The sequence below is a fragment of the Aythya marila genome, assembly GCF_965140915.1.
Source record: "Aythya marila genome assembly, chromosome: 6".
NCBI lineage: Eukaryota > Metazoa > Chordata > Aves > Anseriformes > Anatidae > Aythya > Aythya marila.
The window spans coordinates 18,666,672-18,810,850 of NC_139047.1; the positions used below are offsets into that span (position 1 = coordinate 18,666,672).

The 144,179-nt window shown below is 37.0% G+C and overlaps 4 protein-coding genes across 15 annotated transcripts in view; 2 read left to right on the plus strand and 2 right to left on the minus strand.

Annotated features, from left to right (window-relative positions):
* Positions 1 to 9,149: 9,149 nt before the first annotated feature.
* Positions 9,150 to 23,855, minus strand: CYBRD1 (cytochrome b reductase 1). Its single transcript, XM_082763148.1, has 4 exons — positions 23,310 to 23,855; positions 16,103 to 16,311; positions 13,413 to 13,567; positions 9,150 to 13,198 (listed from the first exon to the last, which is right to left on the minus strand). The coding sequence occupies exons 1-4, from the start codon at positions 23,494 to 23,496 to the stop codon at positions 12,904 to 12,906; spliced, it is 846 nt and encodes a 281-aa protein (XP_082619274.1). The 5' UTR covers positions 23,497 to 23,855; the 3' UTR covers positions 9,150 to 12,903.
* Positions 23,361 to 78,919, plus strand: METTL8 (methyltransferase 8, tRNA N3-cytidine). Of its 7 annotated transcripts, none has more exons than XM_082763141.1 (12): positions 51,620 to 51,675; positions 51,977 to 52,082; positions 58,580 to 58,738; positions 60,977 to 61,068; positions 66,243 to 66,631; positions 67,220 to 67,269; positions 69,811 to 69,874; positions 70,206 to 70,345; positions 74,129 to 74,235; positions 74,329 to 74,394; positions 75,189 to 75,415; positions 78,471 to 78,600. In XM_082763141.1, exons 2-11 carry the CDS (start codon positions 52,078 to 52,080, stop codon positions 75,377 to 75,379), a joined length of 1,263 nt encoding a protein of 420 aa, XP_082619267.1. In that variant the 5' UTR covers positions 51,620 to 51,675; positions 51,977 to 52,077; the 3' UTR covers positions 75,380 to 75,415; positions 78,471 to 78,600. The 7 variants fall into 7 exon arrangements, with proteins under 7 accessions (XP_082619269.1, XP_082619267.1, XP_082619272.1 ...); XM_082763146.1 differs by having other exon boundaries at positions 58,610 to 58,738; XM_082763142.1 differs by lacking the exon at positions 51,620 to 51,675 and adding an exon at positions 51,843 to 51,895.
* DCAF17 (DDB1 and CUL4 associated factor 17) lies at positions 29,560 to 51,500 on the minus strand. Of its 2 annotated transcripts, none has more exons than XM_082763140.1 (14): positions 51,222 to 51,500; positions 49,980 to 50,083; positions 48,498 to 48,588; positions 46,739 to 46,878; positions 45,589 to 45,667; positions 45,343 to 45,432; positions 43,125 to 43,232; positions 42,538 to 42,643; positions 38,788 to 38,930; positions 37,333 to 37,442; positions 36,810 to 36,900; positions 36,195 to 36,278; positions 34,929 to 35,084; positions 29,560 to 32,742 (listed from the first exon to the last, which is right to left on the minus strand). In XM_082763140.1, the coding sequence occupies exons 1-14, from the start codon at positions 51,366 to 51,368 to the stop codon at positions 32,689 to 32,691; spliced, it is 1,503 nt and encodes a 500-aa protein (XP_082619266.1). In that variant the 5' UTR covers positions 51,369 to 51,500; the 3' UTR covers positions 29,560 to 32,688. The 2 variants fall into 2 exon arrangements, with proteins under 2 accessions (XP_082619266.1, XP_082619265.1); XM_082763139.1 differs by having other exon boundaries at positions 29,560 to 34,151.
* A 25,274-nt stretch (positions 78,920 to 104,193) lies between the features above and the next one.
* The window catches only part of TLK1 (tousled like kinase 1), a 65,453-nt gene continuing 25,467 nt past the window's right edge, over positions 104,194 to 144,179 (plus strand). The window contains exons 1-12 of one of the 5 annotated variants that reach the window (XM_082763514.1): positions 111,521 to 111,597; positions 111,727 to 111,872; positions 128,716 to 128,834; positions 130,593 to 130,664; positions 134,499 to 134,574; positions 137,060 to 137,106; positions 137,551 to 137,637; positions 138,739 to 138,828; positions 139,611 to 139,703; positions 141,051 to 141,161; positions 142,659 to 142,795; positions 144,016 to 144,179. The exon at positions 144,016 to 144,179 is cut by the window's right edge and continues 25 nt beyond it. In XM_082763514.1, coding sequence (XP_082619640.1) covers positions 111,824 to 111,872; positions 128,716 to 128,834; positions 130,593 to 130,664; positions 134,499 to 134,574; positions 137,060 to 137,106; positions 137,551 to 137,637; positions 138,739 to 138,828; positions 139,611 to 139,703; positions 141,051 to 141,161; positions 142,659 to 142,795; positions 144,016 to 144,179 — 1,045 coding nt within the window. In that variant the 5' untranslated portion in view covers positions 111,521 to 111,597; positions 111,727 to 111,823. Of the gene's footprint in view, positions 104,604 to 111,520; positions 111,598 to 111,640; positions 111,873 to 113,684; positions 113,790 to 128,715; positions 128,835 to 130,592; positions 130,665 to 134,498; positions 134,575 to 137,059; positions 137,107 to 137,550; positions 137,638 to 138,738; positions 138,829 to 139,610; positions 139,704 to 141,050; positions 141,162 to 142,658; positions 142,796 to 144,015 lie in introns of those variants that run through there. The other 4 variants (XM_082763513.1, XM_082763516.1, XM_082763515.1 and 1 more) reach the window with 4 other exon arrangements.

The following is a 144,179-nucleotide window of genomic DNA, read 5'->3' on the forward strand; positions in this document are numbered from 1 at the left end:
CATTTGTCTTTATCTGCACACACTCGCACATACACACTCAGTAGTCAAGGCATGTCCTTTTTATAAAAACCTTTATGTTGCACAATTATGCCATTTCTAAACTATTTAGGTAGTATCTATCAACCGGGAAGATACGCATTAAAGAGAAATCTTCATGCTTCCAGAAGGAGGAACAGAACTCTTCTGTTGTGAAAGCCAGCTGCATGTGTGTTTCTACAGTTGTTTATACAGTAGGCGGTGATTTATTAGGCCATTATTATGTGTGTAATAGTCCAAAATAAAAGGTGATTTGACACTTGGCAAAAATAATAGATTTAGCGCATTCTATGTTTGCTGATAACTTTAAAACCTTAAAAAGTGTTCATCCATAGATTTTGGATCATGACAAACTGATGGCTCGAATGATTGCAGGGATAGAACCTCCAATTTTATATACATGTGTATGATGCATAGACTATTGCAATATTTTTATTTACACAAAATCAGAAAAAAATGGTCTACAGAATGCATGCCTATCTCCCACAAATCAGCTAGTGCCAGCCATACACACCTGCACAGCTGTGTGTTATTTTTTTTGTTCTAAGAGATGTCTAAACTCAAAGTAGATAGGCAGAGTTCCTATAGCTACTCTTCACTTAGCGACTCCTTTTATACATAGATAGGAATTGTAATTGTATGTGTTTAAACATGGCTGTTCTAAGGAAGTAATCAAAATGTCTGTACAAAATAAGAGAGAAAAAGGGCAAGCATAATGTGGAGTCACATTTTGATTTTCAAATGTTAATAAAGAAGGGGAAAAGCAGAAAATCTTTATTTTTAAATGATTTTTCAGACTTAATTGGTTAAAAAACCTTCAGGTATGAAAATGTATTGAATTCAAAGCAGTCCAATTTTCCATTTCAAATAACTATATTATTGCAGCATCCTTAGATCAACAAAAAGGTGGAAAAACTTGACTGCCAAAAAAAATTATATGAGCCAAAGGAAATATTTTGCTATATAAGGCTGTGAAAGCTAGTTGTGTAAAAAAAAATTCCACCAGAAAGAACAAAAAACAGTACAGCAAACAACTAGATAGGTACTGAGATGTGTAAAAGGAAAATAAAGTGTAATGTTTCCCCTGTTGGCAGGGGAAGAGAAAAATGAGACAGAGATTGACAGTCCAGGGCATTTGATGAGCTGTTGGAAGAACGAATCTCTGTTAAAAGAAGGCATGTCCTGCCAGAGATAAGATACTTTGGTCATACAAAGCAAAACCAAATGCTCTAAAACTAATATAGATTGATCTGGTTAACCAGTGATATTTACATAATTAATTGATACAGCACCATTTAATCTCTTTAAATTTCCAGTTGTATAGATGACTGATATCGATGATAATGATAGAGGAAGAAGGCATTATATACTGTTATAAACTCATGTTTACCTCCAAGGTATCTTTCCCCTGAATGAAACAGCACACAATAATTTCATGAAGATATCCTTTCAGTATATGTTTATTTATTCTTTATTATGAAGTATAGGAGCAATGTCCTCTTCATTTTGCAAAATATAGCTCAATAGGACTCAGTTACTCAGTTAATAAATCAGTAGCAGTCTGGAATGCTGGTAAGATGCCAGTGAGGCTTACGGTTTTCCACTTGAAATCCAGTTTGCACATACATTTAAGGGTTTTGGCATTTTTTTTTTTAAATATTTTATAGGAAAGCATTATATTTCTAGCTAGTTTCCACCAATGTGCTATATATATAGTTACATATACTGTCCTTCCCTCTCCTCCCCTCCCCTGGCTGTATTGCTAAATGTAATCATGGCTTGCATAGTTACTTCAAAAAAAAAAAAAAAATTAAAAAAAAATCTCATTTTTACAGGTTTCTGGGTTGGGTTGAAATAGGATCTAATGTTCTGATGAATTGGCTTTCATCTTCATCACCTCCCTGACTTTTACTGCAAGTGTAGAAAAGAAATGCTGGCAGGTTCATACTAGTCCTGCACTGAAACACATGAATGAATGAAAATGGCCAAAGGAAGTACTGGAAAGAAAGTGACCTGTTATCCTGTTACAAAGTCAGTTTTATTCCAAATCTTTACAAAACAGGAAAAAAAAAGTTTTATTTTTTTCAGATGAAAACAAGTCCTACAGCCACCTTTATCATAAATAGGATACTTTTATATTGTACTTTGCAAGGAAAATGACAACTTGTTTTGCCTCTGCACTGAGCATGCTGGGCTTATGGAGACAGTTTGAGCTAGCGGTGACAAGCCCATGCTACTAATAGGTTAAGCTTGGTTATAGTCCTGTGTAGGGGTGTAAAGTGACTCTTCTGTGTATTCAGTTTGGCAAGGTGTTTTTTTTTCATTTTGGACAGAAGAATGAATATTTTTTCCCTTATGATCTGCCTTTTTGATATGCAAATTCCCCGTTCAGCTTCATAGAAAATATGATAAGCTGACTTGGTCATAATTATAAATAACTATAGAGAAGAAAAACAGCTGACTAGTAGAGAATCCTTTAGTTACCAGGAAAAAAATGTAAAATCCAATGATTAAAAGTTGAAAGTAGATAAATTGAAATTATAAATTATAAAATTTACAAAAAATATTCATTACGATTTGGATCAATGTATCTCCTAGAATATAGGAGAAATGTTCTATCACCTAAATTATTCAACTGGCAGGGGTTTTGCTGTATATCTGAGGCACATTTTGTGAATTGACACAGGAATTGCTATTCAAAGGCCAACCTTTGAGTTCTAGGAAGTTAGAATAGTTCACAGGAGCTGGATTTTAGTCTTTAGTCTCTGAATTCCTGGTGAGAGTTCTTGCCCTGAATTTTGTCATTAGAAATCTTATTAGCCAACCACAGAGAACAGAGAGGGGAGAAATAAGGGCACCTGTTGTTCCCCGTAGTTCTCTGCCCACCAAAGAGAAATTAAAAAAACAAAACAAAACAAAACATAAACATGACATAGTAGGAGGTAGTAAAGTAAATAAATGATTTTGAAACGGAAAAACTATTTTCTAAAAGGGGGAGAGGATAAAACCCCAAAACTAATATCCATTTACTGGAGAGAAAAAAAAAAAAAAAAAAAAAAAGTTCCAGAAGGTAAATCACTAATGAGTCTGTCATAATCCTTGTGGTAATTTTGTAGGCTTGTATCCTGTTACTAGGGTTTTCTTCAAAACAATTGTGTGTTCTGGGGAGTCTCAATGGAACGGAGGGTTCATGAAATTTTTGGGCAGTACCAACTGCTCAGCTAAACATCTAAACTCCTGGAAGGTTGTCTAAAGTCCACATAGTCTATAGTCCAAATGCAAGGCTTTACTAAAATTTCTGTTCAAGAAACACAGAGCAAAGATAATCTTTAGCATAAGCAAAAATATCAAGCAATTATTGTCAATGGCCCTAAGATGATGTTTTACTTCAAAATATACCTGATGAAAATTCTGCAGGTGATAATTGAGTATCTCAAGTATGTTGCTATTATCTAGCAGCAAAACCAGTATTACAACAGGTGCAACATTATTAAAGGGTCGGTTATCTGTAATAATTAAATTTCATGAAAGAATCATAACTTGGCAATCAACAACGGGCAAAAACATAAAATCAGTCGTTCTAGTTAGACAATTTGACTTTGATATCAGGATAAACTGTTGTCCATGCAATTAAATGAAGAAAAAGGGAACGATAGGAATTCTTACCTATTCTTAATTTTTCCATTATATATGCCTTATTCAGGAACTCTAGAATATTTACCTAGGTATACTGTCTTCTACTTCTCCTAATTGCTGGATTTTTAAATATTTAGATTTTGAGACTAAATGGATAATATATTTTTTCTCTCTCTCTCTCTCTTTTTTTTTTTTTTTACTTACTGTCTAATTGTGTGATTTAATTTTATTTATTCACTGTATTTAATTTGGAAAATGAGTAATAACTTGACTAATAACATCTGTTAATAATTACATTTCAAAACCTACACCCTGTCAGTGCTAAACTTCCTCAAACTGCCTTCTGCCCTTGGTATTTACTGCACTCTTACTACGGAGTCTTGCTTTGTTCATGAATTTCCATGTGTTGTGATACAGGCATATGTCAGTATCTTAAAACATTGCATTTTCCATAGGTACTGTATGATTAACAAAAGAAAACAGTCTGAAAACATAAATGATTTGATTTTGCACAAGTCTGCCGTATAAGGAAAAATCTTACCTATTGTTTTAACATTCAGAGCATGTCATCTAAAACCAAAGGATGTGCAAAAGGCAATGCATTGCTAAAATAGCCGCAATAGTGCACATTTCTACAACCGCTCTTTTCTCTCTGCCAGAGAACCCTGCATATAAGGCAAGTCTCCACCTGGCAAATTATAATGACAGTTTTCCTTAATTACACATCTGTTACAAGATGCACCATGATCAACTCTATCTAAAAAGAGTATATTGTTTCCATTATAGTTGGACATTTACATTAAAACACAAATAGTTTATTTGCTCATCTGTCTTCCTGGCTTGAGGCCAGTAGCTTTCCTGTCTTTTATTAGGTGCAGCATAATCTAAAATAGAAGCTGAATAAAATAATTGACCAAGAATGTAGCTCCAGATAATACTGTCCATGTGCCCTATTCTGTCTTTCCCTTTTTGTCTCTCCCTAGGGGAAAAGCAGTTATCTTCCTTATGCTAAATCCAGTCTTTCTCCACAGCTATCATGTAAATCTTGGCATCAGTCTCACAGCAGAATAAAAAGTCAAATCAGCAGGAAACTTCCACATAAGAGCAACAGGCAGCCCTAGGAGGAAAAAAAACTAACAACCCAACAATAAAAAACCCACCACCAACAACAAAAATATCCTCTCAAACTCTTCCATTTATTTTCTCTCAAAAATAAGAGTTCTACTCATTAAAACACTCCAATTTTCTTGTGATTTTTAAGATAATATGCCTTCAGAGAATAACATTGTTCAGCAGACTTGCCAGCCTTCCAAAGCGTTTTATTTCAAAGCCTTTTTCAGAATAAACAAATCTGTAAAGAGAACAAATTGATGTTTCTGCTTTTCCTAGTGTTCTGCATACAAGCCATACAAGCTGTCTTCTCTCAAAATGGGTCAAGCCTTAAATTACTGATTTAAAGTAACAAAAAAATTGTTGGGTGTAGCTGTTGGGATGGATTTTGCATATTTTTCCTAAAGACAAACTTTAAAGCCACAAAAAATATTTTGAATTCTTTATTATGACAGTTCAACATATTCAAAAATATTACTATCAATTTTATTATGGGTACTTTTAATGTTTAGAGGTATGGAAAAGGAAACTAAGTATAATACAAATAACTACCATATAAGCATAATGACAATGTAATGAATCCAGAAGTGTGGTTTGTAATTGAATTTGAACGTACTGGACTGATGTACAAAACATCTTTGTATCCAGTTACTACATTCCACAAGAGCTTACTTTAGCATGAATTAGTTCTTTAAGCTATTACGAACTATCTTACTTGTACTAAACTTGATTTGTCCTCCTCAAAGTGAGAGAACAATTTACCAAGGTTATAAAATACAGAATGCATACTCAGATATAAAGATTGTTTATCACCTTTTAATGTAGGAAGTAGGCCTGAGCATTGCTGTGAAGAAGAGCTCAAAGCATGCGCAAGTGCAGTCAGATCCCTTGATAGGGGGGTTCCTGTATTCTTTCTGGGTTGGCACCTGAGTGACAATTGAAAATTCCCTAGTCATACCAATAATGACAAGTCACGTTACGGAGAATCAGAATTACACTGAATTTTGCCACTAAGTTGACCTAAACATGAATACTTAGCTTTGTGGATAACCACAGTGCCCTGCCTATGTCAGCACTCCCACTGGTCTAACAGTAAGAGTCAAAACATCTTGCAGCATGGACAGGCTGAGAGGAGAAGTAAGCAATTAGATCAGGAAGTAGCACCAGTGCCACATGTCCCAAATAGCTTTCAGTGGTTTGAGATATTCAGTAGAATATATCAGAAACATGCTTACAAAGCCAGTATCCACAAATAGAGTAAATTAAGAACAGAAACTGTTAGCATAGATCAGAGGGGAGAACATTACTTTTTGATGATTTGATATCCAAATTGGCATTAATGTTCATTTTTTTTCTGGGCCAAATTTAATATAAGACTACAAAATCAAGTGGCAGAAAAGTTAGAGTTTCATTTTTTCCCCCTAATTCTTGCTACTTTTGTATCTTGTTTATGAGCTTCTCCCTAAACTTTCATGCTCTCATTCTTTTTATTGCTTCTTTTAACTAAGCTTCTACTGGCACAGGAGTTACAAACAGCAGTTTAAGAAGTCTGTAGAGCACCATATATTTTCCAGTATCAGAGGGATGAAGAAATATCATATTTCAATTGTCCCATATAAGTGAATATAAAAATAAATATATACGTTATGATATGACTGTGTATTTTACGTCTACTAAACTTGAAATTTTATTTTAAAGCAGATGACTCATTGTATCATCTAAAGCAGGGATAGACTAGCATCTGCCAACAGCCATTGTGGTAGTGCTTGCCACCTAGTGGATTAGTGCTTGTGTACACGTATAATGAGAAAAACCATCTGCTACGAGAGTGTTTGCAAATCTGTATATTTAATAATATCCTGCAGACTTTTTGTACAGCTGGATGGAATTGTATTTTGAATGAAATACCGTTGAATATTGAAATTTAAATTGCAAACATTTTAATATTTTTATCCATTTTCTTACAGCTGTATTTATACCTATTGCTTGACCTAATTTGTGATGGGCAAAAGACGGACTTCCTTTGTGTTTGTTGTAGTTCATAGACTTTAAATAATATACCAGTTGGTCTAGTAAAAGACTTGAGAGTCCAGAGTCAGTAATTTTGCTGACTTAAAGACAGTGGAGAAGACATGTATAGTACCTACAGCCTCAGCTTAATGCCCAATTTTTAAAATCTTTTGATGTTATGCCATAGCCTTTGATTTAAATAGACGTGATACATTCTCCTCCAATCAAGAACAAACTGAAATGAGAAATGATATGTTTGCATAATGTAGCTTTTAAAAGGCATCAATGCCTTTTACTTGTAAAATTTACTTCTACAATGCCATATCTTACTACAAAATGCCTGTCTTAATAGAAGGAATTTCACCCATTTGTGGAGTAGAATATAGCATTTTTTCAACTCCCCTGAACACGAGTATATTTTAGGAGAAGGTGCATCTAATATTACACCAGAATAAAGGTAAAATAGAAGAAAGTGAAACAGAATGAAAATGATGACCAAAATTTAAAATTTGATCAGTATATAGTGGTTATTTTTTATTTTTTTTATTTTTTTTTTAATAGCAGAAAAGAACAGTGAAGTCTACAGCACATATAACTCCTCAGATTAGTTGTAGGATGAGATTCCACATTTATCTGTATAACAGAAACCTTAGTTATGAAGTTTAACCTTTTTATTTAATGCAGTTGTTTGGCATTGCTACTATTCAGCAAATACACAGGTGGTTGAATTAGATCCATAGTGAATGAATGATTTTACTGGGACTTAGCCTTAGACTTTTTGAAGAGGAGTCATATAATTAAGAGATTTAAATAATGCTTAAGTTTAAAACAGTAGAGTATATAGTGTAAAGTAAATCCACCTAGAACTTCATTGCTTTGTCATTGACCATTGCCTGAATTTCTGTGCCTGAAGAACCAGTTTGCACATTTCAGAGGCAGGGTGGGAGCCAAGTAGTCAGTACACATGGCCATGGATGCAACTGTAAACTCAAGCCTCAAGCTGATATGTATTGGTTGGTGGTTTGCAATGGCCACAAGTGTCAAACCTGAGCTAATTGAAATTTATACTAGTTGTTTCTTCTTCTGTCAGAGCTAGCTTATTTTTTTTGAGTTCTGTTATCTGCATTGAGTAACTGGATTTTCTCATTTTACCTCCCCTCTTCTACTAGTTGCATTACTTGGAGTGGTTTTCATCCATTTTGTTGACCCATACTTATCTCTTCCTATGTAGTAATTTACTCTTTATTACATCCCACTAGTCTTAAAGAGATCAAAAGTGTTGCTCATATCATAATACAATGCAAAAAATCTGTATATAAGGATTCCATCATATATTTGCAGAAAACACGCCTGCACACAAATGCAGTCCCCCACCCCCCAAACTTTGATTCCTCTCTTTTAAGTGTGAATATAATTCAGCTTGTATTGAATTTTGAAATGACCAACATACTGAGAAGATGTAGAGTATTTTATCAGAAAGGCCCTCCAGCAGAAGACAGTTAAAAGAAGTTATCAGCAACAGGGAATTGGTTTGAATGCAGCAAAATGAGGTTTGACTACAGCAAGTATTCTGTTGTAGTAATGATTGTAACAGTATTTTTTTTACTCCTCTATGATTGTGATCATGTTAGAAAGGTTTAGCAAACAAATGTACATGTATGATATCCAGGAGTAATGAGTTTATGCTTTACACTCTGAGAAGATTTTCCAATTGCTCTTAACCAAAGTCAAGAACATACTTTAATTCTTACTTTGTTGCAGATCTGTTCATACAGATGGTTTTGTTATTTATAGCATTTTATGATCAATAACCTATTGATGAGTAATTTGATGTGTGGATACATTTTTATATGTATGCGTATGTCATTTTTCAGTTTGGGTCAGAACATTCTGTGAGTTCACAACATCTGCTCTGTGTTGTTTGCCTGTTGCTATGTGTTGGAGGGTATTTGGATTTTACAGCATGTTATGTGACCATTTAACAGTCATACATCAGAATTTATGATCTTTCCTTATTTGCAATGGCAATCTCATGCCTGAGGATATTTTTTCCCCTCTAACAACTGCTATGGGAAAGTTCTAGAATCATCACGAGGTGTAATACAGATTTTCTTTAAACAGTGAACTCCTTCATTTTCCATTGTATACTGATTATCCTTCTAGTACTACACAGTACATAAATTTCATGAGGAATATCATCAGCAATACTTGGAATATTTAAATAAATAAAAAAAAGAAATAGTGTAAAATATCCTCCTATTTTCAAAAAAAGTAATCATATGAGTAATTCAATCTTTTGCCAAATTTAAAAAGTTGTGTTTTAGTACCATAATATAAATCTGCACTCAGTGGTATCATAAGCTTGAAAATTCTTTTTTATTAACATAAAAAAGAGTAAGAAAATATACATTGTAATTAAACATTTGCTTTAGTCTACAAGTAAGTAAGGCAAGTAACAAAACAATAAAATAATTCTTTACGTTCTTGTGAACAATTAGAAACAGAGGAAAGATTTTTCAGATATAGAAACAAAAGGAAGTCTTCCGTATTAGAAAATATTTGGCAATATCAGATACTCTCTCAATAAAATATCCAAGTCTATAAGTAATCCATATTTACAATATCATATGCAATCTTCATGGCTACATGTAGTAAGATGTGTACATATAATTACTGTACATTCAATTTTAAAATCTAATTTGCACCATTATCTTTCAGCTTCATTAATGTCAGAAAAAAACACTGTTCTGCCTTTGTGTTCAGTACAGCAAGACAGCAAGTATATTAAAAGTAATATTTTTTTCAGACATCTTAAAAATAGTACTTTTATTGGTAGGTTTTGTAACTTCCTGTTTTAATGGGAATTCAAACTTGGACTGTAAGCTGTACAATCATGTCCCTGTAAAAACGTAACAATGTAGAAAATGTTTGCACATGCCAAAAACTGGTAAAAAAAAAAGCTAGAATTCTAACTTCTTTTTATATCTCTGAAAATGCACCCTTTTTATTTCCTGTGTTGATACCACTGCACATAACTAAAGGTAAAAAAAATAAAAATATCTGTATGAAAGAAAAAGTGATGGAAGGCCCCTTTGAGAAGTGGCTGTATGAGTACATTTTTTCCAGAGAAAATTACTCTCCCAAGTCCTATGTATTTTTATTTAGCACTTGAACTAACCTTATATGTTGCAAGGATACTTAGAGATCTTTTAAATCAATTTAGAGCAGAAGCCAAAGTCTATAGCATGTTGAGGCTACTTTAAATGGCACACACTAAGGATGAGCAAGGTTTTGGAGCTAGGAGCTACTCCTAGGGACCCTCCAAAGTTCAAAGCAGCCAGAAGCCCACACCACGCAAACGAAATATCACTGATTACCTGCTTGTAACGGTAATTGCCCAGAATGAAATCTCCCAGCTCCCATTGAGTTTCTTACCATTGTGTTTATCCTCAAAGTTGAAAAACAAAAATAGAGTCTGACAGACTACCTCCAAAAGTTTGCTAATCCTTGTTTTTCAATTAGTTTTATATCATCGAATAGAGAAGTAAAGAAATGCCACCTTTCTTTTTCAAGTGTCATGAACAGTTTGTGGAATAAAATGGAAAACAAAAGGCATACTGGTTACTGTAGCTTAACTTTAAACAGCATGTTCACCCAGAAGTTGTTATTTTGATACTTCTAAGTCAGTGTTGTAACAAAGGAAATAACAGGTTTTTTTTCTTCCCAATATACAATACGGTTAGAGTTTATTCCAGAACAGTCCTTGGACTACCTTGCACACATGCACACACTTTATATTAGATGACTCAGTGCTATGCAAGGATTGAATGGGCTCGTGTTCAAACATAGATGAGACACAGCAACAAAGCAATACACACCAACTTAAAGTTGCCTGTGGTCCACGTGTTGTGAAGTGCATACATGAACTCATACTTCAAAAGCATTAACAGAGCATCTCACACAAAGACTAGATGTGCATCCACCAGCTGTAACAAAATGCTTACTGATTTCACCAGAAACACAGGCTTATTTGAGCAGAACATAAAGAGATCACAAGAAAAAATGGTAGCACAGTTTAGTGTTCTCCAGAAGCTACAGCAAATCCCTTTTGCTACTTAATATATAATATACACAGTAGGATGCATAACATCATGTCAGTTGAGCACTCATTTCAAGTAAAACAAGTGTTCTCATTTTTCTTTCAGAAAGCTGCTAGTAGTACTGTTTGGATTTTATGCTGTAGCTGCTCAGAACAATTTTAGGGAAAACAAATAATTGTGTAGAGCTTGAAAAACAAGGAAAAAGCTGTCCAATCCATTGTGCATACTGGGACTGGACAAGCGTTTTCTCACATGAAACAGTTCACCAATGCTATATGGGTCTTAAGCATCCACATGTATATGTAAGTAAAAGCAGAACTCTGGGATGTAGTCCTTGAGTACCAAATAGCACAATAGGTAACTTTTTTTTTTTTTCTAATAATGTGCTCTGCTAGGTTTCTATACTGCACTCACCAAATAATTAAATGTTATTACAAATCAAATAACAGGAATTGAGGTGCTTTTTGTCAAAGATGCAAAATAATGCATAATCAAAATTGTTTGTATTAATGCAACACTAACTACAAAAATATGTATTTGCCAAAGTTTAATGTGTTTGAATATTTTAATTAGATAGATGCAAATTTATCTAGCCTTAAAAAGGAAAGGATCTACTGCCTGAAACAGTCTATGCAACATGAAGAATAGTAAATTTAGAACAGGTATTGCAGTTACCAAGATGACTTTTAATGGGTTCTGTAGCTTTTAGAAGACATTATAATAGAAAGGCTCATCACTTTGGAAATGTGCAATCAAAATAATCTATTACAATTATTCTTCTATGGTAATAAAAAAGTATTGTTTGTATCTGTGAAAGAACTGAATGAGCATAATACATTAATACACTGATTACTAGAAAGAACTATAAAACTAAAGTGCCAGTAGAGACTTGAACTGCATTATTTAACACTTTAATTTCAAATAAGAGAGGTCATAGAGTTAATGTAGCTTGCTTGTAGACTAAATTATGTCTTAATTCTTATCACAATAATGACTGTGACACCGGTACAGAGATGGCAAAATCAGCTTTCAGTTAACTGGTAGTATTTTAATCAAATCAGCAAAGCTCATCTGTTTCTTGGCAGAAAACATCTCTCACCTCAAGCTCCTTTCTTATCTGATATCACTACCAGTCTACTCTGGTTTCTAACCAACTAATTTCTAGTCTACTGCCATAAATCAATAGGAACTGTACAATCAAATCAAGATAGTAAAATGCTGCCTTCTGGGATAGAAAGAAGATTTGGTTAAGCGATACATATTTTTCTAAGTACGTATCTATAGCTTTCCAAGACAAATTCTTGGATGCATTGCAGTTTCCTAAGATTTCAGTAAAGTATATGTTATCTCTATAAAATATATAGATTTGGTAGAAATTCAACAGATACATTCTGATTACAAACAAACAAACAACAAAAAACTCCATGAAGTTTTAAAAAGCCACATTTCACTATGATAACAGGCAAATTGTTCTATTTCTTTGTCTGAATTCAAAATTTTAGACTAAAAACTTTTACAGTGCAACTCTGCAAAGTGCTGAGTGACCTCAAAGCCTATAGGTCTTAGTTGTTTGTGAGGGGTTTAGTCAACTTGAGAAATCAAGTCCTTAAAAAAGTAAACATTAGCATGGGCTTACAGCTAAATTCTGCTCTCTGGTACACGTCACAGCTTTCATTCATACCTGTAAAATCTCTCAGAACAGAATTTAGTCTCCATAACTTTTCATGACTGTAAGAGATAAAAACATTAATTTAAAAAGTGACGTGGAAAACGTGTTCCCATTATGTGATGCCATTCATTTTTCTTTAAATGAGGACTGAGCATGAACCAATATGATGTGTTTGGGACTCACTGGAATTTAAATTCATATGCAGAAAGCTTGAATGTCTTTGAGCAAGCCATACCGTAAATAAAATTGCAACCTATATATATATATATATCTCCATATAACTGAGTTGGAAGGAACAGGCTTTTGGGCAGTATACTAGTACTGTTTTTCTATATATTTTCTTTACATAGTTGACCGTTGGCCTGCTTCATCAAGTTTGAAGTTTCGTTTTCTGGCCGCATCACTGTTGAACCCCGCGTCAGATCTGTCTGCATTACTGCAATCTGTCATGGTAGATTCTGCCTCCACGCCTTCCGGAGCCCCGCCGTTGGGCCGCTGAACTTTAGCACTTTCTTCTGGCGGGCGCTTCCAGTGAGGCCTGCTTGCCATCCACAAAATAAGCGCACCAAATGTGACAATCAAGAGACCAAGACAGTTGACAAAAATTGCCTCTGGTGGGGATTCACTATATGCAGAACTTTTCATTTGCAAAGAGAAAAAAAAATTAAAAAAAATGTTTTAAAGACAATCCTGGTCTAAACCAGCAGTCCTCTGATAGATAAGAGGTCTTTTTAAAAAACAAAATCAAAGAATGTCCCAATACTAGATAATTACTGTTCTATACAAACAGAATTACAGTATGCAATGAATAAATTTAATAAACAGGTGGGAAAAAAAAAAAAAATACTTACAGAGAAAATAGAAGCTTTTCTGTGATTCCCATGAGAGCTGATGCAATCACTGCTACAAAGATGAGGAGACCCGAATAAACATGGATTGGCATGAGAGCCGCTCGGAGAGGAACTGGAGCAAATGGGAGCAGAAAGACAGCAAAGCCCAAGAAAAGCTAAACACAAAACAGATTCATGGTTAAAGCTTTAGGGAAAACAAGCTGCATGTCTCAGTCACAATCAAAACCATTATAAAAATTGAAATTTGAGATGTTTTCAGGTACAAATTTGACAAGAATTGGCATTTTTATTTTTGAATGGGTTTCCTTGCAAAACCAAAGCAATCATTCCGGATTAGTGCCTGGGAAGCAGACGTTAGATATTTGATAAATAATCCCACCTCATATCGGTGTCCAAACTTACTGCTAATGCTAAAACTGCTACCAATCTGAGTATAGGAAATGCAAGTTTTCACTGTCAATAACTCAATCAGATATTAAAGGAATGACTAGCTACATGTTTACAGTCCCTTCAATTTCAAGTCCTGTTCTCCCCTTCTGTTAGGGATTTACACATAAATGAAGATCAGAAGGCAGTTTAACCTTTTGTCTTGAGTGGTCTAAAGAATTTCACCCAGTTAGAGCTTTCTCTAAATTAAAGGACACGCCTCTAGAAGGGCAGTGGTCTACTGGCATTACAGAGTGAAGATGTGTGTGGGTAGCGTGAAGCTGTTCAGGGCCACGAGTCCTCCCATTAGTGCTACGTCTGTGACAGAGGAGAGCACATCATGTCACATGGTGTTTTCAGTCACAGGCTTGCACTGGCACCTTAAGGCTGCATCCTTTCTTTAGTTTGTTCTCCCTTAACTTAATCCTGCTGCTAAATGAGAAGTAGTATGTGAATTTGTATTTCATCTTGTTTTCATTTCCAGCCTTCATTCTTGTTTTGTCTTTCCATGCTGGATTAAAGAGCTGGTTATTTTCTCCCAGGGAAGCTTTTTAATACACCTTAATCAAGTCATGTCTTAATCTCCTTCTATATCTGCTAAACAATTGGAGCTTTTTAAGTCTTTCACTAGAAGACAGTTTTTCTAGCTCTCAAATTACTTTTCCAGATTTTCTTTGCATTTTTTTTTTTGAAATTAAAAGTTAAAAAGTGTATTCCATAGTATTGCATACTGATTTCTTCAGGCACTTCTTTCCAGAGTCACTGCTTTCCAAGAAATGGTGTCCATTTGACATTTCTGTCCTATTGGTGTCCTTGTGCTGTACTATATTAATATACATTGGCTTAAATATAATATATGTACACTACTATTCCTGCAGGTCTAGTATTATGTGAGCATCCCCCCTCAATAATTTATTAATTTTGAGAGTTTAATTAAATTAATTTAAATTAAGTTAAAAATAATTAAGTTTAATTAATTTCTTTAATTTTGAGGAAATGAAGACATTTCCAGTGTCTTCTCTACTAACAGAAATACTGTTTTATGACTCTTTCCTAACAATATTTCTCAATTGCTTCTAAAATATCAGTCTGACTGGAGACTTACTTCCCCGTTTGGAAGAAGTCACATCACTATTCTATTGATCAGACAGACAAGGCATTTAGTTAAGTGCCATTGATCATATTTAGAGTAGCAAAATGAAAAGCAGAATTAAGATGTTATTCACAGTTCTTCATCTTAACCATTAGAAAAAAATACTGATAGTGGCAGCAGAGATTTCCCTGAAATAACTGCTATTAAGACGAGGAAAATCTTAACATTATTCTCTTATTCATTAGCTGTAGTTGTTCAACTATAAAGTATATAGTTAACAATGCGGCAATATGCCTTCTTTCTTTTCTGAGTGTTAAAAACACTGTTCCAATACTAGTCCTAGCCTGAGCAGTGAAGGACAAAAGCATTAATGTCCCACACATAAGATTTCTTCTTCCTAGCTAACTATTTTCTATTTCTACAAAATAGAAGGACTTCAGAATTTTAGGCACAGAAACATTACAGCTGTACGTGTACACTACATGTCATGGCATGCCTGCTCTTCTTCTAAGCCAAATGCAAAACATATCAAGTTAGTTCCTTTTAAATTATGGTAACTCCAACTCTCTGGCAATAGGAGCAGTTAAAAGCAAGCACATGAACATTTATCAAAGATTTGCTGATTCAGAAAAACTTTTCTCTATAGTAACTAATTTAATGTCAAAGCCTTTAGGTCTGCACTGCCCCCTACTGTGCTCGTTGTGGTGATAGAGAAGCCCTGAGACCAAGAAAAAATTTTAAATTTATAAACTTATGCTAACTGCAAAAGAAACGTCAACAACAAAAAATGGAAAAGCAATTACTTCATTTGAAAATTCCTCAATAAAAGCTCTGTTTAAATATGTTACCAACAAACCAAATCACTTGCTTTAACTTCAACAGTTTATAGAACTTAGAAAAACACTACTGTATAATTGAATAGTAAATAAACCCAGCAAGTAAACAAAACATGCTTTAAAATACTTTTTTCCTTGAGGTCAAGGATCCAGTACTTGCTCATTTACATGCTAATTTGCCAAATCACAGAATTTAAGATGGGTATCCTAATAGTTAAGAGCATATTGTAGAATTGTAGGATATGATATATTATTATTTAGTGCCTATAGTACCTGAATTACTCAACACGTTCTTTAGCTTTACAATTGGTTTAAAGATACAGTTAGATTCTGACCTGGAGAGAATAAAATATAACAGCAGTCAGCCCAATCCAGCTGTGCAGACTGTACATGTTGGGAATATTCCTGGCATTGTGATATTCAAACACGGCTACCATAGAAACAATGGCAAGAATCATAGCTATGGTATTTAATCCAGCATGTATGAACTTCATTAGGAGTTTGCTGCACTTCCAGGTCCAAGGTAACCTGTACACAATAATGGCTGAAGAAAGAAGAGAAACAAGATGTTATGCCTTACAGTATAGCTTCTCTAAGATTTCGATAATCATGCATCATTCACATATTTCTATTGTAAATTAGGGAAAATCTGACCTTTAATCCTTAAAAAAAATAATAATAAAAAAAAATCTATTAAAAAGCTTTTTCTTCTACATAGCCTAACACATAGCATATTCCAAATATACAACTGAGGCGTAAATATAGCTTTTAGGGAAATTTATTCCTAACTTTTTGAAAAATTCAAGTGTGTTTCAAAAAAGTACCAGTAAAAAACTTGTCATCTTTTCCTTGTTACTTAAATTGATCTAACAGGAAGTCTGCATAGGATTTTGATTTTTTGCTACTAGCCAGATTGGAGGAATAAGGCCTAATTCTTATATCCAGAAGTTCACACACTGAGAAAGTGTGCAAGATTTTTTTTTTTTTTAACGTTTATTCTCTTTGCAACTTTACATGATGCTATTTACTAATTACATAGATATTTATATAGCTGTATCTATTACCTTGATATTAGTAGGACTGTTTTAGACAGGAAAGGGCTACCCAGCATAAGGGAATCATAATCCTACTTTAAGTAATAATAGGATCTGGCAGCTACAACTCTTGAAACACTTAAATGCAAGTAAGATCTTTCGCCTATAGCTGCACGTATAACACTAGCATACTGTGTTTTGTCCAGTGTGAAGAAAACAACAATTTCTAGTACTCTGATTCCAGATGGTCCATAAAAATAACAGCCTGGAGCGCTCCTCTTTCCTCGAGGTCCTCACTGCTCCTTCGCTGCCATGACTGACCCCTGTCTGTTGCACACAGACCCGACCAGATCACTGAAGCCCCAGGTACTTCTGAATAAAAACTTGTAGTATTTCTGGATGTGTGCTAACACACAAGTACATTCAGATAACAGGGGACAAATATTTATGAGCAGGCCCATTCCTTTGACCAATACATGCTAATACCTTGCCTGGGCAAAAAGGCTGTGCTCCATTCATCTGATTCATCAAATCTTGATTTAAGGTTTCTGCTTATAAAATGATATTCAAATCCTTATATATAATTAGCTGTATCAAAACCAAAGAATATATCCAGGTTTGAAAAGAAGTTTCCATTCCAAACACTCATGAGAAAATAAATGCACTAGAAAATAAAATATCTATTACCTGATAAATATCTATTACCTGATACTACCTCCAAACATTAAGTATTTACTTAAGTAATTCTCACGTGCTTTCCTCATTACTTCTTTATAACCCTATATTTTTATGCAAAAACAAACAAACAAAAAACACTCAATGTCGCAATGAATAAATGGCAAATTAATTTTAAAGTTCTGTTTACACATATGTATATTGACTTGGATACATGCCACGAAATACAGCACTCCACTACATAATTCACAAAGAAAACACTGTTCACAAGTGGAATTTCCAGTCTACAAGCAGATTTTAAATCAATACATGCTTTTACATACTGTGTAAATATATAATACTGGAATGAAAGTGTCCCTTAAAATATTTAAATATATACAGCATTTAGATAGTTCTCAACTTTCTACTTTTTAAAAGAGGCAAGAGCAAATCAGAAAAAAATCAGGAAGATAGAAGCCTTGCTTTAAAGACAGCTTGACGGTACTCAGTCTATATGACATAATTTGATATGTGATTCAGCACAATAAGCTTATGATCACTTAAAACAGTTCCCCAAAATTTATACAGTAATCTTATAGCTTGTTAATATTGAAATAATTGCCTGCATTAGGCAGAATTTAGCATCAAGGATTTCTAACGTAGTAAGCCAAAAGGTCACAACCAAACCTCAGTATCCTATCAGGATATTCCCAGTAAATCTTCCATGCTTTGTCTATTATCAACAGTTTGTTCCAAGTGGAACAGAATACTGGACTCTAAATATCTTGAAGTCAATTTAAGCTGAGTAGATCCTGGTCTCAGATTTCAGCCTTGGTTCTCAAAGGGTAATGTCCAGGCTAAAATTTTTGTCTAACACTTTTCTTTGGTGCATAAGACACTGTCATCTATTTAACTTTCAAAATCACTATCAAGCTCCGTATCCATTTAGTCTCAGATCTCTGTATGGGCCATGAAACTTTTTGTCTGTCCAGCTTTTGGAAACATTGTAAGAGAAAAGCAGATAAATGGCTTGGACACTTACTAGCAATGCCATGCATTAGCATGTTATGTGCTGTAACCCAGAACAAATCCATGATAGCACGTTTTGGTTTAATCCCCTTTCAGTAAGGACTGTGTGAAGTTAAACATTGCAAGTTGAGTAGACCTGCCAGTTTAGCACTGACAAAAGGCACAGTCCCCTTTCCTCATCACCACTTTCACTTCCTTTCTGCTTTCCCCACCCTGCTTTGTCACAACTGGTGCTTCTCCAACCAGCAGGAGGGAACAAGACACTCCAGAGAACAATGCAGAGAGGAGGAAGGACCTTAGGCTTTCAGTGGCGCTCCTAAAAGAGTGACTCAGCTGTAATCTGTAATTTCATCTCAAATTTAAATTAGCCTGTGATCAAAGCACTTACACAGTTATAGCACTTTTAGTAGCGTCGTGTTAAAGCAGTCCTGTAAAGAACTTCCTTTATGTACAACATCTCGCTTAGTAAGAGGATTGACATTATTCAAGTCTAGGCATCCTTAGACACAGCTGCTTCACTCTGATCTCACTCTTGCTTTGAACTCTGATTTTAAAGCACATCACATAGGGTGGAGTGATCTTGAAATATTTATGTCGCATAGGACACCTTGTTCATCGCCAAATACACAAAGCAAAATTCTAGTGAGCTCTCTAGTACTTCTGACTGGTGCGTGCTGCAGTGCAGTATAATGGATTGCTAATGGGACACCTCCTACCCCAGAGGGTGCGTGGCATGGTTCTGGGGATGCACTGGGCTTGCACTACACAACACATCCCAGCTGCCAGAAGGGAACAATTCGCTTCATTCCTCTTGTGCTTCTTGGATGATCCTACTGCTTGCCTTTGGCAAGTTCTGTATGGCCACTAGATTCTTTGGGAAATACATTAGCACTAGAATGAATGAAGTAAACCCAATAAATTAAGTCCCTATTTATAATTTCAAAGAACTCTAAAGTCATCAAGAAAAGTACCTCTTCACAGCCTGCCTCTGATGAGACCCTTGCAGCTCAGAAGTCACTTGCCCTTCAAATTCCTCAGAATTCTAAAGCTCAGTGAACGTTAGAAACTCCAGGAATTAACCACTTTTCCTTTTATCAGATGTTTTGTTACATTCAAAGCAGAGGTAATTGTGTTTGTCAGATAATTTGGAGCAAGCATTATCTTTAGATATGGTTTAAAGATGAAAGAATATGATTACTTCAAAACAGATTTGCACCTGCTCTCCTGGCTGTTGCACCTTGTCTGCTATCTTCCTTCTCCTGTCTGTGGCACTTGTGAGAACCTTTGTGAAGACAATTCAACTTGCTATTCCAGAAAAAAAAAAAAAAATACTGGAGGAGTAGGGTGGCAGGGAAAGGGTTGTTTATGGATCTGACAACAGCCGGAGATGGCAGAAATGAGGCAGGAGGAAGATGAAGCCAGAGTCAAGGAGAAAGCTGAAAGGGCAAAGTGGAACAAAAACGTAGAATATTTCAGCCAGAGTGAGCTGTTACATTGTCTCATCCATTAACCCAATTTCATCCATACAGATGAAATTTCAGAGTTGTAGAATAGCTTGGGTTGGAAGGGTCTTTAAAGGTCATCTAGTACAACCCCCCGTGGCACAGAAAGGGACACCTTTCACTAGATGAGGTTGCTCAAAGCCCCATCCAACCTGACATTTAATTGATTCTTGAACACCACACAGTAATGTGGTAGACCAGGATTTTTCCTTCTTTTTTTCTCTGCAAGATCTCTTACATAACATTCATGTTATACTCTTTTATCGATGTATTGCTGTCTTTTGGCCATGTCCTCATTTTAAGCCTATTTAAAATACAAGTTACATTATATTTATAAATCATATCTGATGAGGAATATTAGTTGTGCCAGTATCTTCCAAGACATAGCATCAACCTCTCTGAAAACTTTATTGTGCAGAGGTTAAATGTAACTAATAAATACCATAAAAGACTGACCCAAAGACTGACAGAGTAGAACGGGATGAGAGACTACCCCATCCTCCTTGTTCTGATTGTCTTTATTCAATTTTCCACAACCCCAAAACACGCTCTGCTGTTTCTCAGTATCCAACATAAACTGTCACACCTCTGTAGATAAAAAAATATCCTTTTATGAGGTAATGAGTTGAGAAACCCTCAAAAATATTTTATTCTGCATTAGATCATAATGGAGATCTCATAATTAGTCCTTTGGAAGGAACCAAGCATTATCATTTACAGACCAAACACAAAACAGCAAGTAAATACTGCTTTGGAGCGTGCCCTGGTGTCTACAGTCATCGTGCAACGATTACGATGTAAAATAATTTTTCCTCATGTGTTTTCCCTATCTTATTCTTTTAAACAAATGTTGCTGTGCTAATATGCACATGAACTTTCATTGCCTGTATTTTTTCCCCACTTTAAAGTCTAGAAATATCATCTGGACAGTTACTGTGCACTGCCAGTGTTTTGTCAGGTATCATTTACGTACAGGTACTGATCCACAAATAGTCAGTATTAATACTACCATGCCTACAGCTTTTTCATTTGTGTGACAAGTTATATACAGCAATGTACTTCCCCACATCCACATTATTATGGTCATCCCTTCTGCCTCCCACAGACCAACAATACAGTTCTATCCTTTGTACAGACTTCAGTGAACTCAAGAAACAGGTGATTTCATTACTATTTCAAATCCTGCACACAAATTTATCCAAGGTTATTTAGCTATTCCTTTCCACGTTTAACAACTTTTTCTTTTTTTTCTTATTTAACTACTTATTTTTCTTGTATGTACCCAAAGAAATAAGCTATTCCCCAGACTCATCCAAATTACTTTGAAATGTAGTTGACAGAAGTCTGCCATTGAATTCAATCAGATCCAGAGTAGTGTCTGATCTGCTGCTGTTTCACCTACTTTTATGATAATACTACATCAGTCTGCAACTTTGCTTCTTTATTATGTAACACAATTTCCAACTCCAAATAATGCTCTATTATTAATGAATTTCTTGTGTATGTTCTTTTTTTTTTTTTTTTCAAGCCACAGTAAACTTCCATTTACTTTACAAATACTCTTACCCTACACAAGGCTTGAGGAAACATCCTTACTCTGAAACAGGGGCAAACCGAGTTTCAGAGGAAATAGAAGCAAGTGAGTAGGAAGAAGTTCTGCAGAAAACCTCCCCCTATTTTCTGCAACAATTCTAGGTCTTTAAAAAGAAAAAGCACAGTAGTTTGATCACAATAAGTACTATTTATCTTAGTGAAGTCACAGGTGTTCTTCATTACTTATTTGTAGCCTGAAATTACACTTCACATGACCTATTGAGCAACATTATATAAAACAGCTTCAAAGAATTTTTATTGCTCAAAACTTATTTGTAACTTAAAGCAACGAAGCACAGAACACACCCCACTGCCGCTGAGAAAATTGAATTTGCAGCGTCTGTTCAAATCACCAAATTCCCTACATAACCAGAAGTAGGCAGCCACCCACTCCTCCTTCATCTTCCAGCCTCCGACTGGCTGGGCTCCTGCGGCAGAGCGAGCACACATGCGATCCAAACACCACGTTCCACGGGAATGAATGTCCAGATGTGCTGGACATGTTTCCTGGCGGGGTGAGTGCAATCTATCATTCAGCAACGAAGCAAATGTAAATAAGGTTACTAGCAATGAAATTCTAAGTTAATTCCCCCTATTACAAAGAAAAAATACTTCTGTTTACATTTATGCTTTAAACCTCCAGAGGCTCTTTGTTACTTAAGAACAGTAAAGTCTTCCCCTCACCTCCCCCCAAGAAGTCAGTGGTAAAACTGGAAGAATTTCCACTGTTGCCTGCAACATTCATTTGCCCTTCTTTGAGAAATTACTGACATTTCTTAGTGTATTCTCTGAACATTGAAACTAGCAAGAATTTGGTCACTGGCTTTATCAGAACATACCGTTGGGAGCTGTTACGTCTGTCAAATTTTTCATGAGAGTATTGCATTTATCTCTCCTAAATTCTTACAATTTATCAACTGTATCATCTCTAATTTAGTCATTTTCTTGGAATTAGCTCATTACACTAGCAGCAAAACCACATAGTTCAAACTCCACATTCCTGTTGGCATCAAAGAGCAGCGCTTGCCCTCATGGCCTACCACAGGAGTGGTGCACGATGGAAGAAAAGGCACTGCTCACGTTGCGAGTAACGGGACGCTTTTAAGTTAGTCTGAGGCTGAACCATATGCGATCAAATGTTCAAGCACTATTGAAAAGTGATCCTACCCCGTCATAATAAAGTTTTATATTACTCAGGCAACAGAATTAAAAGTTAATTTAAAAGATGTATTTCTCAAAAGAATTTGCACAACATTGCACTGATGAACTGCACCGTGGTGATGCCTTTGGTGCTACGACTTCCCTGGCACCAACCCCGCTCCCGGGTCTGGCTTCAGTGGTGCTGAACTTTCCTTTCTCCTCGGGAGACTCAGGAGAGCAAGCCAGCAGGGACGCAGCCAAAAGAGAGAAACTTTCCTTGGGCAGCAGTTCTGGCATTTCGGTTCCCAGCTCCCCCGAAGCGAGGCTGGCTAGGAAAACACACCTCGAGCACTACGCAAAGCGCTGCCAAACCCAGGCCAGGGTAAACAAGTGCTCGAAGGGAAAGAAAGAAAAAAAAAAAAAGAAACGAAGAAAAAGAAAACAACAAAAACACACATCGCAGCTTCGCCTTACTACAAAACTACAAAGGACCATTTGTCCCGTCTCGGTGCGAGCGCTGCCTCGCCTCGCCTTGCCTTCCTTTCCTTTCCTTTCGTTCCCCTGCCTTCCCTCCCCGGGGCCCCACGCACCGATGCCCTGGATGAAGACGAAGCCCGTGACGACGAGCACGGGGTGCCAGTTGAACTCCGCCGCGCCGCCGTCCCAGCCGAGCCCCTCTCGGTAACGGAAGACCCAGACGAGCGAGCAGACGACCGCCACGAAGCCGAGCAGCAGCGCCGACACCAGCAGCGCCAGGAACCGCCGGTAGCCCTCCATCTTCCGCGGCGCAGGGGAGGGACGGGATGGGACGGGACGGGACGGGACGGAGGGAGGGGAGGGGAAGGGAAGGGGCAGGGGCAGGGGCAGGGCGGGGTCGGGGTCGGCCCGGGGCCGGGGAGCCGCCCCGCTGCCGCTGCCGCTACCGGCCGGGAGCCGGGGACGCGCCGCGCGCTCCCCCCCGGGCTGACCCCGCAGGGGCCGGCCCCGCTTGCGCCCTCCTTCGCCGGGGTGCCGGGGGGGCGAGGCAGCGGTTCGCAGGCACCGGGGGGCAAACCGGGACCGACCGGGGCAAATCGGGAGCACGGCGCGGTGCTGAGGCCAGGCATGCACAGGAGATGCGCGCTGAGAGGCTTCGGTGCGGCGTGCTCCGAACACACTTGGAGGCACGGCCATCCGCTCTGCTTCCCAGCGGGTTCCCGAGTGTTGAAATGTAAAACAAATACTTGCCATTCTCATACGTGGATGCTGGCCTGCATCCGGAGGAGTGCTTGGGCATTGTGCTGTTGGGACCTGCCAGGATAGGCGGTTTAGTTACATAGAGACATTAGTTTGTTCGTTTTTTTTTTTTCCATGTTTTAAGTCCACCATTGGTTATGATACTTAGCTAAGATCTTAGGATTAACGTCTCCTCTGGGTGGCCTGCCAATGTCCTTCCAATGGGCCAAGATACAACCCAGAGGGGTCATTTTATTAATAGTACTCAAAGTTGCTCCCATTAAGGTGTCTTTTCTCAATCTCTTACGCTTCGTCCATCTCTGTCTGTATTCCTCATGGGATAGTGGAACCTCAGACATGTAGTAACATTGAGCTGTGATAACGCAATTGTACGTTAACCACAACGACAGGACAACCTTAAAGATAAGGGAGTAAAAGACTGTATGCACAGAGATAATAGAACCAGCAAGAACTGGCTTGGACTGCTGAAGTCTGTCAAAGAAAGGAAGGATCAGAAGTTTAGCAGAGAGGAAGACTTCTGGCCTTCATCAAAAGACCACCAGAGTATGCTGGACAACCACCCAAGGACTCTAGCATGCATGCAAATAGGGGCAGGAACCTATGTTAATGATCCTTTGGAGACCTGATGAATATGCAAGAGACTCACAGGAAATGAAATGAATATGTATATATGCCATTAACATAAGCACACTGCCAGTAACCCTTGGTCCCTTGGTGTGTGTGTTACAGTGATCTCCCCCACACCTGGTGTTGTAATATGGAATACCTGCTTAATAACTTCTGTTATTGAGTTTTCAATATGTCTACTGCATCAATGAGACCAGAAGCAGACCAGAAGCTGGAAGATGGCTGCTGGAGTGGAAAAAAAAAGACTGTGGAAAATGCTGTGTACAAAAAAAAAAAAAAAAAAAAAAAAAAAAAGAAAAAAAAAAGAGTGCTTAGCAATGGAAACAGTCAAGAAAATGTGTGTAGCTGGTTTTGTTTTGCCTGGCTCCCCTGTAGCAGCAAGACACAAAGATAGACTGGGTTATGGGGAGTTCTGTCACCACCTGAGAGCTTATGTGGCTCATTTCATATTATATTTCCATCAGTGCCCAGCTGTCCTTGGACTTAAATCTGCATGATGCCAGCTCCAAAATTAATAGATAAGTAATCGGCAGTACCACCTTTTGCAGTGTAGTACAGATAGCCCAGTTTAGGATGTCCCAGGTATAGGTGTCCCACTTTGCCTCCATTTCTGCTTCTCATCTGTTTCTGCTCCCTTCCAGCCTGAGGCTGCTGGCACCACTTCTGTTCTGCCAGCAGGAAAACAAAGTGACAGGACACAGAAGAGCATCAGTCCTTTCCCCAGCAGCCTAGTGAAGCTGCCATGTTGCAAGGTCATGGTGCGCAGAAGGATGAGTGAAGAAAGCGTTGTTCTGGGCTGGATGTTTTGCACCATTACCATTAGTGGAGAGGAGAGGTGCCAGCACTCCTGATGCTGCTTTGCACTGAAGTCTCTATCATGGGGTGTTTCTCCCCAAACATTTCTTCACAAACATACCTCTCTGTCCAGCCTGAGGGGCAGAGCAGGCAGTGGTGAGAGAAACACTCATTCCTGGCTGAGGTATTTTGTACACACTGATAAGATCCCCCTGAGATATCTTCTCCAGGCTGAAGAGTCCCAGCTCTCTCAGTCTCTCCTCATCTGATGGGTGCTCCAGTCCTTTAATCATCTACATGGCCCTATTTCAGAAATTCCATGGTCCATTAACAGTTTAAGGGCATTGACAGACTGACAAATTTTGTGAATCCAAGGTCCTAATTCAAGCTCACTGTCTCTGCTTATTGTTGGTAAGATACTGACTTTTGCGTTGGAGTAATTGGGTCCTGGCCCTTGTTTCCTCCTGCCAATTTTGCAGTAGGAGTATAACTTCTGTTAAAGCACTGGGACATTAATTTAACAACTGCTGCAAAAGCCATGAGAATTTGCCAAAGCTGTAAGCACCCGCATTATTTTCCTTAAAGCAGCTGAAGCACAAGCACATTTCCATTCAGCTGCCTGTCATAGGGAGATGCTAGCCTGTGACAGGGTCTGGGTGAATAATGACAACTGAAGCCACCTTAAAAAGTTACAGCATGATATACTGGGGCTCATCTGCTGATATCCCCAGTTTAAGATATTTTGAAGTCAGCTTTAGCTGTAATGATAAAATCAAGGTTACAAACAACTAAACTGGTATATCTTTCTGGTACATCAGGCTCCAGTATTTGCTTACAACATTTTGTTAGAGTTGCAAAAAATTCTTTAAAATAAATATAAACTGGTATATCATACTATTGAGTCTATAGAAAATCTGAAATAATAGTTTCAAAAAGTGTAAAGTGCTTTGATTACATCCAGTCGCGCTAACAGTCCCATTTAGGAACCTTCTACCCAAGTGGATTTTACTTAAGCGTAAGTCCATATATCCCATACGCCTTTAATGACTTCGTATAGCTCAAACCCTGTTAAAGCAGCCAGTAACAAGAGCAAACACAGAATTTCATTGAACTGAAATCTGAGGCCCAGTTTTGCCAGCTAAATATGAACAAATTGTTTTTAAAATAGAAACTTGAAAGCTTAGACAGTGTCGAACACACCAAACCAGAATCAAGAGCAAAATAATTGTTGGGTCAATTAAAGTGGGCTTTAGGGAAAGTCTAATGTAGAAGATGTTTCTGGCAACACAGTTAGGAACTCCTGCCGGTATTTCTCTGTTTCCCATTCTTCCAACTCTTTTTGCCCACTTGATCCCTGTGTTGGATTGGTATGGGATCTGAAGCAATCTTTAGCACTGCTGCAACATCAGAGGGGATTGCACAGTTACATGCAGGAGGGAACTGTATCGTACAGTTGGCTGTTGAGGGCTCAGCTGCACACAGGATTCAAACATGAGTTCAGAACATGAACCCCTACTGGCATAGCCTGAATGGGGCTGTCAGATCTTATGGATCAGTGAACACCTGCTTTTGTTTACCATTGCTGTGGATAGGTGCCACAGTAGTTCAAGATCTCTGTTCTTTCCAAAGGCCTCTGTCTCCTAGAGCGTGTTGATGTTTTTTTCAGAACAGTGCCTGTTCTCTGTTTGCTGCTTCTCTTAGCAGTTGTCAGGACATCAGCTAATACAAACTTTCTTTGTGCTGCTGCATTGCCAGGTGTAGAAGCAGGATGACCGTGACTTTAGGTTTGTAAGAACCTACAAAGTAGAAAACTGGACTACTTGCACGTTACTTTGGAGAAGCGGAAATGGCCTCCTGCCTGTATGGTGCCTGTGGTGCATGGCTACTCAGCAACCTCTGCCATAGCTGCTGTATCATTCATACACTTTGAGAGCAACACTCTAGATGTAAACCTACGTAGATGTTTACCTAAGCAGCACACCATATCATCATAGATCATTACCTTGTTTTTTTTTTTTTTTTTTTTTTTTTTTTTTTTTTTTTTTTTGATGTAACTGTTTAAATACAAGTAGTGAAATTAGAATTCCCAGTGACCAGTAACTGAGTTGTGAGAGCTATAGTTAGGAAGACATTGGATTGTCTTTCAGCAGCAACAACTTTATATGTTTTTCCAGGCTGGACAAATCACTGAAGATCCAGCCCTTAGAACAGGACATTCCAAAGTGGTTACAGTGTCCCTCAAAGCACTTGGATGAGCTTTTCAGAAGGCTGGTGGCTGTTCATCTTATAAACAAACAAAACTGCTGAGATAGTGCTAGCTGAGCTGGCTGTTATGAAAGCTTTAGAAGTATTCCCTCAGGAGTTACCTTACCAGGAGTAATACTGACAAGTGAGTTTAAGTAATTAGTGCTTGAGTGGTGCTGACAGCTCAGAATGATCCTTCTGCTCTTTTTGGCAGCCAGATCCATGTCTATGAAGCAGAGCCATTTGACCTTTGCTGTTGAAGACATTACCAATTTTTGCAAAAATTGGGAATATTGAACGGGACCTTTCCTTGAAGTATTTTTTACTTACTCTCCACCCTTTAGAGAGCTTTCACTGAGATAAAGTAGATGATAGTGCAGCTTTTGACCAAATTTCTGTATGAGTTATTACCTATGCAGTGAAACTCTTTATTATTTTAATCCATAAACATTTTGGTTCTGTGAGTTGTAAAATATTTTTCTAATAATTTAAAGCCTTCTGTAACAATTTTTGAAAATCGTGAGACTGCGGAGCAGGAGCTGGAACTCCCAAAGCAAGATTGTAAAATGTTACTGCTTATGCTTCTTGTTTAGCTTGTGCTATTTCATTTTCTTCACCACTGCTCAGCAGCCTTGTCAGTGAATACTTAGCAGAAAAACAGGGTGTGCACTCTTGAAATGCTTCTTACTCTAAATTGCAGCAAATCTTATCAAGCCACTCCCCTATCTTTTCAGTCCCTAGGCACTCACTGGGAAGTTCTTCGTACATTATTAAAAATACAAACAAAAATGGGAGTAGCACTTCTGGGATGCTGTTTTTGCTTCTCTGTCCAGATATCAGATCATTGAGAAGCCAGAGTGAAGTGGATAAGTGGGAATAAAAAACAATTTTGTTGAAGTAGAAATGCTGGAAATTTGCTGCTTTGATCCACAATCCAAATATTTATGTGTTATACAATCAAGCCAGCTTTCAAGCAGTAGAAATAAGGGGCACTGGCATTATAAAGGACCATAATTGAAATGTGGTGTCAACAGTTGGGAGTGCCAACTCCCAACTTTTGACACTGTGCAAAGTAATTCTAGTGAATCTTAGCTTCTCCTTCCGTGCTTTCTTTATCTGTTCTTAAGAATCTGCACTTACATTTCCCTTAAAATATAATATTCCTAGAAGTGTAATATTCCTTCCACACCCATGCAAGAATAAGGAATTGTACTCCCATTTTATGAAATGAGCTGTTAAGCTATACCAACCAAAGCAGTTCTTATAATTTTATCATTTTAACTATTCACTCTGCAAGAAGGGGACCTAGTTGCTTTCATTGTTAGAAAAAAAAATGCAGCTCATTTGTAATCACTTATCCAAAGCGAGCAGTATGACTCCTTTGAATTTATTTAATCTAAAAACATGAGAATGAGTTGGCAGAAAAAAGTCTTTTGGTGCTTCTGGAGGTTATTTAGGTCATCATTTTGTAACTTCAGTAAAGTAAAAATAAACGCTGAAGTTATGGTTGCGCAAATGCCAAGTCTAGCAACCAGAGAGCTTCAAGTGGTCTTCACTGAAAATCTAAGATTGTGAAATAGCTGGAAAAAAAAGAAAAAAAAAAAGAAAAAAAGATGCTCCCTTAAAAATCTCTAAAATTGATTTTAAATGCTGGAATATGTGTTTAATTGCTTTAGTACTCATGGCCTGTTCAGTCTGTGTATCAAGAGAGACATGTGGAATTTATGTTGATACACAGAAACTTTCTTGTGAATAGGACTAGTTGGCAATTACTGTATTATTAATTTATCCTTCAAATGCACCTCTTCTCCCCCCTCCCCCCCCCCCCCCCCCAAAATATCTGAATTTTTGTTTTAGGAGGGACTAACTAAATTTCTCCAGTTGTTCATGGAGATAAAGAAAAGATTCGGAATGTACAGATACGCCATATGTTTTTAATTAGTGAGACATATATACATATATTACACATAATACAAATATATTAGATCAGTTCACACACCTTAACCAAAAAAAAAAAGTCTTTTAAAGATACTGTACTTCTGACAGTGGCAATACTTGACAGTTGTAAAGAAAAGAACTCAGTCACTGCCCTATATATATATGTTTTTGGTTTTTTTTGCGTGGCTCAGCCTTAGGAAGTCACATTTTGACTATTTCCCCTTTTTGCTCATATCATTTAGGTTTTATACATACTGGCAGCAGCAGAAAGTAGGAATCAAGCAACCTTAAGGGAAACCCCAAATGAATTCATGAGTCCATAACCTGTTTAGTTATAGAATGCCCAGAGACTTTGCTTTAATTGGGTAACATCAGTCCCTCACAACTGGTATTTAAGAAAACACCCAGTCCCTCTACATACCACTCTATGCAGGTAGTGTATCTTTCTACCAGATATTCCTAATAGCAACCTTTATCATAACTGGGAAGCAAATTAATTTGTTCATAAGCTTTTCCATCATATGCGATAGCTCTCACAGTTCCAGAAGGAAAAAAAAAAGTTTTTTGTTGGTGAGTTTTCAGTGATCTTCAGTTACTGTTAAGTAATAAGAAGGTATTTTTCTCAATGACAAGAGCAAAATAAAGGCAAAATGAGAATAAGATGAGCAAGAAACTCTGCTGTTGAAGTAACAGGACATATCCAGAAGAGAAGAAAAAGAAACCTAGAAAATGCAGAACGCGTCTGTGATTCCCTGATTGGGAACATTGGCAAGAATGGCTTAAGGTCCCGTCAATTTTATGTTTGAAATATACATTTGAGAATCTCTACTTGGGTTAACAGTTCATATGTATATGTTTACCTTTTTTGTATACATACATATATATATTTTTTTTTCTTGTGCATCTACTGCTAGTGAAAATAATGGAAGTGTGAGCTTTTCAGCTTCAATCTTTTAAAGTATGTACTTGGTCCAGTTACTTTTGATTGTATTTGATCTAATTACTTGAGGCCTTTTCTACAGACTTTGGAAGCCACTGCATGAGTCATAAGCACTCACTGAAAAACAAAGGGAACTCAGAATTTCACATGAATAGTTCCTTAGTCCAATTTTTTTTGTAAATCAAAAAACTAACAGTAAATGGGTTTCCTGATAATAAAGCAGTTAGCTACTGCCTGTGAAGGATATATATATAGATATTTAATTTATTTTATTTTAATTTCTGAATCTATAGATTGGAAACAAAATATATTGAAGAATTTATTCCTTTTTTTTTTTTTAGAGCAATTTTGTTTCTTTTTTCTTTTTTTTTTGGTACTAATGTCACGTTTTGGTGCTTGCAGAGATAATTATGATGGACAAGAATATTTTTTTATCTCTGTAATGGAAACCACAATAGCATTCTCAGAATTTCTCAACTTTACAAATACTGACACTCTTAAATATACTGAATTATTCAGATTGTGTAACAGACTTCTAAGTAACCTAGTTTACATCAGAAAAAAGAGAAAAGTTCTCTACATTCCTCTTATATGGACATGAAAGCATAGTTCTACAGGTCAGATCTAATGCCTTTATTCAGATTTTGTATCAATTTGACACAACGTAGTAGTACAGCTCTGCCAGCAGCCATGACTAAAAATGCTTAGGTGTCTTACATATAAAATCTCCTGGCAAAGAAAGGTACTACCTTTTTCTGCTGGATTGATTTTGTTTCAGGCTTTAATTTGAAATAAAAAGTTGATTCAGGTGGACTGCCAACAAGCATGCAGATACTTGTGTTTGGTTCAGATATAGGGTTATTTTTTGCAATGTAAAAATCTATAGGTTTGTGGTCAGGATTTTCATCCCTTTTAAATAAAAGTTTAGTTTTAGAATGTTCTGGGGCTTCCCATAGGTACAGAAGTCAACACTACTGTTCACAACTTGAAAAGCATAATGCATAAGCATTCACTGACTCAGATTCTCTGGTGTGTCCCAGCCCATTTCTAAGCAGGGCTGTGAGTATGTTCATGAAAATATTCAGGGCTAGGTGTTCCAGATTCTCAATTCTTAAATAACGTAGGTGTTTTAAATTGAACGGAAACATCTCTCCTGTTTCTGAATGAAAACATCTAGGTGTGACCTTCCATGATGGAACATCTGCCATTATGTGTAGTTTAGCAACATCCTGTGTATAGAGAGTGATTGTTTCTTACACAAAGCCCATAATCTTCTTCATCAAAGTCTAGGCTGACTTTTGTTCACTATAAATTGCTGCATTTTTCAATAGATGGACACCTACGTACAACTGTTGATTTAACATGCAATCACAAGTCCACAGTAGCTTCAAAATAAGTCACTAGAAAGCATAGCATAATCTTGAAAGCTTAAGCTGATCTTCATGAACAGAACACGCGCTACTTAATAAACAATCCTCTAATGAAGTGTAAATGTCTTGCTCTGGGAATAACTGTTTTAACAATTCAAACAAAAATGATAATGAAATACCAATATGGAAAACTACATGTATGTCATGAAAATGTCAAAAACGTCACATGTTGGTAGTGGGGTTGGTATAGTCATTAACTGCAAAAATATAGTCATTAACTGCAAAAAAATCCCATAAAATTCTCTGCGTTCTCCCATGCGTGGTTCTCTGCGTGGTTCTTGTGAAGGCTAGCAAAATGATTACGACGCCTTTCTTGAAATAAATCAGCTGTTAAATAGCTTCAGTATTTCTGCTTTACTCCATCTACTCTGGCCCCAAACAGATGATTCACAACCATCTGGCAACTGTATTTTTCCTTATTAAGTATCTTTTAAGTCTTATCAACTTGTTTTCATGTAGTAGTTCTTTATTAATAAAGATATCCAACTTGTCAACAGTACAGTAAAATTTCATCAGTTGTGTTACTAGCTATATAAAACAATTTGCATACATCAAAAATAGCGATGGAGAAAAGAGATGAGGAGTATCATGAAAAACAGCTCTGTAGCATTCTTCTCCAACTGGTCAACTTCTGGTCATTAGTTGTTGGTAAGATTGCAGAGTAAGGACAGAGGACAACAGGGAGTACAGAGGCAGAGCGTTATGTTTCGTCAAGAACACAGATTGAAAACAACAGGAGAGGAAAATCTTTTTTCTTGTTTATATACTAATGCACCTCTGTTTTCCTTTAGTGTTGTTGTGACTTTTGAGTATCTGAAAAAAGAAAGTTTCGATTGTATTGCTTCTGTAATTAAGGAATTGTATTTATAGCCTTACTTTTCAGTTAGGCTATTTTTTTTCTTGTCCATGGTAAAGTAGTTTAGATTTGTTATCATTGACTGATGTGACAGATTCTTAGTGAAAGGAATTTAGTTACAAATAAATAATCCATACACACCCAGAACAGAAATTTCTGCCTAAGTGCTGGATCCTATAGATTCATGTTAATTACTGCCCTCTTATCTCCCTGATACTTACATAGTAGTGTAATAGACAAGTGCCTTTTCCTGGCTATTAAGTGAATACTTTCTTAAGTTAGTGTGCAAGTAGTGTTGCTGCTGCTGCTCTGTATTTCCACAGAGTTGTTTATTACCATCTTAAGTCTCCCAGAGGACATCTTTGACTTGCATCTGGTCACTTCGCCTGGTCATTTGCATGGTCATACTTTGTGACCACAAAATCTACAGCTTGGGGGTTGCTTGTTTTTTGTTTGTTCATTTGTATTTTTAATGAGCATACGACATGGAACTTTCATGTATCAGACATGCTGCACTCATGGTAGCTTTGGCTCAGACTGAACATTCATGAACCTAAATATGGGGAAATACAGAAAAATGTCTTTTTTTAAAAAAAAGAAAATATATCCATATAAAATAATAAAAATATATATACAAAAGGCAATAAACATGCCTTATTTATTCATACTTATTTAAACCAAAACAAAGGCAACCAGCAAACTCAAGTGGTTTTATGTGAAACAAAATCAACAGAAGGATTTTGTTTAAGTGTTTTAATGGTAACTGCCATTTTTTTTTACTACATATAAAATTTATCCTATCCAGTTTTACATACTTTGTTTAATTAACAGTCTATATTAAAGTTGCATAGGTAAAACTACGGAAGACAGAACACAGCAGATGGTAGACGATCAGTGAGTCTACATCTTTCTCCTTGACATCCAATATTTCAATGCAGTTGCTCAAGAGAACCAAGAAATGCTGTAGCCAGCATTAATGATGACCTGGTAAACACATTAAAAGCCACTAGGGACTACAAACAAGTGGACAATATCAGAGAGAAAAAAGGAAGTAAAAAACCTCTCATAAAAAGTACGAAATGTTAAAATTAAACACTGAAGGAAAAACAGTAGCTGACTAATTCATATGTATGAAGTCCTTAAATGACATCCAAAATGAAGTTGCTGTAGTTATGTCTTAAATATATTCAAAAATTCTCCCTCCTTTTTTACAAAACACTCTTTCTGTTTTTTCACGGCGTGAGCATTCATCTTCTTTTGCAGTATCACAGACCATTTGGTAAACGTAACAGCTGAACCTCCTGTTAGGCTTCTGTTCTATGTGTAACACAGTGTCTCTATCAAAGTAAACTTCATGACTGTAAGTCTGAAATGAGAAAAATAATTCTGATTTCAGCTTCCATTTCCACAGCTTACTAAGAGTACTGTGCCTGTGTCATTTTCCATGTGTGCGTTATCTCCCTGATCAGACAGGAAATTTGTCTTGGGGCACAGTCTGCCCTTCCAGAAAAGGGACAGAATTTTTAAACTTCCAGAGGTTTTCTACACACCTATTTTAGGAATCTAAGCACAAGTTAAAGCATTGGAGTTAAGTTTGGATCCTTAGTTGCCTATACACATGATGATAAAAGAGGCATCAAAGGTGCTGAATAATTCAGACCATCTACGTTAGTACCTAAATTTGGACTATATGAACCATTGCATCTCTCCAAATATACACAGTGGGGTCCACTCTTAATTCTATGTATGAGTAGTTCTAGTTAAGTTAATGAGACTATTTATGAGCTATAAAGTTAAGCTGATGTAACTAGCCAGAGAGTGAGTATTCAAGTTGATAAATACTTCAGAAAGACTTAAAGAAAAACAGAACAAACAAAACCAAAGCACAACCAACCAACAAACACTGATTTCAAATCATGAAGATTTTCAGATAAATGAACTACTTTCTGATGCAATACTTATGTTTCTAGAGTCATGACTATTATTTTGTGCAAATCTCATCCATAACATTTGGCAACACAATTGATATATCTACTTCAAATCTGAACAAAAAATTAATGCAGAACAGTATATAAGCAGGTATGGGAAATGTTAGTATAAACAAAAAGAAAACACAAACAACCAAAAAAGGAATTCTTCTCACCACATCCCAGGATTCCAGTAATGGAATACTCTTAAGTAGAATCCCCTGCTCGTTACAGTGTAAGTCGAGGTGAGCTCTTCCATCAGCTCCTATTTGAGTAACTGCCACAGTAGATAATAAATCCAATTCATCTTCATAGTCTACAATTTTGAATGTCTTAGGAAAAAAAGAAAACCAAGTTCATGTATGAAACATAATTTCACATTCCCTTCTTCCTAAATTGTACAGCTATTTCTTTCAGGTAAAAGAAGAATTGGAAAAATTCTAATTCTTAAGTCTTATGGCATCAAGGAAAACTTTGTCAGCCTGATACACAACAGGCATCTTTCCCAGCACAAAGTGTCTAACGTATTTTAGCAAAATTCCTTAAGAATGGAAGAGAATAAATTGATGTTCTGAACAGTCTTAATGCGCAAATTGATGCATTTTATATATAACATACAGAAAACAAAAATACAGTGTGCAGACTGTAATTTTTATTATGTTGAAAGAGGTGAATAGAAATGAACTACAGACCTGGAGGACTGTCCTGTACTTAACAACAGTAAAATCTTTTTCGTCAGAAATAAAGAACAGGAATAACTGCCAGAAACTGATGAATTTTAACCATTGTGCTTATTCTAGCTCTAGATAGAAAGCTACAAAATATTCTTCACAGCCTCTTGAAGAGGCCGTGTGTGTGAAGACTCAACACGCAGCATGTGCTGTTTTCACTCTCAAGAAGCAGTTACTTAAAGTAAGTGTTGAATACTGTCTCCTGCAATCAAATCAAAGTAGCTGGTAGAGAAAATATAGTTTAGGTATTTAGATTATATTGACTTGGTTCCTCTAGTCTTTTATTTAAAGCAGGGAAAAATATACTTCTTCCAGTTCATAAAATACTTTGGAAGAAATGCTTAAAGGAAGTGTTTGAATAGAAGGAAGAGTAATGGTTCATCACATTAACATTTAATTTCTGTGCTACTGTAGTCACATGGAGTTATGACGGTGTCATGGGGCATTAGCTCAGTTCTTAAAAGAAACCGATTATCCACAGAACAAACACCAACAGTGGAGAAAACAAGTGGGAGGCAGAGGGGGGAGTGAGATACTTTGAAGTTAAGTCAAAGAGACAAAGACAGCCACAGAACATGGATAAAGAACTCAAAGATTAATACAGCTAATGGTTACAGGCACTGCACCTGTAACAGGAATGACTTCTGTCTAGCTAAACTTCTTAAATGAAAAAGAAGTCCATGACTTGTTTTTATTCAGAACATCAGTTACCTCTTGTTCTGGGTCATCATCCAGCAAGTTATAACGCTTTTTCACCACTCGACCAGAAGCTGTTACAGTAACAGAGCTGTTCACCTTTGGAGAAAAAAAAAAAAAAAAGAAAAAAAAAAAGGCTCAGGACTTCAGAACATTATAGTTTCTTTATACCTATTTGACAATGCATCTATTTCACATCTTTTGCTTTCTGACTTTGCTTTAAACTCTGGGATCTTGTTTTACGCATTAGCAACACGTGGCCCTATTGCTGCCATCTTTTTTTTTTGTGAGATGCACAAAATTATCCGTCGTAACACCTTCATTTGAAAGAAATCTGTCACCATTTTGTGTGTTTTACATCAGTGATATAGTTATACTATACATCTTAAAGAATGCTGAGAACTTGTGAAAAGACTTGAGGATTCAAAAAACTATCCAGAAAATGTAATTTGTTTTCAAAATTTCTTTCCTACAGCTTAATAGAAGTTCAATGAAGATGAGTAAGATCCTTCAAAAAGCTTTGAGTTATGCCCATAAAATACAGCACTTACTAATATACATAAAAACCCCATGTATTGCTCAAAATCATGCACAATGATTTCAGACATCAGAAATTCCTGTTAAACTCACACAGTTTTCTTCTCTGTTGGCCACTATTATAAAGTCTTCTGAAATTTCTGTTTGGTCTGTATTACTTTCAACTTCCTTAAGCTTCAAGACTCTATAAAAGAAACAGAAATCACAAAATGAGTCATGCATTCAAATCCACCTGCAACAAACGTTCTATATTTATAGTTAAAAAACAAAACAAAACAAAACAAAAACCACAGGTATATTTAAAGCCAACACAAATAACTGAAATTGAAATAAGTTATTTTTGTAATTTACATGTATCAGTGAAATTTTTAACACTGGTCCTAGATTTTTTTTTCATATCATAATCTAGTGTTGACTGCCAAAGCCCACACTCATCATGTAGAAATCTGCAGGTGTTTCTACCAGGACTCCTGATTCTGACAAATTCATCATTTTTCCACTTTCTAGGAGCTGATGACAGTGCTTCGGCCCACAAATAATCAAACTACCGAATTTATGCAGTTCTGCAACTTTTCACCTAATGAGAGTAAAATTTGAGGAAGAAAAGTGGTCATACTTTATCAAATTTGGTCCCACATGGATTATTCTGCCCGACATATCTGGATGGAAATATATCCAATCAGGTTCCAGTGAACAGCATTTCATATCCTGTATGCCATTTTTTGCCTGAAGAAGGAAGGGAAAGCTTAGAATATTATTATACTTAAAGTCTCACAGATCTAATTTAGAAAGGAAATACTCAGCTCCTCTCCATGCTCCTCTGAAGATTTATAAATATTGCTGACAAACAAGATCAGAAAGGATGGCAGTGGACATCGATAATAATAACTCAGACAGTTCTAATTCTCATGGATATTCCATGGAACAGTTTCAACACTTTTTAAATATGCAATGAGCAATGGCCTTGTACCATGATTATACGTGGCCCAACCTCTTGTAAAACTATACAATATTAAGATGTACCCGACATTCTGCAAACACTCAAATAATTCTAGCAATTTGAGTTGTGTCAAGACATGAGAAGAGCATTAGTACAAACTTTGACTTGTGCATCACACCTCAGACTCAGCCTCTCTTGTGCAAGTATTTGTGGAATGTATAAGCCTGGTATAGCTTGTGATTTCAGCAGCAAAATGGTCAAAATTGTGGGATTTTGGCAGTTACTTTCTGTTAAATTCAGCTAACCTAATCATTCAAAATTTCAAATCATGAACCCATATAGGAAAAAAAAAAAAAACAACAGGTGAGAAAGGATTGCTCAAGTCCTTTTGAATCAAAATTAATCTTCAGCTATAATTGTGAAAGATGTTTTGAAGATAAAAAGAGACAGAAGAGGGATCACTGATTCAATCAGGCTAGTAAAAGAAATGAGGACTTTCACAGATGAGAAGTTTTTTGTGAAGAATTGTGAATTAAGAGGCCAGAAGCTGCTGATACTACAGAAGTATCTTCAGGTCAAAAGCAGATCCAAAATAAAGCCTGAGATGGTGAGCTCATGCAAAAGAATATATGACAAACAGCACATTAAATAAATAAATAGGGATGCTGTATTAAGCTGATTAATAAAGTCTTTCCAAAGAGAGAGAGAGAAGGTACAAATCAAGAATAAACCATAAACATTACGAAAACTTACTCTGCAGTGTCTTGAAACTTAAAATATTTCTTTCATCAAGCCACTTGGTAGGCTGAACAGTCAAAAATGAATTAAGATGTTACCATGCAAGGAATCAGGTATGAGATTATGCTAGAGTCTATAAAGATGGGAATACAGCGCTACGTAGCACTGGCAGTGCTATGATTGTATTGGGATTAAGGAAATCACAGAAGCAACACTAATTCAGGAGAAAACATGACTTCACTGGATAGCAGATACAACAATGTGGGGTGATCCCTATGCGAGTGCCACATTGGAAAAAAGGACTTTGTTACTTCAAGCACTACTCAGAAGGAGAGGTGAGGACAAATGTGATAACACATTCATTCCAGAGAAGCTGCTACCTGAATATATTACCAAAGCATTGTCTTTCAGAGAACAAATATAGAAGACTCCTTTGTGTTTCTTCTTGTTAGGTGTGATGATATAATGCCAAGGGTAACCTCCAATTTGAAATGCATTCTCCAGAGAAGATGCTTCAAATAGCAAAGGTGGGGTATCTGCAAATAATGGGTAACGTTAAGACCATTAGTAGCAGAACAATCATCGTTCTATTGATGCTTACAATTCTAAATTATAACAAAGTTATTCATCTTCAGCACTTTTGAAGACTGGTGGAAATACATTGGCTGTTATAATTTTTCTAGCACTAGCTATATTTCCTCACCTAGCCTCCAGGCATACATTTGCAATTCCCTGTGGAAAGTTACTGAGTTCTCAGATCTTCATGCTGAGCTGCTCTTCTGATATCTTTGACTTACTTCACTCCAAATGAGCTTCATAAGCAAAGACTCAGCAAACAGTTAAAATTAATTCATCTCATCTGAATGAGCATGGACTTAAGAACAGATCAAATTACACATCGAAAGGGTCACTATTCTCTTGAGAAAAATAGTGCTTAACAGCTGGAAACAGGCTAAAAGCAGCAATCCTAAATAACAGAAATAAACACAGAAAGATACCTGAATCCAAATATTCCTTATCCTCTGATGTAATCCAACAAAATAGTGTGGACCACAATTTATTCAATCTGTAGCCGAGTTCATAAACAAAATTAAAGAATTCTTGCAATTGATGGCAAAAGGAACGTAGTTCTCCCTTCAGTTCAGCTGGGATAAATTACAGAGATACAATATGCCATTCCTACAGGTCTTCTGTGTACTAAGTTAGAGAAGCATCTTGAAAAGAAATGTACTCTTTACGGACTTTTATAACTTTTATCAAATAGCTAAATAAAAGCAATTTCTACAGCTGCTATGACTGCATCAATTTTAAACTGAAAAACAAAACAAAACAAAACACATCTCTCTTTAACAGAACAAGAAGTGCTGAAAAAAAAAGGGGGGGGGGGCGGGGGGACAAAGTGTAGAGAAAATCTGTAAATAGCATGGATGTTTAAACAGGCAGAACATAAACACCCAAGCTGAATTACTATGAGAACAAGGTTCTTATCTAGACTTGTTTTTGTCCCAAAGGTCTCACCCATATTTCGACTTGTTCTTGCCCTGCTTAGTCCAGCTAATTAACCAGACCCTGACAGTGCCAAGATTTTACATGACATCAGAAATTACGTTTATATAGTGCTTCTTTCTTTTTCTTTCATCCATAATTCAAAGAACTTTAGCCCTTTAGATTGAAAGGAATCACTTTCCATGGAAAAGGAAGTCTTTCCTGAGCTGGAGAGTGACTGTCTTCTAGTTGTCTTTTGGACTATAGGAAATAGAAAACTCCATGTGAGATATAACAAAGTATATAGTTTATGAAAACTGAGGCAGCTGCAGAAAATGTGGAGAATGTTGAGGATGAAGGCATATGCAAAGGACCTGCATTTATTAAAATCTGTCAGAAAATGAAAAACAGGCCAAGAACACTTGTTAATATTTCCCCCCATAGACTTACTATATATATTCTTTAAAATAAAAAGGTCCCTCAAAAATTCTGGTGGATGGACTAAATGATAGATTTAAATGGTTTTCAGTAATACAGCAATCCTAAGCAGTATAGGCTGCTCATAAGATACACCTTTCTTTTTATGCTCATTTGGCAAAACACTGCAAGGTCGTAATCACCTAAACCATGGTGATAGCATGACTCTGCTGCTTCAACTCCCTCTTTCCTGTTATGTGTCACTTGTTCTTGTTGCTCAACGTTTCCTATTATCGTTGTTCCTGAGGCCTTTCCCTAGAATTGCAAGTTTTCAGTCTCCACTTGAGCCTCTTCATTCGTTTCCTTTGTTCGTTTCCAGTCTCATCTAAGCATAAGCCACAAAGTTGTTCCTGGCAGCACTAGCATGTATTTGTTCTAATATGTTGTGGAAAAAAAAAAAGAGAGCAGAATATCTTCTGGTTTTTGTTTAAATTACTGAATCATAAAATAATAAATCAAGCTATAATTTTAAGTTCTGGACATTCAGAAACTGATACGATGAAGATTTATAGCTACATTTTCCATTCTTTCCACTGTGACCAAAATCAATTTTCTTACCAGTCAATAGCTGTAAAGGTTGTGGTAGGTACATAGTAACTTATGTGTTTTGATCTCTCTGTACTTCCTCTTGGGTACCTAATGCACCATAAAAATAGCACCATATTAATTGCCATCCCTTCTGGCAATTTCTGTAGGGAAGCTAGGACTAAATAAGCAGGAAAATTATGAACAGTTAAATTACAGTAAATACAAGTTTAAACTCTGAAACTGTTAAAATCTCACTCACTGGAGCATTACATTACACTGAAGAGTCAGTCAGCCATCTCATTCTCAAAAAAAAAAAAAAAAAAAAAAAAAAAAAAAGCTCAAAAACCACAGGAATGCAACTATCTGCAACCAGCAGCCATGGTAAATGTTTGTCCTAAGTTCAAAACTTCCTAACCACAAATTCTTGAATGCGATTCAAGATCAAAAATATTTTCCCCAATACATTGGTTTTAAATATCAAAACTAAAAACTATAATGATCTGTAAGACATGAGAACATATCTAGTACAGGCTTCTTTTTAAAGCTCCCACAGCGTGTTTTCCATAGGGCCATTAAATTGTGGTTTAGCAGAGAGGAAAATGAGGAGAAATTTCTTTTTGCAGAACCTGAGACATCAACTATAGCAACCTATCACTCTGTTTTGATACAACATTAGCTAAAGCTTTCAGTTATGATGCAAGTCTGCATTTTATCTTTGTCTGTATTTCATTAAGTTTATATAAATCTGTTTTGTATCCTATTATATGACACTGTTTGTGAACATAAAGATCAAAAGCACTTTATGGGGACAGTCTCCTGTGAAAGCCATTTAATACAGAAATATTCAAAAATTTAAGGAAAGAAAGCATGCGTTATTTGATTTTGGTGAAACCTGCTTTTTCTTCCCCCTCTCAAGTGCCTCACTTGAGCTTTTGAAAGTGTATTTTCAAAGGGAAAAACGTTTCACAGGAAGTCTCAGACTTTAGTCAATTATTAAGAGTCATAATATCAAATTCTAATCTCAAATGCACCAGCAGAAGTGAATGTTTGGTTTCAAAGAAGTTAAAGTCATTACATAAAGCAGAACATTCATAAGTTAGTGATTTGAGGCATAAGAATTGTTTTTAAGAGATAATTTCTTCTCTCCTCGGGAATTAACTTTACTGAAACTGGCACATTTCCAACAATTAGAAAAATTAAAATGCAATTTGGCCAAGTTATAACCTGTCTCATTGAATTCTGACTCTTCAAGTCAGATTGAACTTCCTTTGACACCTTTTGCTTATGTACTATATACAGTTTTTGGGTGTTACTAACAGTTGTCCTAGCCCTTCCTCTTTCCCAGGAGCAGTTGTGTCTCAGAAACGAGGAAGGTATTTCCACTTTGTGTGTTGCTTACGAAGTTTCTCAAATAGCTAGTTTCTGTACTAATTTTCTAGGCAAGTCACCAAATCATAAAATCATGGAACATTTTGGGTTGTGTCCTATTTAATTAATTCTTGTAATTACAAGTAAAGCAAAGTGCATTTTTGCGGTAACGAAAAAACAGAAGCATAGCAGCACAATCTGAGGACAGTAATTTTAATGTTCTTGCTGCTAAAAATAGTCATAAATAAACCATGTAAGCCAAGATAATACAAAGATCATAAATACCTGTTATTTTAATGTTACACGGAAGACCAAATGGATACTTTCCTACAACTCCCACTTGACCATTCCAGTTGAATTCACATCCCAAATCAAACGGCTGTTCCATGAACTAAAATAATGCAGAACAATTCAGTTTATTGACGCATATTTACTTGCTGTTTGATTTTAGTGCTCCATTACTGCTGCATTCCTTATCTTGTTAGATGCTGCTTGAAGTCTTACTTTTGAATTAACATCTGTTTTTTTATAGGAAGAAGACAAATGTAAAAGTCTCACTGAGGTTCAGTTTCAGATCAAACAATCTTCCATGCCCATCATTTTCTACCCTTAGTATTTGCTGCTGTAACTACAGACCACGTATATAAAAAGCATCACACTCTGGTCTAGCATTTACAGAACTCCTCTCTACATGTGACTAGTGTGAAGAGAATTTTCTGATAGTGCATCCATTTGTATATTCAGATTGTAAATAGATTTAGGCAAGATCTCTATCCTTTGACACAATCCCCATGTACCAATGTGGCATTACATGAATATTAATGATTTGTTGCCACAACATAGCATGGATTGTATGAAAAATTTCACAGTACCTGTTCAGTGATGGCCTGGAAGTTATAGAGCCTGACCAGACCCATGCTATACATTACAATAAGGATTCCATTAGAAACATCAACATCTGTAACGCTATTACCAAATATCTGGAAAAGGGAAAATAAAAATACTCTATTAAGGAAGAAATAATTGAGAGAAAGCAAAATGTTAATATTACATACTTAATTATGCAATCAACTTCCTTTTTGACTCTGACCAAAACTTATGACCAGTGTTTTAGTTTAAGAAGGTTTCTGTAACTCATCTGTTCTGCTGAGTTTCTGTAATATTTTGCACTGCGATAACACCTGGAATTAAGTAAGTCATATTCTGCAAGCACATTTATTGTCTAATTGGTTCTCATTATGTCTTTGTATCATATTACCCAGTTATTACAAGAGATGAATAGATTTTACTACCTAGCATCCTACAGGAAGTCGATAACAAAGCTAACAGTTCAATCTAAAAGAACTGATTTTCTATCTTCCGTTCTTTCTTCATCACCAGGGCGAAATACTAGTCTAATCATGGCTCTATGACTGTGTACAGCTGTACTAAAACTACACTATCCAGCTGTCACAGAATACAGGATCCTCTTTGAATTCAAATTAGACACATACATGAGAAGCTGATTACCCTTTTAATGATTATGAAGTATTCATTTGTGCTACTCCTTAGAACATCTCCACTAAAAAAAAAAAAAAACCAACAACAAAAAAAACAGTAGTTCTTAATATTTAATGAAGAACAGCATGCAAAGTTGGTAATTTTTTTCATATTGAGATGTTTGGAAGACTAGAGTTTTCATTTCTTATTCAGAATCACTGTACAAAAAGCAAATAAAATAAGGTTAAAACAGGCTTAAATGTAATTCAAGAAAATAAAACCCAAGCTGGAATACTCCTAATTCTTAACTCTATGAATGATCTAGTGATCAGTTTGTTCCTGAAAGGTGAATTCACCCCTTAGACCTTGTCTTTTTTTAGCCTTATGTTACTTTCTCAGTGCATTTGTTAGCTTAAGGTGCCAGACCCAAACTTTAATAGTCTCCCAGTCCCAAACTCTCATTACTATCCTTGAGACCTTTCTAGTCTGAACTTAGACTTTATTGTAGCATACCATCTCAGCAAAGCTGTGGCATTGGGTTCATTCTGCAGTCTTCAAGAGTAATCCTAATCCTAACTGTAACATAACAGTTCCATCCCACTGATCCGTATCAGGTTTAGCATTGCATTCACTGGTTGCTTCCTCTTCTGGGTGTACTCTCAAGTTCCAAATTCTACCCCAACCTTATTCCTAGTTGTAACAATTGCTCTGATGATCAGCACAGGCCCAGTGGATTAAGTACTTTTCCTCATACATTCTGCCTGTTATAACCATGATGAATCCATCATGATATTCTCAAGCAGATTGAAAATACCCTTGATAATGGTAACATTTGTATTTTTCAGTCCTAAATACTAATTTTGAACAGAAATGCGTCCTTAACCATTCTTGGGCCCAAATGAAAAACTGTTGAACCCCCCTTCCTTCATTTACCAGCTCATTCTCTTTTCACAGCCTCAGTCCAACCCAGCACCAGCTAAATAGCTCTGGACTCTAAATAAGACCATAGCTTAAAGAGCCTTGAAGACAGACTCTGCATGTTCACACTGTTCCAATTTAAGTTGTATCTAGAACTGCCTTGACTTTAAAGAGACATTTTTTCACCAGAGCACTAGAACTTGTCATCTGGCTTGCAGTTGCCTAATGTATACACTTACTTACAGGTCACAAACCAACCTCTGAAAGCTTGTTTCTTCTTGACTCATAAATCAATACACATATTTATATCTTGCCACCTGGTATCAATGATAATACAAGTTTGAAACATTTGTAACTGTATATAGAATTCATAGGCCATTACTAGGAACTGATCAGAAGCATATCTATCTTTAAAGAGGTAAAAAGAACTCTACAAACACTGTACAGTTCTCTAATTCTTATAATTTCTCTAAGTTCTGAAATCCTACACATCAAGAAGTAATGCACTAACTACGCATTTGCATTTTCTCTTCTGGAATTATTAATGTTCCCTCAACACAACTACCAGACACTAAAAGAACATTAGTGCTAATTAAAAAAATAGCGTCCAAAACATTAAGTAAGACTTCCAAAACCCTGAGACAATTGCCTGTATCATTCCTCTCATACAACTACATTATAGACTGAACTTACCTTTTTGTTTATTTCTAGCATTCCAACAAATGAAAGGGGTAATACTTGGAATACAGCAAGATGGAATAGTACAGACTCTTGGATACCTGCCTGGGAAGGAACAATATTGAATGTAGTTGTTATACTTGTTACATTGTTATACTATACATCGCCGTCTTCTACCATAGTAACAAAGCATAATGTCTCCATATCTGTCCTTGTAAATTTCTTGATTTTGTAAAAATGAGAGTTTTTCAACAAACTTACCTGCCGTGATGCTGCAGGCAGCTTATTCTGAGCTGACTTTATAACCATTACTTCTTGAGGAGTATCCCAGCTGAGGTACCTATTTGAGACAGGGAAGGCCTGTCTTAATCATTGTAAAATCCTTTAATAAAATTTTAAATAATAATATTAAAATAATTTTAATGTAAAATATAATCTATTGTAACTATGCAGATTTTGCAATAATGCAGAAGCCACAGAACTAGATACCAGGAATGGCTTATTCCAGAACAGGATTGTGACAAAACTTTTGAAAGTATGAACATTCACTGTCTTCTTTCCGTCCCTTCACAAATCACTGCTTTTTTATCCTTCAGTCTAAAGAAGATCATTACTTCTGAGAACTGAAGAAAAAACACGCTCCTTGCCAGAAACTCTAACTGTTCTGCTTTTAAAGAAAAAAATGGATACCCTACAGAGAAGTTAAAAACTGCTTACTTTAACTTTTAAACATATTTTTCTTATGCTTTATAAGGTTTGTTTTATAGTTCTTAGAGGTCCTCTCCTGGTATGTGTCTATTGCAATATTAACGGCTATAAAATTGTCAGAGAAAAGCAAATAGTAGCCTGTTTTTTGTGGCTTTTGTGGAACTTGATACCAACTTTGAGACCATGATACTTTAGCTGCTGAAATTCTTCTAAAGAAAACAGAGTGCAGGAATAGTACTCTAGCAAAACTGCTACACAAATAGACCTGTAGTCAGCCATAGGATATGTATGAGTGGGTACCTAAGGTTTTATGAGCTGTCTTTCACTCCAAAAACTCCCAGAACTATGATTCCTCTGATCTGCAGGGAGTGTTTCGAAGGTAGTATATTTCCACTATGTTCAATGACTAGCAGCAAAGAAGGATCTGGGAAAATAGGGTGAAGCTTGATGAGGAATTTGGGATTTCACCCTTTTTCTTCTCTGTATTTGGTGCAAATTTCCTCCAATAAAAAAATAACTTCTACATCCTTTGGCTAAATATTATAGATGTTGCCCTTCCCCAGGCATATATTATCAATAAAACAATACTTTCTGAACGCACAGAAATTGAACAGCTTAATATACTGCAAAATAAACATGATTCCCTTTCTCCATTTTAGTGTTAATGATGGTTAGTTACATAAACCTTTGCCAATGTTAATACCTGAATTTGCAGCCACAGCCCGCAAGGTATATTTTTTCCAGTATTTCCCCACTGTCAGCAGAGAGACGCAGAAGCCAGTTCTGTGCTGTCAAGACTATAAGGGAAGATTTATAGTCTGATGGATTTGGAAGCATTTCCCCCTACATAACAAAAAGATTATCAGAAAGAAGTTTGTACCAGGAGGATACATAACATTTTAACATAGTAACAAGAAAACAAAAGTGAATACATATTCCTCAAAAGCTAAAGGTGAAAAGCTTCCTCCTAATCACACCTGGATCTCTTAGTTCATGTCTGTGCTAAATTGCTGACTATTACATACCTAATCTGTTATCTTATTTTTTGGAAGGTAGTTACTTTTTCTAGAAAACACATCGTTTAAGACTTCCTTTCCTTGCATAAGTGAAGTATAAGTGCTTATTCATCTGATACCAAACTTCATGAGAAATCTATTTAAGTATTGCAAAAATAAATCATTGAAAGGTAACTCAACAGGAACTGCTGAGGATGGTCCTCACGATGCTTGTTTTTTGGCACCTCAAATGTTGGGCTAATATTCCTAGTCTCTAGGAATATGAAAAAACCCTCAAGAAAGGGAAGTGTTCTCTACAGTCTAAGGAGTCCAGCCTTTTCATCTGTGTGCTCAAATGAGATTGTTAGAACTAAGTTGTATCAGCACCATATGAGTAACCATAAGGACCTTTTCTTATGAAACAGTGAAATTATATGGCAACCATTAGTTGCTTCAGAAAAGCTAAGAACAACAAATCACACCGTGAAGACTAAGGATTGTCAGTCCAACTGCTTGGCATCAAATGTGTCAAAATTTTGTAGATACGAAAAAAATTGTTGGTTTGAAGTCAAATGGAAAATCCACCTGTAATAGCAATGAACAGAGTTTTCAACTTGAACTGAAAGATATTCAAGTTGCACAACACTGCTGTACCATAGGCACTACAAAGAACAATATAGAAATCTTGTAGATTTTCTGTTTGCATTTTTCATTTATTTTTCCTCATATATTCCAGACTACATCCCAGCACAGTGTTGTCAAAATGTTAATAGTTAAAAATTCCACTAAGTGAATCAGAAGATTCAAACCTAACAGAACAACCCATGAATGAAGAAATACTTTTCCTTCTTCTCTTTACACTACTCAATGGAAAATGCCTAAATGAATCGTCCAACTTTTCTAAAAATTGACCTTTGAGAGAAAACAGAACAAGCTTCAGTCTAAATACTGAGGCAAGACTGACCATCTATGTACAGATATCTATGAATGTAAGGGAAGAAAAGAGGGAAATTATGTAATCTATTAACTGGAAACAGCAGAAAAGGTTTTGGACAGAGTTGCTTTAATAGGTCATTAGTTTATCTGCCTTTTTTTTTTTTTTTTTTTTTTTTAAAAAACGTTAACAGATCTGGTGAAAACAAACTCCCATGCTAACTCAAAAATAAATAATAGATTACAACAGAATTTATATTGTAAGGAATTAGAATTGCATAAACATAAAGGCAACAGCACTGTTTTTAAAAAATCTTCTACAGTCATGAAGAAGCATTCAAATGCACTGTTGAGAAATTCAGAGAAGTAAACCTCTAAACATTCTCTCAAAATAAACAAACATAAGTTAAATGATTCAACTCTACAAAAATGTTGACAATAATAGTTCACAGGAAAAGAATGCTCTAAATCTATTCCACTGAAAGATATTAATTTGTTTTTCCACAACAATGCTCTAATAAAAAGTAATCTTACCAGTGGGCATTCCAATAATAAAGCATCTTCTATTTTTTCCGACTTAGAACACTTTGGCTTTTGATAAAGTATTCTTGGCTCTTGGGCAATGCTGGAGGAAAATGATTGCTGATCATTAGTTCATTTTATAAACTACTTTCTATCAACAAGTCATTTAACACACTTTTTCCACTTTTGCAAATCCTGTCTCTTTAGGCAAGTCAGAAATCTAGGTACCTTTTTTCCTTTGTAAATACTGCTCTCAAATTAAGCCTAATAATTAGGCGTAATATTAGGCTAATAATTAATCTCAAATTGCTCTCAAAATAAAGCCTAATAAGCAATATTAGTATAAAGTAATATCTAAAACCTAACCTTTCCTAATTTTTTAAGTTACTGTTAATAATAATGTTCTTACTTTAGAGATAGACATTATAAAGAAAGCATATTCCAGAAACTAAGCGTTATCCTGGAACCTTTCCCTGAGGCACTTTCAGTGTTACCTTCTGTCGTATAAAGGCATGGCATCATGTACAAATATTTATTAAAAGAAACCTACTACTAGAATAAAATCTTCATAGAAGTGCACAGTTTTCCCCTTAGGGAGAGGATGAAACAAAAGCAAACCTTGAAAGGCGTTAGACAAGTTACCCCAGTACTGGAAAGCATTGAGACAATGTATGAATGAAACATGGGTAAGATTTCTATCTCTACCATGAGCAAATGACAGATTAATTTAATTAACTCTTAGTGGTTTACACCAACAAAATAATTGGTCTTTCATGTATCATATTACATTGTCTCAATACTGTTCTGACCACAGCTTAACACAGTTCTCCCAGTCCCTACTACTTCCCTCACAAGCAGAAGGAGCAAGGACAAGGACTGGTGTAAACAGGACTTCCCATCCTCTATCCTGCCCTGTGCCTAGTGGTTTCTGAGCTGTGCCTCTGCAGCAGTTCATGGAATAGGAGAGTAGTACATCAGAGCAGTGAACTGATCTGCAACATGCATTACAAGCAGCGAGTACTCAGCACCTGGTACCTTTGTATGAACAATACTTTACTTCTTTAATTAAAAGTTTGTAGACATCATACCAACCCTGTTACAAAGGCTGATTCTGTAATGCATTGACACATTCACACCAGCACACTGCTGGTTACTGGATCACAAAGAAGGGAATTACTGTTCATTTGTCTTAGTGCAAAATCCTAAAATGGTGATCATCTGAAACTCCTGAAGTGCACTTGAAACCTAATGTTACACAGCATAAAAGTTACACAAAAGCTTTCCTTCACCAAAGCGGTTGTCACATTAAGAGGCAAATGAATTTCAGTGTAATTTAACAAAGATTTATGTATCTAGTTATTTTTTGCTCATAAGTATATTCCACTCAATTCACAAGGACTATTTGGATGAGCAAAGTTAGCTACGTTTCTAAAAAAACAGCGTCACAGTATTGAAACTATAAGCTGGGGTAACTTTTTATTGTAAATTTATTACCTGCTAATACAGCACTGGTAGTTGTCTAAGTAAATTCTTCCTCTTTCATAAGCAATAGGAGATGCAGAATGAGTCGTCCAAACATTCTTGAATGTAGTACTTTCCTGAAAGAGACAATGGTTGCAACAGTTGGTAACAAATTATACTTTGGGAAAATACTTGGTTCCCCCAGCTTAGTAATTTAATTTAAACGAACCTTTCTTGCTGAATACATAAAGGATTCTTTTTTAAACCAAATCAAAAGATCTTTTAGGGAAGATTTGTCTTTTATAAGAACTAAATTAAAACATCTTTTTCTTAGCTTTCGGACAGCATGTGCAATGCACATTTTGTCATTAACTTGTCTGCATTAAGACCGGCAATTTTAATAGAAAATTTTTCAATCAAGAATAAAATCCTCCACTGTGTAAGTACACACATATATCTCTTTTGCATGTAATTAAATTTACTGAACTTGATTCCATTTTGCTCGTGGTGAATTGTGTGAAAGGTATAAAAGACTGTTTATAGAGAGTTATTTGCAAAAGGAACCTGAAATGGTAATGGGATAAACTACTCGCATTGATAAAGCTACTTGCAGGCATTACAGACATCAATAGCTCTGCAGCACTACCAAACATTTCTAATAAATAAATAAATAAATAAATAAATAAATTTGTGTAAGAGACAGGTAGACTCATTTTTATTTCAATAACCCTTGCACGCCCTTAGATCTAGGGGTGTAAGCGGCCATTTACCTGACTGCTGATAAATGAATTTTCAGGTAGAAGAGAATTGCCAGCTCACTTCGACACAATAGCATTCAGTGCATTTCTAGCAGTTAACAAAATCAAATTTAGTCTGTAAGTGGTTTGATTCCTATTTTTTCTGTAAGAAATTTCACTGACACTTCAGGGTTATGTTTACCTGAGGACCTCTGCTGATTATCTTATTTTATTGTGAAAACTTCATTCAACACTGATGCTCCCTAAAACATTGCAAATTTAATATTAAGTCACGTTAGAAGAAGAAATAAGCGATATAAAATCTCATATGAGACTGTTTCTACGTAGTGGGTATATTAGACATACAAGTGCTTCTCCCGTTTCTGTACGGCACAGTATTGTGTATGTTTCTAGGTCAGAGTCTCATACAATAAACGCAACCACTTCTCCCTCTCTTCAGCAAAATCCCGGCTCCTTTTCCCCCCAAACTTGTTAGCGCGACCCAAAGACTCGCGAGCCCCCCGCGCGGCGCCGCTACCTGGCAGACCAGGGTCCTGAGCAGCCCCATGTTCTTCCTCAGCGCGACCCCCGCGTCCCTGGCGTAGAAGCCGTGGGCCCTGCGGCCCAGCAGGCGGCAGGCGTTGGGAGCGCGGCGGGCGGCCCCCTTACAGCCGGCGGGGCGCATCCCGGCGCCGGGCAGCGCTCGGCCTCCTGCGGTGTTTGGGGCCTCCCCGAGCCGATCGCGCTGCCCTCCGCGCCTTGCCCAGCGCGAGGGGACGCGGAGCAGGGCGAGGCACCCCCCAGGGACGAGTTTCCCCGTTCCGACACCGCCTGCCCCGCGGCCCGCCGGGTACTGTAGTTTTCCAGGGGCGGAGAGCGGCCGCACAAGGACTACGCCTCCCGCGCCGCCCCTGAGGCGAACGGGACGGCGGGAGCGGGAGTTGTGGCGGCGAGAGCGGCCGTGAGACCGGCCGTGAGGCGCCGTGAGCTCGGTGAGGGCCGCCGGGCGCTGCCCGTGTTAAGCTGCCTCCCGTCGCCTCGCTGAGGGGCTGAGGGGAGCGCGACGTTGGCGTACGGAGCGCGTCAGTGAAGTTAATTGCACCCGGGGGTTTTATTTTTTTATGTGAAAGCAGAAGAGGTTTGTTGGAGGTGGTTTAGCCGAGAAAGGCACCACAGCGGGAACTTATACCTCAGATCTGGGCCCCGTGCCCTGTGGGTGCGCTAGGGCCCCAGCCGTAAGGGCAAGGTGTTTCCAGGATCAACAGCAACTAACACTTACCTTTATATTTTTAGAGCTACATCCCCAAAGTTGTCATCTTCATCAACAGCACTTGCTGGCAGAAAATCCGGGCACGTGTGGAAAAGCTCGTTTTCCTTCCTTGCCAAAGGCCCGCATGGGGTAATGTGGAAGCTGCTCATCTTTATGTTTCCATAAAGTCTGTTCTTCAGGATCCCTCAGTGGGACCTGGCATCTTAGCTGGCGCTATCATGAACGAGAGATGCCTGAAGGGTGATGTTTTAAAGTTATTTGGATGAAGTGAGCAGGACATGCAGGCGCAGTGGTTGCAGTTGTACCACTGCAGAGTGGCTTAGGACAGTGTGTGCCACGGTGGATCTGTGACATTGGAGGTGACTTTGGCGCTGACAGGGTGGGTTGCACCTCTGCAAAGTCCCTGTAGGCATCCAGAGTCTTGCAGGGATGTAAATAAACGAGTTTATTCAATGTAAATTATGGATCATAGTAAAATCCATGTTGCTGTCTCAGTTCTCAACATGTTTAATGCTGGAAACAATGTGTTCTGTGTTGAGACAAATCAGCTTTGGTTTGTTGTTACAGTTACATATTCAGTATTTTGTAGAAAGTAGGGTTGAAAAAAATTTTAGTAATTGCAAAACATCTTTGGAGACTTAAAAATCCCCTCACTATGTGTATATATATATATGTGTGTGTGTGTGTGTGTGCGCGCACAAAGCGTTCTTTTCCTTTCCTCCTTTTCTCCTTTTTCTCATATGTAAGCACCAGCCAGCAGAGGGTGCACAGGTTAACTAGGAAGCCTGATTTCTGAGCTATGTTGATGGCTTCCTCTTGATGATAACCTTGCAAATAGGTTAGTTTGATAAGTCAGTTTTATGTTATATTCTGCTGGATAAATAACAGAAAAAAAAAAATCACAAAAATGGGAAAAAAGTGGAAAAGGGAGATAGTAAAGGATTGTGCAAAATACTTATGGTTTAAATGCCATATCCTACAGTCTGAGAATTCAACCTTTTCTGTAAAGGTAAACAAATGCACAGGTATTTGCAGAATTGTAACCTAAAGAATCACTTGTGAATTTGGTGTCTTTGTTATGCAATATTTAACATACTTGTACTGAGTGACCAGTATCTTCCTAATTTTAATAATATTTATAGGTGTTTTGTTTCTGACCATACCTTTAGTAGGCATTACAAACACAAAGTGGAACAATCAACACTGGAAATGGTATTATAAATAGATTTAGCACAAAAGTGTAAATTCCATTCCAAGAATGATTCTAAGATATCAAAGTATACATTTAGCTTCAGTTGGAGTGAAAGTATTTTTCACAAGTTGGAAGTATTTTGTTCAATTAGAATACTTTATTGAAACTTCATTTTAAAGTCAAAGTAGTCTTTGATGGTGAAGTCAGGATATCTCTTCTCTATTACGAATTGAAATGATGTAGTTTCAACGAAACACTTGTCCTAATCAAAACAAAATCTTCAAATATTAAAAAAATACAGTAAAAAAGTGTAAGTAAAATTGCTAAATTTTGGATGCAAGTTTCTGTCAGAGCATTTTATTACCTGCTTTGGCAAGCGAAAAAGGAGCTCAGGTTAGTTTAGGATGGGACTAATTATGTTTGTCAATTACAGCAATTGAACTGCTATATTTTTTTCCATATAATTAATTCAAATAAAATACTTCAGTTGGTTGTTTCATGTTCATGGCACCCACATTAATTTACTAAAAAATCACTAAATAAAACATGTCTATATTTCTCAGATACCAGTACCTTTCTTCCTTGTTGGCCATTTGTGTATCAGATCTTGCAACTGCCATTATTTTATGGTTAGTTGCAAAATGTTTTTGCACTGTTTTCATTATCTTAAAAACATACTTACTACTGCAGTTGATTCCCTCAGCATTGGTGATAAAGCTTCTTTTGCTCCCAGATAATTAGGTTCGTATACCAACGTGAACTTTCATACAGTTCATAGTCTCAGTTGAAGAACACATTTTCCCCTTTTTGTGAGAATGGTGCAGTGGTTCCTTCTTAAAAATAAAAGAATAAAAATGGAATTATAAAACCCATAGTTTAAGAAGATATTGCAAAGATGGTTTATATAGCAGAATAATTTCAAGAAGAGTATCAAGAGAGAATAGCGGCTAAGAACAATTCTCCATGAATACTAAATTAGGAAATTAAATAGTAATAATATTCCTTAAACCCTCAAGGATTTTTAGTACTCTGCTTGTCCCTCATAGTAGTCCATCTGCTTTCTTTTTTAGTAGTGATTATGTAATACTGCCATATATTATTTTACCACAAATAATGTACCTTCAAGTTATGTTGCTGGTTTCCTGGATATTTGATGCTTAGCATAAATGTTTTCAGTAAATAAGCAGTTTTGTCTATTGTTCTTCCTCATCCCACCTTCCCACTACTACTATAAACTATTTGTTCTTTCTTTGATCCTTTTTAACAGGCTACCTGAAAGTTAAACACACTCTTCTTACTCAACATTTCTGTATACATGGTTAAAAGTATATCTACTACGGGTTTTTTGTTTTGTTTGTTTTTATCTGCTGCTTTGTGTCTCTACAGGAGAGATGTTGTTTCTCTTTATTAATTAAAATATATATGTATTTGTTTTTATTTTCATCTTGGTAGTCAGTGCTCTTCAGTAATTTTACTTAAGTTGCTGTGTGCATACAGGGATACCTGCATCATTCTCATTGATGAGGTATGAGAAGGAAAAACAGTTCAGGGTTTTAGATCTGTTGAGTGTGAGAAGTTGTGAAATACCTTATTCTTACTGTTTCAACTGAGCACAATTTTTTGAAGTATATCATTAAAAGACTAACTATGAAGCCTCAAGAGAGCATGTTTAGTCACTTTCTAAAATAGGCTAGCATTAAATATTCATTTAACCAATTAATCTGGTTCACAGTGCAGTTGTCTCCTCCTCCTCCCCCTCTCCCATTTTGTTTGGCCTAGTCTTGGGCAATGGCTGGATCTCAGAAATATTAAGATGTGTATGTTTTAAGAATGAACACTAGGAATTCATAATTATACCTTCAGTGTGAGTATCATCGTAAGGAATTTTTCACTTTGTGTTCATGATCACTCCTTTAACACTTGCATCTGTTTTGTGTAACTAAGGTGTTCTGAGTTTTGGTGGTGTTTCATGGTGATGAAATAGGTCAGTATATGCTTTATAGGAGAGCATTTGGATTTGACTGTTTAATGTTCTGCCAATGAACTTCTAGGTGCAAAATAGAAGTATGTTGAATGAAGTTCATTGTTTCCAGGTTACCCTTCTGTAGAGAAATGTAACATAATCTTGCACATACTCTTCCTATATTGGGGCCCTTTTTTTTTTTCTTTATAATGATGACTCTACAGGTAGGCTCAGTGACTGCAGATCGAAGGAGTTGTTAGCTCTGTAGTGAGAGATCAGTCAGATGTCAATGTTCTCATCCAATAGGTTTGTTGAAACTAGATTCTCAGACTATGAGGGATTATTTTTGTTCTGACATCTGTTTCAGAGTTGATGCCTCTCAAGGATTTTACTAATCAAGTGGTTTATATGTGTTTTTATGTGAATTTCACTGTTTAAAAACAAAATTAGAACAGTTCTTTTCCCCTGTATTCTTATTTTTATCTCTGTGGATGTAACCACTCAGAGTTTTTAATGCCAACATCAATTAGAAATGTTTAATTTGTGGTCTGTGTGGCAGATGATACATGTACCTGCATGTCCACCTTCAAAAAGCTGTACTAAAAATCCTGTTAGATTGTTTGAAGAGAGGAGGATTTTCTCAAAGCTGATCTATGTTTGTAACAATAACAAATTTTTAAAGGCTAAAATGCAGTGCTCTACAGTGGGAAAAAAATCTACCATTTTGCTTTTGAGTGTGGTCACTTAGTGCATTGTTTCCTTAAAGCTTTTTTTTTTTTTTTTTTTTTTTTTTCTGAAAAACAGTTAAAGCTTGTACAAAACAGGCATTTTCAGTGTAATGCGGTTTCATGAGAATATCCTTAAAGGTGAAGGTTGGATTGCTTGGACTGATAATCAGACTGAAAGCTTTCCTGACTGTGGCTGTGAACAAGGAAATTATGTCTTTATTCTTTCAGACAACACTTCTTGCTATGTGATCATCCTATCTGACAAAGAGAAGGGGTTGTTGTCTATTTCATTAACGAAATCTATTAGAGAAACAATCAAGGAATTACTCCCTTCTGAAAATGAAAATTAGGCTTCCAAGTAACTTAAATGCTTTTTGGACCTTCCAGTAGCCAGATTGCCCATTAATCTCATGATCTTCTGATCACTAACTCTTAAGGACATGTGAGTGCTTGTGCCTTGATATTTATCACTGGATGCAACAGGAAAGTTAACTCCCCCACTTACCCCAGTGTCCTTATATTTTTTTTTTGATGTTTTAGAATTTATTAGCTAAACTTGTGCAATTATCACTCAGGATCATATTCTCATAAAAAGAGCTACATCTCTGGATTTTTACTGATGCTGGATCATTTTAGTCATCTGACTATATAATTCCCATCTGTGCATCTTGTCATGTTCTTACTGAGATATTTAGAAAGCCAAGAAAAATTATGTGACTAGCCTAGCAGCTGAATCATTGTATTTTATGTTGAATATAAATGCTGGCACAGGAAATGCAAGATACTAACTCAGGTCTTTTGAATGATTGAAGGAGGAAAAGGATTTGTAAACAGTTTGCAATGTGACCATGGAATCTTTATCCAGGCACTTTTATAATTTAATAATAATAATAATAATTGATCAGGTTTTTCTTTTTATTATTACTTATTTTTCTTTTCATATTTGTGTCTATCAACATTGCTTTTATGTAAATTATATGTTTTGAAAAACTTGTCAACTAAAAACTAACTTGTGTTAGTTTTTATGCCTTGTAGATATCATTTCATAGTATTTCACATGCATTAATAATTTTTCATCTTATGAGAAGTGATGCATACATACATGCTTTTGCATATGAAGTATGAATGATTTGTAGTAATTTAAGTTTAAGCTGGAATTTTAGTTGCTCAGCCCCTCTCCGCCCCCCCCCCCAAAAAAAATTAAAAAAAACAAACCACCAACCAACCAAAAAAATGTACCTTAATAAAATCATCAAATTAGAAGAAGTTCTAGTGGTGTGAGGGTTTTTTAGTTGATAGGTCTAAATGTTACATTTTGCCTGTATGATAATGCCCAACATCTTGATAGCATGTTGCAGTCCCAGCAGCTCAAATATAACAGTATTTATATTTGGCATTGGCAGACATTTGATAGAATTAGATAGAAAATTTCATCTTTTTTTTTCCCCTGTTGTTTTTCTGTAGGCTTAAACTGAATAAACAAGGCCCTTTTAAAAGTATGACTCATTCAAAAGTACACCTCAAGTAAGGAATTGTTCATTTAATTGAAGTAATTTCTTTGCCAGGCTTTGTATCAATGTGTACAAATTAATCTTTTTATTCACAGTATGCTTGTGATCAAATAGTAGTATTTTCCTCAAGATAAAAATCTTCATTTTGTAACCTTTTTGCACAGAATGTTTTCTAATAATGTGTGTGTTTAAATTGTGCCTGTTCTTTTGCAACTACATTTTGTATTTCCAGTGCACTAAATTTGTATGCGTGGCTTATACAGCAGAAGCACTCAAAAAAAAAAAAAAAAAAAAAAAAAAAGGTACTAAGAATCATTTTTAAAGTCATACGCAGAGCAGCTGAAGGAAAAAAGAACAAAAGGCACATCAGAGTAAAAGTAGGTGGAGGAGTATTTCATTTTACTCATCTCCCAGAAAGCCTACATTAACAAGAATATGCCAGAACCAAAAACAAAACAAAACAAAAAAGACAAACTTGTGGTACTAGCTACACACACTTGTTATCATTTACTATTAATACTCTGTAAAGAGATTCCATGTAAAGTAAAATACAGCAATAGAAGGCAGTTATACATGTAATAGAAAAATCTCAAGCATTTTATAAGTTGCATGAATAGAAGTTTAACCTATAAAACCATTCATTTCAAAGGGAGCATTGAGCAGGGATAAGGAAAATACGCAGCAGAAATTTTGGAAGGCTTTCTGGTGCATAATATTGACACTTTTTGAATCTTTCACTTCCTGTCTAAAAGCATAAAACCACAGTCACAGTTCTAGAATTACATTTTTTGCTGTTACCTAGTGAGTGAGGTGAAAAACGTCAAGTCCAATGGCAGTATGTACCCATTAGAACAAGTGGTTTCAATACTGATGACTTTTTGTTTGTCTTTTTAAAGGTACAATGTCAAACTTGGTTTATAGTTTTACTGTGAATTCTTTTTTTTTTTTTTTTTTTTTTCCTATGGTCTGACAAGGCTCTGAAAATATACCAAATAATGAAATAATTTATATTTCAACTGATTTTATTGCAGTAGCCTACTTTGGGTCAATTTGGGCCTTCAGCACATGCAGGGGATGTTGCTGCTTTCTAAAAGGCATTTAAATTGACATTACAGTAAAAGATTATTACTAAAGCTGATATTGGTTCTTGATTATTTGACCAGTTTCTCATCTAAATGACATAAACAACGAAGTTACAGCAAAACTGTAATTTGAGTTAATTGTGTTTTCAGATCTCTGAACAAAATGAATTTCATTACAAGGTTTTCTGCTTTGTGTCTGAAGAGAAAAAGCAAGATGCAACAGAGGCACCAAAGTAGTCGACGACCAGCTGTTCCACTTGGATCACGGATTTTAACTGATCCGTCTAAAGTTTTTGAGCACAACATGTGGTGAGATGTCTGTTCAAGGATGCTTTTCTTGTGTATTTGTATATTATTTACCACGATGAATAACAATATCTGTGTATATCTATACATATATATCATGCTGATATATGTATGTATATTATGTATGTATATATTTTTATATATTAATATATATACAAAGCAATGGGGTAACAGAATGGATATTGAAAGGTAGTGCTAGGGAGAACTTCAGACTGTCACAAGTAACCTGACAGTTACGAGTTTTCAGTGACTTCCGTAAAACAGCCGCTGAGGAAGTAGATAATCATGGAATGAGAGGCAAAATATTGTTATACATCAGTAATAAATTAGGAAACATAAAGTGTGGAGAATAATTAGTATATGTTGTAATGGCAGAAAGTTATTATCTAGGTACAATAGAGTTGCATAATGGATTAGCACTATATTCTAAAATTGACACCATATCAAAAGGAACTTGTAAGTTGTATTCTTCTGAAGATGTATTGAAAACGGTACTTGTAGTTGTGAACTGTATAGCAATCTCTGCTGAACCAAAAAAAAAAAAAAAAGCCAAACCAAATCAAAACAAAAACCAAACCAAAACAACAACAATAACAAAAAGAATCGTAATAAGTGATCTTGTAGCAGAGAAAATATTAACATGCAAGTGCTAATAAGAATAATAATTGCCATGATAAGCAACAGAGCATTTCCATCTCTAAAAGGTATTTTTTATGACTAATGGGGGGTCAGAAAACAGTGAGAATGCTGGTCAACCCAATTGAAAACTGTCTTATGAGGTAAGATTGAATAGATTTTTCTCTATGAAATGGAGATGAATAAGATAAAGTGTACAGAACAGTAAACGATATGGAAGTTTTAAAAGACTATCTAAACCTATCTACAAAATCGAAAAATAACTTTCTAAGATATTAGGAATACAAGGAATTTTTTTATTCCTGTAGTTCATAACTTAAGAACAAGTGATATTTGCTGAAAATAGAAATGAGGAATCTAAAAGCTAAACAAGAAATTACTTTCTGCATAATTTGAAAATATATTTTGAATTCTGACTCGCACAATTTTTGAGCAAGGATTTAACAATAGCTGAGAAGGGTCTGGATGTAACTAATGATAACCAAATGCTAATGGGTAACATAACACAGGGTTAGCAGATTACAAATTTCAGGGCTTAGGCTTGCTGCGTAAGAGACCTAAAAATTAAGTTACTTGTATGTCTCCAAGCACAGAACAGGAAGATGCTTGATTGGTTTTAGAGACAGTGGACTCTTTTCAAGTTGGTGCATGGTTCCTTCTTCCATAGTAAGCAGTAGAATTTTAGTCATGGGCTTTCAGTTAATTTTTTTTAAGGATTAGGATCTAACATATTATCTGAATTATATAATTTAATTAAATATGATTTCTAAAACTCTTCAGACTGAAAGATTTGGAGGGACAAATGATTTGTTTTGAAAGCTGCCAGTGCGTTTTTCGGCACTCCCTGTTGTGGCCTCTATCCAAACAGAATCTGCAGGGAATGCAGTTTGGTCATCAGGGTCAGGTCTTTGCTTGGTTCTGTGACTATTTCATGAATTAATATGACATTAGTGAACGATTTTACACATGTACAGGTAGCATAGCCTCTGGAACCATTGCAGCACTGTTTGTCTTTTATTAGGGATATCTCATTCTTCCTTTTTAAAAATGTTTCCTATCTCTGTTCCCCAGATAAGTAAAATCTCGTTCAACAATTCCACCTATTCTGCTTGAATAGGTGGATTATGCTGCCTGTTTCAGAAACAGCTGATTCTTTTGCTGGATGACCTTTGTTTCTCATCATCATAAATGTTAGTAATGTGAGAAGTTTCTTGCATAAGGTTGTTTGTTGATAAGCCTGTTATTAAATCTAACTAAATACAGTTCTAATTGGATGCTGAAAATACATTTCTATAAACCCACTCAATTGACAAGGTATGTGTTAATCCTATTCTTAAGAAAAAAAAAAAAAAGCCTACTCCTTCAGACCATTTGCAGTTGGAAGTTTTTCTCAATCATTTCACTTGAGTTTTACCCAACTACTTATCTTTGTCTATCACACACTGAAACTTTGTTTTTAACTCTGTAGGTCTCCTTGTGGTTGTTTGCTTGTGTTTTAAGAGCAAGTGGACTTGAGACGATGTAGCTTATTTGTGACTGTTTTCCTCAGAAGATGATTATGGAAGGTTGTGTTTAAAGGCTAGTTCTTCAATTACCTTTTTGCAGGGACCATATGCAGTGGTCACAAGAAGAGGAGGAGCAAGCAAAGGAAAAAGCAGCAGAGAACTCACTTGAGAAAGTTCAGTTGGAAGACCAAGGTAACTAATTCTTAATTGCTTTAAAAATCGCATTTCAATGCCAATTACTAAAGCATTTAATAATGCTTTGAAATCTGGTAGTACTGCTTTTATTTGTACGTTCTCCAGTCTAAATCTATTTTTGTTTATTTTCCTTTGTTGCCTCAAAGGATTGTCCTAAGGTTTATTTTTCTAAAAATTCAGTTACTTCTTTGAGCAACTTTGCCTTTTGTGGGAGCAACAGAATATATGTAAGTCAATTAAATCAGTACAGAGCAGTTGCAAGTTCTGACTCCTTTTGCAGTTCTTCAGAATTAAGCTTCTGCTTCACAGACTGTTAACTTGACCAAAGGGAGTGAATTTGCACACAGTTAAGGTGCTGAAGGGATGAAAATTCCCATGTACAATATTCAAATTCTTTTTAATGATTTGTGGACTGTTTAGAGAGCTAGTGTTTGTACATTGCACCATATTTCTAGTAAGTGTCACAAAAGTTGCGCTGGTCTCAGCTGGCCCCAGCTTGCTGCCTGGGCCAGGCTGAGCGAGGAGTGCTTCAGGAAGCAGCATGTTCACTGCATGTGGAAGGTGTTTCAAAACATCATGCTGAGTCTGTTCTGTAAATGATTAAGTTTCATGCCTGTCTTCAGAGGGAATACTTAAAATATTCTGCATTTCTGAAGAATGATAGCTCTAGGTTCAAACTGGCAAACTAAACCTTAGACTGAACTCTTCAATACTTGCATATAAAGCTGGAGTATTAAGTTGATAGTAACGTAGAAGATTGGATTCTTAATTTGTTCTTTTATTAGAAAGATGCTCTGAAAACAATTACTTTGATGTCCTGGGCAACAGTTTACCTAGTGTATCTTAAATATGTCAAATTAGATAGTGTCGTTATGACCCTGTTCTCAGTTTTATTGATATAACTAGGGCACATGCTGGAGTGTATTTGAATTACCTGTGAGTGCACTTTGGATTGTGTGCCCTTCATCGCTTTAAATGCTCTGGGATTGTCATCTTGCCCTTTTCTGTTCTTGCCTCTCTCATTCTTTATCTTAATCCAGGTGTACAATGTTTGTTTTTCAGAACTGGCATATAGTATTTCCAGTGTTTTTGTATAAAAAGTTGAAAAAGAGCTCATGATTTAAAAGTAAACAGCATAACCACATAGCTCATGGATCCTTTTGTTATTTACCTACAGTCAATTAGAAATTAGTTTGGGCTGGTGAGAATTGAAATAATCAGGCATTTGTCTATTGCCAAAAAATAAAAGTATCCAAGAACGTTTCCTGTGAATGCCTCTCTGTTAAGAGCTTGAATAGGTGAGCTTTGCTGATACTGTTCCTTCAGAAAGCTTCAACTTCATTCTGCAAGAACATTTTGGCCTATTTGTGTTAACAATGAACTAGTCTGAAGCTAATGAGCAGGTTATTTTGGGGCCTTGGAAACTGCAAGTAAGGAGGGGAAAGAAAAGACAGATTTCAACAATACTATTATGGCACTAAAATAGAATCATTCTGTTGAGCCTCAGTAAAACAAGAGAAAGTGAACAAATATATGATGCTACTTTTAGGAACTTGATTTACTTATTAGCATGTTCGGTTTCTTCTCAGGCCTAACTGCCAGTGTATGAAATACAAGTCATAATGGATTCTGTTAAGGAGAGAAATCAAATGGACTAAGAAATAGATTTTGTTGTTGTTGTCTCAAAGGGTTATATCTTAATTAGTTTTGTGATTTTTACATGCTTTTGAAAATGTAGTAGTCAGGCTTTTAAATATTCAACAGGAGAGGGGGTAGAGGGAACAACAACGACAAAAATATATAACAAACCTTATGAGCCAATAGGGTGACTGCCCACTCTGCTTCAGGAAACGTACAGATTAACAAAGCAAAGTGAAAATTATAGTCTTGTTGATGAGAAACATGTAATGTTATCTTCTGATGAATTCAGAAAAAGATATATATTTTCTTCCAGAGTTGATATAATCACAGTTTCTGTAACGTCTGTGTGGGGAAAAAATATATAATGGTAATAATACTGCATGTGTGCCTGTGCAGGAGTGACCAGTGAGAGAAAGGAAAGCATTCTTGCACTTGAACCTATGTAATATTAAACTAAAACAATTTGAATGGCTGACTTTAGCAATCGCTTTCTTTCAGTTTTGAAATCTGGAAAGCTCAGTGGGCATTTAAGTGCAAGGGTTCTGAGCGAACTTGTAGAAAAATAGTGACTATAATAAGGGGCGATAATGATTTAAGAATCTTTGGAGTAAGTGGTTTGTTCCTTAAATTGGAGCTGAGCAATCTCTATAAATGTCTAACTTTCACTATTGAAATCTGGTATATAGAGCCTCAGTCAGCTCTGCACTTAGATTATAAATACAGTTGCTGTGCATGGCTGGGTCTTGCCCTTTAATAATACAATTGAATGTATTAAATGTTAAATTCTAAAAATTATTCAGATTTCTAGGACAAGGCATTCTGCCACCTCCTTGCCACTTCCCACTGCCTGTCTGTGCCTCTAATGATAATTTGCAGCCTTGTTTATCTCTGAAAAGCTGTAATGATTTAGGAAATGGCACGTTAAGATATAAATGAGAGCAGTAGAAATGCTATATATATTTACTCTTTCATTTGTATTAAAAGAATTAACTGGTTAATGTGAGTGAATAGGGACAAAATCAAAAAGACAACACATTATATGATGTACATTATGATTATATGATTTTTCAGCCTGGAGAAAAGGAGGCTCAGGGGCGACCTTATCGCTCTTTATAAGTACATTAAAGGAGGCTGTAGCGAGGTGGGGGTTGGTCTGTTCTCCCACGTGCCTGGTGACAGGACAAGGGGGAATGGGCTAATGTTGCGCCAGGGGTATTTTAGGTTGGATATTAGGAAGAACTTCTTTACTGAGAGGATTGTGAGACATTGGAATGGGCTGCCCAGGGAAGTGGTGAAGTCACCATCCCTGGAGGTCTTTAGAAGACGTTTAGATGTTGAACTCAGCGATACGGTTTAGTGGAGGACTTGTTAGTGTTAGGTCAGAGGTTGGACTCAATGATACTGAGGTCTCTTCCAACCTAGATGATTCTGTGATTCTGTACACTTTGTAAGAGATGTTAAGGGTAATGAGAAACAATCCAGTAAATGCTTTGGAACTGGGGAAAAACAAGATAAAGATTTGGTTTGGTACTTAACAGGTAGGATAAGGAAGGGAAAACCATCAACCAAAGAGATATTGAAAAAGCAGTAATTCTTATCTTTTTATCAGCCTTCCTTTGAAAGGGTTAGCTGCAGTCCAGTTGCCAGCACAGTTAGTGCTAGTGAGAAGAAGGAAAGTTCTTGTTCTGCCTCCAAGAAAGAACAGGATACAAAGTACATCCATAGAGTATATGGGTGACCAGGAAAGCAGAAAACAGAGTACTTACCTTTTTTTTTTTTTTTTTTTTTTTAATAAAGGAAGATGGGAAGAGATACGAGTCAGAGAATTATAGTTCCTGTTTCTAGAAAAATATTGGAACAGATAATCCACATTTTGTAGACACTGAGTTTGGAAGAATAAAGGAGATGAATACTGGCCAGCAACATTTTTTTTAAAGAATAAATCATGTAAAATCAAGCTAATTTCCTTTTTGAGAAGGTTATGAGCCCTGGGGATAAGTTAAAAACAGCAGATGTCCTGAATTTTATCCTTACTCAGGCTTTTGACTACTATTTACTTGACATTTTCATAGGCAAGTTAGGCAAGCAAGAGCTAATGAAACTGCTTTTTGGTGAATGAATACTTAGAGAGTTCCTTTGAGAATGGAAGCTGTGCTGGACAGAGGATCATTTTGTTCTGTGTCTAGTACTGCTGTACTGCTTGGTGTTTTCATTAGTCACTTCAAGAATGGGAGACTTGAAGATGATATTAACTGAAGAGGTGTTTCAATTACAGTGAAGAGCAGAATTAGGATTCAGAGATATCTCAGCAAATTATGAGGGGGAAAAAAGGGTTCTGAAAGATACAGAGTTAAATCTGATAAAAAATAAGTGCAGAATACTTTACTTAGGAATAATTCCCTGCAGGGGGTGAGGGGGAAAGCTAGGTTCTGGAACAATTGGCTAGGTAGTCATTTTGTAGAAGATCTGAGGGTTGTGGTGAATCACCAGCTGAATCAGCAGTGTCATGCTGTTGCAAAATGGCACGTCGGGATTTATAAACAGGATTACAGCATGTAAGACTCATAAAATACTACTTTTTCTCCGTGTTGATAATGACTTCACCAGAATACAGCACCAAAAAGAAGAAGATGAATTGGAAAGAGTCTGAAGAAGAACAATAAAAATGATCAGAAGTCTAAAAATCACTACTTCTGCAGGGGGAAAAAGAGATTGTTTATGGGAGACATAGCAAAAGATTTAAAACAAGTACATAGGTGTTATAAAGAGAAATGAATAATCTTTGCTCTGTCTACTTTGTTAATGGGACAAGAATTGCTGGACTTAAATTGCAGTAAGTAGATTTCAGATTAGCTAGTGGAAAAGGTTTCTAACTGTACAGATGGTGAGGGATCGTAATACCTTACAGGAGAAAGTTGACAAACCTATATGAAAGGAGGTATTTTAAGAACAAGACAGACAGACTTCTCTGGGGAAGGGATATCAATTCCCTGACTGTGTGAAACCCATCCCAAACCTATTCGTTGATGATTCAATAAGAAATTAAAAGTGAACACAAAGGTCTGCTGTAAGACTCTTTGAAGTATTTTCAAAGAAAGCCAATATGTTGCTTCGGAATGTATTATCTGTCAAAAGTGTGTTGTTGAATGGTTAAGAGTATATTCCTACCTATTGGCTATGCAGTAACATTTATCACTCCAGTTCACAGAACTGGATTTCTAAGTGATATATTTTAGAGATGTACTAGCTACCAATAACTTAGTAATTGTTCATAGTTTCATAAATCTTGGAAAATGCAGAAAGCCTCTGTGTCCCATCTTAAGCAAGATAAAATCTTATTAAAAACTCATTGATTTTTTTTTAGAGTAGACCAAGTTGAGACCCCAAATCTGTATGTTTTTGTTTAGATGCATACCATATGGGAAACTACACATTTTTAAACTAAATTTGAGGTCCAAATTCCATGTTGCTTTACAATATTCTGTAGCAAAGCTCATAGTCACCAAGTTTTTGTTTTGGTTTAATTTCAGATAAATATGAGAGAGAAGCCAGTAAATATTGGAATGAATTTTACAAGACTCACAGAAATAACTTTTTCAAGGATCGCAATTGGCTGTTTTTGGAATTTCCAGAAATTCTTCCAGAAAAAATGAGACAACAGCTGAAAACAGAGGACAGATCTTCAGAACACACAAAAATAAATACAACCAACAGTTTTTCACACAAGAATGGAATGAAGGAAAGAGAAAAGTATTGGAAGAAAAGTTATGGAGATGATTCTACTTTTGCACAAGGATATGTATATAATAAAAACCAATCTAAATCTGTTGCTGACAACCCTCAGAATCAAAACTGTGAAGAAGAAGTTGGCAGGCTAGAATCATTCCCTGGTAGTGATGCCACTTACAGAATATTAGAGGTAACACACTCAAATGCTTCATCCATTGTATTCAGCTCCATGTAATTGCTCAAAAGTCTGATGCTTAGCAACTATCAAGAAAGTAAACATTTAGAGTTTGAAGTACTACATTCATTTATGGCAGAAACTTTCAGAGGAACCCAGGATCTTTGCTTTGCTTTCCCTTTAAAGTTTCTCCCAAATCAGAATTGGTGATCAGATTCCATTTTCAGTGGAAGTTGGATTTCTAATTTCTTAGGAAAAATTCTGTCATAAACTGCTTTGTTCTCCATACTTGACATATTCTTGCCAAATGGTGAAATTGAAAAATTGCATAAAAATATTGCATTTTCCTATGCAGTTTGAGAGTTGGATTCTTGGAAAGATTGGAGGAGATACAGCATTGGAAAGATACTGAGGAGAAATGTGGTCATAGGGACAGTGACTTGAGAACTGTTGTATAAGCTGTTTATACCTTTTCTGTCCAATGTACTTTCAAGTCTAATGGATGGGTCCTACCTACTAACTAAGATTTAAAAAAAAAAAAAAAAAAAAAAGGTTTTATTTGCTCATTTATATTAACTTTTATTTTTCCTCTTACGATTTTAGGTTGGCTGTGGTGCTGGAAATAGTGTCTTTCCTATTTTGAAAGTTATATGGTATGTAGTGACATATCTTCAGATATGGAAGTTCCATTTTCATCTCCATTTTACTCAAACATTGGTGCTAAACTAGTGCTGCAGGAACTGTTGACTGGACTGCTTTACAGCCCTGAAATTCTTAGTGTTTGAAGACCACAGACAGTGTTGCTAGCATCAGTACAAGATACTCCTCATACTGTTCAGCCCATAGTCTTCAGGGGACCATATTTGTTGATAAGTGTTTTTTTCAGGTGCATTCAGGCTGATTTGTTGTAGTTAATCTCAGACAGGTTAAATATCCTCATGTCCCTTGTTTTATATGCTCCTGTAAGGCTACCAGATACCTCTTTGAGGAGCCAAAAACAGACAGTAAATAATGATGTGATTTACTCTTGAGAAGTTCTGTTATTTCTGAATTTGGCTGGCACACTTTATCATATTGCTTCAGGTTTTAGTGTCAAGGAAGGCACAAGTCCTGTATTGCATTACTTAATTTCCTGAAACATTTAATCCACTTAGCTTCTGGTTTTAGAAAATGCTGTTATGACAGCATGTCCTCCCTTCCATGTAGGCAGGAAGGTTTTATTGGAAGGGCTGTGTAGATATCAAGGATTGAAATAGATTTCTTTTTGTTCATGCCTTCAGGAGATCATGCTCATTATTGTATAAATGAATTCTGATTGCTAGCATCATGATGATGCAAAAATACTCCATTTTGCAGATATGGAAACAGAGACCAGGAAGAACTGAGTGATGTACCGGGGTCATAAATGAAACCTATTAGTGTTAGCTATGCATCTTCATCCTAAAACACGTTTTGCTTTAGACAACATAGTCTGAAAGAGAAGCCCTGTGTCATATGAAAAGTTTGGAAATTAACACTACATCACTACATAGGAAAAAGACACCAAATATCTGTATTAAAATAGATAGGAGAAACTTTTGTTTTTTCCTCACATGTAACATTAGTCATACGTTGGCACTTCTCATAATTAATAATCCGTTCAAAAAATATTTTTCCTGGAGATCTGTATTCTTATGCAAATTCTTCAGATGGGTTGGTACATTGGACAACTTACACATCTGTCTTGTATGTGACCTGACTGAAATATCTCCTGCTTCTTAGCAGGCTTGACTTCTTGACTTTAAAGCACAGTTGGTTTTACTTTGAATTTAATAATATAAAAATTGCCTTTTGTATAAATGGAAAAAAAAAGCCAGAGTCAAGTATGGTTGCACCCTGGCTACAAAAATATTCGACTTAGGTTTGTAACCAAACTCTTACACAGCATGCCCATATTTCCTTAAAATTTAAGCTGCTTTTTAGTACAAAACCATGGTCATGAAATAACCATCCAGATCAACCTGTGTCTTTATTTTAAATTGACTTTCCACATGACTCCTATTCTGCTTTCTGAGAAGGGGGGAAAAAAAAAAAAAAAAGAAAGTAATAACATTTTAACAAGTCAATTAGGTAACTAGCTTGACCTTTGCCAAGGGACTGGCTGAGTCCAAAGCCTGGCTGCTTGTCCTCATCCACAATAAATACCTTAACTCACCAACCCTCATCGTGATTGCAGAGCTCATAAAAGTTTTGTTCAGCAACAAGAATAGAAAATATTTGGTCCATAATGCTTCTCCTGAAGAGCCCTCAGACAAAGGGTACTAGCTCAGCTGTATATACTGTGAGATCTTATAGTCATAGCACTGTCATAGTTTAGTAATTCCATTTCCGAAGGAACAGTATGTTCAAAATCTCAAATAATTTTTAGGAGAGGTTAATTTATCATGAGTTGATGGTGAGGTCATCCCTCAGTTGTTTTTTGGGGGGCTTTTCTCAGTTTATTCTAAGCTAGTTTTTTGGAGGTGAAAAAAAAACACCTCCCTTGAGTTACTATTGTCTGATGAATGGTACAAGGAAATTTGCGCCTGGCTTAGTTGTGGATGGGAGAGGAAGGCAAAACAGTGGTACAGGAAATTCTTACTCATTTTTGCTTATGAAACAAAAGGCATAATGGAGGGAAACAGTCAATACAGTTTAACCTAGTCAAAACCACAGCTAGGTGGCACATGGGAACCCAAACCTTTACAGAACTGAGTATGACTTTTGCAAACCTTACGCCCCTCTCTTGCCTCCCCATTTAGCAACATCTTGTTGCTAATTATACTGCATACGTGGGCTAATGATAGAGAGTTAGTCCAATGCTTTTGTAAGAAAATGTGACCTATTCATGTGCGTTTATGTGATACAACACCAGGACATTGTTGTCAATCCTGACAGCCCTCTACAACCTTCTTTCTTTTTCTTTTTCACTTCCTCCCTGGCAAGGCTATAAGTCTCCATTTTATACCAACCGAATGTTGGCATTCTTATGAATTTGTCTGCCTGTTGGTTCATTACAACCTATGTGGCTTTCCACATGCTAGACATCAATAAACTGTGCTTGATCAAACCTGTGGAGAACCCCAAAAGGCCCTCTGTAGTTCTGTGAACACTGATTTTGACTTTCATCTTTTACAATAATAATTTTTTAACTGAAGTTGGTTTTGTTTTCCTAGCAATACACCTGGAACCTTCCTCTACTGTTGTGATTTTGCTTCAGGAGCAGTGGAGCTGGTAAAGGTAATTCATATGCTTGCTTTAGAGTAAGTTATAAGTCTGTAATTCAGGAGGCTGCCAGGAATCTGCCTTCATGAAAAAGAATGCGATAGCTTTGACAACTTTTAACTGAAGTTTTCAATATTCCAAAGAACAAAGTCTTACTCTATACAAGAAAAAATGAATACCATCAGTGAGCTTGCTTCTCAGCTTGAGTAAGATACCAGACAGAATAGGCTTTTATGTGAGGTGTTTTACAATGCTGAATAATTGAAGAAAAAAGTTTCTTGAGTCATAGTAAACGTATTAACTACTACTGTTCTCTCTGTGCCTCTTTTCATCTTGTTCCTGACAGTCGCATTCGTCCTACAATTCAGCCTGGTGTTCTGCCTTTGTTCATGATGTGTGTGATGATGCTTTACCCTATCCTTTTCCAGATGAGATCCTGGATGTCATTCTCCTTGTCTTTGTGCTCTCAACTATTCATCCTGACAGGTAAATGAAGACTAAAGGGCAAAGCAAATAGGTTAAATCTCTTTTATCCCTAGAGGTTTTCAAGAATATCAAAGGAAGATGATGAATCTTTAATTTATTATTTAGCAAGATATGATATTTATGTTGTAAAAACAGAAACAAAACACAAACACAACCAACCAACAACAACAAAATCCAAATCCAATCTTAAATGTTTCCTGTTTTCAGGCTTTGAGAGAAAAGCTGGTCAGACTATTAGTGAATTCACTCATTAGTGAACCTCCTGTCTCCATCAAATAAAAGGGGTATATTGTAACTAAGTACACCCCCATTAAATGTAGCAGTGCTTCAAGAAAATTGCTGTCTGCACCACGAGTACTGTGTTCAGCTTTGGGCCCCTCACTACAAGAAGGACATTGAGGCTCTGAATCACGTCCAGAGAAGGGCTATGAAGCAGGTGAAGGGCTTGGAACACAAGCCCTATGAAGAGCAGCTGAGAGAACTGGGGTTGTTTAGCCTGGAGAAGAGGATGCTCAGGGGAGACATTATTGCTCTCTACAGCTACCTGAAAGGAAGGTGTAGGGAGCTGGGGGTCGGCTGCTTCTCACAGGTAACTAGTGATAGGACTAGAGGGAATGGTCTCAAATTGCACCAGGGGAGGTTTAGGTTGGAAATTAGGTGACATTTCTTCTCAGAGAGTAGTCAGGCATTAGAACGGTTACCCAGGGAGGTGGTAGAGTCACCATCCCTGGGCGTGTTCAAGGAAAGGTTGGACCTGGTGCTGAGGGATGTGCTTTAGTGGGTGACATTGGTGGGAGGGTGATGGTTGGACCAGATGATCTTGGAGGGCTTTTCCAACCTTAATGATTCTATGATTTAAATTCAAAAACAAACCAGTCTTCCAGAAAAAAAAGTAATATATATTTTCAGTGATCAAAACCAAATATTCATGTTTTAACACCTTAACAGTATGTTGATAAGGATTTAGCTTGCTGATTTTGCCACACACAGATGCATACATACAGGCCTTTTAAGCTGAGATGCATTCAGAGTTTTTTAACTTTTTTGGATTTGAAGAAGTTAATCTAATTTCCATGCGGAGCGTTATGTTGAGAACTCTTAACCTTGTTACTAATGCCTCTCAGTGTCTAATGAACCAAACTGGTAAAGCTGGCTGATTTAAAAAAATACCTTTTTTAATAGAAGTGCAAAAGAGGGTATGTAAGTTAAACTACTTGACTCTTCCTTTAACCAAATCATAAGAAAGGAAATACATGCTGCATGTCTGATAATACACTTACTACTTTAAGAATGTCATTAAAATGGGCTTGGCAAACAGGACAGTATTTGCCTAAGTCTCAGAACTGTTTCCCTGCCTCCTTGCCTAAGTTACTAACGATTAGCTTCACAGAAAAATCTTTCCCATATAGGATATTGCTCCTTCCTGTTTGTTCAGAGATGAGCACATGAGTCATGTGAAGCCTGGGTCCAGATTTCAAAAACAATTCACGCAGTAGATTTCAGATCTCTGTAACTCCAGTAATGCTGCCAGAAGGAAATTGGACAATAGAGATGTATTCATTCAATCATTTTGTCTGTAAGAAGCAGTAATCAGATGTTCTGACAAAATTTCTGTGGGTCTTTTCCCGTTCATCATTTGAGTATAAATGTGTATGTCTTTTTTTCCTCCTCATGTCAGGATCCAGAGGCTCACATGGATGTTTTTGAATACATGTGTACACACATCCATATATATATATACATATATATACACATAAAGATGTCCATGTAATTATTTGTGTGATAAGATCCACTTTCCCAAGATTTGTTAGTCACTACTGTCATATCCAAGAACTAAAGTGACTACACACAGACAAATGTAATCCAGATCCTTGTTATTCAGTATACGTTTTCTTCTGAAAATTTTGTAAGTGGGAGATGAAAAAGAAAGCCAAGAGAATGATGGTACAGAACTTAGGTTCTTTGGAGAAGTGAAAAACATACATAATAGAGAGACACATTTGTGTTCAGCACAATTGCTACTTAGTGATTTCTCTCAGGCTCTTGTGTTTCATTTTTGGTAATCACTGCTTTTATACTTCGTAGGTAATAACTTCAATTCACTTGCTACAAGTCACCTCTAAGAATTGGTCAAGGAATTTGAAAGGAATTAATATGATCCAGTCCTCTTGAACAGATCTAGTCCTACCAGATGAGATTTCTCAAAGCACTTTCACTTTTTGTGCATGCATTTTTTTTTCTCTGTGTGTAAAACTTACATTTATGTAGGCAGCGTCTGTAGTTCTGTGCACAGCCACCTGTTTGAATGGTCTCCTATTTGTAGGTGGTGCTGATATTTCTGTCTGTGGCAGGATACTTGGCTGCCTGTGTTGAGCATGAGCAAAGAGGAGAACTATTAAAACACTTGGCTTTGTCTGAGGAAGTTCCATGCTCAAAAAGTGTGTGCTTTATTTTATTTACTTATTGAGATATGCTGCTATTTTCTGCTGAATTACCTCTTAATTCTGTCCCTTAAAAATCAAGTCAGGATATCTGCACTGTTGTTGCATGAGGACTAAATTGTGTTATTCCTTGAGTTCTGACCTCAAGGGAGGTGAGGCTGCCTGAGTGACAGGCATGCTGTAAGGATTTTCTAAGGTTAGCAGTAAATGTATGTTGATTTTTGCATAAATGAGGAGGGCTTGCTGCTCTTTTAACTCTTTTAAGGTATGGATAGGTATTTGTATGATACCTATCTGTATGTTCTCTGTGGTCTGTCCACTTCCATGTGGGAACAAGGGTTGACTTAGGCATATGGACTTTTCTACTTTACAGCCCACTAGGTACAGAGTGCCTTTTGTGGTCTTTCATGAATTTGGAAAACATGAGTCCTTTATGTGGTTCTGAAAGAGTGAGGCAAACTCAAGCAATTATTCATTAGTAAGGTATTTTCAAGAGTAATACAAATGTACTTATAAGAAGCTCCAAGGTAAGGTTAAAAAATGATAATGAAGGTGCTCTTGTCTAGTAAAAGCAAAGAGCACCACATAAGGTACTTACTCCTATTATTCATACAGCTGCCTGCTGTGATCCTGGTAAGGAGAAGATGATGTTAGTTATGATCAAGACTCACAAATGTGTCAGCGTTTCAGAGGATGCAGACTTTCCTCCTATAACTAGCAGTAGCTCCAGATGGAGTTCTGCTGGATTACTCTCCTGAGGTACTACTTGTATTTGTCTTTCCATTTTCTACCATTAGGGGTTCAGATGCTGACTGTATGCATGATCAGTACCTCAATAAAGAAATCCAATAAGTTTTTGTCAGCCTTCCAAGCTCTTGGTTTTGCTGTCTATAGTGGAAGGGCTCAGCATAGCTCACCAATGCACATAGCTGACTGTTCATTCATTGTTTGTCACCTGACCTATATGACTCATATATTCAGGAGTTGTGTTTTAGCTTGAGATTCTGTTGAAGTGAAGGTAAAGGACTCTCTTTCCAGTTTGTATTCTCTAATAACATTTTCTTATAAATTTTTGTCATGGGAGTTGGTGGAGTTTTTGTTTCTTTGATTTTTTGCTTGGTTTGATTTCCCTTTTTGTCCCCCCTTTTTTCCTTCTTCCTTTTTTCCCTATTGTTGTAAGGAGCTCTTCCTGTTCGCTAGCGTTTGGCCTTTTTGTAGTAAACATGGACACATCTCATTGTAGCTTTGTAAATCTATGTTTTTCAAGCATCTAGGGAAAAAAAAAAAAAAAAAAAAAAAAAAAAGTTTGCAAATATCACAAGTATCTCATCTGTTTTCTAAGGATGCAAGGGGTTATAAATAGGTTGGCTAAACTACTGAAACCTGGAGGAATGTTGTTATTTCGAGACTATGGAAGATATGATACAGCTCAACTTCGTTTTAAAAAAGGTAATTCTTGAATGCTTTGGTAGCTTACTGTTTATTTAAACTCTTTTTGAAAGAAATGACACATCCTTTTTCTTTACTGTTCTAATTCCTTAGGTCGTTGCTTGTCAGAAAATTTTTATGTACGAGGAGATGGAACCAGAGTATATTTCTTTACAAAAGGTATGGAATGGTTTAGCTTAATAGGAAGTGTTGATTGTCTCTTAAGATGATTTGGGTTATAAAAGCTCATCTTAAAACAGAAATTTAAAGAAGGGTTTATGAGCTTCTTTTCTGATTCTCTGCTTTTACAAGGCCCAAAGCTAAATGTTGTGAGAAAATAATTCCCTTTACATGCATATGCTTGTTGCATCTGGGGTACTTCAAGATTGTTTGCGGTACTTCAAGATTGCTTGCAGACATCACTGGAATTTCTCTTTGACTAAGCGTCTTGTGTCTAATGATATTCTCAAATTCTGTTATTTAAAGGTGTACTTAATATATTTCTTAAAACTGAGAAACATGCTTGGAAGGATAGCTGGTGGCCATACTCTGATATTTTGTTCTGCTGTGCTGGTCAGTCAGAGGTATGGGGCTGCTCTTTCTCCAAGAGCTAAACTTAAATTCCTTGTTATGGATATTACTGCTCTTTGCCCCTCCAGTCATCCAGTCTTGTTAGCAGTCAGCTTAGACTGGTGCACTATAGCTCAGCTGCTGAAAATTGTGAAAGTGAGCATCATACTACTTTTTTTTTTTTTTTTTTTTTTTTTTTTTTTTTTTTTTACTGTAATGTGAATAGAGAGCTGTGAAAATGTCTTTCTAACAAAAGACTTACTATGGTAAGTTTCCCTGATCTCTCAAATCACGGAACAGAATTACTTCTATCTTTGGTTGAACTGCCGGTTGTTAATTACTACGTTCTACAAATGTTTTTTTTTTTCTTCTTAATTGCAATAATTCTTTGTATGAGAAAACAGATGAGATATGGAACATGTTCAATTTGGCTGGATTAACCGAAGTACAGAATTTAGTTGATCGGCGATTACAAGTAAACAGGAAGAAAAAAGTGAAAATGCAGCGAGTTTGGGTACAAAGCAAGTTCCAAAAACCATTGCTGTTATCTGTGAATAATTCTGAAGAAGCCATGAAAAAGCATCCATATGGATAACTGTACCATGAACTTCAGAAATGGAAACAAATTTAAGTATGTATATTTCATATAAATCTTGTGTTAGCCAGTGAAAAGGAGAAATATATTGAATTAAAAGCCTTTCCCTGACATTTTGTAAATGTATGTATTTGAGAATAATCTGAAAAAAATATGTATTTCTGACTTCTGCTTTATATGCAATAAAGGGATATACATTAATTTGGTCATAACTGCAACCAGGTACTCTTCCTGTAATGTGAATAGTCAATAAGTATAAGGATATATCTTGTTCTTGGTGAAATTCACACCATGTAAAATGTTTTAAGTTTTACTGAAGCATAATTGTTACAGAGATTTAAAGAATCAGAATATCTGTTCTCACTATTGTTACAAGCTGTGCTGTGTTGACTTCTGAGTCATGTCTCTTTTAACAACTGTGTGTCTTGCAACTGTATTTCCTCTTTTGGGGGAAGTTTCTTGGTGCATAAACAATGAAGACAAGATCTGTTTCTGATTTGCATGAAAGCTGTTATTTCATACTAACTGCATGTGATACACATGGGTGTCAGATTAGTCAGTGATTGTCATCCTGCACTGTGGCTGGTTTATTCCTCTGAGGTCTCCACTCTGCATCTATGTGCTTATCAGAAACATGCCAAACTCAAGTTTGTGTAACAGCTATGTAACACGTGTTATATTTCAAGTGTTGTAGGTTGTAAGCTCAACATCATGTAGAAAAGAATGCCCTAAATGCCAAAAAAGCTCTGAAACCAAAGCACTGTTAACATTAGCGGGGATAAATATAAGCATTATTTTCATGATGTGCAATAGGCTAGAGAGAGGAGCAAAAAGAGTAGTCCAGAGTACATTTTATTAATATTGTTATGGGGTAATGTAATCACACTAAAATGGTGGTCTACATGGCAGCTGAAATATTTTTGTTGTTTACACAGAGAGGTTGGTTTCTTAGGGGTTGAGTCTTAGAAACAAGGCAATGTTTTTGTATTGACCCTATGAAGAGACAGGACTATATTAAAATGTCACGTGCTTCTAAGGAGAAAACCAAAATGTGAGTATTGCTTTCAGAGGCACACCACGATACTGAGGCAGTTGAGCTAGTATTAAAAGATGCTATTTCTGCTATTTAAGTGTGATTTTACAATCACTTAGCCACAAGGAAGACAGGATAAGAAACAGTTGAATTAATAAAATAATACTTCAATGATTTTGTGTTACTTCAACAAGGATATAGAATGCATATAATCTATGACATGCATGCAGTTTTGAGTGCCATTAATCTAGTTCTCAGTCTCTTTTTTTACTTTTGTTTCAGTCTGAGGGCTGAGCATGTTCTAGCTGAGAACCATGGTTTTTTTGTGTGTTTTTTTTTTTTTCAAATTGTTAGCTGCTAAGCTAAGTAAAACTGATTGTCTTCTAGAAAGAAAGAAGTTATCTAAATTTACATGTTAAGTATCTTCATCCTCTTAGACAAAATTTCCAAGACTTGCACAATTTCCATAAAACCAGTTATTTCAAGAATGAAATACAATAAGGGGTTTTAGAAGGTAGGATCCTATCCTGCATTTCTTGTGTATTCTGAGCTCCCATTACAGTAAGATACTGTTATATGAATTAAGTAGCTTAGGAAGCTTTGGTTAGCAAAGTTTTGGCTAGCTTTGTGTTACTGTACCTTGCAATAAAGCTCTTGTGGTATGAATCAGTTTAGGGGTTAAAATATAGCTGTGTTTCTTGAGGCCATCAGTTTTAGGAGACAACAGCATCTTCATGGAAAATGCAAATAAATATTTGCTTATATTTTAAAGAAGTTGCTACCCTGTGCAACTTTTATTTGTAATTTAATTTTTATTTTGCAGTATGCATAGCTCTGAGTCTAGTACAAAGTATTATTTTCAGTTGTAGAACTTTCCAGGAGGTGATGGTGATGATAAGCTTTTGAGCATCATACAGTCTTATTCATGTGTATGGTGTAGATTTTCCATATGTAGAGGCATGTTTGCTTTGTCTCTCACACTGATATGTTGATCCTGGCAAGATTTTAATATGCTATATTGTTAGTTTAAGAAAAATATGACATCAGAAGAAACCAAACCCTAAATTCTAGTATGGCCTTGAGCAAAATTGGCTGTTTCTCTTCTGCGCATTGCAGATGAAGTACTGACAGGCTCTTTTAGAAGAATGGTGCCTGTTGTAGAAGTAATAAGATCAGCTACTGTTTGTAAGAATGTAGAATATCCACTGTAAAGAGAGTTGTAACTAGTCCAAACTCTTTTAAGACTGATAAAAGGGGAAATGGTAGAAAGATATCTTTCCTGATAAGTCCTACCCAGATGCAAATTCTTTCTGTATTTTGACTTTATAAAATTTCAGTTTTCCAAAAGCTTAATAATGGACTGTTTTTTTTTAATAAAATAAAAACATCTTTTTGTTAGTTGGGAAAACTGATTATTTTGGAAATATTTATATAAAAGTAAGGTCAGTAGAACTACTGAAATGAAAGAAAGAAAAGAGCTGCAGGTAATAATATAGGAAGTGCAGTTTAAAATGGTTTATTGTTAATCTATAGGGGAAAGAAAAATTAGGGTATTGCAAAGAAAGAAGTGCCCAGTACATAAATGGTTCTCAGTATTACTTTTGAAATCTGTACTTCTTTAATGAGATACATGCCTGGACTCTCTAATAATATAAAATTATGTAAATATACATTATATAAATGTTTTAATTGTTAATTGCTAATGATTGTGTAGGTTTGGTTTGGTTCAGCATGATTTCCTGTGCGGGTAAGGCAGACTTGTGAATATGGAAGAATACCAATTACATAAAGATAATCTTGATTTTTGGCTTCACTGGCTTTGGCTTCTTTTGTGATCTCCAATGATACTGCATTACATTTATGTAGAGGTAGATGAGAACGGCACTTGCTGGTTTAGACTAGGTGTTCTTCTATCTCACGTAGTTTTTAAGCAAAAACAAGAAAGCTATATAGTTTAAAACAACAACAAAAAAGAAAGTGACCAACCTTCTTTCCCTCACTAATTCTGAGGTATCTAGTCAATAACAATTTGTGGTTTTGTTTTGTTTTGTTTTCCAGCAAAACCAGTGTATGTACTTGTGCAATATCTACAGATCCACTGAATCTGAAGAGGACAAAGAAAATGCAGGGCAGACAAGGAGACAACAGAAACTCCAGACACGAAAGACAACTTGCTTTTTATATTGGGAACTGCTGTCTTTCTGTTTTGTCTTTTGTTTGTAACTCAGCTAATCTGCAGGTTCTACTGTTGAAAAATGACTAAGTATTTGTAACAAACCATTGTGAAATTTGTATGAAAAACCAATGGTAATCATTTAACATAAATTTTGCTACTTCATTATTATTTGTGGTGTGGTCTTGTTTGACTGCTCTGGTGTGTTTTTTGATATACTGATATATCCTTTGTTTCCCATTTTTCCTGTGCATGGTAGACAGTTGAGCTGTTTCCACAGGAGCTATATATGCAAACATTTGGAGTAAAGTTTGCTGGATGGCTTACTTGTAAGATTGAAACAAGACAGTTTTATTTCCTTCTGTACAGAACACATTACTTTTTCTTTCTGTGTGAATGCAATGAATAGTATACATGTTCAATTAATACAGCGGTATTGGCTGTTTTTTATTATTTTAGACCAAAATATACCTTAGGCTATGGTGTCTGTGTGGTGTATCACTGGTGGCAATGATAATAGACGGTTCCTATATCAACCATTACTTCTTCCTAATGGGTGTCAGAACAACCTTAGCAATGAAACATATATATGCATTATAAAAATATTAAACATTTTAATTGTTAATAACGTAGGTCACTTTGATTTTCAGTATCTAAACTTCTCTCCATGTTAGGAACAAAGATTTGGCATGTGTGTTTTTTTTTTTAATTTTATTTATTTATTTTTTTAAGCATCAGGGATGTGTCAGTTGCTCTTCCCTTGACAATCTGCCAAAAGTTGATTAAATCTGTCTTCTAATCACAATTATAGTTAGCATAGTGTCAGTAAGAATTACTTGGGTTGCCATGGGCATCTCTAGCAGATTCTTTGCTGTATCTGCTAGTCTAGGCATGTTGGTTGTGCCTGGACTTGATGACTGAGCTGAGAAGGGAGCCCCTTCGTCCAATGACCATTGTTCATCTTTTGCTGGTGCCAAATAACTAAAAGGAAGAGCTTGACTGATTTGAAAGCAAGAGTCAAACAGGTGGGAGCAGAGGAAAATGAAGATGGTGCTCAAAGGCAGACAAGAGAAGGAGTGTTTCCTCTGGGAAGTGGGGTAAGAAGTAAGCTTGGTTGGACTAAAAAAACAGGAATGAAACATAGAACTGAATGGGAAAATGAGAGACAGAACATCATGGGCAACACAGAGGCAGATGTGTAATGAGACAGTGTGGCACAGGGTAAGGACACTGGGACTAGGAACTAGTGAAATGAAATGAAGGAGTTTAGAAGGTAAAAATAAGACTGATCTTTCACAGAAACAGTTCTGAGTAAACAAATCGGGATGAGGATTTGAGGTGGAAAGACCTATCTTCAAAGTCTATTTTCCATTGTGGTACTGTATTCACATCTTAGTAGAATATTACAGGCTTTGACTTTCATCCTAATGTGCACAATGTATTTTGGTTTCTTCCCAAGATGGAATGTTTCCTTTGTTGTAGATTATATGTGCTACACACGTGCTTGCAACAGTGCAGGCAGGTTTATGATACACCTGTTTTTTGGTTTTTCCTTAGGGAGCAACATTTTTACCTTCTTTCAAGTAGAATTCTAGAGTGACAGAAGCTACAATCCTAACCTCCTGGGAAGCAAATACAAAAGAATAACAGAAGTCTCCGCACCCTGACTGTGCTCAATCAAGGTAGGACAATTAAATTTACTCCATATGTTCTGAAGTTGTCCCATTTAAATCAAGACTGTATCTGCAGATTATCACCTTGAAGTGCCTCCCAATCTCTGTTGCTGTTATACTTGCATCTGTTCAACAGAACTTAATTGAATTTGTATGAACTAGAAATACAGCTTGGGAGGAAAACAGAATAGTCTTTAGGTTTTATCTAAGATTACAACAGTTTAGAGGAAAAATCTGTTTATTATTTTAAAACAACAGCCAAACCCAAAATCTCATGGTTGCAGAGGAGCACTCATCAAAAAGGCTGGAAATGTAGGTTATTCTTTGAAGTATAATGTACACCATTGAAAATATTAAATTGAATACCTGTGTGACAAAGCATAGCATGCTTACTGGTAGCCAAAGGTATTTTGTCATTGCTGTCGTGAAAGAGGAGCGAGCAACAACATAGCCCCATTTTCAGAGGATGTTTTATTGATCAGGTTACTACAATTTTGCGGTGATTGTGAAAGATTAAGAAATCAAGTGAATTAATTTAATAACTGCTAAAACACACTGATGACATACACAATTTAGTAAATGCTCAAAGAATAATCTGAACATTCACACATTGACGCTAAACAAACTTTAAGCTCATTGAAAACACAGACTTGGTGTATGCTGCTTGTTGTAAAAACAAGCAAAATGTAAAGATGTAAAAATAGAATGCTATACAGCTACTAAGTAAATCCAGTGTAAAATCTTCTCTGTTGTGTGTTGTGTTCAACTAGAAAAAAGATGTGGTGGAAAAAATGGTGAAAATTACTAGAGACCCGGAAAAGCTTTATAGGAAGGCAGGTTAGGGATATTAATGATAGGCAATGTGAGGATGGCATATTAAATTATATTTTAGTATCTAGAAGGTAAAATGTATCCCTTTACATCACAAAAAAAAACACAACCAAACAAAAAAACCCACACAGGATAAGTTATTTAAGTTAGCAGGCAACAAATCTACATTGATAAAATAAGTATACGTGATATACCTTCCCCCCAAAAAGAAAAAGAGGAATCACAATATTCACAAGAGGAGTTACTAGAAGTAACTTATATGAGATTTTCCATTTTTATTTTTACATTATGTGTGAAAGAGGACATCTGCATATTTACTATTTAAGACTTTAAAATGCCATTCTCCATTTAAAACAAAACAACAAAACAGCAGACTAAAATATTTGTATTGCCTTTTGTGGGATCCTAATATTGCTCATCAGCAGAGCTGGAAAATGAACTTGAATATAAATTGGTCTCGTAGGCACATTTTACTGAATTAAGAAAAGATAGGTGGGGGGGGAGGAACATGCTAATTGGCATGACAACATGTAGTCCTGTAGCAATCATACAGCAGCTACTATTTTATACAGAATGACAAATTCAGCACAGTGCTGAAGAGAGAGGCATCACTCTTAGCACACTTTACTCTCACGACAATACCTCTGTTAATTGATATTTGGGCTAGGGAAAAGCCAGAGAATTAAAGTAATTTGTTTGCTAAAAGAATAATGATTAATTATGCTTGGTCAGTCTGGTCATATTAGAGGGCTTCACTGCAGAGCCAACGTTCACTTTTTTTTCCTTTCTTTACTGTCAGGCACACTCTAGCCTCCATTTCCTCCCAAATAGCAAGTGCTTTTTAAATGGAGGAACCTACCTCTGGTCTTTTATTCTACACTAGGAAAAGCTTTGCCATTTTTAATGGCTCTGTTTGCCGCGTATCTATCCTATTAAGCACAGTAGTCAGATGTCATTCCAGAAGAATCGGGCAGCTTAGTTTCCAATGACATTGATTACACTCAACAGTGAGGATGAGAAAGAATGGTGGGTGGAGAAGTGAAAAGACGGTGTGAGGCATTTCAAGGAGGAGGCTTGCACTCCAGAACTTACATGTGGGTGACAATCCCTTTGAGAAACAGTTTTTACTCTGAAGTGGAGCAGACTTGAATTTTCTACGCTCACTTCAGGTTTAATCTGCATCCCCACAAGCTACCAGTGCAGCCTTTAGTTAAATGTGTATTTACTTAAAAATGAAGAGAAAATAGCAGTAGCAAGAAGCTGCATCTTTGGAATGAATTTCACAGAGAGAGACCCTGGCATGTTAATCCCTGGTATAAACGGGTGTAATTCTCAATAACAATGCTAAGCTTGTTTACACAGGGGCTGAGCTAAACCCAAGGATGATAAACAATGCTGTTCAAAATCAATCATTTAATCATTTTGTGATCTAACAGCCAAAGATGTTTGTGTTAATAAAAGGTGGTGTGACAAAGCTGTGATTGTCACCAAGCATGATTTGCTTTGAGATAAAAATATATATATGGCAAATACACTGATAATCATATTCTAGATAAACATTTCATCTTGTTATTCAAGAGCGAATATTAGCAAGTTGAATAAATACTTGGTGATAGTCACCAAACTGTGAAGATCTAGTTTTTAAATTGGAAACAGTGTGAGCTTGCTTGTACAAAGAGAGAACAACAAAATCACACTAGCAATAATTTTACATTTTATTTTACTGAAATTTACAAAGAATCAATATATTCAACAAGAGCCTGGTTTTAGTTTCTTTTTATTTTGTATGTATTTATTTCAATAACAAATGAAAGTCAATGAAAAAAAGAAGCAGTATGGCACAGTCTGCAAAGCATGTAAGTATTATTATATCATTTAAGATATTTAATGAACTACTAAACCACACTCTTCTTGCATCACTTGGCTTGAGGCAGAGTATCAGAAACAGTAAATATTTATTTTACTTTGAAGCAATTAATATTTAGCAAAAGGCCTGAAGGTTAAATCTGAAAAAAAGATCTTTGAATCCTTGACCCAGTTTTCTAACATCATTTATGTCAGTGGGAGACCAGAAGACTCTGAAAGTCTGTGGAGTTGCTTCAAGATGTAGACTAGTTGCTTGTGATTAACCAGATTAACTGGTGCCCAGTATTTCGTATAAAAATAAAAATGCAAATATTGAAGTACAAAAATGTTCTATCAGTAAGAACATCTATGTTAATATTTAAAATATCAAGATCAGTTGCACAGAGAGAATACCTTTTGTTCACTACTCTTGTTATTTTGCTTTAAGGGCTGAAGTTATTTTGGTTTGGGGATGCTTCCATATTTGTGTTTATATTTTAGGGTAAGATCTTCAGAATTTTTTATTCTACAACATTCTCTAATGGGTAATAATTATTATAAAACCTGACAACATAACAGACAAGCATGATTGATTAAGATAAGTGATTTACAATACAACTGCTTAAGACATGTTTATTTTTGCTCTCAAATACTTGAGAAAGTACCTGTGATAAAATATGCCTATTCTTAAACTCAACAGTCCTTTTGAGACTAAAAGAAAAAATATTGTGAAGGTAAGATTTAAAAAAGAAAAAAAAAAATCAGATAGGAAAAAATGGCTTTTTTAATGCATTTTCAGAACATGAAAATAGATCGTTGTTTCCCCGTCTTTTTAGATTTCATAAAAATCTTTCTTATTCCATCACCAGAAGACTTTGCATATTGGTACATTTTTCTAAGGAAATACTGGTAAAGCATGATAATTTAAATTTACACTGTACTTTGGGATCCCGTTTTTTATGCAATTCTTCATTCTCCTTCCTCGAGATCAGTCTATCAAATAAAAAAAGAAAACAAAAATTGTAACACTATTTGAAAGCCACAAATTCCTGATGATAATACAGGCAAATATTAACTGGGTGTTTTTTCCAGTGGATTTTCCTACCACCTGTGAAATCAAGAATGGAACGGTTTTAACAGCCGTGTTGCCAGGATTTCTTTCAGTAGAGGTATTCTCTGTGTATGTTTGTGATGCTTCATATAGCTTTCACATTCTTGTTTCCAACTGTTTTATATTAACAAAGTTTTCCAAGATTCCCAAGTGGAATATATTATTACTATTTGTATTCATAAAGTGACTAAATACAAAGTTTAGCGTGTGTAGCTACGTGAACAATGACAGCTTCAGGTCATTTGGTTTTTATCCCCAGCTTACTAGGCAAGAGCAGCAATGAACTTGCAAATGTTCCCGAGGTGAGCCTAGTTACCTTTTTTATCATACTACCAAGCTTTTCAGTGTCCCCCTGAATTTACAAAATCAAATAAAAAATAAAAATGACAGCTATTGCCAAAGAAAAGCCCAAAGGGCTTGGATTATGTGCATGCATATATATATATATATATATATATATATATATATATATATATATATATATATATCCTTAAATGAGAGAATAGGGAACATCAGCAGTCTGGGAGGTAGAGACATGGAAGTTGGCAGGCATCCAATTAAAGAGAAGTCCAGGCATGAGAAAAAAGAAATTCTGTAAAGAGGATTTTGACAATTTAAAAGAGAAGGTTTGTACACGCAGGAGTTCTTCCTAAACGCAGTGGTAGCATGGGATGAGAAGTAAAATAAAAGTTATTAATGGACTTCCATTTTTTGGTCTGGAAAAGTGTGTAAGCTGTAACTGTCACGTCTGGACTTTCTAAGCACTTTTATACAAGAGGTCTGCTGGGGATCCAGATTCTTTTGCAGTTGGCACAGGTGCTGAGTCATCAGGAAAGTTGGCCATTTGGTTTTAGGTTTCTAAATATAGAGGTGAAGATTTAAAGCCGTAATCTGGGAACGGTGGTCACTTTTATGCAGCTTTGGTGGCCTGAATGATTTCGTTCTTAACCGGGTTCAATCAGAGCCTTAGCTGTGCTTAGATTATACATACTCTTGAAAATCATCACTTCTGTGAAAAACAAACCTTAGTAATTACAATAAAAAAATGAAGAAAAGAAGAAATGTAGAAGAGTGGCAAGCTTTAGTCTCTTAGCAAGCATGAAAACTCTTAGGATAGCTTGTGCGTGCTTTCAATCTATACAGAGGAGCTGGAACAAGTAGGCCTTGAGGGAGGCGATAGAAGAATAACCTAACGTAATGAAGAAAGCTTTGGTGAAACCTTAGAAAGGGTGAATTTTAACTATGCAGTTGGGCTGGTGGTTTTTTAATTTCTGATGAACTGCAGCACACGGTTGGAAACTTTGCTAAAATAGGACCTTATTTGACACTTAAAGTGCTGTCGCAGAGAATCAGAATTACAAAAAGGCATTTTCACTTTCGCTGTAGATTAATTTGAATAATCCAGTATCATATAGGATAGTAGTAGGAGCTTTTTCTTTAAAAAGCAAGGTTTTACATTGGTGAGTCATTGCTTTAGTGTGACAACGTTTTGTGCCTTTTGCATTGATGCTAGCTGAATAAATGCTTTCTGAGAGTGTCCCCGCTTGAAAATGCAAGGTGGGCTGGGGAGGGAAGGGAGAAATCCCGCCCAACCAGCAGCAAGGTCTGTCTGGTTAAATGTGTACATTACAGCAACGGAGTGCCTGCGCGGTGACATTGTGGTGCCCGTGGCTCATTCCTCATTCCTGCCACACCAGTGTGCTGCACAGCATGTGCATCATAGGTGTCATCTTCCCCCCTCCCCCAAAAGGCAAGGTATTCCAGGAAAATGAGCCTTGAACAAGCTGTGAGGTAGAATGGGTATTGTTTTGACAGGCCAGGTATGGCCCAGGGGTGCACCAGTGCCTGACTCTGCTTTAAGTTCAGTAAATGCTTCGTTATTTATATTGATTACAATCCAGGTAAGCAAAACTCTTGGTGATTTTAAATTAAGGGAAGGATATCTAGCAAGTGGATAGCAGCTGAGGAAAGAGTATTTTGAGCGAAAATAGTTCTTTCTATAAACTTTGTATCGAGCTTTTATCTGCTGTACCAGCAGTGCAAACAGAGCTTTCTAGTGGGGTGCAAAATACCTGTAGCTATGTTAAGCTTTGAAGGATTAGCCATTGCATCCAACATACAGTGCTTTTGTACAGTGGCAGTTCACATGCAGCTGATTGGTTAGTCAAAAAGAAAAAAAAAAAAAGCGTTTCCCCTTACTATAAGATGTGAGCTTCAAAATGAGACTGTGCCCTCATTTTCCATGAGAACTTAAGACATGCAAAGCTTGAGGTTTTAAAAGTTAGTCAGCCATGTGTGAGTTACAAAACCACAATGAGTTAGAAACTTGTGTTAAAATTTGAAATGAGTATTTTTTTTATTTGCTTCTAACTTAAGACCAATTTGATAAGTTTCATTCCATCTGGTGTAAGACTAAGTATGACTGTTTTACAGCAAAAGGGGATTTCTTGATAATATTACAGTAGGATGATAACAAGAATCTGTTTCTGATTAAACTACAGCAGATGACTGCATTGGCACTTAAAATGTACCATTATTAGTCTGCTGCTAGACGCAGACTTCTTGTCTGTTGTTTTGACACCTGCTGAACTCTTCTTTCAGTTGTTTTCTCAGTCTGAAGGCCCTCGAGTTTCAGTCACCCCTGTTAATTCTGAAAATGCTGCTACATGAGGTGAAATTAAATTTACATAGCAAATGCAGATTCATTGTATGAAATATACTTGCAGATTTCTCTAATGAATCTTCCAATGCCAAAAAGGGCCCACAACAGCTTCCTAGTCAGTGGCCACTGTTATGCAGTGCTTAAATTACTCACAAATACAGTCCCTCTAGTAGAGAGCATCTCTAGTATGACTTATTTTTAATATAATATAGTAGCATTCTTTCCCATGATTCCTACCTCAAAGCTGATATAACACATCCTGTTCCACCCACTGGGAAACAAATACAGGTTCTGTCACCAGCTTCATTCAAGGTATGAATTCATCAAGAAGAAATTTCATAATTGGGTCTGCATCTATTGCACATCCCTGTCCAGGTAGATTTCTTGATACTTTGATCAGTTCAGTATGGCATATTATTGGTCTACGTTTTCTGGACCTTATCGATTATTTGGGTTTGTTTTTTCTCTGAGATACAAAAATGTGGAATCTTCTGGCAAAATGAAAAGGAGAGAGAAAATCTTGAAGCTTGAGTATGTCTGTGCATTGCTGCATTGTTGGACTTACTTTTTAAAATCAGTTTTTCAGTTCTTCCCAGAAGCGCTTTAGTAAAAGATAAGTGTTGGTGTGCAGCAGTCACAGGACAGAACCAGCCTAGAGCCTGTGTCTGCACCTTACAGAAAAGGCCTGTAATGGGAGCAGTGCGATGACTTCATACAAAGAATCCTGAAGAAGAAGCTAAGCTGTTCTGTGTTCTCATTTATTAGACAGAGAGAGAAAACTGAGGAGTAACCTTTAAGGAATTCACATCGTACCTGAATAATTTGCATTTAGAAAGGATGTTCCTTTAGTGTTCAAATTGGTTTATTGAATCCATGTTAGACTCCTGTAAATGCTGCACAGCTTTTGCATCTCCAGTACTTTGCCTAAATGAAAAACTAACCTTTGGAGTCTGTCTTAGCTGTATTGCATCTATGTTTGGTCTAATAGAGGTGATGAAAGTCATTGAACTGAATGGCACAAATTTGCTTGGCCCTTTAGAAAGGAGCCTTAACAACAATCTCGCTTGGATGTTCAGAGTGACAGTAATTAACATCATTCCTATGCATAGGAACATACTTCTGCTCAAAACAGCCCTCACAAACTCATGTTTCAGTAATCTGTGGGGCAGACTTTGGTGCTAAAGAAGGAAAAACAGAATGTATTTGTTTAACTTCTTCCAAGAGAAGTTAAAAAGAAGGCAAGTACTTTGAGTGGTTAGCAAGCCTCCCTTCATTTTGATTCTACTGACTGACCTACCATAAAGAAGCTTGAAACAAAACTCATGTTACTGAACAAAAATATTTTGTACATAAGTGTGATAAGGAGCTATGGGATTGGTGTGGATGTGGACAGAGCTTGTTTTTTTCCTCTAGGGTACAGGTTATGTTGACAGTAAATTCTTCTCGCAGATAGTGGTCATAAGAAGTTTTGCCATGCAGATCAGACAGAAAACTGTATTGGAAGTGTAGGAGAAACTGGGGGGGTGATTAGGGAGAACGACACACCTCTATCATACACCTGCTTCAGCCCCTTTCAGTTTCAGCATTTTTGTGTAGATCTCATGGGATCTTATACAAAGACTTTATGGTCAAGATAGTATTTAACAAGCTGTTTAAGATCTGTAAGGTTTTAGGATTTGTTTGTGATTTTTTTTTACAAAAGCAAAATTTCATTGAAGCCAGACATGAATATAGTTTGTGAATTACATGTGGAAAATGCTTTGTGGGAAAAATGCCCATAATTCCTAACAGGGTATTTTAATATTCTACTTAATATATCCAGCATTAGAGACATGAGATTCTAAGTAGCATTTCTGAGTTTATTCATAGCAGTCACTGCTTGTTTGTGTTAAGGCAGGGTGACAGTTTAGCTGTGATCCTGAAAGTGGGGAAAAAAAAAAAAAAAAAAAAAAAAGTTAATTTCTTTGTGAACTTTGCAGTATCAGTGCAATTGCTCTTTTCAGCCAGGGTCTGGGATTTCCTGAGTTATTCTGAACATATGGTAGCCTCAGTTACTGGTGTCTTGGTCTCCAGAAGGACTATTTTTTACACTGCCCTGCAGATCTCTTTGCCAAACGACCTGGATAGTTTGTAGCTGTCATATCAGCAAAAAGGGCATGGCTGCAATCCTGTAGTTCAGCACAGCTGCTTAACTGTTTTGGATGTGTGAGGCTCAGAAACCGTCCCATCCTGATGAATAATAATCTTATTTCAGTCCTTGTCAGCTTATGGCTGGGATAAGGCAAGGGAAATATAACGTGTGTAGCAGTAACTTTGGCTCAGAGCTAGCATAGAGCAGTACTGTGTACTCCCAGAGACCAAGGATACTTCCCTGTTTGCCTTCTATTCCTTGCTGTGCCTTTTCAAAGAATAAGAAATCAGCAGTATCCTGCTCTATTTTCCCTAGGCACTCCAAGAATGAGATGTGGGGTATTTAAGGGATCTCCTGAAGCTCAGAAATGAAACATGGATCATCTAGAACAATGGGTCTTCCCACAACAATAGCAAATCTTGACTGTGTGAGAACAGTGTTTTCTTTGGAAATGGTTCATCTCTGTCTCAGAAGCTACAGAAAAAGGAATATTTCTTTTATGTTGTGTGCTCCACCATAAGGACCCATATTTTTGTACACATGTGCAAAGCAAAATAAAATTTCCAAAAGAAAGCAAGCTAACTTGCTCCTTCACAGCTCCATGCAGACAAAATCTTAGAACTGCATAAATAGCAGTTTGGTGCTTTATGCATGCCTACGACATGGTCAGGAAACAAGATAGAAATACATAAAGAATAGAATAAAAATAGAAACTATTATGCAAAGATGTCTTGATGCATTTTTGTTTCTCTTTAAATGTTATAAATAAATGAATATGTGCAATTGACCATAGATTATCATTTACTCCTAATGACCTGAAATCTTCATTTGGAACAAGGCTTACAGGATATTTTATAAGTTCTTTGGGATTATTTTTTTTAAAGGAACTTGGCATATGAATATATGAGTGTAATATGGCACTATCATCAAAAAGAAGATCAAAATAGTGACTAGAATAAGTGAAAAGGAGACAGAACTGGCACAAATCTATATGGAACAAAGAAGTTACATTTATTATCCAAAGTACATCTCCCATTGGGAGCTTGGGTAGGTATCATACAAATCATGATGGAAGATGTCATCTAACGAAGGACCATTATTATGGGAAGCAGGTAGTCTCCATTTTGAATAAAAATCTAGGCACAATTACATCGCTTGTTAGCATGCAAGCAGCAAAAGGAGCCCTGTCTCTTATTAGGCACTTAGTCTTACTACCTGATGTGGAATTGTCTAATAGGAAATTGGGTAGGAATTTCTGTGAAAAAAAATGCAAATAATGTACAAAGTCATGTCTATGAGTCTTATGACTGGTTTTAGTGCTTTAAGGTTAAGTTCAGGTTGCAATGAAACAAATAGTTTGGCTGTTCTTGGGGTTTGTGCGTGTTATTAAGTATGTGAATATCAAATAACACCATACACCTGATTTATCTGATAGCAAGTTATGTTCCCGTTGCTTCCCTAGGATCCTGAAACCTTGCCTGAATGCCATCACCTGAGACAGGCATTTCTTTCACTGTTTTTTCTGTGACAGCGAATGTGAGTGCCAAATCTATCTTTGGAAGGCATAAATGAGATGCATCGTCTTTTAGTGGTCAGGTCTGATAGATATGCTCTTTTATGTATCTGCATAGAGTCTTATATAAGATTTTGCAAAAGTGAGAATAAGTTTTCCCTAGGGAGAGAGATGAGGAATAAAGGATTAGTACATCTCTCCATACAATAACTCCTAATGTGAAATTCTAGCCCTATTTATAACAATGAGAGCTTTGCTACTGACTTGAGTAGGATCACAGTTTTACCCCTAAGGTGCAGTTGTGCTTTCCTAGGAGAGCTAATGTACAAAATACAGCCTCTGCCAGCACATCATCAATGCAATAGCATGGAAAGAGGGTAACATTAAATGACATCCATAGCCAATAATAGCTGCTGCAAGCATCCTGTCGAGCAGCGTATTGATGTTAGTCACCAGCCTTCTGGGTTTACATAATATTTTCTTCATACCTGGATGAAATGAACTTAGGATGAGTTGGGGTTCTTTGTCGAATTGTGGTTAGCATTTTGTTATTGTTGTTGCTTTATTTATTTATTTATTTTACTTTTTCTGAAACTCGTCAAAGAATGTCTCATGTGGTGTTGCTTCTTTGATTTTTATCAATAAATCACACCATATATAACTAAGTTTTTAAAGCCCTTCAAGGCACTGTTTAATTTTTCAGCTCTCCTTGTCTGGTTCTGTCTAGCTCTTTATTAGCTTCCTGTCCTCAGGCCTTGCCTTTTGTAAAGCAGATATCATCATGCATGCATTTCTGTGAAGTGTCTTGCATCTCATGAAAGAAGGAAAAGACTCTTAACTGGGATCCCAGCCTTCCCTGACCCACTGCTCAGTAGGAAGTGTGCTGTGGATGACAGCAGCATTACAAAGGGTCTTTGGCCAGCAAAGGACCTACAAGTCAGGGGCTGAAGACTGTTACTTAATATCTTCTAGGTAAGACTAACATACTCTTTTCGATAGGGCTGTTTAGATGTCAGACAAGAAAATAACTCCTTGATTTGTTTGCATGAGAATGAATCCTGCAGATAAAATTATATTGCGTAATAATTTCCTGCAGCTCCCCAGATACTTGTTAGAGTAGTCCAAAATTTAATTCATCATCTCCCTGTGAAATTGGATCTCTACTTTGTACTTCTGATTGCTTCTCTCAGCTCGATTAATGACATGGAAGCACTTGTTCTTTCTCTGAATAGTGTCTGGGTGCCTCCTGCCAGAGCAGTGAAGATCACCTTTTGCTGAGCTTATACATATATGCAGCAATAGCAGCCATAATGGGTGTTTCAGTGCACTGTGTAATATCTTCTTCCAAATTAAGGGGGCTTTGACACATCAGTCAGTTTCCTTTGCCTGTATTTGATTGCACACTTAAAATCAGCTGACTCAGATCAAGTGGTGCCTTGTAGCTTTAAACTCAGCAGTGGCTGTTGTCTATGTTAAGGGAATTCTTCTGTCACTGTAAATGAGAAAACAAGACTCAGACTAACACTGGCCTTGGAATTTCTTTGTAATGATCCTCCCTGAGAAACTTCAAGCTTTCTTGATTGTAAATAGGAAAACTTTTGAAGGAGTATGTGCACATGGCAGAGAGAACTTAAGAAAGTTTATTGAATAATTTCCAAAAATAAAGTGGAAAAAGATGATGTGTATCAAAACAGAAAGAAGCAAAGCAGTAGCATGAGGTGACACAGTGCTTTAAGATTCTGAAGGCAAGCTGGAGATTGTACTTGGGACTAGGCAAAGTTCTGCATTGAGATATTGGAGGTCAACATCCTGAGATACTGAGACCACTTCATTGCCCCATTTCATGCTAATGTGTTTCAGGCTACTGTGTTGAGTATCTCTAATATTTGGCTTTTTATACTACATGCAGTAGATTCAATTTTCCTGTTTTTACAGGCATTATTTACAGCAGTGTGCTCCAAAACGCCTTATGGATTCAAGCTGTCCCTGAATCAGTGTTGCAGAGGATGCAGTTTTGATCTTTTTCTCAAATATATGAACTATAGATGATACATCCTGGCATACATCTTTCAGACCAGACTGAAAGCATTCAGTTATAGACATTTCAATCTAAAAAAAAAAGGGATAGAAATATAACATAGATGGGAAACAGAGGATATCTCAAAACGAGGTCATAATGGAGGACTTAAATTACACGTCTATTGAGACAGCAAAAGGACATGCTCAAAATATGCTGCAGTATCTGCATGCAGATACTGACTTTTACAAATATGCAACAAATATGGATTGTTTGTGAAAGCAACAGCAATAGGTCAAGATGTAACATAACAGAAATCAACTCTGCAAATATAAATATTTATTATTAGTGGACAGTAACTGCTTCCTACTAAAACTGGCAAGAATGACGAATCCAACCCTCTCAATATTTACTGAAGAATTAGGAAGCTAATGAGAGAGAGTGCTGCAAAAAAACCCAACCTTGTGCATTCTAGAAAAACAAGCAAAGCTAGCATTGCCAGACCATAATGAAGAATACTCCAGTGTACTGAAAACTACTGGGCTGCAGATCCACCTACTTAAAATACACCAGTGCTTGCTACTGAACCAAGCAGTGACAAATATGAAATGAAAAATCCTGCATTGATTGAAGAATGTGCAGAATTCTTTCCCTTCTGTATTTTTTTGATTGTTAGTACTTCTATGAAACACTGCTGGATGGCCATTGAGCAGATTACAAGTAAGAGATGAATACGTCTGGTTTGATCTTTGAGCCTCTTTCATTAGGGGCAGGTAAGAGTCAATGTCATCTCTGCATACTGTAGCGTATTTTAATATCTGCTGTTATTCTCTGGGTTGGTTTGCAATTTGAGTCTTTAACTTATGACCTCTTTTTTCATTTAGCCTTTGATTACACCCCAAAAGAGTAGATTCACTTGAACTACAAAATCCCTGATTGTTGTGGTACTAATAAGCATTATGCCTACCGAGAGCTGCAGTAGAAGAGAAAGGGAGGCTTGACACCATCTTTTGTCTGTGTTAGAGCAAGAGGAGAGGGAAAGATGTCCAGGAATTGTCTTATCATCATATGCACATACGCAAGCATTTTTATTTACCTAATCTCCTGGCTGCTTTTTCAATGCCCGTCTTAATCCTTTGTTCTTGAAGTAAGCAAAGGAAAACTGTATGACAGGCATTTATTTTTTTTCTTTCTCAAGAGCAGCTAGTATCCCTTGTGTTGGGAAGAAAATGGGACCATGTGGAAAGCTAGACTTCAATTAACACATCAAAGGGCAGTTTGAGGGGTTTTGCCTAAAACTAACAGTTAGCTGAGTTGCGGGACTGTGGGAATTTTGCATTTTCCTATACGCTCGTGTGTTGCTTTTTTACCTCTCCTATTTCTCTACTTTTTCTTTCCTTCTCCTTGGTGCTGAATGGAAAGCAGTATAATCTTGTTGAACATATTCTATGGTTCTTGCTGATGAATTAGATGAACAGCTGCTGGGAACAGTCTGGGAATACAATTTGGTGAAAAAAAGAGATGAGATACAAACAAATTCCCTTATGATGCCATTCATTCTATATGCAATATTATCCCAGAGGGGTGGAAGGATGGCAAGGCCTAAAATTCAATTTCAATTTGAGCTGGTTTTAAAAGAAGCAATTCTACATAAGCTGCACCCACAAAAACATGTATTTATAGGCACAAACTTCTACTTCGTAGGTAGAAATGGCACAGTTGTTTGTATATGTTTGCTCTTTGTATGCATAAGAGCTTACTTTTACAGGGACAACCAGTGTACTTTATTCTCAATATTTCCCAAACAGATATGTTAATTCTTACACTATAGAGTTCATATCTTTTCTGTGTGCTCTAAACAAGGTGTGGAGGGGAAAAAAGAAAAAAAATAAAATAAATAAAGGCCTATATTTTAGCATACAGGATGATCAAAAATCAATTCTAGAAAATGAAAAGGAACTTAGTAGTATGTGTCAGTATTCCTGTAATGTCATCCCAATCACGTTTCTGCATTGTAAAAATCCAGCATGCGATTGTGTGTTAAGATTGGAAATTAAAGCTAATCTCCTCCTCAGTTGCCTTTTGAATGTCATACAGCAGCTAAGCAATGGGCATTTTGCTTTCTTGTCTTGCTGCTTCAGTAAATTCCTTCTCAGGTTCTCTTCAGCTAGCAGCATCTGGGAAACACACACAGAATTAAACATGCCTGTCCGAAGAAATGGGAGAGCCAAAGAATAACATTGATCTTGGATAAATTACCGTTTATTGTACTTCTGATAATTCACACTATTTTAGAAAGGTTGAACAGATTTTTGATGGGGATCTCGGTAATGTGGAACATGTTATGGCCTGTGGCCACACATCCCATAATTTGAACTAGAGCTCTGTGTTTTAACAAGTTGTTTCCTTTTATCCCACTGTAGATCAGTATAACATAAGCCCAGGTAGTAGGAATTGGATGCATTTCTTTTCTTGATAGGTTGGGGCACCTGGAAAACCATACATTATGCTCTGTATCTTTTGTAAACTACAAGCTTGGTCTGCAAAAGTAACCATTTTAGAGTCCTAGGAAAGTAAATAATTTTTAAATAAATATTTTATAATTTATTCTGGAACTGAATTGGTTTTGTGCTTGGATAATTGGGAGAAGCCTTCTTAGTAGTTATGAAAAATGGAGAAAGTATATATATATTTAAAGTAACTCTTAGAAATCATCTAAAAGCTTAATAGTAGTCATGGAGGCTGCAACATGAATGATGGTTTTGTTTCTTTAAAAGGGATTGCATTAGCTGTCAGGATGAAAGTGTCATCAGCTCAGCTGTAACTATAGCTTGACACTTTGTGCCTCTGTGCATGTGCATAGCTTGATATTATCTAAGTACGGGTAACGGTGATACCTAAGGCTACTGTGGATAAACATTGAAGGTTTCTGATGACAGCATCTTAAGCACAGGAGAAAAGCTCTTGTGTGGTTTGTGATACCATCATAACCCTGAGATGCTGACAGAGCTTCATTCACAGTTTTCCTGTGAGTTGCTTTTCATTATTTCTTGTATCACTTTTGTTTCCTGTTGAAAATCATAGGTATTTTTTTCTCTTTAAGTCCAGATTAAAGTTAAAAATCAAAATCAAAATACCTCTTACTGCCCTGCTTATTTTAAAATAATTAAAGATCTCAATTTTATGTATTGAAGGTTATAAAATGAATATTTTGGACAATACAAGTGTATTTTAAGAAACAATGCAATTAATCAAGAGTAATGTTTTATTTAGTTAAATTTATCACGGCATTATGATTTCTTGCTATGTGGTTAATCATATCACTCAACATGACAACCAACATCATCGTTATTAATAGAATATAGTGAGTACTGAATGGAGCCTTTGCAAAGATACATACGTGCAAGCTGGCTACAAATTGTAAGTAGCATTTGTCATTACAAAAATGTGGGTTGCATTTGTCAGTTTATTCTTGGGTTTTGTCATGTTTATGTTTTCATGTTGCTAGAATGAGTTTTCTTTATTTTTTCATTGTCCTAACTATTTCTTATTTTACATGGAAGTGTTCTTTATTTCACTAAGGTCTGGACTGCATCCAGTAGTTGTGCTGCCTAACCTACAGCAGCCAAGTGAAAGGAAACAGGTTATCTAGTACTGAAATCATTACGAGGTGGGGGTGGGGTGGGGGAGAAGAGAGGGGCAGAAAAAGCCCTTAAAAGGTCATCCAGTCCATCCCTGTTCTGAGGCAGGAAATGGGTAACTAGGTCATTCCTGACAGATGTTTCTGTAGGCTGCTGTTTAAAAACCACAAATGAAGGGGATTCCACAATCTCCATAAACCTATTCCATCTAATCTAGACTTTAAGTTGAAAGGTTTTTTTTTTTTGTTGGCTTTTTTTCCCCCATCTGGTCTACTCTTCTTTGCTGCAAATTAAGCACTTATTTGTTATATTTCAGGTGGGAACAAAGAACTGTTGATCACTGCTTTCTGTATGATGCTTTTTAAAAGATGCATTTTCCCCCAGTCTTCTTTTTCTGAACTGACCAAGCCTCATTCCTTCAACCTTTCCTTGTAAGTCCTCTTTTCAAAAGAACTTATCATTCTTGTTGATTTCATTTCAACTCCATCCAAATTGTTTAAATTGTTCTCGGAGTGCATCGCCCAAAATTGCACAGAATACTCCAGCTGAGGCCTCAGCAGCACGGAAGATTGCAAAATAATTAGGTCTTGTATCTCACATACTGTGCGCTTCCTAATACATCCTGGAATGAGAAATGTCTTTCTGCAGCATCATCGTGTTGTTGACTTGTATTTACTTGGAAATCTACTGTAACCTTCATATCATTTTCTGCAATCCTGTTGCCCCATTAAAGTGTCATTATATTATATTGATATGTTCTGTTTTATTTTTGTCATCAGTAGTATCTCTCTAGAATTTGTTGAAGTTAGACTGTTGCTCTAGATAAAATATCTAGATATTTTGAATTCTATTTCCAATGTGTTTGCAACCCCCTTCTAGATTTTTTTTAATTTTTATTTATTTATTTATTTATTACAAATTTTACAGTTTACCTTCTGTTCTATTATCCAAGCTGTTAAATGAAAATTTGAATAAAATAGAATGGATGAGAAAACCCTGAAGGATGTTACTACTGTGCCATCCTGATTTGTCAGGAAACAGTTGATAAATACTGCTAGGGAGAAATATTTAACTACTTGTGTGTCAACTGTTACGTGATTTCATCTACTGCATTTTTTTGTATTGCAAGCAAAATTAAAGAAGACCAAACTAAGAGCTTTGCTAAATGACGGATACCACATTTGGTTCTTGCTTCTTATTCAACAGGGCCCTGTCTCAGAAGCAAATTAGAGTGGTTTGACACAACAAATTATTTTTAGATTACATTTTAATGTCTCATCGCTTAATTGTTTCTATTATATTATTGTCTCCATGCCTATACACTAACTGCCTAATAACCCATGTAGTACCCTTCAGTGATGGATGAAGTATTTATGAAAGTTAGGTCAAGTGAACTCTTAATTCCTGAGACAGGCAGTATTTTTATTATCCTTTCTAGTCTTGCAGAACCTCCCTTGTACTTCACGAATTCTCAAAACAAAATAAAAATAATCATGCAGAGATTATTTTAGCTTTTTAAGTGTTCCAGCATATATTTTAGCATGTTTTCCTGTGGAAACAAAGTTTATATGGTCGCACTGTATGACCTGACCAGTCATGTCACACCATGTCTCCACGTTTTTGTTTGATGATTTCTTGTTTTTTAGTTAATCAAAGAGTTTGCTGCTCTCTTTCAATGCTTTTTTTGTGTCAAGGTAGTCTGCTGTTGTGTCTTTAGTATGCCTTTCTCAATAACTGTCAGCTCTCCTATGCTCTTATTTCCTTCTGACTTTATTCCAAAAGATCCACCCACTCTTTCATTCCCTAAGCCAACTAGAATCTGCTTTTGGAAGCCCGTTCTCTTTCTGCTATTCCATGCTTTCTTTCACATAATTAGTTTTATTGTTCTGCAATCAGTTATATACATACAGTCATCTACCTTTGCCTTATCAGTTAATGTTTAATGATTGAATAATATGCAAAACAGCATTTTTCCTCTCATCTCCTCACCTATCTGAAATCACAAGTTGTTCTCAGTACCTTTCGGAATCTGCTAGCCAGCTTGTCTCCTGTCCTGTTATTTTCCAGAACCTTGTGTGTGTGCACCGAGGGGTGGTGGGTAAGAAGGAAAGGCTGTCCCAGATTTACCATGGGACCAGTATCTTTTTTTTTTTTTTTCTTTTTTTTAAGGTATGTGACCTGTCTGGACAGGACCAGGGAGAGGATGCTTGACTAGGTGGGCGTCAGATCTGATCAAGCAAAGCAGCTCCCTTGTTCCCAGCACAAGGGGCATCATGGAGTGAAGCAGCAGACCAGCAGGGCTAGAGCTGGAAGGGAGCAAAGGCAAGGAACCTGTAAATTATAATACTGCCACTTGAATATCTAACATTTTACCCTCTGTCAGGCTTATTGTTCATGTTATCTAGCCAAAATTTGAAGGCCTTATTCAATAATACAAAACAAGAACAACAAAACCAAACAAACAAGCAAAAACAGCTTGAAGTTGGTATGATTTTTGTCCGAATAAAGCACCAAGACGTGCCTCATTGCTGTTAGAAACTGTATACAGACATGGCTCTCTACAAATATTGTCTGTCTCTAATGGCTTAAAATCAAAGGCAACAAAATAAGCTCCAGGCAAGGCAGATACTTCAGGAAAGAAGATATAAGGTGTAAAGAGTTAGACGCAAGTATGAAAGATGTATCGAAAAGCATGAGCTTAAAAAAAGGATGTAGAGGAAGCCTGACACATAAGAGGGGACTGTTTACCAGAAAACAGCATTATAAAAGGAATAGTCTGAGTGTAGGAAAAAATTGCAGGGAGTAGCAGACAAGTAGATTGCAAGGGACACAGGAAGAAAAGCAATAGAAGAAAATGAAAACAGACAGGAGGGAGAAAAGGAAGTGAATGTAACATCCATCAAGATTGAGTTTTTCATTTCTTCACCGGGGAACATTTAAAACCAAATTATATTTTATTAAAATGACATACACGAGAAAGGATTGTAAAATTGTCTTTCATTCTGACTGGAAGGTAGCTAATAATGTTAGTAGTTAAAGCAAGGAGAATGGAGTAGAGAGCAATGCTTCTATGGAAAGAATGGTTTAATTTTTGTTTCTGGTTTGCAGGAAAGCTGTTTGCAGGCTTCTCAGAGATTTAGAGTACAAATAATCATAGCAGAGGTGGATCACTGGGTCTGACTGCTGGTGATGATATCAAAGGTATATGATAAACGCAGTTTCTGACAATTACACGGATGATAAAAATAGATCTGTGCTTACATGGTGTTTCTGTTCTCGAATGTAGGCTTAATGTGATAGCATTTTTTTCATTTTGGCTTCTCTTCATCTTGATATGCTGGTATATTTAGGGAGGATATTTTTGCTAGTATATTATTTATGTATGTTTTTGTTACCTTGCAACTCAGAGTTGCTAGCAAGTGCTATATTAAAAAAATTATAAAGCATGTAGTGCAGTATGTGGCTCAGGGAGACAGCTCTAATTCAGTGAGCCTCAAAATTAATTTAATCAAGATCTGAATAACTTTTTCCTATGAAAATATCAGTGCTTTAAATCAGTTTTAGAAAAGTTTGATTAAACTGGAAAATTAACGTTAGTACAATTACATTTCTTTTTGCTCATAAATAGAAATGCTACGTGAGAATCAGGTGCAAGAGATGCTAAAATCTGCAAGTGTATTCCATGACAGTAATGCACATGCTGTCACAGTCACTTGGCATTTTACCTTGTACGCAGGCCAAAGCTGCATTTGGAGTCTTGTGAGCAACAGGACACAGATTGGAAGACTCCAGTCATCATCGCAACCCTGGCTGGCTGGGAGTGTGTCGGTATGGTATGGGGAGGGCCTGTACATGTACTCAGCTCTGTTAGGTGGAGGAAGTGCAGTGTCTGAGCTACAGACTTCCACCATTCACTAAGACGGAGAATGGTATTTTCTTTTTTTTTTTTTTTTTCTAGACTGCTACATTCCATCTAACCTAGAAATGTCATAAATACATCATTTTAATGATGAAGTAATTTAGGCGTTTTCTATTTGAGCTGCTGTACCAGTATGTCTGTTTCAGTTTCGAGAATATTTTTTTCTACCATGATAATCAGATCAGATTGGCTGCTGATATTGGCATAGTTATAGGGTGTGTGTATGTCCTTCTCTATATGGGATAAGTGAATGCATGTGCATATGTGTATACAAATATGTGTGTGTAAAATTAGCATATGTTGGCAATTATGGTGCTACATCAGCATATCCCTCTGTAACAGCTTTTGTTTCTCCTTTAAGAAAATAACTCTACAGCTATAAGACACCTTTACAATGGCAGAGAGGGCCATACTATGACAAACTGCATAATGGTCACAGAAAAGTAGAGAGAATCAAATGAGGTAACCTGCTAAAAGTTCTCATGTGTCTATGATCCAGAACTGCCAGGATGACAGGGAACCAACAAAGAATTGGAAATCTTCTAAACAGAGTCCAGTTTCACTGGCATCGTGAATAATTGGTGGCCTAAATCAAAGGTCTTGAATAGCAGTTGCAAAAGAGAATTGTTTGTTTGAAAAAGACAGAAGCAAGGCTGGGTTACTCTATATTCTGTCCAGGAAGGTTAACTTGCTCGAAGTCTAAGAAGATGGAAGAAGGCTGCATATTGAATATTTCTGGTTAAATATATGGAAGGGTAAGAAGACCTAATACTATTGTTGAGCATATTACAGAACTCTTATTCAAAAGAAGCAGGTGCAGGAAGTAAATACCAAAAGCACCCAAAGTAAAGACACTGATGATCTGATTCCTGCCACTTCCCTGATCTCTAGCTGATAGAGACTGCTATAAGTTTGGAAGTACATAGTTAGTGCTACTCGAGGGATGTACTCATAATTCTGGTAACTCTTGTCTTTCATTCCTAGAAGTCGTACAAGCTAGCTAAATCCAACTCTTCTTCTACATCTATTTCTGATTGCCCATGAATTTAAAGCCTCCTTTCTAATTATCGACATAATTTTTTAAAAATGGTCTTATTTACAACCTATATGTAAACGTACGTTGTTTGTGTAATTGGTTACATGATTTGATCAGTCACCACTCCCAGATATTCTAGCATCTGATGCTTCATGAAATTTCAGACAAATGATAGAAAATTGATAGCACTTTGGTGGGAAAGAGAGATATTGAACACTCCATTACTAAGAACATGTATTATTGGATGTTAAGAGTACATATTCCTCATGAGGACACCAAAACATATTTGGTGCCTAAAATCTCTTCCTGTAATTAGTCCCATGACTGTAGCATATTCTTTCCCAAAAACATCTGGGATAAACTGTGAATTTTATATGTAATTTTGAAATTACATCTCTTTGTTCTGTAATGGATGTTTGTAAAATTTTTGAAATTGACGTTAGACCTGAGTGCAGTTATCATTATAGTTGCAATGCTGTAGGTCACTCCTGCCACAGTCATTCTTATTTTTGCCTGTCAGTCCTTTTCTTTAACCCCTTTCCTTCACTGTCTCCCAGTTAAGTTCTCTTTTCTAAAGATTTAGGGGTAGACTATCAATTTATTTGTGCACAAAACTTGCATCACAGTACTTCCACTGGCAAAGCTGAAAGTTCTCACAATTCTGTTGTGTTTCAGGATTTGTGTTGCTTGGCTTTTTTTTTTATCTTTGGAATAATACAATTTCAAAATGTTTTTCTGTTCTTCAGCTGTCCTTGATACGAGGGCTGTTACTGTGATAAACCGTTGCTAACTTCCACTTGACATACTTTCAAGGGAGAAATAGCACACGGGCTATTTCACTCCTTTCTGTTCTTATTTGGATTTTGAGGTCCTTCCTTCTCACACAGCAAAACTAAATGAGATTCCTCGGCCTTAGCTTGGAATCAAGCTTTCCCTTGTATGCAGGCAGGTATGTGGCACCTTCTTCATTTCTATTCAGTGCAATCCCACTGAACAGGGATTTCCCCATTTCTACTGCCTCAGGTTATGCTGGATGTCAATGATATGTGGCGTGTTTCCTGTGTATCACAGGGAATCATGATAGCAGGCTATCCCACTCCTGAACACTAGAAGGTAAGGAAAAAGACTGAATATAAAAATCATATATTTATTATTTAAAAAAAATATAAAAGAATGTGTAATACTTCTTCAGTACTATTAGGGCTAGAGTTGGTTTTCAATATTTTGGGTGGGTAACACAGAGCTGACTGCTCTCCACTGTGAGAGGTTATCCATCGGGCCACTGGACCATAAAGTTTTACTGCAAAATGAAGGCAGAGTATTGCCAGTGACTGAGAAGCATTATGCACGTTTATGATGCTATATAATATGGTAAGTATTTTAGAGTATGTTTGGAAAAATCTAAAAGGTACCATTTAAGTGATAGCACTGAAGCAATGTGGCTTTACAAGTAAAGGGATACCTAAAATCTGTGTTAAGACACATTAAGAAAGTAGGTTTTCTGTGAAATATGAAGGGGAAATATGTCAGCTCCATGCATTTTAAAGTCAAGCAGATCACCTTATCTGGAGATGGTCCATATAATTCATGCTCCGCTTTCGATCTTCATCAACAGCTCAGAAAAACAAGAGATACTGTTCTTTATTATGAAAACTAGATCCCAAATCTACAGAACCCAGTAGACCTCAAGCTGCATTTTGGGACTGGTACCCATTTCTGCAAAGCAAAAGGGGCAGAAAGAATGCTTGTTATGTCTGCTTTTGTAAAGGTAGCGGGCTTTGTGTTAAGTGATGCAAATAAATATAACAAAGTCACTGAGCTTATTTAACTGACTGTTTCTTACTTGGCAGATTTAACAATGGCACGCTAGAGCAGGATGTACTCCTCAGGAAATGAGGTACATGTTCACTTATGCTATGGTATGGACTGGGGGATCATGAGTATGTTTTGGTTTTAACCTTGCAAGAAATTTCTATGCTAACTGATAAATATTAATATTGCAGTCAGAGTGAACTAGCATGGCTTTACTTCATGTCTAAGTACTAGCCATTTCCTGGCGTAATTTGTTTAGGTGAAGCCTGAGAAGTCCTGTATCAAGCTGTTAAGAAGCAAGTCACGGTTGAAGTATTAGATCACTTCGCCATACCCACAAAAAAAGTATAGCTGTTGCTAAGTATATGTCCTGGAACAGACTTGCTTAGCAAGTAAACGTACTAATTTTTACTTCAGGTTAATACCAAATTGCTAAGAAACTTGCAGTTATGCTGTATACTTGTGGGAGGTGAAGATCTTAGATAATTTGACAGATGCCACTAAGGAAGAGAAAAAAAAAAAAGGGTAGTATCTGCCTTGTGCAGGGATCTGCAACCCCCCGCTAGTGATCCGTGCTTGTTGTTCTCGAACAGAGGGGAAGGCAGGCGGCTGAGTGGAGGGCCAGGATGTCTCCACATGGCACCGCACCACGAGTGCCGTGTCCAGCAGATGCAGATACTTACGCTGTATGCAGAACGCAATAAATCTGCGCGCTGGGACACTTCGAAGTACTCAAAGCCAGTTCCGTGCACAAGTTGCACTCAGCAGTTAAAAGGCTTTGTTCCAGCCCTGACTTTATCACGCCTCTCCCATGCCCGCTCAAAACGCCGTTACTTGTGGGGAAGGAAGCGGTGAGCGCGGGGCTCCGGCGCAGCTCCGCCCGCCCCGCAGCCGTCCTGCGGGCAGGGGTGCGGGTGGCAGGGCCGGGCCGGGCGGGGGCGATGCGCGAGCGGCGCCTCCCCCTGCTCCTGCTGCTGCTGCTCCCCGCGGCCCCCGCTTCTCGCCGCTGCCGCCGGCTCCCCGGGCGCGGACTCCGCGTGCCCGCCCCGCGCCGAGGAGCGGCGCTCCCTGCCGGCGGCGCCCGCGGGCCGGGCTCTCGGCTCCGCGCCCCGGCGGCATGAGCGGCGCGGCCTCGGGGGAGCCGGCCCCGGCCCCGGCGCCGCAGGCACGGGGGGCAGCGGGGGCGGCGGCCGGGGGCGGGGGCGGCGGGGCCGGGGCCGGGGCCGAGCGGCCGCCTGGGGCCGGGCCGGGGCAGGTGCGTGCGCGGGGGGCGCCGCTCGCTGGGCGGCTGGGGCTGGGCTGGGCTCGGCGCGGCTCGGCTGGGCGCCGGCGGAGCGCGGCGCTCGCTCGGCAGCGCTCGTGTTTGCGCATGACCCCTCCCCGCCTGCGCCCTCCCCTCCCCTCCCCGGCGGCGGCGGCGGCGGGGAAGGTTAGGCTCGCACACAGGCGGCTGCTCGGCGGCGGCGGCGACGCAGTGCAGAGGTGCGGGCAGGTTGCGCCGGCCCCGCGCCCCGTCCCTCCCGCGCCCCGCCTGCCTCCGGAGCCCTCGCCCCGCCGGCGGCCTCGTCGCGCCGGTGTCGGGCCGGCCCCCCGGCCATGAGCGCGGCGCTGGGTGTCCCCCCGCCGCGCCGCCTCCCCCGCCGCCCCCGGCGGCTGCCGGGCTCCAGGAAAGTAGCTTGATGAGTGTCCAAAGTAGCAGTGGAAGTTTGGAGGGGCCGCCATCTTGGTCCCGGCTCTCCACGTCCCCACCGAGCCTGCAGGGCTGCTCCGCGGCGGCGGCGGCCTCCCAGCTCCACGGCGCGCCGCCCGGCAGGCCGCCCAAGGAAGGTAACCGGCGCGCCGCGGGGCTGCGCGGGGGGCCCGGCCCTCGGGGAGGGGCCCGGCGACCGCCGCCGGAGGCCGGTCCCGGGCTGGCGGGGAGAGGCGGCGGCGGCGGCGCGGGGTCAGCCCTGGGCCCGGCGGCGCCGCGGGGAGCCTCGGGCGAGCGGGGCCGCGCCGCCCCCGCCCGCCGCCGCCGCTGCTCCTCGGCGCCTCCTCGGTGCCCCTGCGGCCGGCTCCGCTCCCGGCCGTCCTCCCGCGGCGGGCGCTCGCCTCTGCTCCCGCGGCGGCTCTCCTCGGGCGGCCGCTCGCCGCGTCCTCCCCGACAGCGGCTTCCCCTCCTCCTCCTCCTCCTTATCCTCCTCCTCCTCCTCCAGCGGCGCGCCGGAGGTGCTGGTGGATGCGGCCGTTGTTGCTGGATGGAAGGAGTCGGGCACTTTTGGCAGCATGGAGGTGGGGCAGAGAGAGGGACCGAAATCGCAGCGTTTGTCCCTAGCACGAAGACGCCCTCGGGAGCGGCTGCTTTTGCGGCCCGAGGTGACAGGGCACCTTACGGCCACCACGGAATGACTGCAACTTTCTCCTTTCCTCCATCACGTCTTAGATGATAATATTTTTCTCCTCCCTCCCCTGCTCCTCCCCTCTTGTGTTACACCGACAGCCAGAGCGGGGTGTTGTGGGTGTTTGCAGGGAATATCTGTATGAAGGTTACGAGCAAACAAGTCCCCTTTCTATTCCGTTTCGCTTATTGTCTGTTTTTTCCTGCGTGCATTGAGATGGATTGCCACAAGATGTAGCAGTTATACAGCTGGTGAACGGCTCGGAGCTTTCAGCTAAAATAACTACTTGCTGAATGTCGGCTGGTGGCGGAGGAGAACTTTTATACACAGATACTTGCATACTAAACAGTTGTATAATTTTACTTGATTTGCCCCGGTTTAACGAATTCCGTATAGCTTTTCTTCTAACGTCTGCAAAATGTCGCTGCCTAAGCAGGAAACTTGCTAACTTTAAATAGAAATGATAGCGAGAAGGGGGAGTCTTTGTTTTTCAAGTCTTCCTGTAGCTTTTGTTGTTGTTGTTGTTGATAAGCAATTTAAGGACTTGGTAACGGGGATCTGCTATCCTGAAAACGCGTAATGTAGGACGTGGTTCTCCATTTTCCATGCCAGTAGTTGTCAGATTTGTGTCACTCTCTGTCACTTCTGCACACGCTCCTCCAGGTAGATTGACATGAAATGCTCTAGAAAGTACCTGGAGAGGGATTACCGTATATGTTAAAGATGCTGAGTAAAGTGGCAGGCATTTTGTGCTCCTGTGCTCTCGAAAGCTGATGCTCTCAAAAGCAGCCACCGCCAGCTGAATATGCAGTTGATTTTAACTTTATGGAGAGTAGGTTTCATCACTGTCGCAATGCTTGTTATGAATGAGTGTGCATATAATATTCATATAGTGTGCATATGTGAGGTATTTTTGAATGTATTTCAGATGCCTGGCATACAAGCCTGAAATGATTATTGCAGTATTACATACATATACATATATATATATATATATATATATTTGTATTTATGTATAATTTATATATGTTATTTATTCTAAAGAAAACCGGCATTCATTGAGTGTGTTATCTAGGCATGGAAAAACAGTGTTGTGAAATTAATTTTTTAAGGTGACGATGATGATTTTTATTTTTTTCTCACAACTCATGCAGTTGGATTTTCCTGGGCCCGATGGTTTACATCGTGTAGTTCAGATTCAGGGGTTACAGAGTAATGATAGCCCTGGTATGTGCTTGGTATTATAATGTACTTTTATTTGCATAGCGTTCCTGTGTTGTGATGATTATGTGGCAGAGGTAGGTAGTTATGCTTGAGAATCGGTGTAGGCTATCAGCAGTGCTTGGATCTACAATTTCTGTTTAAACTGGCGGGATGTTAGCAGCACACCTTACTTCATTCATATACATGTATTTTACAGTGAAGCATCATGCATGAAAGCAATAGGCCATCAAATAGGGGCATGTCAGTGCGTTCACAGACACTGGCTTGTGTGCATGCAAGAATCATGGCAGACCGAACTAAGGAGCTCACAATGTTTGAAACGCGGTGTGGTGTGTTCATAGGAGTTTGTATGCCCACGTGGTCTGGACTGACGAGCCCTTGCGGTGCTGCCGGAGGTCATGGACATGTCGGCAGTGGTGTGTGAGGCCGTAAGCCTGGGCAAGCTCTGAGCCATGCTCTCGCTGGGTCTGGGGCCTGGTCCTGGTCTTGCTGTTGGATCTGTGGGACCCAGCCCCACTCCTTGACCTCAGGAACACAGGCCTCACCGCTGTGAGGACTTGGTACCTGCCCGCATGGCTCTCACCATCTTCTAAAAATTTATTGAGAACAGAAACCCCCAGCACCCTGATTTAGGAAGTCCTGAAAGCATTCTTTGAGCCACTAATATTGAGAAAGCAGAAACAAACAAACCTCTGACATATATAAAACTGTCACCCAAAGATGTTTTTTTTATTATTGTTGTTGTTTTGTTTTTTAATTGTAAATATAGTACCTTGTCAGTATTGAAAAGGGACTACTTAGGAAATACAGGGTGAAATTAAAGAAAATAATTAATCTCTTCTGAAGTGTGTTACAATATTGTAGCAATACTTCATTATAATTCATCAGGTGTTATCTTCTCATGTCTTGACTTACAGGGGCATCATGGCATAGCTATGCGGATTTGACTTAGGTTTTTGGGGTTTCAAAATGAAAATATTGAACTGGACTTAAGTACAATGGTAGCCATACACTTTTACTATACCAGAACTATCTCATGTTTCCCTCTCCATTCAGTATCTAAATTCCCATAGTTATATCAATTATTTTATATGTCAGTAACTTATATGTGGTATATTTGGTCTCTTGTTCAAAAGCCATACAATATGGGCTATAGGGAATTTACGATAACTGTTTGTTATTTTAAATAACATATGTGATCGGATAGCTAGATCTCGTGCCACATAAGTTTCTTGACTGTTGACTGCTTTGTGGCTGCCTATAAGGAGAGTGCCCATAAGGAGACCAAACTGGTGAGTTGAAGAGCGCTGTTTTGTAAATGGGGGATGACAAGGCAGAGGGAAGAAGTCTGGGGAGGGATGTGTGAGTATCTTGGAATAGTTCCTCTTCAGGGGCTGAGGCAGAGCCCCAGTGACTGGTAGTCAGGCATGGAGCTTTGCAGGTTGTTTTGTGTGCTTCTGACTCTGAAGACTGCTGTTAAAAGCAGAACACCACCAAACACATCTCTGAATTGCCATGGCAGGAACGTGAAGGTGCACTTTTAGAATGTGAACCCAAGTTAACATATGATGACAATAGGGTAAATAACCTCATTATTTATTAAGCACTGTTTGAAGGACTAATGTTGTATGTGTAGCCAACTTTGGTGATAATTATTTCTTAATTTGATTAATGTATAGTATTTGTATTCATTGTTACCTAAAATACGATGGTAGTTGTCCATCTGAGCATAGACATACAGGTTTTTGTTCTTCAAGTTTCCAGCTTAGCAAATGTTTGTAGGTACGGGTTTGTGTCACAAGTGCTTCGTATAGTGATATAGTGTTAGTACATGTGCATGAAACCTACCTTATTATATTAAAACTTGCATGTTTTTTTGTTTTTGTTTTTTATAGTGTAAAAACTCAACTGTTTTATTTCCTTAACCAGTAAGCTCTCAGTAAGTTTGTTTATTGCCGTTTCTTACTGTTTAATTGTAGATGTAGAGCTTTGAGAATCTTACGGATTTGGCCGGTAAATGTGGGAATAAAGAAGAATGGGAGCATTTGCTGTTGAAGGTGATGGGTGTATATCTACATGGCATAAACACATCAATCGTATTTAGGCTGGCTACAGCAGGTGTTGTGTAAGGCTTAATGTTGTTCCACTGGTAATGCACAGATTCTAGCTTGTGATATTACTGCTGTTTCTGTTGCAGATGTGTTTCTTACACTGAGCTAATGCCAAATTCTTACGAGATTTTATAGTGTACCCAAGTGAGAAGTGGAAAAAGACCTTTTTAATATGGGCGCTTGTTTGAATCTGGTTTTCTGAAAGGCAAGTGTTGCAGAGAATAAAGCAAATTAATGTTTGTGTGATTGTTTTGTTTTAATTCTGTTTTAACTTGCCTAGAATGGAGTTTCCCATTAACCTATTCCATTTTAAATGGAGAGAGAATCGATATCTTTAAGGATAGGCTGTATTTATTTGTTATTACCTCCATTCAGATAAGAAGCATGTTATTTCTCTGATTTTTTTCTGTATTTTTTTTCAGCAAGTAAAATTTTTCTTTAGCAAGCTGAAATAAGCTTGCTTCTTTGTAATAATTTTGTTCTGCAGTTATTGTTGTTACTACCTTGGATTTTCTTCTAAATGGTTGTAAAATACTATTTTAAGTGCTCCTGGAAAAGACTGTTGTATGTCCATGGTCAGTGAGCTCTGTTTTACTACCTGAAGAAAGGAGATTATGGAGACATGACTGGCTTAAATAGTTGTCTCTACTTTGTGTGTGTTTGACTGAAGGTGGCATTTTGAAGTACTACTTGTTCCTGATCCAGATTACTCCAACACTAAAAATATTGCCCCCACGCTGAAATTTTTGCACAAGTAAATGCTGGAGTTGAACTTAGTAAATACTATATGTTTATGAAGTAGAATATTTCCTGAACTGTGGCTCCACTAAAACCTAAAAGTATACCAGGGAAAAAGTTTTGTCTTTACAGTCTTTATGAGCTTCTTTTTCATTGGCTTGGTGTGTTTTGGCTGTGGAAGAGGAAGAGGGAAATTAGGGTTGCTGGATTGCTCTAAGTAGAAATTAAAGTTGGGTAGGGGAAGAAAAATAATTACTTTTTCTTTTCTGTTTAGAATGTGTTGGTGGGGCAGTTCCATGGAGGTCCCGATGGTGACTCAAGGGTAGCCGTTAAACAGAAACTGGCCTTCAAAATACAGTCTGTTTTCTCGGGTGGGCTTGTAACTGAAAAACTTCTAATGGTTGCTAAAGATAGCAAGGGACGGGCACTGCACTTCTGTCTTCAGTGTTTAAGGACTGAGTTCTGCAGCAGTGGAGAAGGGCTAGTGAGCATCAGAAAGTATTTTGGATCCATGTCCTTTCGTCTTGACTCAGTCCATATTGAGGTACTCAGTTTGGGGTAGAAGCCCAGGTTCTGTGTCCTTCCTGAGGAGCCTCTTGCTGGAGGTCTTCCTCCTTTCTTTCCTTCCCAAGCAGAGCTTCAGAAGATGCCAGCGGGAAAACCGGGGCAACCAGCCGTTCCCAGGGGCAGACGCGGTAGGTGGCAAAAACGTGAGTGTTTGAAAGCTTTAAAAGAAGAGCAGCCCAAGTGTGCCCCAGGAGCAAGGGCAGGAGGGCTCGGCTGGGGCTGGGCGTGCTGGAGGCTGATGGTGGGCGGCTGCTGGGGTGGGTCCGCGCTGGGAGGGTTGACTGAAATCAGTGATTATATTACTAATTTTAATCATGGCTTAAATCAGCAAGCAGGAAATCCTGATTAAATAATTGTTTTTAATTTTATTTGCATTTGTGCTTAATTATTTTTCCCAAAGAAAAGTTGATTCTAATTGGTCTAATTTGATCACGCTTCTTGCTAGGCGGGGGGGGGGGCGCATCTATATGCGTTTACTTAAGTGGTTACGCAGCCTAGATTCTTGGTGTTTAAGAAACATAATTCCCTATGCTTTAGATAGCTTTTAGCTAACTTTATTAGCTAAATAAAACGAATCCTAATTGTGCTAGATACATAAGAAGAAACAAACACATCCGAGTGCGTTTTGCGTTTAAAGCAGATTAAACAGAAGTGGAATCGTCTGTAGTTTGTGAAATGAGTTAGTTGTTTCTGGCCACTGCGCCTTTCAAGATTTCAAGTTAACTGATCATACCCAGTCGCCGTTCCTTTGTTTGGGAGAGAAATCAAGACTTCTGCTTCCTGAATTGTCGGTTGCTCTTTTGGTTCTGAGCGAACTGGCTGCTGAACTGAAGGAGCTGAGCAGGTGAAAACAGCAGGAGCGGCTGCAGGCCTAGGTTGCTCAGGGCTTTGGCCCTCCCGTCCGGGCTGTGTGTGGGCACCTGCCAGCAGCGTGGTGCTGTCACCGTCACAGCAATAAGGTTTATGCTCTTCACATGTGTTTTTCACCTGTGTGAATTTAATAGGTCATAAACATGAAGCCTCGCCATAAATTACCATTCAAAATTAAGCTGAAATGTTTAACACCAGGGGTTATTTTTAAAATACAGAAATAAGAAAAGTAACACATCCTATACTCCAAAGGCCTTCTTAACTTTAGGTGGGGAGGCTCCGAGGCTGACAAGTATCCTCAAAAGATTTGGAATGAAAGTTAGGGGTGGTTAGATGATTACAAGACTGTGATGGGAATCTGGTAGCTTTGGAATACGGAACTTCATTTACAGGAGCTTTTATGTGAAACTGAACATCAAGGGAGATGGTCGGTATTCCCCCAGGCTGCCTCCACTTGCTGAGAGGTAGCAGCGGGAGCATTAAGAAATGGCTCTTGCCTCATCATATCTGCACAGCTTTAAGTGGGTGGAAACTTAAAGGCCACTGTGCTTTGTAATGTCCTTATGAACAAAGCACTCCGTACTTCAGGGTTTAAGAGATTGGGATGGTGGCAAGAAATTCCAGGGTGCCTTTTAGAGGAAATGAAGCCTGACTGTAATTACTTGGAGATTTGCAAGTACTGCATTCCCTTTCTTTGGACTTCTAATACAGCTATACCTGTAAGAGAAAATGAAGCAAAATGTCTCTTTTGAGGAAGAGCAGGAAATCTTGATGCCTTTAGAGAGAGATCTATTGTATGATACCATGTACGCCTAACCTTTTAGATACTTACCTAGTTTTATGCCTGTACCCTCAGCTCATAACATGTAGATGCTTCAAGCACCGTGTCCTGCAGCTGTGGATTCTGGTAGCTTACGCTTTATTTATTTTTTGGTAAGTCATAGACCTTTTGAATGATATGTATAAGAGCAATAAATTGGAAAGTAATGTTAAACGTACAAGTAAATGTTCTTTTTTTTTTTTTTTTTTTAACTTGTATATGTCTGAAATAATATAATTCAGATCATGGTCCTGGACTTCACTCAATGAGTTTCTGATGCTCTTGGGATCACCTGGATATAATAACAGAGGCATTTCCTGTTTCTTCTTCCACCACTGAATGATGGGAGCTCTTGTTTGTAGGGAGACAGACTCAGGTGATGCCACAAGTAAGATTTCTAGTATGTCTTTCTTGCACCCCTGTGGCTAAGACTGAATAGGCCTGTGCACTGTATACCTGCATTTGATAAATGCTGCTTTGTAGTTAAAACTGCATTCCCATCAGTTCCACAGTTTTGTCCTAAACTTTGCAGCTGTGTTTCAGCCAACGTTTGCAGGTGTTTTTTGTTTGTTTGGTTATTTTTTTTGGTTGGTTGGTTGGTTGGTTTTGTGCCCTAATACCCTTTTTGTAGCTATTTGGGTCCCCAGGGAGATTTCAGTCTTTATTTCTTAGTTTATTCCTAGTGAAGGTGATGGGAGAAGAAGCATCCTTTAATAAGTTGGTGTATTTATTATAAAACAATTGAAAACAAAATCCCCATGTTATTAATAATATGCTTTAACATTAGTAGAACCATGTCTTTTAAAATGAACTTACAGACAATTATAACTAAAGCAATTGTTTAGAAAGTGTAATTTTATTTTGGTTGCTGGAGGTTTTTATTAGCAAATGCTTCTAGTCTTGATGGGTAATGATCTGTTTTTAACAGTTATATTAAAAGTTGTATAAAAAGATGTTACAGAAGTTCTGAAATTTTTTCAAAGTAAAAATTCTTTGGTATCTTTCATAATGTTCCCCATACTTTTCTTTTGCCTTCCTTTTGTGCCTTATCTGAAGAGGAATGGCAGAATTATATGATGGCAACTAATCCTACAGCTGATGTCCTTTGAACTAAACTTTGTGGCTTGGTAGAAAATAATCACGTTTTGTCTTAGTTCAAATACGGTATTGGGAAGATAGTGTTCAACGTTATATGCTGTTCAATGAAGAAATATGTTTCAAGTAACCTCTTTCTTTCCATTCAGCGTTGTGCGTATTGCAGTATGATGTCCCTTATTTAGGATAACTTTTCATTGGAGTAATTGTATCAAAATGCTACATATATTAATGAGATTAATTGCTTATTTATAATACCTTGTGTTCTGTAGTGATTGACCTTTTTAAGATCATTCCCAAAGACCATAAAATCTCCACTTGGATCTTCTGATAATCCAATCCTTTCTGTGCATTGGTCACTGAGAATTAATTGAATAAGAAAACATACGAAGTCCAAGCATATCTTTAGTGTATGAAAGAGTTGTGAAATAAAGCATTTAAAGAGGAAATTTATTGGAAACGAGGTGGTGTAAAATGTGCTTAAATCAGTTGGAAATACAGTAATGCATTTGTCACATAGCATAGTGTCATTGCTAGCACATTCCTTAAATTAACTTTATAACCAGTGCACATTGATCTTCTAGTCATACTTGTTTTTTACCATCTTGTTCTCAGAAAAAGAACTTCAATCATTCTGTCCTAAACCTTGCTCACTTCTGTATTTATTTAAAAAAATATATATTTTTTCAAATGAAAATTCAGTCAAACTCTAAGCTTTAGCCTTTCATGAAAGGTAAATGCAGGAAGGAGTGGGAGAAGTTCAGCATGATGAAGTACCAGCTCAGCTTTCTTCATGTGTGCAATAAAAGGGGGAACAAAAACAGAAAAAACACACAGCAAAACATATTGAAAGCATCAAAACAATGCTGCTTAAACCAAAGTGGGTCATTCTGGAAGGCTCAAAACAAGGAGATTGTGCTAAGTATGTGTATTTATTAGAACTCTGCAAAAGGGTAGTCTTCTCAGTATTTTCACAAGAGATGTGGGTTATGACAAGTCTTCAGTAGATAGCAGAAACTTAGATTTTATGGGAGAGAAAAGATCAAAATGCTTTAAAATGCATCTTTGCTTTCTCAAGATTTTGTCTAATTATTTTTTTCAGGAAAGAATCCCTTCTGTGTGCTTTCACTTTTTTAAGGTGTATCCAGGAAAGTGTCCTACTTTCTTTTCCCAGCCATTTTACCCCTGGTGTGTGCCCTTCACCAGTGAGGTGAGAGCCTGTACTGTAGTGAGAGGATAATCGTGATGATGGCGGTGGTATAGGTGATGTGCCTTCATTAAGTTGTTTTTTGGGTTTAGTTTTGGTGTTGGTGGTTATGGATTATTTTATTGAAATGGGTTGATTAGTACTTATCACTAGGGTTTTGCTTTGTTTTGCCTTTTTTTTTTTTTTTTAAGTTTCTTTTGCAAGTCAGTTATTCCTTGAGCAGGGTGTATTCTGGGGAGTGGTTGGTGTGTCTTTGGTAGATATTTTAGAAACTTTTTGAATATTAGTGTTAAGCTTTAGTTTCAGTAGGTCTATTCATGGTACTGAACTGTATTAAAAAAGTTATCTTGCAAGTTATCCACAAGATCTAACTTTGAATAAAGTGGAGAAATCGTTATTATAGTACCTTTGTATTTAGTATTTTGAAGGCCACCTTAAGGAGTTGGATTTTTGTATTTTAACATTAATATAGGGTGCCAATAGAAGTAATTCCTGAAGATAAGGGTTTAGAATTTTTAAATTAAATGCCAAAAAAGCACTTTTTTTTCTGTGCATGTTATTTTATGAGTTTGAAATCAAACTGTTTGTTTGATTTATCTCAACTTGTATAATCTGATTGCATGTTACATTTTTTAATTAAATGGTATTATTAAATGATTATGATGCTAATAATGCCTAAGATGGATAACACCAGTATACCATTGTCTTTGCTACCTTGTCAGATGGTATTTTGTATTCCGCATCCATACTTTTTTTCAGGCCTATGCTGTCACATCCAGAGCATCCAAGTGGTTAATATTAAGGAACAGTCAATTTTATGCATCATGCATGCACACACTTGCTTTTTTGTGTACACAAAATACGTGTGTGAAGTCTCCATGAGCTGTTTGGTCATTTGGAATCCTGTTGTTGTTAGGACTCTCCATCCGCCATAGCAGTCTCATGAACACATCAAGCTTACTCGAACTTTGGTCACTTTCTAGTAAGAATGTTCTAAAATCATGTTGTCTCTTATTATGTACTTCTTCAAAACTTGTTTTGTGATTTCAAATACACCATTTTGCTAAACCTGCTGGTGAGTGTTGCAGATAATACAAAATTTGGTTGCTAGATTAATAGTACTAGTTTTACTGTACTTGAGTTTTAGTTTTTTATAGATTGCTGTTTGCTTTCGACCAGAGGAATAAAAACATGTCAAGCTGAAAGAAAAATATTGTCTGTTTGTATATTACATTAGTATTATATTTCTTGTGTTTTTTTTTTTTTTGTCCACTTGTTATCTTTTCAACATATATCTTAATTTGGGAACGAAATATCGAAGCTGTGATGGCAAAACAGTTTCCAGTAAATGACCTTAATAGTGATTTTTTTCCTTGTTGTGTGATTGAAAGCTGACCTGATTTGTTCTCCTGACTAAATCGCAGCGTGCTGTTCTCTGAGCCCTTTGCTTGTTTTGCTGTTCTAGAGAAGCGCAAATAACAGGCACTGGTCCCTGCCAGCATATGACACCACCTTCCCAGCGTTTTTCTTAAATCTTCCTTCTTCATTTGTTTATACCAAAAAGAGAGGGAGAGGGGGACTGTGCCGGCTGTCATGTTGTTGTGATCATCATTGGTGTACCATCGGTTCCGTCATACCGAAGGAAGGCAGGGTGTCAGGCAACAATATCAGGGACTCTGCCAGAAGGTGCAGGATCTGCCTGTGTGCTGCTGGTGCACCCGCGTCCCACTCTGCACAGAGAGTGACACGCTTTCCCCAGCTGGGTCCCTGAGGCTGTGCCTTCCCACCACTGGTTTCCCTTTCTTAACAGCACTTGGCCACAAGCGTGACCTCCTGTGCCATCAGCTTGCTCTGCTTCCTCTCAGCTTCTGTGAACTTTAATTTTCCTCTTTGAACTGACAACCGCGTGCTCGGCCTTCGTATTTGTCCCATACCGTGATGGCTGAGGAGCAGAAGCTGCCTCTGTGCTGGTTTTGCCAGGAGGACTTCACTTTGCAAAGGGAAGAGGTGGCTGCTGCGGCAGCGGCACCACCAGCACAGCACACCCAGCACTCAGGCACAACCTGAGGGGACGCTCGGGGACACGCGGCTTCAGGGGGAGGGCTTCCCAGGAGCTTCTCCCCAGCGTCCTGCGGCGTGCCGCCCAGCAGAAGATGAAACACACTTCTAAGGTCATAGCGGATAGAGGTCCAAAGGGAGGTTTGTGTTTTTTTGGCAATAACAGATCCTCTTAGCATTTCAGTCTTTAATAATGGAAATTCCTTGTGTTTTTTTAGACTACAAGTTAAGACAGGTCATTACGATTGCTTTTTGTTACATCCATTGACTGGTTGAATCTACTGGTTTCTGCATCCAGCTGTGTGGAGGTGTGTGGAAGAGTGTTCCTGACAAAAATAAAACATTTCTAGTAGGAATTCTCCCATTTGATAAATAATTGTTAGCACAACTAATAATGTTAGCTTGTAATCAGAAAACTATCTTACGTGAAAGTAGTAAGCGAAGACTGAATCAGTGATTCAAGTAACTAGCAGAATACGTAGTGTGAGTAGCTGTTAAGGATTGAAATTAGTGTCATCAGAGACTCAACTGCTGTGTTATTTTTTTAAGTTCTACCCAGACCTGCACAGCGTACTCAGTCACTTGCATCAGCACGTGCCCCCCACACTCAGAAATTTGCCTGAGCGTTTTGGCGCAGCGGTGCCCCTGGTGCTGGTGCTATGCGGGTGCCAGGCGGGATGGCACGGGCTGCTGCTGGCTTGCCTACCCTCATCCCCAGAACACTGCCAATGAAACTTTCTTGCTCCTGATGGGTTTGGGGTTAGTGAATTTCATTCACTGTTAAAGTTTAGTCATCCTCAGACTTTTCCTCTCTGAGGCCATGTTGCCAGGGAAGGGAACGGGTGTGAGGGGTGCCCAGTGCCTGTACGCGCAGGCGCTGGCCTGCTGGGGCTGTCAGGGTGTGCCTGGCGTGGCCCTGCCCCCTCTCCCAGTCTGTTTCAGACTTAATGCTGGATTCATTCTGTTTTTTAAAGTATCCTTGATGCGGTCAACTTGGGGTGTAGTTACCTCCAGCATCAGGGTTGTAGAACCAGAAGGGTTAAACATATGCTGGGTGAAATGCATCCCAATTCACCAGCCATTTGCTCCTGGTAGCACAAACTGGTCTGTCTCTGTCAAGTCACCTGTAAGGAGGAGGCTCTGGGAAGCTTACTTCAGCCATCCGAGGATCTTCGTGGTCCTCCCTTGCCTGAGCTCTGTGAAGGAGAACTCCTGAGGTCTGTGAAGGAGAACTCCTGCTTTCTCTCTTGTTGGCTGGGGAGAAGAGCTTGGGTCACGCTTGTTCTTAAGTTATGCTTGCTGTGGTCCTCAGAAGCCAGTGTAATGACATCATCCTTTAAAGTAAGTGCGGTTAGTTCTGTAGTGCTACAAGTACTATGCAGCTGTGTTTTCAGGTCTTTCTACATGGTGGATGTTATTAATTACACGTTTTTACTAGTGTCTTGAATATGTATGTTTTATTTGCCACATCGAAGACTAAGAGCTGCTCTTTCCTAACTCCTGGTTGTTCTTGGGGCTTTAACTGCACTGATGTTACAAAACTTAATCCAAGTGATCACAGGCGTTGTTCCATGAGGTCCGTTCTTTATTCAGCATGCAAGATGGGCAGTCCTCAGGAAAGAGCCGTGCTGAAAAGAATGAGAATCCTTTCTTTCTTTGTTCTAAAACTTAAATGAATGAAAGTGATAGTATAGCAGAAAAGAAAGCTGGTTTAAAATTAGGCAAAGTACTAGATAGGAGAAACAGCTGTAATGCAGATTTCTTTAATGATGATGCTGAGCAAGACTAAAACCAGATTTCTGACAAATGATTACATATGATGTTTCTTTGTCTGTGAACTGGGTGGGTGCTGAATTAGAAATTAAAACATTTTTTCTTTTAGCCCTGAACTTGATTTTTCACTGATTCATGTGTGATTTCATACTAGACTTTTTTTTTCATCTCTGTAAGATGGAAGTAATGCTGCAAGGTCTTAGGAAAATGTAGGTGTAGTCAGTAATGTATTGGTGTATGTATGTAATTTATTTGGAGCTGTGTTCTGAGACACTCCTCCTTACAAGGGGCATTGAGGAAGTGAATTTCTTGCTGTATTCAGCAAAAGCTTGGATTCTCTTGTCAGTTAGAGACGGCTGCTTGAGTAAATTAAAAGAAAAAATAAAGGAAAAGAAAAGAACAGAAAAAGAGGAACATATCTAGTTGCCTGATTCTTTGAGCACCACCTAGCCTCTAGACAGGGTGCCTACAAGAGACAAACAGCGATCAGTCACGCAGTTGGCATGGCCTTACTCAGCACAGGGGGACGGAGCCATCGTTGCATGAGCTGCCTGGTGTCGTGCTGTTTTCTCAGCAAGCTTGTCGAAACTCTTGATGTAAATTTTGTTTGTTTCAGTTTCTAGTGTTTTATGTGCTGTGCGCTGTACAGGTATTTCAAAAGGAAAAATTAACAGTGTTGATGTGAGGTTAAGACCATTTTTCTTAAAATAGCGTTGCTGAAAAGCCAAAATGGTTTATGAGGCTTGTGGTTACAGTCAGAGGTGAGTCGACTGTCCCTCTTTAATCTTAGAGGCTTGATAATTTCTTTTCTACATGTTTGCTGTGAAACTGTAGCCTGATACATAAGTATATGGGGGTTGAAATTGGTCGATCCCAATGTTATGAAAGAAATAGGTGAATGTAGTTGGAAGGACTTGTTTGATTTCTCACTAGCAGCGTGAGGCTCGCCTGTAGCAGTGCAGGTGGGAGCAGTGAGGGGAGGGGAGGTGACCGTGCCGGAGAAGTTTGGAGATCACAAGGGCAGAAGTGGTAGTAGGAGCTACGGAAGTAAGGCGATTAGGAAGTTTGGGGAATTAACAACTGAAACACGCTCCTATTGCCACAGATACAGCTTTCAAATACCAGATGACTTGTGTTGAAACTGGGAAGTACGAGATTCTATGAAATTGTTTTTTATGGCCACCTTTTTACCCTATGGATAACTTCCAGACAAATTTATTTGGGGAAAAGGTGTGTGGTTTGTTTGTTCCTTCATGGCTCACTTTTTCTGTGGAGTGAGCAAGAGAGGCAGAAAAATGCTGCGGGGAGGGGCACTGCTCTCCCTTCCTGCTTGGTAGGTGACCTCTGCTTTTAAGTTCCTTTCCACTCCTTCCTTAGATAGCAGAAGCTGCTGTTTATTTTTGATATGTACAAAAGGCCTGTGCCATTTTAAATTCTTGCAGAACAGCCATTTCATGGGCTCAAGCATTTAGGGCTCCTGGTTTGTTTCCTTATAACTGAATGCAGCAAATGAAATGTGCTGTACTTCCTAGTATTTCTCTAGGTAGATGTTTCTTCTTCATGACTGCTCCGGGCTTTTAGTGCTTTTCAACATAGAAATAGAGGGGGATGGAAAGAAGTGAGCTTTTGTTGAAAGTGTGATGCGCTTTTTTGGTGTATCACAAAACTCGTGTTATCCTGTGACCTGTTAGTCAGTGTTACCAACAAGCGACCCATAAACTTGCAGCTTGCTTCTCCCTGCCTGCTGCCTGTTCCCCAAAGGGGACAGGGAGCATCTGTTTTTTTTGCTGCAAATGAAGCTGAAGAGGGCAAATTCTGCTTCTGTCTTTCTGTCTGGATACCCTTTATAGCGCTGTCTGGGAGCAGCAGTAATTGCTGCAGATTCCTCTGCATAGAGATGAGAAGGGAGCTGGTAGAGACGGGCAGACAGCATGTCACCTGCATGTGTTTGGCCCAGGCAGTATTGTTTTTTCTCTCTCTTGACATAATGTTGTGTTCAAGGCAGATGTGTGCTACCTAGAAATAGTCTTTTAGTGTTTCTGCCACAGATGTCTTACCATAACTTTGGCCAAAACCTTAGTCTCTTTCTGTAAAATGCAAATAGGCTTTTTCTAACTTATAGGGGAATAGTATGCATAAACTTCTCTGTGTATTGTTTATTTCTTTACTGGTGTACTTATATACTGCAGTGCAATAGACCAAAACTGTTCTATTGTCCTATGGGGGCAGTATGTGGACTTTTTAACTTTTTGATTCACCAAGCATCTCCAGAAGACTTAAACAACAAGAACAACAAAACCAATAAACCTTAAGTGGTGCTGTCATATTTTCTTCTAATCTTTCTTCTAACTTGATAGAATACATCCATAGAAACAATATCTTCAGTGTATTTTTTTCTTTAACCAAAATGTTGTCATTAACTCTAAAGAAATGAAAGTTACTGCTTTTGACCTTACAGTGAAGTTTTCCATTTCCAAGAGGAAGTTGCCTGGAACCTAGAGATGATTGCTTAAGGCTTTAAAGGAGACTCTAGAAAGTGTAGTATCATGTTCATGCAGTCACAGATTATTATAGTGGTGAGAGATGACCAGAAATGCCAGGAGGGTGTGCTAGTTCCTTACCCAGCTGCTGCCAGCCCAAACAGTTGTCTTGAACAAAACTTTATTAAAAGCACTTTAAATGAGTGCTTTGTACTTCTGATTATTCTGTCACTGTAGCAGATGTTCAGATGCTGTCATTAAAAAAGAGCTTTATTGAAGATGTACAGATACTGAATAACACATGCATTTGTTCTAAATGGACTAAATGCTTAGAGTAGTAGTTTGGACAGCGAGAGTGAAATAGTCAGGTAACTTGCTCTCAGGTATCACTGTCATCAGCTGTGACCAATAGAAAATGGTCAGTGAATACTGTTAAGCTTTCTTGTTTCTTTTATATACACGGGATCTGACAGTTCACTATGAAGTGGTAGAAGGTAGTGATGTTCAAAAGCCATCAGTCATCCTGTTGAGTCAGAACCTGCTCTTTGATCACTTTTGGTAATCAAAAGTAATCCAAAGAACAATTGCAGGTGAGTAATCTGGATTTCAAAAAATATGGCAAAATACAGCACTCAACATTAAATAGCAACAAGTTTCAAAAGAATAGATACTATTCCCTGTAAATAACATATTTGGGATATCACCAACCTAGTTTGTAGATGTTCAGAGTGCTCAGTTCTTCGTCAGTCTTTTTCTGCATACAGTATTGTAGCCAACAACACAGGAAGTCTGTTTTTAGCAGATATTTTACTATTTAAGCTCTTAGTTGTATGAGTTCAGAGTAAGTCTTTTTAAGTAGGACATATCCAGGAGGGTTGTTATTCACTGATAATACTTTTCTTTGGAGTATATTATTATTTAGTGCCTGTTTTGTTTGATACAGGAGGGTCTTCAAGATGGGAAAAGATTTGGGGTTTCAACACAGGACATACACTCAGCTTTTCCCTAGCACAATATTGTTTTTAAGTCTAGAAGAGATTACTGGACATGGACAAGGATCTTGGGCAAGTTCTTTGTCCAAGTGGAGTGTTCTGCTCTTTGGGCACAGCAGGTACTTCTGTTAATATGACCATGAACTGATCTGTTGAATTCGGTTTTTCTCTAGTTAAGGACTGTAAAGGAGAGGGGAAAATATGGCGATACCTATTTTCAAAAGGTAGCCTCTTTACCACTCTTGAGGTTTGACCATTCGAAGGTAAAGGATTTCAAGATTTAGTAATACACCGTATGTTCTTTCAGTTGTCGTTTTCCCTTTGTTCATCAAGCTAAACTTTATTCAACAGACTCAGGAAGGACCTTGTCGTGGTTCTGTTGCTCATAGCGTTATTTGCTATGCTAACGCTTCCTGTACGTGGTGCAAGTGGAGTTGTATTAGAAGCTTGGGAAATGGTTGGGTGGGTGCAATGTTGAATGTTCTATGTTATATCTTATTGTTAAAAATTATTCTGTGCTTGTCAACTCCTATCATTAAGATAAGAAAAAAAATGCAAAAATAATGATGTAGTAATTTCAGGGGCAAAGTGGGAAAAAAAATGTTCTATGACAAATTCCTGCAAGAAAAGGTAGCATAAAGAAAAGTCTGGCTAAAGACTTATCTATTGTAAGGACTTGTGTCAAATTAAGTGTTGAATCTTGTCTTCTGCATAATGAACAGGATTGGAATGAGATGTGGCATGCCATTGTTTCAAGTGAATATTGCAAAAAAGCTTTGGAAGCTTTCAAACCCATCAGCATCATCAATTGTACTTCAGTCTTAGAAGATGTCATAGACATACATGTTGTATATTCTCAGGTTTGAAATATAATTTTTAAAGGTGCTCAACCAGCTGTTTTTCTTCTTTCAAGTATTTCTCTTGCCTACATTAGTGCTTATCTTTCATAGGTACTGTGCTGCACATGTTGTGCTTACACTGGTGCAATAGATTTGTTGCCCATGGCGCTGAAGGAAAGCCCAATTGCTTTTATGCAGTATGTAGCCAAGATGCTGTCACTCAGAAATAAGAGCTTTTGGTTGCTTCAGGGGGCCAGCGTGTTGCTCTTGAGTCGTGTATGGCTTTTGGGCAATTCGGTAGTACTTGCAGGGGATAGAACCAGAGGGGCTTAGAAAGGAGGTGTCTGTCACTGGCTTGCCTTGGACATAGTTACATGACCAGTTCAGCCCCACTGACAGCAGAATAGACCCTTGGGGAGTTATTGTCCGTTTTGTTGTATGAATCATTCTCTGAGCTTTGCATGAGCCATTGAGTTTCCATCCTTGTGGCATGTGCCCACACACATGAGTGTGTATTGTTGGTTCATAGCCAAAATGAAGGCTTTGATAAGCAACTTGTAAATCCATCTCTGCCTCAGCTGCCTACAGCCGTCTGATGAGACACATAACAGCTAAGGGATCCTTAGAATACGGTACCTAGCTGAAAGGTGGGAAGATCCTTGGGTTGTTACCCACAAATTCCTCCTAGCTGATCTGGATGGATTTGGGCCAAGTGGTTTCTTCATAATTCTTTCTTTAAAATGTTTGTGGAGGTTCACTCAGGAACATTTCTCTCTAATTCACTTTTTCAGCTTGTTGGCCAGACAATTGAAATCCAAAAACTGGCAGCATATAGATGAAGTCTAAAGATTGTTAGAATTTTTTAGCATTAAAGAATTGATTTCTGCTGGAGAATGATTTGCAGAAAATGGCTTATCTATCTGGCAGCTCTGGGCTGGTGAGCTGTTGGAAAAAGTGAAATAACCTCCAAATAGCATTCAAAAAAAAAAAAAAATCTATGGCCATTTGGGGGGGACAGACTTCAAAAAAGACTCTGAAAAAGAAATAGATTGCATCTTGGAGTTTGGAGAGGAAGTACACAGAATATCTTCCTGACCTTACAGCACCAGGAGAATTAATGTTGAACATAAGAATGCATGTAACCCTAACCATCTGTTCTTCCTTATCAACTCTTTAGTTCAAGGGAAATCAGAAGTTGTAGGGGCTTTTTCTCCCCTTCAGAAGAATGTGTTTTGGTGTGGTTTTTTACTTTGTATTTTAACAAGATTGCATCCAACAATCATACAACTGTAACCAGCAGACAAAAGTCTTTATAAAAGTACTTTGGAAGTGGATTTTCAAATTACATTTGTCAAAAACAAACAAAAAAACAGCTATCTTCTGATGTTTATAGGGAATATTTTTTTCTTATTTGTTAGATTTACTGTATTTATGTTCTTTAAGACCAAAGTTTTTCAGTTACTTTTTTTTTTTTTTTACTTCCTACAGGTTTTATATGGACTAAAGTCTGATCTATCTGCCTGCTAATTATGCAGCATTTTTCCTAAATAAAGCGTCCTCTTTCCCTTCTTAAAACACCTCCTCCCCCCCAACCACAACTCGGATAAGCAGTAGTTATGTTTCACTTGCCTGCATTCTTTTGAACATTATCCCCATTTTAAAGTACCTGAGTAGTTTCAAAATCTTTTGGCTAGGTGAAGGGCTAAGCTATAAAGTCAGAGAAGTCTGAAGTTTGTTTGAAGTTAACTGTAAATCTGTAAAGGAACGAGAGACAAAACACTTGCTTACTTGAATTTCAGTTGCATTTCCAAGCAGTGCTTTTAGGAATGCTGTTTAAAGTCCGTAATTTTCAGGCAAAATTGTTGCTTTATGTCGCTGAATTTTGAAAAAGTAAGGGTACCATCTAGTTCAGGTTGTTACTCATTGGAACCCATGTGGAAAAATCAGCAGACATGAATAACACAACTTGAGGTATGGAATGAGTTGTCTTACTGAAGTCACATCTTGTATGTTATTTAGGTTGCTCTTCTAAAAGTACAGTTCTTCTCATTTCAAGAGGATTGCTTTGTGAAATAAAAGAATATTAAGTGTATTAAGTTCACCTAGGCACCTTATCAGTGGTAAGAAGTCTGTTAGTAAACAGAGGCAGAGGATAACTTGAGTAAGAAAAACTGTTATCATAGGTCTTCTTCCCTATTGTGGGCTTTGATGTTACCAGCTGAGGGACTGAGGAATGCTGTTTTCACTACGCATTTAAAATGACTCTTGATCAATGAAGTAGGTTCTGTTCTTTCCTGACCCTAGGTTTAGATAAGTATTCATTAGGAATTTCCTATCACTTGCAATCTTTTCAAAAGGTTAGTTTCACTTGAACATCAGGATGTATTTTTTTCCCTATTCTACTGTTTCTACTGCTACCCTTTGACTTGAAAATCTTCATTGTAGCTTGAATGTAGTACTCTACTTTTTCAAGTCGCCTTTGTGGAAGTTATAGTATAATCTACCCAATATTTATGGTCTCCTATATAAAAGTTAATGCTCTGGAAAAGCCAGTGATTACAGGGATTTCTAAATTTCCAGGTTATGCGTTGTCATGGCTGATCTGTGGCTGTTTTTGTTAAGTATTAAGTAAGTGCTGCAAGCCTAGGGTCTTAGTAAACAATGTCCTATAGATTTTGGCTATGTGACTATTGTTAGGAGGTATGTATAATTTGAGGTTTTTCTGTTGTAAATCTCAGATTGTATTCTGTTGTCCTGTTGACTGGTGGTTTAGGTTGGATGGGACCTTTTTGACTCCAAAGGCCCTAGAACTTGAATGCCTGTGGCCTTGGGGTTGTAGCTCACCTTGGATGGTGATGTACTTCAAAGCCTACTGAGGGTGGGCTGTGTTTGTGCTGCTATCTTGGAATTGAATTCTTCCTTCTCAAATTACTGCTGGTTGGCTTGATGCCATCATACTAGCACCTCAACTTGTTTTCTTAACACATTAGTAGTTTTCAAGGCTGTCTCCAATGCTGTTTTCTGTGATTCCCCAAAACATGCTGTCGAAGAAAGATTTAGCAGCACAGGTCAACTTTTTTTTTTTTTTTTTTTTTAAATCATTTCTCAATTCCACAGCCTAAATGTTCTATTTTAAATGGAACAGATATTTTTCTAACCTAAAAATTAGGAAACTTGCATTCAGTCCATACAGTGTGATGTTTTTACTGTATGTTGATATGCCTTGCTTTTTCACATGCTTACAGTTACAATTTAAAGACATGCTCCTTCACTGACTGCTTGTTCTGAGTTGCTTTATTGCTGAGCCATAAATAAAGTATAAGCTGTAATAAATAGAAAGTTCTACTATTTAGAAGAAGAGAACTGGATCAACGTGACTTGTACTTGTCACTGTACCAAATACTTCATTTTCTTGGAGGCAGAATGTTAGCTTGATTACCTTATTTTCCTGGAGAATGAGAAAGTCCTTTCTGGCTGCTTCTGCAGTAAGGAAGGCCAAGAATTTCAGAAGGATGAGAGAGAAGAAAGAAGCTGAGTATGTATTTTGTTGCTTTTGTTTGGTTTTGTTTCCCAAGTGAGACCAAAGCATAGTTCAAAAGGAAGTACATGTGGATGCAGAGATGAGATGCATCTTCATGTTGGTAAGACTTTCAAGGAAATCAGTTGTGTAGCATTTTTTATGAGACTGCAAGAATTAAAAAATCTGTAAAGCTTTCGTTTTATCTGCCGGTGCATGTGTATGACATGGTGTCATGCTCAGTTGTTAAGAAGTTAAATTATTAGAGCATCAACACAGTGGGATAAATATATTTTAGGATATTCCAATTTGAAATAAAGTTACTTAAAGACTTTAAGAACTACATTGCAGTGCAGTTACCATGCTAAATCTTGATGTTTCTAGTTCCAGAGATTGTTTGATACTTTTATTGGAACTTCTATTTAAAAAAAAAAAAAAAAAAAAAGTTTTCCAGGCTGCTTTTCTTACCATTTGAAATATGTACCATTCCCCCTCCCCCCCCCCCCCGAGTCTCTTTTAGCTAGGTATTAGTTAGCTCTATTGATCTTAAGCATGCTACTGTCAGTGAAGAGAATACATGGTGGTGATATAATCAATGTTAATGTGAAGTGTTCCAAAACCAAATGTTGGACATGAATCTCACACCATGCGTATTACCATAATACCTGAGTGTCTACAGGGAGTACATTAGAAAATTCTATTTACATTTGGGCTATTGTTGAACTGTCGTCTTCTCTTCAATAGATAAGTCTCCCTGCTGAAGTATTTTGTTTTGGAATTAAAAGCTATATGCATATAAGACTGCTGAAGAAACCAGACCAAACCAGTATGCCTTTCACTTAAGTGAAAGGTGGTTTGTGCCAGCCTTGAATTCAGGGGAGGGGGCTTCAGTGTAATCTTAAGGGTTGTTCTCAGAAGAATCTAGCTTCTGCATAATGAACTTTATCTTCATTGTAGAAGGCTGACAATGTGTGAAGCTGTTGGTCTTTCTTCATCTGGAAGCTGTAATTGATTGCCAGATAACAAGTGTCCATTCAGGGTAATAAGGGAGTCGAAGGTAAAGATTGAGGCTTGGAACCTGATTCCATATTTAGTAGGAAAGAAACTTGTCTGATCTGTCAGGCCTTTGTGTTTCCGTCTGCAGCTCTGCTCTGTAGTCTAGCAGTGTTCACGGTAGAGATCATAGTATGTGTGTGTCCCAAAAGATCCAGTTTGTCGTAGGTTAAGGCTTAGAGCAGAAGCTTCCTGCTAAACTTTCTCCTAAAATGTCATTTATACTGAGGTGTGAGCAAATGTTTGGTCAAATTGTCACATCTCTGCAAGTATTCATATATTTGGGCATTTGAGGCCTGGTGTACAGGTGTTGTTGCACTTAATTATTTTCTGGTTACCAGTTGTGAAAAATTCAAACTACTGTGGAGAATCCACTGATTTCTTACATCTCTGTTTTGGTAAGGTAGAAATACGATATGACTGAGGATACTGAATGCCATGCAAAAGCTTGCAATTTCTCTGAGTTTATAATTCTGACTTTTGACATAACCAGTTGCTAAAGAAGTTATCTGAGACGTTTGGACTTCTCAGAAGAGTTCTGGCAAACGGAAGTCCTTCACAGGACATTATACTAGGACTTTTATACTAGAGGCTGTGTAGGGTTCTGAAAGCTAAATTGCTGCAGAAGAACCCACCCCCCACCCTGTCAAAATATACAGCAACTGGGTAGTGTTGGTTGGTTATATTTTTTATTTTCTTAAATGACCAAAAGAAGCTTTGCAAAATCTGGTAGTGATTACAAGAAATAAAGAGAAGTTGCTTTTTAGGGCTCACTGTAATCGTTTAGGTAATCTTTGAGTTTGTTGTTGTTGTTTGGTTTTGGTTTATTTTTTTTTTTGGAAGATAGTGGACGTTTGAGTAGCAGCAGTTGGTAGGAATGCCAGTCTGTCATTTAGCATCATTATAAATACGCCTCAATTAAGTGCTTGAGCTTTGAGTTGGTGAATTGGCTTTCAGAGGTAGGAATGAAGCTAGTTCAAGAAGGCTGTGAGTATATTTTTAAAACTATAGGTTTTGTTTATCTTGTTAGCAGCAGTAGGATTTATGAAATTTGTAGTTTGCATGAAAAGAGAATTCCAAAACCTTTTTTTAATAGTGCCATTTGAATGTACATGGTTATTACTTTCAGTCCTTTTTGTACTACTTTTCTGACAGTGTGTGTTGTCCTGTGGGATTGAAAAGCACAAAGTTGGTAAGTTGTATTTTAGTTGAAAAAATAAGGCTACAACATTTTGTGAGGTACTAGAGGGATATGTCACTAAAATACTTCATAAAGACTTTGGCATTAAATAACTTATTTAAAATAAAGCAACTGAAATGTTTCCAATTTGAAGATAAACTGAATGTTCAAGTAGTTGAAAAGACAAAAACAAAGAACACAGTTTGTGTAAATACAGAAGGCTATTTGTCTACATGATCTTCAAGACTGATTAAACAGTCGTAAGTGATTTAAATACAAATTAGAAAGCTGCACATCATGCTCGTGCTACACATGCTCGTGTAGGCTGAGCTCATCAGAAGCTCCTTTTATTCCCCCACTTCCCCCTATCTTCCTTCCCCTCCTGATGCCAGGAGCACTGCTTTACCTCCTCCTAGCAGCATTTGTAGGAGGCACCACCTGTACAAGGGTCTCTGCTTACTCCTGGCTCCTTACACATTGCTGATCCTGCTTCTTGATTGTCTGCCTTCCAAATAATACCACATTTCCTTGTGTGTGCTGCGGACTATGGTTTATGTCCTCATTTTCCCTTTTTCCTGTGATTTTTACTTGACTTGGATATTGATACTGTGATAGTCTAAACAATTTAAATAATACAGTGATCAAGGGGATTTGCTGAATCGGGAGGTTTTATGCTGGAAAATATTTTGCTCTTGTTGCTAGTTTGTTTTTTTTTTCCTACTTTTTTTTTTTTATAGCTATAAATAGTTACCTAGTTGGCGTATCACACACTGCAGGCTCCATGACTCTTACACGCCTCTAACAGATTTTAGTTTTCACCAAAATTGACAAGGATATTCTGATACATGGAAGTTTACCCAAAATTTCTAGAATTCATTGAGTTAATTTGTTACTAAGTAACAGATGGTGAAACATTGACAAGTCGGTGGCATAAATCCTATCTTTGCATAGACCAGTGACATTTTTGGCTTTTTTGTAAAATACTTCACTGCAAGCAAGCTTTTTAGGGAATATAATTTATTTTATTTTATTTTTAGGAGCAATGGATGAGCTTCATAGCCTGGACCCAAGAAGACAGGAACTGTTAGAGGCAAGATTCACAGGAGTAGTAAGTGGCAGCACTGGGAGTACTGGAAGTTGCAGTGTTGGAGCTAAAGTAAGTTCTAAGAGCAGGTTACTCAGATCTGCTGTCTTTGAAATGTTATCTTATAGTGTCTCACTTATATATTGTCCATGCTATTTACTTGTAAAAGTACTGGAATGTAGTAGGGTCTCAGAAAAATCATTGTTAGTTGGTGATTTTGGTTTAAGTTAGGATTGTTTATCCTGAAATGATCTATGACCATATGAACATTGAATTGTTCTTAAAAACACCGAAGAATGGAGTTATACAGGCTTTTTCATGGTTTTGTTCTAGTGTACCTGTGATCAGAGGTGGAAGTTTTTCCCAATATTTAAATGGAGCTGTCTCTTCTGCAGATGGCCAATTATTTAACTGTTTTGTGTGAAATAGACTCACAGAGTCATGTGTGACCTATGTTTCCAAAATTAAACTTGTTGGAAGACTGATATATATGTAGATTAGCAAAGCCCTATTCCTTCAGCTTTTCCAGGCATTTATATCAATTTTATGTACTTTCATTATACACTTTTTGCAATCCGTCCATTTATGTTAAAACCAAGATATAACACTTCAGTGAAAACCTTATGAACATTAAATAGTATGGCTTAATTACCTTCCAGATGTTATATATTACCCTTCAGTTAACACATCTGCAAAATAAATCTATCTTTATAACAAATCCTATTCAAACTTACTTCAATTTCCAAGACTGTTTTCTGCAATACTGTTGCCTAAACAGGGTTACTCCATTTTGAGTCATTTGACCCTGATGACCAGATACTGAAAGATCACAAAGAACATGTACATATAGGCATTTTTAAACTAGAGACTGTTTTAGGGGGGCAAACCATTTTTTGTGTGTGTGTTTTTAGTGGTGTTTTTCTAGAAATCTTAATTCAGACGTGATCTAGTTATTCAGAAGATGTCACAGATCTATACTGTCCTGCAAACTGATGCAGCGCTGGAATTTAATGCTTTGAAGCAAGCTGAGTGTGTGCCTTCAGAATAGTTGTTTTACTTCAAAGTATTTGTTCTGCCTTCCTATATGGAAAAAGAGAATAATCTAGCATTATAACATTTTTTTTATTAAAAAAAAAGCTCAACTTATATTAACAGTTTTTCGTAAGTGAATATGGAGCAGACTCTTTCAATAGAATGTCCTTGTCATTCTTTGTTCAAAAGATCTTTGAATAAATCAGCCTTAGAAAAAGAATAAATACTGTAATTTGAAACTATTTCAGTTTTTTTATTTTTTTGCTCCACTAGTCTAAATTTGTCGTAATAGAGGATATATTTTGTTGTAAAAATGTACAATGATATTGTCAGTAGCTTGTATTTTTGCTGTTGAATGGATTAAGGAACTCTCTCTACAATAGCCTAGTGCCTGTCTTGGAGAAAACTAAGACATCATTTATTTTGAAAATTAAAATTATTAGTAGCTTCCAACACTTTCAGCAATATTGGGTGTATAAGCACATTTGTTGGAATCATTTTGTACGGTTTCTCATTTAATGTTTTGCTATTTCCAAATGAGACTGAAACAATTTTGATATTTTAGTCGTTTTTTGTTTTACTTGGCTTAAAAGAAACTAAAATAGAGAACCATGTCAAAACATACACCCATCACGTTTCTTATCCCAGGGATATTACAAGGACTCTTACAGTTAATCATTTTTTCTTTACATGCATGAAATTTGATCACTGTTACTTTTTATAACTGCGAGTGATAATAAAGGACTAGCTGTTTTATAAATGTGTATGTAATATTGGGTATTGTATTTTTCTTGGTAGGCCTCAACAAATAATGAAAGTTCGAATCACAGTTTTGGAAGTTTGGGATCTTTAAGCGATAAAGAATCAGAGGTAAGTATACTGGGCGTATTTATTATTACCTAGAAATTTTAATGCTTACAAGTCATAATTTATATTCCACTTGGCTTTTAAAGTAAAATACAAAATACACATCTGGATAGGAGAAAGCATGCATTACTAAAAAGTACTGTTCTTTGGCTTTTAGTCACAAAACTAGATTTTGTTTACTAGTTTCTTCTGGTTTACCTATCTAGTCATGCAATGAGGATGAATACTACAGCTTTTGGTGCTGAAAATGCTTAAATACTTTGCTAACTTTTTTTCGAATAAGTAGTAATGCTTTTCATCGGCACAGATAAACTTTGACTAAGGTTTGGCTGAGACTTTGAAAATATATTTGTAATATTTGGTGTAGTAGAGTATCATTTCACAGCTGGACACGTGGGATGCAGAGGCAAAATGTTTTTTTCCAAGTCATGTAAATCTGATAGTCCAATCTACTTTTTCACTGCACAGTGTTTTAACCTCAAGCTATACTTCTGGGTAGGAATACATACTGTATATTCCAATATATATCTCTATATACATTATATATATTCTAATACTTGAAATCTGAAATATAAGTATTTTTAAATGGTCTCTGTACCGAGCAGTTCAGTATTGCAAATTTGTGTTTTCTGAAAGTTCAGTCTTAATGACATTGAATAATGAAATATGGTTTCTTGACTCATTTTCAGAAGTTGTCAGTTGTATTCACTTAAATTAAATTTTAATTGTAATACCAAATACGTTAACAAGTTATTTTAAGAACAGAACTCTAAAAACATCTGTTTCTGATGTGCTGTAGTCCTATGGAAAGTACACTTTAATACCAGAAGCAAGGTGTCTTTTTATGGTGTGACAATGAAGGTTTCATAATAGAGAATTCCTGTTGTGGAAGGTAGTATAGAAATACAAAGACTTGCTCATATGGGAAGCAGTACCATCACTTGATGTGTTGAGAAAGAACTGCTGTATTACAACAGCTGTTGAGAGAAAAATGTAGAAATGCGAATCTCAGAAACGTTGAAATGATTTTGTAGCAAGAATGGCAGCTTCTTAGTAAACATGGTGGTACATGGTACATTCGTGTAATCATATTGTACTTTCATTGCTAAGTTACTAACAAAAAAAAAAAAGAAAAAACATTCTCACTTAGTTTTCCACACAAGTGGAAATTTTTCATTTTCCTGGTGTGTCAATTTTTCTTTTTTTTTTTTTCCTCCACAATGGGTGCAAAAAAACAACTGTAAGAATTACCTTTTTTTTTTTTTTTTTTTTTGACTGATGAAAGCGTCTTGGATAATAGTTTTAGTAGACATACTTTACAAAGTAAACTTTGAACTGCAAAATAACTTGAAACCAAAATTTATTTTGTATTCAGTTCAGCATTCTGAGCAATAAATGTTAACTGGCTCTTCAATACCCAGACCTGTATTTCAGTTTCTTTTTAAACTTATATATTGCTACTATTTTATTAAATGCTTTGTTGGTATGGTGCATATTTCTTAATTTAGTGTTGTAACTGTGTGTATTAGCTGTTTATAGTTGGGATAAATCCTAAGTTGACTACCTCAGATTGTGAACAAGTGCTTCTGTTAGTTTTCCAGTATTTTTGGTGCTCTCCACCATTCCTTGTTAAAGTGGATTACTACTCCTTGTTTTGATTACAAATAAGTTCTTTTAATTATAACTACTATTTTCTGTTTTCTGTAGATAATGAATTATTTAAAGTAGGAAAGCCTTGTCTGTGGCTTTATTTGTCCAGTTTGATTAGTTATTTAAATGTTTTGCTCTGCTTGCTTGTAGCTTTTCAGTTGCTTCAGTTCCCAATAATACAGAACCCTCATTATAAATGTAATTTCAGAAATAACTGAAGGTTTGATCTAATTGGAATTCATTATGTGCTGCTGAGAAAAACAGCACTGCTGTATTTATTTGTGTATAGCTATAAAGCTTTCGGGGGGGGGGTGTAAGATTTAAAAGAAAGTACTTACGCAAAACTCACCTCCTTCATTGTGCAAATGAAAAATAATAACAGTTAAAAAACAAAAGGCACACTGGCGATGTCAGTGTTGAGACAAAAAAAAATCTGATTTTATTACACACTTTTTCCTACAGAAATTACTTCCTTAGTTACATTGTTACCAGTTTTTGCAATAATGGTAGAAAATATTTAACTATACATAAAATATATAGAAATTCTTCTCCTTTTTTTTTTAAGGAGATTGATTAGTTGAGAGTTGGTGCTTAAAATCTTTATTTCATAAAAGAGGATGTTAAAAAGCCAAGATTTAAAAGTATAAATATATGAAGAAAAGACTGAGGGGAACCACATTAGAATTGAGAAGCAAGCTAGGATCAAGGCCATGATGGTCAAGGCTCTGCTAATATGCCAAGCTGTGGGTAACTTTAGCATAGCTTCAAAAGCTAACTTTGTGTAACTTCCAAAGTATTTTCTTGCCTATGAAATAGCAGGATTTTAATCTGAATCTTGGCTATAGGTAAATCCTTCTGAAGTGATTGAAAGCAGCATGAGTTGTTGTTTACTGGGAGGATACACCTCAGTCCCATTAGACTTTGGTTTCTTGTAATTTATATGATTCCATCCATTAGAAAGGATTTTGGAGAACATTTGCTAGTGATAGATGCACACTGTACATTGCCATGCAAATATCATGTTTAGAAAAGGATGATCATGACCTTGTTGGGTAACCTCATTAGTAACCTCATTAGTATGCTAATACTTTCTAGTTCGGGAAGTTAAATTAAATGTTGAAAGAAATCAGAAGAGCTTGAGGAAATAGACATTTATGAATTACTTGAGTTTTAGTTTTAAAACTACATGTATAAACCTGTTTGAATGTCTGGTTTTTAAATAGAAGACATCAGTCGCTGCAGTTGGAAACTAATTTTCTTCAGGGAGAATTTTAAATGCTTAAGCGTTAATTAGCTTGTAAACAAGTTTTTTTGGCTTGATATGGTAGGTAAAACTGACTACATTAGAAGGATAACTGCAAAATTAAAAGCTGGAAAATGCGAATAGGATGAAAGTGCGTGGCTAAATAGTTTCAATCCAGTTATATGGAGAGAGAGCTTAATGCCAACTATTTACCTGACAGCAATTGCAAATGATTAAAATAATATTTCTGAGGTACACTTTCTGCTTTTAGAATCATGTCATCGTAAGCTAACTCCGTTTTCAGGAGTCCGTGTTGTTCAGTTGGCTAGTGTACAATAGCATTGTAAAGTGCACAGATTTTAGTTGGAAGAGTTTATTTCATATAATGTTTAATACATATATGTGATTTGAACTTAATTTGTAGCCTGCTAATATGGTGGTTATAATTGTAAAGCTTCCAAAGGTGGTTTTGTGAAGCTATCCAAAAAATGATTGCCTATAAACAGTATATGCTATAGATAAGGAAGTTAGAGCTTTCTTGTCCTGACTTTCCACTTGTAGGCTGATAATTTTCTATACATCACAAGTAACCTCAAGTGGTTCTTTGCCACAATATATGTTTTGGGATTTTTGCAGAAAATGTTTGAAGGTACCCATGTGAAGTTCTTGGAACTGAAACATACTCGAAATGCTTTTAGTGATAGGTTTGAGATTTGAATTATGACGTTTGCTATGTTGGAAAATAATGCTTTAAGCACAAAATTATTCACAAACTTGGTGAAATGATGAAATATTGGTATCATAAAAGAATAAAGCATCTCATCACTGATGGCAAATTTAGTCTGAGATATTTTGTACCGTAAGATTTTAGCTTATCTCACAATGCTGTAGCAGTGACATAAGTGAATAGAGTTGTTGGATCACATTGTTTTTGTTCTTTGTAGACTCCAGAGAAGAAACAGTCAGAACCTTCTAGAGGAAGGAAAAGAAAAGCAGACACTCAGAGTGAAAGCAGCCAAGGTAAACTAAACTGTACATGAATTATATGGTTATTTTATACATTCGATCAAATTATAGACTTAAAAATTCTGCATTTTTGCTTGCGTAAGACGAGTCTTGGTTTTTGGATGATAAACTACGCATCTTCCCACCCCACTGAAAATTTATCTGCCACTGGAAGGGACAGGCAAGTAAAACTTGAGCCGTGTTGATAATAGCCTGTAAGAATTGTGCACTGCTCTGCGTGTAAGTTGCAGCTGTGATGGCATGCTGTGTAGTTTTAAAATCGTAGCAGTTCTTTTCATCAAAAATACCTTTGTGGTTTCTATTTCTCTTCAGTACATAAGGAGAAAAATGGTTTACTGATTATAATATGTGATTGCTTAGTTTTGAGGTATATTTAAAAATGATTGAATTCTATTCTTCCTTACAGTGTGTACAGTATAGTGCTGTAGAGGGGTGGATGACACTCAGGATGAAACAAACTTTCCATTCAGTGTTTACAAAGCATGGTTATTGTTGTTCCTCTCTCTAATGTGACTTTTGAGGGGAGGAAATGGTGGAAATTTAATTTCAAGACAAAAATTAATCAAAAGAGGAGAAGAACTAGTTACGATAACATCTGCATTAGATTCTTTTTGTTTCTAAGCTAAGAAATGCTATTTCAGATTCATACTCAATGTGCTCCATATCTGGAGGGCTTCATGATGCAACATACTATTAGTTGAAGAATTATGTGGTTTGACTAAAATGAATTTCTTTGTAAGTGTTACTTCATAGAGACCTGGTTTGTTCAAAGAACTTGAATGAGATTTCCTATTTCCATTGTTCTAGTAGCTCATCCTTCCTGCTACCAGTAGGAGTTGAAATTAGAGATGATAGAAATTTTATAACTTTTTGGCATAAATTATAACATGATTATAATGTTTAATAATTACTATTTTACTGTCAGCAGCAGTGAAACTGAGTAGTCTGAACTGCAGCATTCGTAAAGAACTGTCCTAGGAAACTGCAGAATATTGGAGTCGTAGAGTTGAAGCATAGCAAATTCAACTATTACAATGAAAAATGAAGAACAAGCTCTTGTCTACAGCATACCTAGGATTTTGACTTCCATAACATACAAAATAATCCATAAATGTTGAATAAAAGTAGTTCTTAGAATATGGAGGTAATTAGAAAGTAGGTTAAAATCAGTGTGAATCTACATGGAATTGGCTGTGCCAAAATAAGTTGATGTATTTCATCAGTGCAGTTATGTAACATGACGTAGAGTAGACTTTCTCTACCAAAAAAAAAAAAAAAGCAGTCTTTCTGATTTATCTAGATGAGAGCAAATTTTAACTTGATAAAGTGATATATAGGAATTAAGCATGGAGAAATCTAGCAGAATTACCTGGTAGGTAAATACCAGGATAACTAGTTATATGTATGCAAAATGGGTAACTTCTGGAGGAGTTAGCTCTATGCTATTATAGGTCTTTGAACGGTTTTATCTAAACATTTCTGGTAAAAGTCTTAACACAGAGAATGCTGCCAAATGTTTCTGTTTCTTCATGGTGACTGTTAGTGACAAAAAACTATGCATCAATGCCAATACAGAGGCATGTTGGACTAGTAAGAGGTGTTGAGGGCTGAAGCGATAGGAAAGTTTGAAAGTCTTTGCTTAAAAAGGGCAGAGATGTAACTTCGGACCTATGGTTAATGATCTCCTAATTTATTGCAAAAAATCCTTTCTGTAAAGAAAAAAAATTTGAACAGCGGTATACGTACAAGATATCTCCTAACAGGTAGTCTGACCAGTTTTCAGTTTTATCTTAAAGCATAATAGAGGAGAGTATTTATGCCATTGGATATAGCCTTGGTGACATCTCTGGAATGTCGCATATGGGTTGGGTCACTCGTGTCAAAGAGTTCCAGTTGATTCTTCTGAAGTCTTGATACTGATTATGATAAAAGAAATTCTATTCCCTTTTTCTGCTCTATCTCCCTAGTGAACGCTGTGACATAGCTGATTATTAATCATACTGTGAGGAATGGAAATACTTGTCATCTTCCATGCCCACGCTGTTTCTGGCACTTAGGGAAATCCTTGGGCTGAACATGTGGGCAACTCACCTGAAGCATTATTGATAGGTTAATTTGGTATTTTGGATGTGGGTGAACTTTGAGGTAGGGTTTGAAAAGGGGAGGGACTTGGTGCTAATGGTTTCATCTGTAGAATGAGAGATGAGTTTCCTGTTATGAAGAAGAGGTCTAGACTCACAGCTAAGTCTGTACTAAATCAGGTTTAGAATTGAAGTGTGACTTCATGTCTGATTTCTCAATGAATGGAATGTGCAAATCTGTTTGTTGTGGCCAGTCCCTTAATTATCTGCACGGGGAGAGCACATATTAACACATCAAAGAAAAGGAATTAACGTGTTAAACTTTGCAATAATTACTGTACAGGTAAAAATGTAAGATATTTATAAATAATATATTTATTCTCATGCATTTGTTTCAGGAAAGAGTATTGGGGGACGTGGTCACAAGATTAGTGACTATTTTGAGGTAAGATTTTTTATAGTTTTTTTTTAGGTTACTTTTTTTGTTGAAAGCAATTTTAGATGGTACTTGTGAACTCAGGAGGATTACCAAACTACAGTGACAGCACAACATTGCATTGTACTTAGTAGCCTACCCTAATTCAAGTTTTGCATGAAAATATTAGATATAAGAAACTCTAGCTTTTCTTCAGATGATGCACTTTTTTTTTTTTAAATGTAAATTTGTGTTAAGCCTTGAAGTAGAGCTGTAGTGGTTTTGTGGTGCAGCCTGAGTTAAAAGGCAAAAAACATTTTCTTTCACACTTTTGATGACCAAAGGCTACAGTAACACGAGTAATGCAATCTAGATTACAAATTCTTTCTACAGATGAGCTGTGTCATTCAGTGTTTGTATAATATATTTTAATCAAAAAGCTTGACTGATTTGAGGGTCATATCTTCTCTTCAGTACCAAGGTGGAAACGGCTCTAGTCCAGTTCGAGGTGTACCTCCTGCAATCCGATCTCCTCAGAATTCACATTCCGCCCCTTCTTCTGTAAGTTTGTGAACTTCATGACTGCTGGAGATAGTTTAATGGTCTAAAAGTAGCATAACTAGAAAAAAAAATCTGTATATAAAGGAAATTTTTTCAAAGGAATGAATTAATTCTCTAAACAGCAAAAATAATAAAAAAAATAAGTTAAATGTTAAAACTAAAATTTTCTAGAACTAAACTTTTAACAGTGGGACTTTTTTTCTAAAACCAATACAAAGTACAAGGTAATTATGTGAACTGTTATAAAAATCTTAAAATGTTTTACTGACACTTACTCATAAGCCTCAAACAAAAATGAGTATTTTCATTAATTACAAGGAAAATGAACTCCTGTCTTAGGACTTGAATGCTGAGCTTTTGATAAATCATGAGTTTTAAAATAATCGATAAATACTTTGCCTGTATCTTTTTATAATTATCTTCATTAGTCACAATAATTTTTTTTCCCCTCATATGCATGATTTTAGTGTTAGAATCACATGCATATGCCTAAATGGCCAAACAGCTTCTGTCAATTACAGAAAGGGTTTATTTTTTCTGTTGGTAGACCCTGGTTTTATTCCACATACTTTCAATTTCAGACATCCTTTTATTCTTGCGAACAGTATGGAGAATAATAAAGATTGTGGAATTTGGCTTGAAAACTGTCTCATTCATACAATCTAGTGGGCTTGGGGAAGCATTCAGTAACAGAATTTGTGTTCTGATCAGCACTAGCTTCCCCTTTCAGGTTCTCCCATGGGAAATAACCTCTCTGAAAATAACTCTTATTATTTTGAGTTGCAAATGCTTAGAAGCAGAAAAATAAATCTCTGGAAGATTAGCATTGCCTTATGTCAATCTTGTATTGTCTTAAATCTTTCAGTCTGTTTCCCAGGAGTGACAGTCATAGTTTTCTCAGAGAATATATTGCATCCTTTCTAGAATACAAGTGATGTATAACAGCATAGTGGTAGTTCTTGATGCAGGGTACCTTGTGTAGTAAAGGTACCATATTTCTCTGTTCGGTATGATTTTCCTGCTATGAGTTGTAAACAAGGTTATGTTCATAATTGAATATTACAGTTATATCTAAAAAATCTTTGTTTTCATGCATTCCAGGTTCGACAGAATAGTCCTTCTCCTACTTCATTAGCTTTTGGGGACCACCCTATCACGCAACCAAAGCAGTTATCTTTTAAAATTACTCAGGTAAGCACTTTGGAGTAGAGCTATCCTGTATCAATTCAGACTATAGAAAACTCATGTTTATTTATTTGTCTTTCAACTGTTTTAGAACTCTTAAATGATTTCAAGTTCAGCAGCTTATAGTTTAAATCTTTCAGATTAGTTTTGTATTGTGTTCTGCTTCCAGTATTAGATGACAATGTGCTGGCATGCTTTTATAAAAGTTCTTAGCTGTTGCATGATCTTAGAAGGGGAGGCTTCTCTTTCAGATAATATTTAGGGCGGCACCTGCTGTTGTCATATTACTGTTCAAATAAAGTATTGAGAAAGAAAAATGAGCTGTTAATCAAAATGTGATATAGTTCCTGTCAGGACTTTTAAAAACCGATAGCACCTGTTTTATCTTCTCTGCCATTTCTAATGTGATTTGTTCTCTTTCACAAGTTAGTTAGAACAAGGCTACTTCACCTGTTGACTAAATACAGAGGACTTGGAGTAATTAGTTGACATCTACATTCTTGTCCTGCTTTATATGCTTATTTGTGAACAATAACTTGTCAATTGGTGATGAAATATTTTCACACTGTTAGAGGTTTTGTCTCAACTGCTTCCAGCCTTCCTAATGATAGGAGAAAGTAGCTTTGAATGTGAACCTTCCACGTCATTTCCAAAATTCATTAAAATAATATGTGCTGGACTGCTTAAATGTTGCTGAAGTAGCTTATTTCTCAATATAACCAACATGAGAAAAATAATGCTGTAATTGTTAAAGAAAATGGTTAAATATTTCAAAATGTTCTTTTCAGACTGATCTCACAATGTTGAAATTAGCTGCACTAGAAAGTAATAAAAATCAAGACTTGGAAAAGAAAGAAGGTCGTATAGATGACTTACTCAGGGTAAGTATTAGACATTGTTAGTGTTAGGTAAAGAAATCTACAGTGTTAGACATTGTAGACAGCACTAGGTAAAGATATCTATTCACAACAAGCAGTGAATTCTTAGCAAATATTTTAAATGTTCGAATAATTGGTGTTTTTCAAAGTTACTCTAAATGAAAAAGTTAAATATATATATATTTTTTTTTCTGAAAAATCTGAGAAGCTTATAAAATAAATGCAGAAGGTTTTTTTCTGCTTCCGTATTACAGCTTACTAATTATTAAATACATTTATAGACTGTCTGAAGTTACAAAAATGGTTGATGCTGTTTAGCAAGCAGTTAACTTAATTCCTTAAGTTACATAATTTCATATAATAGATTTTGTCTTAGTTGTGAACAGCAGTCATCAATGGGGCAGCTGTTTGCAGTTTCAAAATGGAGGTGATTGTGACAAACTGTTACAGACACTAACTCTTTCATAAGAAACTTATACTATCCTGTAGTCTAAGACATCTTTAGAGATACAGGAGTCTTAATGCTTGTGCTCCTGAAAATAGGGTTGGAGAGGTATTATGATGTATTTAAACTGCATACTAATGAAACAAAAAGTACTCCGTTCACAAGTCATAGTCTGTTCAGTATTTATATGTGTGCAAACACACATTTATCCATGAAACAAGACATAAAATTGTACTTATAGGCTTCTTGGGTGCCTGTTTTAGCACAGTTCTATAGTATGTGACATAAAAAGCTAATCTCCAAAAAGCAGGAAAAAAAAATAAAGAAAAAAGGTCCATTTAAACAAGATAACATTGGTGTGTTTTTCTACGGCAATAAGATGAATATAATATAATAGGAATATAGGGAACTTAGTATGCTTTCTACTCAGTTGAATTTTCTCACAATGAAAATTCACAATGATAAAAGCTTGATTTCATATGACACACTAGAATTTTGCATTATTTCAGTAACAATATACAAAGGATCTGGAGCTAAATTAAATTTTCAGTTTAATACTGGAGGACTGTAAAAGCAATCAGCACAATGCTTTTATAGAAAGAAAATAAATACAGGCTGAATGCTCTGTATTACAGAATGTGGCTCAGTGTGAAGGAAATAATGTTCTTAAATGAAGTTTCATTCAAGTTCATTCCTATTTTTCCAATAGGAAGAAAAGCATCCTTCACAGATCTATCCTAATATGCAGAAATCAGATTTTTTTGAATACTTTTGAATATTTATGTATGTGCTTACTTCAGTCATGTGAAAGAAGATACATATGTTGAAAGTAGATAACTTTGTTTTCTCTGACTGCTGATAAAAGAAATAATGAAACCCTATTTTTTAATACTTTTTTATATTAGGCTAACTGTGATCTTAGAAGACAAATAGATGAACAACAAAAGCTACTTGAAAAATACAAAGAAAGGTTAAACAAATGTATTTCAATGAGCAAGAAGCTTCTAATTGAAAAGGTAAGTTTACTGTTTTTACAATGTTTGTGATAAAAACTAAGTGTTGTAGAACTCCATTATGATTCCTTAGTTTTAATTTTTCTGTAACTTTTTCAAATGAATCCCTGAGACGAAAACTTCGTATGCATGGTCTCTATCTGGAAGTATGCATTCTTTTTTAAGTCTGAGTATCAAAACGAAATGTTGAGCCTTTTTCAGATTGTGAAAAATTTTGCTTTTTAAAACTTTTTTCCCCCCATCACGAGTAATTCAGGTATAACACATCATTAAAGATAATAATTTAGGATGCAACTAATTTTCTGGATAAAATTTAAGATTTTAAGTGGGTTAAAACATTTCTTGAACTTACTCTGTTGTGGAGAAGAGACAGATAATCTTTGTGAGATGTATATGTGGCTGAGATAATTTTTGATGTAAAATAATAAATGCTATCTCAGAATTAATGGAAGCAAGGACATGAAGATGACCATTTGCTGCCTTCATACTACTTTGAAAGAAATGTCTATTTCAAATGTAACGCCAATTATATTTGAACTAGCAGCACTTTTCCTTAAAAGACAAGGATACCTTGTTTCCCTTCCTCTTCTTTAAAATCGTCTTATTAAAAGAATAACTAACAAAAAGTGAATAGAAAATCATTTTATTAAAAATCAGGATATAAATTTTTTAAGGTAAATAGCCGAGTCTGTTCCCTAACACCAGCTGCTAGATGCTGTTGTCAGATAGAAGGTTGCAACCTGATCTTGTAGATTTTTAGGAGGAATTTCCTTGCTAGCATATCATAAATAAATTATTTCAGTCCTTTTTAAATTCCAGCGTGAGGGGAATAGAAGGAAAAGATGCATCATCTATGCTGCTAGGTGAGCAGCTTCATACCAAGAATATCACATAGGCACGCCATGCTGGCCTCCTCTTCAGTCTGGAAGTCTGTTAACACAACAGTCCTTCATTCCATCAACTTCTCACTATGTGGTATTGGGCCATAGGCCCAAGAAGAAACCTACCTACAGTGCGTTCCTACCTAGCGATTCTTGAACCCAGTCACTTTGGTACAAGTAGTAAATCAGATATCCTGTCAAGGGAGTTTCCAGGTCAACGCAAATAGATACACTTCTAATATCTAAACAGGTTTGTTTAATATAATAGACATGTACAGGCATAGTCTTAATTATACACTTAAATGATGCTGACACTCTGTTAGTTCTGCTGCGTTTACAAATAAAATGTTTTATTAATTATGAAGACAAGTAAACTTCGTACAGAAACTAAGTCTAACTCATTTTTTTGGTGTATAAATATCATCAGTACCAATTCTGAAAAGTGCAGATGAGCTCTGCAGAAGTGGGAATAAAAGGAGCAAAGTAATAAAGGATTTTTTTCATCTACTGTAATTTTTCCTCTCCCTTAGAAAGCTGTTGGGGGAAAAAAAGCTGAGTACTTTAGTGACTTTTTGAATATTTTAGTATTACTAAATGTGAATATATTTTGTTTTCTTAGAGCACACAAGAAAAGCTGGCAAGCAGAGAGAAGAGCATGCAAGACAGATTACGCCTGGGGCATTTTACAACAGTTCGTCATGGTGCTTCATTTACTGAACAGTGGACAGATGGCTTTGCATTTCAAAATCTTGTGAAGTTAGTCAATGCAATATTCTTAAAATTCTCAGTAATTGTTAGTTCCCTCTAGTGGATTTTTTTTATTACTGAGATTCTAGGATTAGAGCAGTTTTTCATACATTATATTTTGCTTTGCCTTTTGAAGACTGAGGATACAGTACAGGACTCCCTTAACCAGCTGAGAGAACACTATGGCTGGATGTCTTTGGAAGATGATTCGGATTCACTTGATTTTAACTGTCTTTACAAAACAATGTGAATGTACTAATTGAGCAGAATGTAATTGTTCAGCTTAGCTAGTAGAAAGAGCTGGGAAACTAAATCTGTGATTTTTTTTCAAGCAGCTAGCTGGGGATCATTGGGATGGATGAAGTCTGTGAAGTTCTCATTGGTCACATAGGTGTTCTGCATGTGCATGGTTGTAGCAGCTTTTTCAGGCAATGAGCTCCTCATTGCAATGAAAGATGAGGGACAAATCTGGCAGCCTTAGATAGTCTAGCCCAAATGGATGGAGGAAGGCAGCCAGCTGGAAGTGAGCTGCTGCAACAGGTCTTGCAGCAGAGATGGGGCCAAGGAAGAGCAGCCTGGGAGACAATTGGAGATGGTGGTAAAGTAATTATGCAGCGCATCAAAAGATATATATTGGTAATGAGTCTGATTCACTCTTTGGATCTATATATTTGAGTAACTCACCAAGATTTTAGTTTTTGAAGGGATTGTGTAGTCTTAGCATTATGTGATTGCATAGGATGTTGATTTTTTTTTTTTTTTTTTAAAGACAATCTGTGTATGTGGTTTGCATAAAAGCCGTAATTGTCATAAAACGAAACGGATGATTTGTTTATCATGGTCAGATCAAATTCAGTATTTGGCCTCTAAAAATCAGCTACTTCCTATTGACTCTGCTGCTTTTCTTTTGGCAGTATAAAACAAGGTATCTACTAGCTCAGGTGCATTTTTCTTTTCAGTGCAGGAATAATGTATAATACTTTTAAATAAACAAACTGCAACAACAACAAAAAATACTTCAAACAAAAAAACTACTTCAAAATTAAATTGTGACAAAACTTCTGGAAAAATCTTCCACCTAGTAAAGAATCATAGTTATTTTTCCTAAGAAACAATTTCAGATATACAGTAAATTTTATTAAAAAATCTTAACTTCATCAATTTAAAAGATAGTTCTTTAAAAATGTAAAATGATGAAACTTTAATAAAGCTTTTTTTGGGGTTTACAGGCAGCAAGAATGGGTGAATCAACAAAGGGAAGACATTGAAAGGCAAAGAAAGCTCCTGGCCAAGCGAAAGCCTCCAACTACAAATAATTCTCAGGCACCATCTGCCAATTCTGAACCCAAGCAGAGGAAAAATAAAGCTGTGAATGGGGCAGAAAACGATCCCT

Excerpts from the sequence above, each read along its gene's own strand:
- CYBRD1 (XM_082763148.1), bottom strand. The coding sequence starts at position 23,496 with ATGGAGGGCTACCGGCGGTTCCTGGCGCTGCTGGTGTCGGCGCTGCTG. Across the intron at positions 16,312-23,309 it reads CGTCTTCATCCAGGGCATCG|CCATTATTGTGTACAGGTTA; the intron begins GTGCGTGGGGCC and ends TTCTTTCTTCAG. Across the intron at positions 13,199-13,412 it reads GAAAAGCTTCTATTTTCTCT|TTCTGCATATAGTGAATCCC; the intron begins GTAAGTATTTTT and ends GCAAATGAAAAG.
- DCAF17 (XM_082763139.1), bottom strand. The coding sequence starts at position 51,368 with ATGCGCCCCGCCGGCTGTAAGGGGGCCGCCCGCCGCGCTCCCAACGCC. Across the intron at positions 46,879-48,497 it reads TATTATTGGAATGCCCACTG|GGGGAAATGCTTCCAAATCC; the intron begins GTAAGATTACTT and ends TTTGTTATGTAG. Across the intron at positions 36,279-36,809 it reads CCAACAGAGAAGAAAACTGT|GTGAACAGCTCTGTTACTGT; the intron begins GTGAGTTTAACA and ends TTTTCTCCAAAG.
- METTL8 (XM_082763141.1), top strand. Across the intron at positions 66,632-67,219 it reads CCACTTACAGAATATTAGAG|GTTGGCTGTGGTGCTGGAAA; the intron begins GTAACACACTCA and ends TTACGATTTTAG. Across the intron at positions 69,875-70,205 it reads GAGCAGTGGAGCTGGTAAAG|TCGCATTCGTCCTACAATTC; the intron begins GTAATTCATATG and ends TGTTCCTGACAG.